General features: G+C 40.7%; 2 protein-coding genes across 5 annotated transcripts in view; one reads left to right on the forward strand and one right to left on the reverse strand.

The window, feature by feature from the left end:
- Window positions 1–6,115: 6,115 nt before the first annotated feature.
- On the reverse strand, window positions 6,116–92,324 carry FAM160A1 (family with sequence similarity 160 member A1). Of its 4 annotated transcripts, XM_032187519.1 has the most exons (15): window positions 92,264–92,324; window positions 84,143–84,251; window positions 74,501–74,596; window positions 64,911–65,016; window positions 43,214–43,445; window positions 41,197–41,823; window positions 36,320–36,478; window positions 34,114–34,200; window positions 22,326–22,493; window positions 18,425–18,504; window positions 16,762–16,949; window positions 15,240–16,277; window positions 11,999–12,177; window positions 11,580–11,718; window positions 6,116–7,354 (listed from the first exon to the last, which is right to left on the reverse strand). In XM_032187519.1, the coding sequence occupies exons 5-15, from the start codon at window positions 43,313–43,315 to the stop codon at window positions 7,104–7,106; spliced, it is 3,018 nt and encodes a 1,005-aa protein (XP_032043410.1). In that variant the 5' UTR covers window positions 43,316–43,445; window positions 64,911–65,016; window positions 74,501–74,596; window positions 84,143–84,251; window positions 92,264–92,324; the 3' UTR covers window positions 6,116–7,103. The 4 variants fall into 4 exon arrangements, with proteins under 4 accessions (XP_032043410.1, XP_032043409.1, XP_032043411.1 ...); XM_032187518.1 differs by lacking the exon at window positions 64,911–65,016; XM_032187520.1 differs by lacking the exons at window positions 64,911–65,016; window positions 74,501–74,596.
- A 28,897-nt stretch (window positions 92,325–121,221) lies between these two features.
- The window catches only part of SH3D19 (SH3 domain containing 19), a 78,693-nt gene continuing 55,735 nt past the window's right edge, over window positions 121,222–144,179 (forward strand). The window contains exons 1-2 of the mRNA XM_032186049.1: window positions 121,222–121,464; window positions 139,531–139,570. Coding sequence (XP_032041940.1) covers window positions 121,374–121,464; window positions 139,531–139,570 — 131 coding nt within the window. The 5' untranslated portion in view covers window positions 121,222–121,373. The remainder of the gene's footprint in view (window positions 121,465–139,530; window positions 139,571–144,179) is intronic.

Consider the following 144,179-nt stretch of genomic DNA (forward strand, 5'->3'; position numbering starts at 1 on the left):
CTAGCGCTCAGCCTTGGCTGCAGAGTTTAATTTTAACTGTGTTAAAAATAGAAGCATATGATAGGAGCCTTAACTAAAAATTTACAGCTAGAATATTCACACTGCACTTTCACTGCAGCCCCTCTCCACTCTGTGGCATGGCGTCAGCACGCTGCAATGTTCTCGTTTCTGTTCTGAGCACCCCTCTACCTACACACTCTCACAATCACTGACCTCAGCAGCACCTTCTCAGTAATTTATGTCCCTGTGTGTATGCTTGACATGTAGAGTGGCTTTTCTTCTCTTAAGCAAGTTAGGTTTTCCCTCAACTCTCTCTTCTAAAACTGCTCAGGGTAGAAGGCAGAACAGCACGCTAGTCTTTTTGCCCTCATTGCCTGCATCTTCCTTGTAATGCTGTTTACAAATACCCCGAAGTTTGTTATATTATGCTTCACACAACAGGCACATAAAACCAAGCTGCCGCAGACAGGAGGTCAAGATTTATCCCTCTGGACACTCAGGAGGTTGCCTGCACTGGGCTGGCTGGTTGGTGCAAATCTCTTCCCTGCTCCCCTGCAAGATGTGGCAAACTTTCATATAAAACACAGAGAAAGAGCAAATGATATTGCTACACAGTGTGAGGAAGGCAATAAAATCCCAAGTCCTAAGTTGTCAAGGCCTGTGATTTGCTGTGCGTTTTTCTGCCCATCGTGATGGTAAATTTAAACTCCAGGCAGAAGAGTCTCTGGGCCGAGCCAGACCCGTAATTAGGGGTCACTGCAGCAGGAACACAGCGCCGCCAGGAATGCTCCTCCTTTTCTGACTGTGCTCCAACTCACAATGTCTGGCTGTACAGCCTGAATTTAACCGCACTACAGCAGAGCTTCAGTGGGCAGCAGGAGTGCCCGGCTGCTGCCACGAGACGAGAGGGATGCGAGTTCAGTTCAGGGGGCAATGCAGCTGTGTGCGGTCCTACTGAGTGCTGGGCCAGCCCTCGCAGGCACTTAGTCCCAGCCCCCAGATCTCCTGTGGGGCCTTCAGGCGTTACACGGTTATTTGGATGTACAGGTGGAGAGGGGCCCTCACCTCCTGTCCTTCCAACAGTTTCACTCCAGGGAGTGCTCCCTCCACTCACAGCCATTACGCGTAAGCCCAAAGCAAGAGCTCTCCTGACACTGCCGCACCAACCACAGCTTCAATTACCTCAAGCAGCTACACCCACAAAGCTGGCATAGCCACCAGCAAGTTGCATTTTGCCTCCTCATTCCTGAAGCCTTTAGTTTCAGACTGGTCTTAGAGGCGCTCAGACCCCGCTGTTACCACGCTGGAGTTTTAAGACCGACGCCTGGACACGGGGAAGCACCTGGAGCAGCACGAGGCCTCGGCTCAAGGTGCAGCAGGGAGTGCCAGGAGCCAGCACCGCTCCCTGCCCTCAGAGGACGGGCAGGATGGCATTTTGTCCGGGCCCTGGCCAAGCTGCCGCAGCAGCACTCAGCCAAACGCAGTTTAGCTGTCCTGGATTTAACTCGTTATTTTTTTGGTCCGAATCCAAGCTAGTTGCTTTTGAAGCAGACTGCAATAAAATACAGCTGCTATGGAATTGGCTTCGTCGGAACTGGAAGGTTGCAGGTATTCAGGCCACAATACCTAATTGTATGCAGGCATTCTGCCGAAGCGCCAGAGAAAGTTATTTGGTTGAGAACTGCAGCCTTTGCACAAAAGTTCCATCAGGGCTTTAAGCCCAGAGACTTCAGTCTTAATTTAATCCAGCTGCCACACAAGAACCATTATAATCAATGAACAAAAAGAAGATTTGCACAGTCAGCAACAAAACGCCACTCTAAGTACCTACACATTTAAGAATACAAGTAATGCTCCTATTCATAAATAAGAGGCTTCCAACTGGGCATGTAACAAATGAAGCACGTTGATGCAGGGCCACAACGTGTTCAGAAAAGCTGGGGGCCCCTGAAAAATTAAGTACATTTACTCAGAGTCGGGCTTTCACAGCTAACAAAGTCACCGAAGTAGCGCTGCGTTCCCTGGCTGCCTTCGGCCTGACAGCTGGCACTGCTGTCCTATTATCTGAATACCTCGTTATGCAAATCTGACACCACACTAACAAGGAGCAATTTTTACCCTCCTTCACACGGTTCTGGTCCAAAACATGACTGGGCAGCACTACCCAACTGGACAGTTACCACAGGATACTGTCAGATCCATTTTTTCAAGTTTACCATGAGCTTTTTCTTTCTGGTCCCTGTTAAGTGAAGACAACACAAATGTAAATTTTTGCTGCGTTTCACACAGATGCAAGTGCCCCCTGCTAATCTGTGCTGTTTTACCTTGGGTTTGCTCGTTAGCCAGCACAGCCTGGGTGTCAGGTACCCTGTTTCTGCTGGGAATGTTCAAAACGTGCAAGAACAACATACTGTAATTAGCTAAATCAGATCTAGACACAGCAGCAATGTTACTGTACTGTGCCAGAGGCATCGGAGTCAAAAGAAAAGAAAAGAAAGAAGAAAACGCCAGTATTCTCTCATAACTGCAGGTGCAGTTTAAATGTTACAAACTTAATAGGAGCTGTCATAAAAACTGCAGGCATGACATAGCAATTTCAGTAAATACAGCACAGTAAATTGCTTATTAAATCAAGCTGCCCTCAAACAGGAGCTGTGGCTACAAATTTAAGTGATACAATGACATAATTTCACCGCGCCAAATCACACAGCTCCCATCCTTTTCCTCTCAACCCTGAGATTTTAGAGCTTCCTAGAGGAGCTGAAAAACCTTCCTGAAGCATGAAGCCTTCTGCGAGGCATAAGCACAGCACACAAAAGGGGAGTGAATGCCTGTACGCTGTGCTAGATGGTCCGCTTCTCTTGGTAAATAGGACTTAACCTCTTGAACCTAAATGCTTGGACTCGGCAGGATGCAGTAAGTTTGTTTGCAAATGTTTTTCTCAGAAGGAGCGTGCAGACCACTCAGGCATCGTGCCTGGGCCAAAGAGCAATTAGAGTTGTGCTGGTGGCAGAAGCACTGCTCAGCCTTACTGCCTGCCAGTTCTGTTCCCATTCAAAAGCGAGGCTCCTGCCCATGTCTCCAGTCCACCCCCAATCACTGGGGTTTTCTTCCATTCCAGGAAATTTATCAGCCTTGGTAAAAACAGCAGGCAAGTGCAGGAAGCCCCACTGTTACCTGCACAAACACGGCAGTGCATCTTTCACACCTGGAACTGCAACGCCAATCAACACCTCAGTCCCCTTTAAAATCCCAGATTTTCCTTTACGGCACATAGGGGAAAGCCAAATTTAAGCAGGGCCAACAACACAGCACACGAATTGCAACTGATGTGTGTGTGTGTGTGTGTTCAGAGATCAGTACATACGAAGGGTGATACTGTCTAGAATGAAAGCTGCTGAGTGCATCAGCCCAACAGGAAACGTGTGTGTGCTGAGCCTAAACTACAGGGCATCCAAAACAGGTCAAAGGTAAAGGACAATGACTGCAGCTGTTTTAAGACACAAAGTGCTCACCTTATAGGCAGGTTGCAAGAAAATAGCAGATTCAAAGAGCAGGAAAGATTCCTTGCTAGAGCGGAACAGCTTAAAACCACTCTGAAAAGCTGCATCATTGAAAATGTGGCAGTCACAGTTTGAAACGTATAAGAGGAGACTGGAAATTAGCTTTGGTATCACTGAGCCACCACCTGCAGGTTTTGGAATAGATCTGCCAACCCCAGGGCACTTCATTCATGACCGATGCTGAGACAACGTGCAGAAGGGGACTACTCCAGCGACACACACGTGAGCGTGGGGAGATCCAGATCGTGGAACGCCTCCCTCCTGGAAAGAGCAACATAACACTGTGTCCTCCAATGCAGTACCGGCTGGACTGCAGAGACCAGAGGCATAATTTATTAATTTTTTTTGTTGTTTTGAAAAAAAAGATGTCTCGTTGGTGAGAGACGGGATAATACATTATCTAACTGGAGGGAAGGAGCTTATTAAACAAGCATTTAGCTGAAGAACTTATGCACAAAAAGGTGATTCATCTCTAAGGATCAACATTTTCAAGATAAATCACAGGTTCTGCATTTTGAAGACAGGAAGATGTAATTCCTGCCAATATTTTTTCACTGGGTGCTGACATTATGCTTCTGTCACAGCTGAGTCATAGCTGCAAGCCCCACTTAGCTCAGGAACCAAGAAATACAATGTTACACATACAGTGGTCATTTTTATGGTCCTAAGCCAGGGTCACTGCACTCATCCAGCTCTCCCTTTTGGGGAGCTGACAGGCAGGTTTCCCTCTTACAAGGGGACACTGTGTACAAACAGTTGTGACCTTTCAGCAAGAAGTCCTCCACATCACTCCATTGGCTGTCTTTATCCTCCTGCAGCTGACTTTATCCTCTTCCAGGAGGGAAAATCCTCCCCTCTCTCAAATTTACAGGTGCTTTTTTGAGCAGTCCAGATTTTAAAATCCCCATGTAGCTTAATAGCCCTGCTGAGATTAACACTGCCGTGACTTTGCAGGTTTGTTGAAAACACCAGTTAAAATAACAATCTCAAAAGAAATCGCTCCTACCCAGCGAACAAAGATTGTTGTTTCAGAATAAAAACAAGGGAAGGGAGGGTTCACAGAGTAAGCTCACTGCCTTGAGCATCTGTCTGCAGAATTGATTTTCCTTTTCTTTTTTTTTTTAAGGAATCCTCCTTTAAAAAACAATTGGATTACTTTTGCAATCTAGCACATGATTCTGAACCACTAGAAGTGAGCTGATCACGTTTATTCAGGTCTTTTTCTTTTGCTCACAAAGTTCCTACCAGAAGAGGCGAGGAGCACAGCACGCCCTGCCCTACACCCACAATGCTGAAACACTCCACACAATGCCACAGAACTCCTTCAGGCCCGGCCTGCATGAAAGACAGCGTGAGTACAGCGTGAAAGACAGCACTTCGGGTAATAGCAGGAGCGGAGGAAGAGCCCACCATTTCCCAGGATGACATAAAGTATCTTAATTAGCTCATCTCTCATTCACAACAGCAATGCAGGGGAAAAAAGAAAGAGAAGGGAAGAGCTCTCCCAAGCCTGGATAACTGAGATTTAAGAAAAAAAGAAAAAAAAAAAAGAACACAGCTTTGACTTCAGCTTCCACAGAAGCTTGTGAAGTGAAACAGGGCCACGTGGAGGTCAGAAGGTGATTTACAGGATGGCAATGCAATGGTGCTTAAAAAAAAAAAAATAGACAAGTTAGAAGTGAAAGCAAACCAGAGAATCAGCCAGGAAGCAACATGGCCCCCAGCCACGGTCGAAGTGAAGACTGTACAGCAAACACGCAAAGACAGACCCAGAGAAATTCTTGAGGTGATTTTGTTAGAGGTACACTTTGGGATTTTTTTCATTAGAATTGCCTCCAGCAGTCTGACAATGAATGCTTCTCACAGTTGTAGATGAAAGGTACAATTTTTTCACAAGCATCTAAAGGATTTAGGAGCTTAAATTGCACTGCAAGGTCCACAAGAATTGATCTGTAATTAATTACACTCTTCTGGGGTGGTTTTGTTTTTAACCAAGTGTTCTTACTACCATAAGCTTTCCCCAAGCAATCGCTGAGAAGATGTGTATGGAAATTGGGGTGTGATTGACTGAAGTATCCCAGTCTTACGGAATTACAGTGAGCGGAACCAACACACACAAGTGTTATTTCCGATTTCTGGTTCTTCAGGTTTTCTGGGGAGGCTGTTAAGTTTCTTTCCTGGAAAAAGGGGGTTTAAGACTTTCTTGAGCCAAACACCCTTTTATGTAGCCAGCTAGAGCAGAGTGGAAGCACAATTATGCTACTGAGATAAGATGGAATGCAGTGGTGATGCACCAATTCATCATGCTTGGGTTCTTCTAATGAAGCCCATTACTCACGGAAGAGAATTTTCTCGAGCAGTTAGTCACCAGCAGACAGCTTTCCCTGTTACCGCTTCCTTTTCTGCAGCTGGTGAATAGCCTGGTCCTCCCCTCGCTATCCCAAAAGTGCAATATTAGGAAAAGTCAACACCTAAATTAAAAGTAAACAAACAGTATTCAACTTTCCCTTAACCAAAAAAAATGAACAATAAAACAGAACAGCTTTCAGGAGCAAGCCAACCTTTTTCATTAAAAAAAGGACAAAACCAGCCTGCTGTCCTTTTAATACTACTGAAAGATATTGAATACCTTTCCTTAGCTTATTAAAATAAGCATAAAAACAAACTACAAATTAATCACCACTTGCATAGACACGTTTTGTTTTGTACTTTGTGCAAATCTTACTAAATAAGGCATGCTTGAGAGTTTAGGTAGCAATGCAGCAGTTATCAAAGAATGCTGAGAAACTGCAAGGAAAATTCCAGGCAGTCTGCAATCCACATCCACTTACACAGTTCATTTGACTTCAAAGACCAACAGCTGATAGCTGCAGATCCGTCTGCAACATAAGGCAACACGGTATGTGTAGGGTCCGGCACCTGCTTTCGGCTAGTCACGGGTTTCACACACATAAGATCACTTGAATTCACAAACCTGAGCCACCAGTCAAAGAGGGCTTTTCGGAGGTGGACTGGTAAGAACCCCGTCTCAGGGAGAAGGAGAGGAAGGGGGGAGGAGGGCAGAGACATGGAGAAGCACAGCCCCTCACAGAAAGGGAACTTGTGCAGATTTTGCCCCAAACTTTGTCCATGGAGCAACGTTTTTCCAGACAAACCATTGTCAGACAGGCTTTTGAAAAGAATATTTCTGGAGCAGAACAAGCTAAAACATTTGCCACTGAGCCAACCTATGAGTGCCTATTGCAGAAATTCAACAGGAGTCAGTGACACTGAAGAAGTGCAGCTGCATAAAGAGGAACTCGGAAGCTGCATTAAGACCAGTATCAGGGATCTCTAAAATAAGTTATGTAGCACAGAGGGAAATTATGAGACCCAATCTAAGGTAATGTGGAATGACATTTTGCCTCTCTCTTCCCCCTCCAAATCAAGTATTTTCAGGAAATATTGAAGCACAACCTTCTTTTGTAAGCAGCTTTGCATTATAAAAAAAAAATCTGTTTGAACTCCAAAAGCATTTTAAAACCATGTTTAAAAACCCTCCTAATAATAATCCTCAAAATCCCCCAGTATTTTGTAACATAAAACGGAGTGTTCCTGCGCAAGAGCTGCCAGCTCCTTCAGGAACTCCGGGAAGAGGGCAGCTGCCAGGACAGCATTCCTCACGTGCGCAGGAAGGCCGGGATGAGCCAGGCCCCTTTTTCCTTTATGTCCCAGGAAAGGCTGGAGTACAGCCGGGGAAGCTTCTGAGAGGTTCCTTCCTTTCCCTGTGCTGCTGCCGTGCTGGACGTTACCTAAAGCCAGGAAGAGGGTGGGGAGGGACAGAAAAGAAAGAAAAAAAAAAAAGGACTTAGTATGTTAAGCACACGGTATTTGTACAGCGACCAAACGCAGTTTGCAAGGGTTGCGTTCAGAGCTGGAGTTTACAGTACCCGGACTGCAGAGGCAGATACTCCGCTAATCCAAAGTTTTTAAGTTCTACATGGCCTGCTTCTACTGCATTTTTTATTAGCCGTCTTTCCCCAGGTTATATATTATTCAGCTGCAGCTCTGATGAGAGAAATATGTGGGCAGAAGAGTCATCAAGGGAAAGAGTAATATGGATTTACTTTATGAAATAGATAATATCTACCATTAGACCCAGCATGGTTTCCTCAGTTTAAAATACTATACTCTGGCCCTCCCCCAGATCAAAATATCACTCGGCTCCACTTGGCTCTCTCCTCCCCCCATGAATCACTGTGTAAGTGGGCTTGAAGCCAAGCTATCAAAATTGCCACGGGAATCTAAAGCAAGCTGGAAACTAAGGGAAAAAACTTCTGAAATTTTGATTTTCCTACAGCTGTAGCTCTTGCCAACTATACTTACTTATACTCCCTGTAAAGCAGCTAAATATTTAAAAAAAAAAAAAAAAAGGAAGAAAAAAAGAACAAGTGAAAACCACCATGTGATCTGCAGGGCATTAGAGCTATATGATCTCTGATGCCAGAGTTCAGGGGATCGGGGCTCAAACATCAGGACGCATGGAATTACAGAGACAGCAGCACTTAAATTTCAATCAAGTGCTCCTTGTTTCATCCTGAAGCAGAACTCCACTTTAATTAAATGCTATTCAGCGAAACTAAAAAGGTGACAAAATTTAACACTGATGGAAATAAATACCTTACAAAGAAAAATGAACTTGCAGAACTCCGTGCCACAAGATGTCACTGAGGCCAGGATCTCAGCCAGCTAGCATCCTGCCTGACTTACAAGTGGATGTTCCCATTAGTTGGATAAGCAAATAATTGAACACACACACAAAACCTAGAGCCAACCAAGGAAACAAACAAAAACCCACCCTGTCATATTAACTCACGTACCGCAGACAAGCCCAACACCACAAGACTGCATTAAGGAGAGGTTTCCCTTGAAGCACATGCAGTTTATACTAAAACAATTCAGTCCCAGGTTACATGAACCTTTTTCTGAAACATCTGCAAGCAGCTAATGGGGGTACCCCAGGTGAACGCCTCCCTCAATGTGGCAGAGCAATTCCTCTGTTCAACAGCTCTGCGCTCGGGTTTCTTTCCCGTAGCTCTCCTCCGGCATTGTGGAATCACTGTGAGCTTTCAACTACTCAAAAGAAATTTTAATCTTAATCATCTAACAGAGTTGTACTTTTCTCGAGTTTCAAAAAACCCTTCCAACTCCAGACTTATCAATCATTCATATTGTTATTCTACAAATTTCTGTCTACTAGAGACACAGTACAGGAATTTCAGCTCTGTGGAAAATTCTGACTGTGGGAGGAAAAACAACTTAAATTATGAATTACAATCAAAAGATGAAGTTTTGAGCTTCCCTTGAAGATTTTCTTTTAGATTCTCTTACAATCTCAAAATGTTTCATAATTAATATCAAGTATTTTAAATAGTTTAGCCAATATAACCAGAATGTTACTGTGCTTTGAAAGCTTTTTTTTCTTAAACTCTTCCCTTCATAAAGCATCAAAATTGACACAGTTCAACAAAAAACGTCTTGATTTAAACTTTTTATATATTTATATTAAAAAAAAAGGAAGGCAGAGTAAGCTGGTCAAGGGATCAGAGATTTGACTTTTTTCTTCAACCAAGACTGTCCACTTCTTTCTGCAGTCAGAATGCAAACTGAATCACGAAATTGAGAAAATGAGCACTCTGGAGACAGCGTTAGTAATGCACTGGAAAAAGGGCAGCATTTCATATGGGATCTACATCACGAAACTCTACATATCTAACCCTAACCCCAACTACTGTGTGAGCAAACCATCTAGTACTGTGCAAGCAGAAAATAACAAATCGGCCCTTCCTGCTCAAATGCTTTTGGAGGCTGTCACTCTCAAAAGAAGGGAAATGCTTTGGAATATTTCATGTTTACATTTGCTTTCCCCGTTAAATCTGGCTCATGTTTTTCAGATGCAAATTCTGTAGGTGGCCTGTTGTGCTCCGGCCTTTAGAGAAAATCTGGGGGGGTTATTCATCACTTCTGTTTGGGGAAGAAACCCCCAGAGCACAGCTGATGCCTTATTAGCTTGAATGTCACCTGTGAGCACCACACAAGAATCCTGTACGAGTTCCTCATTCTTTTTCATTTTCCATTAGCGTAGCAGCTCCTGCCTTGCCCTTGCACTTTTAATCAATACAATGACCTGCTGCGTGTCGAAGGACTGGTGAGCCAACTTGCCCCAAGAATTACAGTTTGATTGCTTGCATCACCAGCCTTCTTGGGAACCAAATCTGCTGTTATCCAGACATTTATTTACTCTCCATCCATTTGTCAAGAGGTGCCTTCTTTACAGGGGTTGCCACAAGACAGAAGAAAATGTACCAACAGAGTGACTAAGCAGCCTTGTTTTGAGATCTTAAATAATGACCCGCATGAGTCAGCCTGGCATATTCTGAAGCCCACAGAAGAAAACTGACGTAAAATACATGTAGGAAGTACAAATAAATGCCCCAAATTACTCTGGTATTTAACTGAGATACGACTAACCAGCACTGAAAACCCTTAAGTGCAAGGCTTGTGGGTTTTCTCAGACAGATGAATTTCTGTTGGGAATGCATTATATAGAAGTTCCTACTGCTAGCACCTGAAAAAAAGGACATTTAATGTTGCCTCCTAATCTTGTCTCCCAAGTGCCAGCCACAACATCACCTAATTGTACGGCTTCCTAATCCATGGTACCAGAACGCAGAGCCTAAGCCCCCCCCGATATTTGCAACACACAGCTCATTTACAGCACGTGCCTTCTACAGGCTCATTCTTCGAGAGGCAGCCTTGGCAAGATCGTAATTTTGCAAAATAGATGTGCTGCAAACCACACAAACACACACCACGCTGACTAGCAGCTAGGTAAATTATTCTTCAGAGCCTTGAAAAATGAAAACACAATTAAGAAGGCATGTAAGTCCTGCCTTGCACACCTCTGGAAATCCAAGGAAATCCAAGGAAAACAACATCTTTACAGAGGTCTAGGCAAGGCAGGATGATCATTACCGATTCCAAATGATGCATAAGAACATCTGTATATGCAGCCTCTTGAACCCAGGTGAACATCTCTTGAACATCTGGTCACAGCTCTCACTAACTTCTACACATTCTCATCACATGGGAATTATTTTCTTTGGTGGTGGTGGTAGGTTTTTTTATTTGTTTTAAGGAAAACCTGCACCCCAACCCTGCCTGCTCAGCAACAAGCTGAGAAGCCACATGATACCAGGGCAGGGCCCCTAACCCAGCTGCTTCTGGAAATTTCTTAATTAGAACATAAGAGTCTTCATTTTGTTAATTTTTATTAGCTTCCCTCACTGCAGCATAAGTACTGTTAACTGTTAAGACAGGTGTAGCACACACTGTCCTTGACTAGCAGCAGATGTTGCAAAGTCCCCTGGAAAGCTGGGGTAATACCTGCTTAACTCCCTGCTGCTCTTGAAGTGTCCTGACTTATATCCCCCCATTTATTTTTATGTTTTATGTTTTCATTCAAGAAAGCACATTTGAAGTTTTCTGGCTCATCTCTATCTCGCTCAGTTGAAGCCCAAGCTATGATATGAAGCCTTATTCAATTGTTACCAAAACCAATTTATTCTGGATTTCTGTCCTCCCTACATTTATCAAAAAAAGACCCAATGACTAGCAGAAGGTCAGGCTAAAAATAAAATGAAATCATGCACATATGCCACCTCACCTCATGCCTTGAAAGCAAGTTTGTTTACGGCCAAACTGACAGCAAGCCAAGCAAGAGCTGATTTTGTTACTCCTTTAAACAGACGTTTTCTGTAGCAACGACATAATAAAAGCTTCTAAAGAGCACGGAATATCCAAACAGATCCCTATACTGTGGCCTACTGAGGATCATCAGTTTCAAGTCAGAACGGTGCATCTGGCTAATGATATTTATAACGCACCACACCTACTTTTAATCGTGCTGTAGCAAATGGGAGAGGTGGCTGGTGAGTCATTGCACCCAGCACTCCTCCGGGTGCGGTTAACATTTACCTTTGGTTAGCAGCTCCTCGGCTGCATCAGACATGTCCACACGAAAAAGCAAGTACTGCTGGGCCTCCAGGAGAAGACCTGGGAAGTCTTTTTCAATGGAAGCAAAATGTTCAATTTTATTTTTCACAGATGCCAGCACCTGCCAAAAGAAGAGCAACAATCACTTTTTACTCCCTTGCTCCCTGTGCAACCACAGCTTGAATGCTCAGCCTTTCTCCATATGCATTAAAGAAGAGTTGCAACAAAAGTTATGGCCATGAAGAGTTTCCAGTTCTTTGCACAAAAGATCACTAAAACATTGAAATGGGATGCAAGGCTCTCAGGTGGGAGAAGAGCAGGTGGAACTGAAAAGACCTGAAGTAAAGTTTAACAAGACACCAAGAACACCGTTCCTATAGGCATGACTGGTGGTCAAATACCTGATAAAGTGAGCGCACGCTAGGCTGAAACACCATGTTGGTGTTGAGCAGGAAGGAGCGAAGAAGAGGCTGTGGATAACTCGCCAGCTGAGTAATAATCCCAATAAGCAGCAAATTGACATGCAAGGAATTCTCCAGCATGTTCTCCAGCTTCGACAACACCACGCTGATAAACGGTCCTGAAAGAAAAGGAGAAGGAACCAATGCCATTGTTTTCATAGAAGAAAAATCCTAAGATCCAGGAAATAAGCATGGAAAAGGAACTTTGATCATTATAACCAACCAAATCAGACCTCCTACATGCTAATTAAAGACAGCGAGGAGAAAAAAAAAAAAAAAAACAAACATAACTGAACAGACGAAACAGAGTTAACAGAGATGTTAAAAGCTTTCATGAGTAGGAGCAGTTGAGTAGCTAGCCACTTGCATTAACAGCATATTTAACATACACAACCGTTCTACTTTACATATGCCAATAAGGATTTAGCCTCATGTGTTATGGTCTGTCATTCCATGCCTTTTGAAGTTAATCAGGATGGTACCACTGAACAATCTGTCCTTTACACTGGCATTGTGCCTTATTTCCACAGAAGGACTCGGCAAAGTAAATTACAGCCAGATAGTCTTATCAAAAATCTGTGCTCTTGTAAAGAAAATACAAAAATGCTACTCTAAACATAAAATCAAAACCTGCAATAGCTCACATCACAAGAAAATGCATTTTCAGCACTGCGAACAGTCACACAAAGCAGGGAAGATATTAAGATAGATTTATAAGCAAAATTATTTGTAAAAGTAGTCTTTATCATATAAATGTCAGCAATAAATAATAGCTTTAGCTTGTGCATTCATGCTGGAGGATAACCACTGATATACAGAGGCATTTACCGCCAGGGTACCAAGCCCTGTAGTGCTCAAGCTTAACAAAGCTGTCTGAAGGTGAGCGTGCCTTTCACCAGATCACAGGCGCTGCTGGGTGGCACTGCCGGGGGGTGCTGGAGGGGTGCCCTGATCACAAGCAAAGCGCTGGGAACAGCCCTCGGCCCGCAGCCAGCCCCGCCACACGACTGCGTGTGCAACCCCTCGGGGAAACCAGGGGCACCCCTGGCTGACAGGGTGACAGCACGACAAACGCTGAACAGCCACCCGAGGCCCCAGCACAAGGCGCAGGCCACCGGCACTTCTGGGTAGGTTCCTCCTGTCCCAACATAACCCACTGCTTGCTGCTCTCCTGTCCGTGGGGACACTTCCACAGAGCTCCTGAGGACCACGGTGCAACGGGAGCTCTCCTCTCTCAGGAGGGGTTGCAGTGGAGGCAGCTGAGGTAGCTCACAGTTCCTCTCCTGTAGGTCAAACTTCAGGTCTGAGCAGGGAAAGCTGAAGTTAGACATCTGTAACAAATGCTGCGTGCCACTCTGAGAGAAGTTACCAACATGAAATTCTCAGTGGTAGAGTTATGTATCTTCGAGAAATCATTAGAATACAAATCAGAGGAACTAAGAATTTGCAAGCCTGGTAAGAAGTGGAGTAAACCAATGAAAATACAAAAAATATATTCCTTTCCTGACTTCATCGCCACATGGCCATGAAGTCAAGCACTGATGTACAGAGAAAACAAAAAACTGTGATGCACTAAGTTCCTGTTCCTGAACATCACATTCTTCCTTGCTCCGGGGCAAACAGGAATGATTGTGGTTTTTAAGTTTTTAACCTCATATTGGACATTTAATTTTTCTTTTTAAGGAAAAAAAAAATTGGATATAGACATCAATGGGACATTTTCTTCATAGATCTGTGAGCCTGAAGAGAGCATCTTTGCACTGCTGAGAGTTACTGGGGGTGAGAGCCTCTGTCTGGTTAGCTGATCCTGCAGCAGGAAGCCCCATCCATCCTATGGCATCATCCCCAAAATTGAAAGCAACCGAAAATCTTTATCCCAGACATCTACATATGTAATGTAGCTCTCCACATTAAATATATTTGAAGGACGCTGCAATCCCACATTTCTGAGACATTTTTGTGAGCAATTCCTTACCAAGGATCACCGAGACCTTCACTAAAGCAAGGTGAGCAGCCTAAGAGTAAGACATGTTATGGATGCAGAGCAAAGTGTGTTTTTTTGGTTGGGTTGGGTTTTGTTTTCCTGTTTTTAAAAAGCAAGAAATGGAGGAAGGGACTGGATGAAAAATGTGAGACAGGGACAACATTTTTGAGCTACATTTGACAGCAGATAATGGGTAATGGAGAGGTTTGAATGTGATTAGCCTTTAATACAAGGAAATTGCCACCACAGAGAAAATAGCAAATGGACGGGATAAACAGGCTGAGTTTTTCAATTAGGAGACAGTGCCAGGCATGCTGGCCACAGCTGACCAGAAAGGGCTGCATTTCAATGGATACAAATGAATGTTTTCCCCCCTCCTTCCAAATGGACGAGACGTCAGATTACAGAAGTCTCATTTGGGATGAGAAAAACCCAGGCACGCTACTATTTTTTTTTTTTTTATTATTTGCATTACTGTGGTATCTAGGAGACCTAATTAAAGATCGGGAGCCTGCAGTGCAAGGAGCTGCACAAGCACAGATCAAAAGCACGCTGCAGCCTCCAGGAGCGCTGTCATTCCGGAGTGCTTTGGCCAGTCTCTGGAGAACAAGCTGAAATTGTTGTCTGGCACATGACAGCGCAGCGTGCCAGCAGCCAGGGCTGCCCTGGCGCTTGAGGAGCGGGCTGCCAGGGCGCTGCACGCAGACAGGCGCGGGCAGACGTGGCACCCGTGCTGCCACCTCGTGCTAAAATGTGAAATAGCTGAGGGGGGATAGCGGCATGCCGCATCCACGGCGTCAGAGATGAAAGGCATCAGGAAAACGCATCGTTCAGCCGGGCTCTGTCTGCTAGCACAGTTACTCCGGCCCCCTTTCAACCACCAGGCTTCCCCTAGAACGACGGTGCTCTGACACAAGCAACATAATCGCAGGGTTTTAAACAATTAGAACTAAAAGCCCCAAAAGAACTGAGCAGCCACGATTTCGTGTCACTGCACTGCTCTGCCCTACTTCCCTGTCGCATCCCCTTCGCTCTCCTTGGGCCAGTCCCAGCTATTTGGGCACAGCCTCCTTAGTGCCAAGGCTGTTCCTTGCGCTGTGCTCGCGCCATGCACTGCGCAGTGCCATCTCGTTTGGCCACCTTTGACCACCATCCCTTCTCACATTTGTTGTGTGTGTAACTAACAGGACATGCCACCTGTAAATGGAGCACTCTGGCTCCTCGTAGCACGCTTGGGAGAGGGATCCTCCTTAGGGCCAAATGGAGATGACACACTCTCTGCAGACGGGGTGTCTGCTGAGAAATTCTCAAAGTCCTCCTCCTCTTCTGCAGGAGACACAGGGTCAGGAGCGTCCAACTTTTCCTCCTCCAAGCTTGCATTATTTGGATCCAGTTCCTTAATAATTTTGTCATACTGTGCAATGAAATCCTCACCATCTGTGCTCAGCAGTCTTACACTTAAGTTGTGATCTGCCTCCTGAGGAGAAAGCTTCAACTCCAAATCTGGCTGTGGATCCGTCTCAGCCATTTTCTGGTTTGTATGTTCTTTCATTACACCTTGAGTCAAGCTTGAATTTGTCTTACTGTGCTCATCCAAGTCCGTTTCCAGCTGGCTGTTTGCAAGAGGCCCATTGACAACAGTCTGGCTTTCAACCTGACGTTCTTTGGCTACATTTGAAGTTTTCTCCTTGGAGTTATCTTCCTGAGTATCCTTCTGGGCACATAATCTGTAAACCATAACATCATCCTGAAAGTCTGATTCTTCTATGTAAGATCCTTTGATGAGCATGATCGCATTTTTTTTCATCTCCTGAATGTGTTTTGGTGGCTCTATAGGTGGCTGCATCTCTGTGCTCCCCAGATCATCGTACGGTTGGGGCGAGCTCACATCAGAACCAGGAGAAATCCCTGTGTCATAGCTATCATCCCATTCTAGCTCCAGCTGCATCTTCTCACCAAAAGGAGCTGTGTGAGAGGAGCTACACATGCTGGGTGTCCTTTGCTGGAGCCGAAACATGGGGTGTTCCACATCTGTATCGTTCTCCTCAGCAAGCGTTTGGATAAAGGTGTCTGGATCGGGGTTTACTCCATCATATAAGGCAGACCAAACCTTACAGTCTTTCAGACACTGGAGGATGGCTTCCTGAGCTTCCCCCAGGTACTGCAGGTAGCTGATATCCACAGTTCTTCCACATTCCACAATGCAGGTGGATTCACAAGGGCCTCTACCAGAATCTGAAAATAAAGAAGATGACTCATAACATGCAATAAGAAAACAACACAAAAGTTCTCTAGCAAGACAGTCACTAAGACGTGGCAGGTGGAGTTTTAGCCCCAACCACCCAATAAGGCAGGAAGATCAAAGAATTAAGAGATTTGTTCATAAATGCACAACTTGTTCCTACTAGCAAGCCAGCACTGTAATGCAGTATTTCTGAGAGACCAGCCCACATCCTATCTGTAAAGCAGCTGTAAGCACTCGTGAAGCCGCAAGAATTGCCATCATGTATCTGTACATTATTTTCACAAATGTGTATTTTAACAGCTAGCCAAGTTGAATAAGACTTCCATAGACCTGGACACACGGAAGGGATTAAATCAGCTTTCCAGTGCAGCCTAATTGCCCAGTTTATTGTTACCCACCACTTTTCTTCCACCTCCTCCCATGAGCCAAATTCATTGCAGTTCATGATCTGGTCATCCCCCAAGCAACAATTACCTTTAGTTTGTGCTGCTTTTGTCCAGAGAATATAATCTTTTCCCTGGCTTTCCAGAGTCAAGGTGATCCCGGTGGAGCAGCAGACTGGTGTCAGGGCGAGCAGTTTTGCAGCAGACACAGAGTAACAGTCTCTCTCTTTCACAGCCCACCGCTGGCTCAACATCATGTGGTTACACGGGATCAGATACCTGAAAGAGCAGTGCCTAGCATTACATCCTTCCACGTTAGAGAAAGCTAACGCATACAAAATTCCCTTTCCACCTTCCTTCCCACTCCAAATTAAAAGAAATAACAATAATCTTGACAGTGATCCATATCCTAAACCTCTCAAGAGCATGAAGCCCTGACTCTTTACATTGTGAGGCTACAGTTCAATGAGTAACTGTCAAGAAGAGTAGAGATAGGAAATCAGTTGCGTCAGAATGGGGAAGACGAGCGCTCCTTCATAGGTCAGAGCAAGCCTGCTGTAAGAAGCGATGGGGGAAGCGTAGGATGGGCAGAAGTCAAAGGCTAGCTGTGTGGTTTGCTCCCCTTATGAAAGAGTTCTGTCTCAGAAGCCTTAATTTATTTGTTTTTCTAGGAAAACCACAGAGAGCTGGTTTACATGTACCAGGCAAGCAGCCAGCAAAAAGGAAGGAAGGGTCATCAAGGTGTTTTACAGCACTAGATCAAGAGCTCTTGGGCAGAGGAGGGAATAAGCTATGGGGAGAACAAGGAACAGAGAAAGAACACTCTCATGTTTAACTTCTTTAGAGCAATGAATGTTTAACTTTTTAAGAGCACTTTATTAAGACCCTTAGTGTTAACTGGGCTGATGTTTTGCCATTTAAAATGCAAACAAATTTTAAAGGATTCCCTAAATAAACAAAAAGAAGATTAAACAACAGCACTCGACTGTACTGCAGTTAGTAGGGGAGTCCCAATCTAACTTGAGTTCACGGAGTTCCTAACACCATTCCCAAGCACAACAGTCAGAGAGCTGCAAGGAATTTCACCTTAACACCTATCAGTGGAGGGCCAGGCAGGTGCCTGAAACAGTCCCACCTTCCAGTCACACCTTCCACAACGTTAAAACCTTGATTTAGTTGCACCAGGATTTCCACATAAGTGATTAAGTCTAATCTAATCCACATACTCAATTACAACTGTAGTGTTCTGAGGCAACCCATAGAACAAACAGTTAGCAGTAATATATAATCAATGTGTCTAGCACATTACATAACAATTTATGTACAACAGTTCAGGAACCTGAAATATTCTTGGGGACTGAGCAGAGGTGAAAAAACAGAGATGGAAGCTGCAAGCAAATATACAGGTCCTCTGTATACATAATACACTAGAGAAAACATGTAGGAGAGAAGAATTATACATTTTAAAGCAGGGAATAAGCAGTTTGAAGGTGATAAATATATTCTTAGCTTCTCTTCTCTCTCTTTTATAGAAATAAATCACATGAAAAATCTCTTGTTCCTGAAGATCGCAGGACATAAATCACGCTTCTACAGGTCTAGCATACTTTTGTCAGAACCGTAAATATTCTTATCTCTGTAGTAGCTTGCATTTCTGCTGTCTTGGAGAACCCCCATCTAACTCTGCATCCATAGGCTGAGATTACACGTCCCAGAATTAGAATGAAAAGTGGAAAGAAGAATTTGGGCTTTACCTTAAAACTAGCTGCAACATCACGTCTTCACAATGCAAGCCAATGAGTGTTCTGAACAGTGCCAAGGAGACCACACAGAGCTGGAAAATGATAAATGCTTCAGTTTTTGATCTGGAAATTGTACCTTTCCATTCTGCATAACAGAGTGACTCTGCCAGAACATAATGCTTTAAGTTACTGTTACTATGCTATTGCACTTTGTCAGCACCCCTATGGGATTTTATTAAGTTGTCTTGAGCTATACATACACCATGTTACATTTTGGCAAAACATGATCCATAATTTTCCTTCAAAAAAGCTATAAAAAAATAAATATTCTTTGAAAGGTATTAGCATTAAATTATATGGAAACTCAAAGCAACTATTTACCAGTCTTTTTTTTTTCCTAATTTATTAGCTTAATCCAGCATAAAGTGAATCCTGTAACTTGCAAGATAAAGTGCTAGGGTTTACCTCTGACAAAGAATTTAAATCAACAAAGAGTCTTTTCCCAAAAAATCTATAAACCATCTCAAGTTTTGGTTGTTTTACATATTAGGAAAGATTAGCGTTCTGCACATTACAAAACTAAACGCTTCTATACCCTCCTGCCTTGAGAAATACAGCTCACTGACATAGGACTGCACAAGCCATTTTTTATTGGAATCCACTCCATGTGAGTTGCTCCCAATCCTGCCATTACAGCTCATTTGAAGGGCGGGGAACCATGGCAAGGCATGAAGATCCTTTCTGTGAGACTATGTAAAAGGAAAAGGAAAATAGGACTCCTCATTGGAATTGCGTGCTTGCCTTATTGGCAAAGGTCTGATCAAACACACCCATAATCAAGTATTTCAGCAGTCACGTGCAGCAGAGGCAAAAATCATACCCTTTTTGTGATCGGCACCCCATTTTCACACTAGCTTTAGGACAGACTAGAAACTTGAGACTTTTACGGGATTTTTGGTCACAAATAATGTCTAAATAAGACACATACCACTTTCAAAACTATCATGCAGTGTATTTTTACCTAACACATGCTTGCTTGACTGCACAGACGCATCCAACATGGTAGAAGCATGAGCTCTTATCTTTCATTTGTTTTTGTGAACAACAGCACCATCATTTCCCTGCCTCTTTACACGTATTCCCTTGGGCATGTGCTCCTGTGCTGCTCTGTCTTGGAAACAGCATCTCACAGCTGGCTTAGATCCCAGGACCAGGTTGACTCTTGTGAGAATTATTTAGCATAAGTTGACTCCTTCCTAGAGTTTCACTTTGGTTTTAATCTTGCTTCTCATTACATTAATCACATAATTAATACATGAAATAAATCTCACTTCTCAGTAGCTTAAAAAAAAAAAAAAAAAAAGAAACAAATTAGGACAAAATAAAGAAAAAGCTATAGATGTTTTCTGCCTGTTTTCAGTCACTGAATGTCCTTTGTAGTTCATTCAGGACTAAATCCAGTGTCCTTCCTGGGCAAGGCTTCTCTTCCCAACTGTGGAATTTCCTCCTCTTCTCTGCACTCTCCCTACTCCCACTGATAAAAGGCTCTGAGCTAGCTCTGCAGAAGCACATTGCTATGTTCCTCTCCAGCCCAGGCTTTCTTGAGAATGTCAACTCGAAAGACTCGTCGTTTCACCATTTCCCTTCTCTTTTTCAGACCAGCGACTCAGCAGCCCTACAGAATGACCAGCTGTCCATGCTGACCAAGAGCAGAGGAATGCACACATTTCTTGTAAAATATACATACACATACATACATTTCCCCTGACTTGGTAGCTATCTCTGTGGAGCTATTAAGTAGTAAAGCTTTAATGAACCTCACTTGGTAGCCTCTAAAAAGCAAACTTTTCTTTGATTGCCTTCCCTAGTTTGGTCACTCAGTTAACACCCAGAAAAGAACAAGAGAAAGCAAGTTAAGCCCTGCACTCAAAAAACAAGCTGGGATGTGGACAAGCATGAAGGTAATAAAGCATGGCTGACAGCTAGCCAGGCACAGGGAGAAAATAACCCGGGAACAGTCATGAGCTGGCGTGCTGTGAGGCAAAGCAGAGCTCAAATTCATTGCCCTTCCACCACTTGTACCAGGAGCCGAAGGAGGGTGCTTGTTAGCCCAAGACCTCATGCCTACAGAAATAGAAAAAGTGAAAGAGCAAGGAAGGAAGAAACAACCAGAAATGCAGTTGCTAATGTGGAGGCAGAGACGAAGAGCTGCAAAACAAGCTTCTGGAAGAAGTCAGATCCTGACGTGAAAGGAGTGTTTTAGGGAGGGGTTGTAGGGGTAAAATGGGAATTCTCATTTCCTCTGAGAGACTAACGGAGAGCCAAGCCTAACTGTTCTTCATACCCTCAAAGTGCAAAACCTGCCAATTCCTTAAATTTTCCTGTATTTATGGCATTGCAGTTTATAGGGAAACGTTTGCAATATGGTTGCAAGGACAAATGAGAAATCAGGAATCTTCTGCAGGAGAAGAGCTAGTCTATTTTTGCGTTTCATAAAAAGAAAAGATTGAATGTACTACCAGGAGATAAAGAGGATAGTATTTACAAGCGTATTTGGCCACCTGTCTGTACATAAGTTTAATCCCGTGATTTATTAATAAGTATTTTCAGCGATAGTAACATATGCAGCTTTTGTGCTATGGAAACCACACAGAAGGCTGCAGCTCTGGCTTTTGTACTTGGCCAAGCTATACTGCAGAAAACTCATTTAGTATCACAGAACCATTTTGGCTGGGATCCTGAGTTACTCAGGGCTGGAGAAGTCTTTACAATTCCAATCTCGTTCGCCTATGGAACAGTAATTAATGATTAGCAGAGACAACAGCATTTGCATTTTTGTCGACAGAAGCTGTTTCAGTTCTCAGAGTTAATCCATCTTAAAAATGCAGTAACAACAGCATATATCCATATTTGTGTTCACTCACATTTCCGAACAAATTCCAGACTAAGACACTGTCCCTAATTCACAGATTTAATGCATGTGCTGGTGTTCTGCTTTCTCTTGCCCTAAAACTTTATACGGTATTTCACCCATGAAGTTGTGCACCACACAAGATTCAGCCAAGGTTGCCAGCCAAGCAAGGCTCAGAATTTTAGTCCAGTGCAACAAGTATTCCTTTTCTCTGCCAGAAGATGAAACTGTTAGCACAGGTAACTTGCCTATCTCTGTAAGCTAGCTCTCCAGTCACTGTGGCACATTGCGCCTATACTGCGAAGGGGCTCACTGCAAATTTGAGATAAACCTTACTACACAGAGGAGTGAAGAAAGAAAAGGAAGTGGCAAATCTGATCACTTGAGCAAGAAAGTGTCTTTTTTTTAATCGAACAAGAAAGCTGGCAATATCTCTGTTAAGCAAACATGCTACGACAATACACCCTTGGTTCGTGAGAAATACATTGGCAATGCTGCAATCACAACTTGAGCAATTTGGAGACATCCTTACAGGGCTCCCACAGTCTCCTACAGAGATCATTTGCAAATACTTATGGCTAGGCAGAACTCCAAAGATCAAAAATGCACCCCACCTTGATTATGTTTATAAGTCCTGGGGATGAGGTATCTATGGCAGCACTAATTCAGCCATATCCAGAATGAAAATACTTCCAAATTGCCCTGTAGAGTTCTAACAGAATTCAAACTTCCAAAAGCCCTCATCTCCCTCTATCCCATTTTGTGTATGGGTCAGACCACCTCACACATTTATCAACTTCTCAGTGCAGCAGTGCAGCCATAGCCAGCTGCCAGCATAAAAAAAAAAAAAAAATTGAGAGAGATTTTTTTAAAAAGCACACATTTGGGTGGGGGAGAAAATTCCTAGTTAGACAAATGCTCACTGCAAACACGGGCTCTCCCATTTAATTAGTGAACCTGCATCCACACTGAGCACCTGACCGTGCCTCCTGCTGGCCTTACCCGGAATGGCGTGTTGATTCGGCTAGTGAGCGTGTCTAGGATGTGCACATTCTCATGTCGATGCAGCAAAATAAAACGGAGGAAAATCTTGAGGAGGGCTGGCTCTGAAACACTACGCAAGAAGAGATCCAGGTACGCAGTGGTAGCCATCACTTCTTCCACGGTCACCTACAGGGAAATAAAAGGCAAATGCAAACAAACTGTGCACACAACATCCATCCCCACCCTGCAACTGTACGATACCCAGCACCCACCCTAAGCTCTCCATACATTGCCACCAAAATACTGAGACCCTTGCTTTTAAACCTGTGAAGTAACGTGCTTCTGACTTTCTCATAACCATTCTGAACCCATTTCTTATGTCTTGCTTCCCCAGAGGTAAAAACTCCCCCAACCTGCCAACACCCCAGATCTCATACATGCTGAAATACTATGAGCTAAATCCTGCTAGAAGTTCCCCACCACGTTTCTGCTATGTCAGGGGTTTTGAATCACACTTCTGCCGTTCCTCAGAAGCATTCTCAGATGTTGTGAATGCCTGGATCTACCGCGTTATTAAAAATAAATGACAACAGAGCAGAATCAAAGCACAGTACAAACTCGTAGGTCCGGCGCTTTAAAAAATAAATTAAAAAAACAGAACATGCCTATCCACAATTTTGCCACTATTTTCCATCTCACTCAATTTTTAAAAGCTGTGTGTATACAGCCATACACACACAAACCAAAGACTGAAGTGTTTGCTATTGCCTATTTGTATGTTGAAACACAATTGTCCCGTATCCATGCGCTGCTTGCATACCATTTGGACAGCCCGTACTGCTCTGCTTAACGCAAGCCTTTTGGAGCTTATCTATTGACAGGATGCACTGGCAAGGCGCAGCGAATTCCAAAGGCCACCTCTGCACCACACATTGCTGTTGCAAAGTCAGCTTTTTAAAAATAGTTGCCCAGGAACCCAATAAGCTTAAGCGTACAAAGATAAACCCTCATACACAAAAATCTCTCTGTATGAAAGGAAGTATTAAACATCTTTTGTTTACCAAACTTAGCTGGATAAATGAAAAGACTGATTTTATTAAAAAAAAAAAAAAAGAATCAAAGCTGTCACTTCAGAACTAAGAGGATTTAGAAGCGACTCAGAAGGGCAGCACTTACGTAACACGCCGTAAATATTAAAATCCCTGTTCCATTCTGCCGCGTGTTAGCTACATGCACAGTAATGTCATCCAGCAAACGCTCCCTTTAAAGCATTTAAGATCACAAGCTGCTTCTGGCCAGTTACACAGAACATAGGAATGCTGTATACAGCCTGCAGACCTTATGGAGAGGGGGCACTGACGAGGAGAATGCAGAGTAGCTCTGAAGTTGAGGTCACTGCTTCCCTCTCTTTCTGAGGCTTTATTCTGATACTCGGCTCCAACATCCTTAACATCAAGCAGCAGCCTACTAGCTCATTTTGGTATTAGAAACAAAACACCAGGGAAGCTGCAACAGTCAAATTTTTCACCAGAAATTCAGGTCATTTTATTCAGTTTATTTTGGTCAAAATCAAGCACTAAAACATACTAGTGAAAGGAAAGGAATACAGCACATTTTCACTGGCTCTATGAACTTCGTAAAGCTACGTAAACAACAGCCAGACAGGTTTGCTAGATCTGTAGTTGTACGACCAGTGCTGCCCAGTACAGAAATGAGAAAAAAGATCTTCCCTGAACCAACACTGATTAACATACACTCCAACTCCAAATCCAGTTTATGAATTCATTCCTCTTCCTTCTCCTGCAAATGTCAAGTGAAAAAAGAAAAAAAAAGTTGCGAGATCAAGCACCCCAAAGTTATAAATCACCAGGATTAACACTGTGGCTACAGCTCTGGTTCAAATTCTGCATTACTGTAAATATTATGATAAAATGCCTTTTTATGTGCATATGCACGTAGGCACGCATTTCCACTGCGCTACCGCCACATCCCAACCACCATAAGATTTGCTCAGGAAATGAGCAAGGGGCTGTGCAACAAAGGAAATTGTTTCTGGTTGGAGCTGAGATTCGTTTTTTGCAATAGCCAAAAGGTGTTGGAAGTTGTGGGGTAAAAAAAAAATAAAAGTAAATAAATAAATAAAGAAAAGGCTTTCTGATTACAGCCGCTGACTGTTGCCCTGAGAACTGGCATTTTCTGTTTTGTGTTTTACAGCAACAAACACTAAAAAGCAAACCCCAAGAAATCCATCATGTGACATCATAATGATAGCATACAGTTCATCAAAGGGTTTAAAACCTCTGCCAAGAAAAGGCCAGACAGAAGTAATATATTGTTATGTCTCTGTCACTCCTCCTTCATCCTTTACGAGGAAAATGAAGCACGCACTTGGCCTGCGGGTTTCACAGATGTTTGCTGACAGCAGAGGAATGGGCCTATGTAGATATATAAAGTCCTGAAACTGTAAATGAAAGCAAGCAAAGGCTGCAGATTCACAAGGGCAGTGACCTTTTTCTGAAATCAATGCTCTTTGGGCAACTCGTGCTACATTTGTATCAGCAAGAGAAAGCCATGCGCTTTTCAGAGTGTGCATCATGAATGAAACAAAGGGCAGAAGAAAGCCAGCGAGAGACTACTTTAGGAAAGAAATGTTCAATTCTGAGAGCATGTTCAGCGTTCTTGCAGCTTGGGGACTAAACAAAAAAGAAATCCTCTTTACTGTAGCCAACACCTCAGTGACACCACTAAACAGAGCTAGAAGCACCAAATAGCGATTAAAGCAGCCCAAATAGGTCACAGAAGAGTTACTTATAACTTTGTTAAACCTCAATTGTTTGAATTGAGGTTTTTCGTGCAGTGTGCCACATCATGTTTAATTCTTAATTCTTCTTGGGAAGGATGGTGTTGAATCTGCTTAACCATTTGCTGAGAAAGAGGGAAGGAGAATCTTTTTGCATTTTCCAGTGAAAATGCACCACCTTCACCACAACACTCCTTCACGCTTGTGCAATAAACGAGGCTAGGGTCTATTTCACAACTCCCCATAAAGCGCTCAAGGCAGGCAAGCTAAGGGTACGCAAGCGAAATTACTGCTACTTGTGCTGGGACTTCTCTCAGCGTACCTTTGTGCGCAACTTGTCCATAAAACCAGCACAGAGATGGCCCTTCTGCTTCCTTACAATAGCAAATCAAAATATATTGCTCTGTGGCATTTGAAACAAAAGCCATGTATACAGCTTAGGATCAATTAAGCTGGCAAGCAGATGTGTGCTTTTACAGTCATATCATATTTTCCCCATCTTGCATTCTGGGTGTACTTCTTGATTTTACTCTTCCTGACAATAAACATAATTTCTGAAGATTTGAGACAGCACAAGAAGTAAGTCAAAAAGGCTCATTTTAGCTCTTCGAGGCTAATTTCCTTTTACTCACTGGGATACACTAACCTGCCCTGAATGAGCCTCTAGAGAACTCACTCACTTTTGCAATTAACTAAGGAAGGACTTTGGAGAAACCAGTCACGCTAGGCAAAAATCAGCCTTGGCAAAGACCTTTTAACTCAGTAAAACTGTTCCACGTTGTACATAACACATTCAGTGCTGAAAGCAAGGCTGGTTCAATTTGTGCAGTTATTACTGAAGATCTCTGTTTTCTAAGACACGCAAACCATAATATTAAGCTTCATTCAGACTACCTGCTGTTGTTTCTCCTGAAACTAATGTCTTGTGAGACAGATTTGGGTAAAGTAGGAAAATCCTTTCTAAAAAAAATAATATAAAAAAAAAAAAAATAAATCCAAATCAGTATTTAGGTAAGCAACAAAAGAACAAATGTTCCTGGAGAACAAAACATTACTACACACATCAAGAATGTTCACTACAATCAAAACCTGAGGCAGCTTACAAAAAACTGTATTTCACTGTAAACATTGATTTCAGTATAATTCATCCTAGCTAGCCCTCAAAGTGAATTTATGTGAACAGCTTTGAAAGGATGATAAGAAACGAGCCAAAACTTTCACATATCCACGAGTGTGACATTTAATCTGAATATTCCTCACCTCTGATAATTCAAGGATCAAGAAAAATACCATACTAAAGGGAGATGACTGAAGAGGTGGTAGTTTGCTGGAAGTCCTTTGCTAAGTAAGAAAATTTGGAGGTGTATTTTTGATAAAGATATTTCAGCAGTATTAAAATCCATCACTGCTACAATAGCAAAAAATGAAAACCTACCAGCAGCATACTTTGCATCAGATCCTTTCTACCAAAATTGCTTGGGAATGGTAAAGACTGGGGATATCTCTGCTCTTGAGATAAAATTGTAGGATGGAAAATGAAAAATGAGAAAAATATGTATCCATTACATTACTCAGACAAGGATTCTGCCATTTCTATTTCCATTATCCATCGTTGTAATGACAAAAACTTACTGGAATTTTGAAAAATACACATATAAAGTATGTATCTAAAAGATGCCATCTGGAAGCCTCATCCACATGCTTTTCCTTACAACACCCAGTTGTTACAGATATTTTTGAAGATTACAGATACTTTTACAAGAGGGACTACCCGAGAGCCTTCATAGCCAGAGAGATACTCGATCAGAGATTATTGAAAACAGAAAGCTACTTTTAGCATTTTAATACCCTTCTCTTATTATGTAATAATTTTTAGTAAATCTTTTCTTGCCTCTTCTGATGACTGATTAGATGGTGAGGCAGAACGCTGTAAAGAGATCCAGCTTTTACAAGTCACCGTGCCAAGTAATAGCAGAGAGCCAGAAATTACTGTCATTGCGAGTTCAGTTTAATATATTACACTGACTGTGTTAGACCAATTGCACTGATTCTTTATTACTGGCTATTCTCCCTTGGGATCTGCACTATATACTTTCTAATTTACAGCTTTGTGCCTTCTTACGAGAGTATGGCTTTCATGATTCCCCCTCTCCTTCCTACAAGGATTTCACACTGCCTATGAAGTGACCATGAACGTCCTCATTAGATCTTATCTTCTAGATCCATGAGCAGTTTAAACCTGAATAAATCCACCCCCCTGATTAAAAAGTAGAAAATAAAATTCAACCATTCCCACCCTCTTCTCCTTTCTATTCATTTTCAACTTCTTGCCCCCTGCTTATACTGGCAGAAGTGTTCATGCTTCACTTCATTGCACAGTGAATTGGCTCAGGGAATTGATTCAGGATAAAACTACCTCGGAAATAAAGGCAAGCTTTATCTTCAATCAATCAGTTTCCCATCTGAACAAGTGGGATCAGTGACAGAGAAAGTTTGCATTTAGGGAGGAACCAGAAAACAAGAGCTGCTTCAACTTCCTTCTGCTTAAGTTAATAAACAGGCTCAGTTTGTACCTCGTTAAAGTTCAAATCAATTGCCTGATGTAAAAAGTGAACAGCACCTTTAACATATGTCCACTTTGTAGCAGGTAAAATTAAGTTTTGTAGCTCCTGATGGGCTTCTCGAAAGCATAAGACTATTCCAAGTTTTCCAGTAAGGCTGTATTTACGCCTTTTTACAGCAGCTGTCCAAACACTTCTCAGTAAGGTGAGAGACGGGATTATTTCTAACTGGAAACTGACGTTCTTTTAGGATATTTATAAAGATGCTACTTCCAATCAGTATAGTGTAATTTACAGGTCATTTCCCCCTAGCTGAGCAGTGTAATCACCGAGCAAGTATTATTGAATTATCACAGTAGCATACCACTTCAGAGGTTTTCATTTAGATGGGTTAGTGAGCAATGTAACTGAGGTCCACTTGACAGGACCGTGCCAGTGCTCCCAGAAACCTGTTCTGTTTGCTTGGCCAACAGCAATGTTTTTCACTAAAAAGCTGGTAAAATTTTCCTTCATTCAGACTAAAACTAGCTTTCCAAGTAGAGAAATAATATCCTAGCAATTAAATGCATATAGTGTAGCAGTAAATACGAAGAAATGAAAAATTTGCTGTAATCATATAATTTGACAAATTTTTAGCACTATCTTCAACAAATTGAAATTACACAAATTACATAAACATTCAAAATGATCAGGATTGCTACCTGCATCACCCAAATGCTCTGAATGCCAAAGTAAATCATAGAAGCTTCCAAGAAAGAGGTGTATATAAACAATATTATTTGCATCAAAGGTAATGTAATATTGCATATATAATCACCGTCTGACTCCTTGTTATCTAGCACATGGTTTTGATGGCAAAAATCTACACTAATTGAAGATCTCATGAAAAGGATTATCCACTGATGAGCTTCCTACAATGGCACGACAAGTATCTAAAAGAATAAGGTAAATAAGCACTTTCTAATACCAAACACATAAAAACTAGAACAAGGCAACAGGGCCCCTGTCACAAGCAGTAAGACTCCTTCAACTTCAGAGGCATTATTCTGATTCACTGTGGGACTTCAACTAGACTTTAACTGATGACGAAATTAGCTTGATTTGATTACTTGGACCACTGTAACGTTTGGCCCCTAAATACCTTATATTTTTTGACAGAGGTCCAAGCAGTTAGCTTTGAAAATTAAGTGAAAAAATAGCCAGTGAGATAAATCACAGAAACGTAATGTCATGGCTCCCTTCCTGAGCAGAAGTACACCTTCTTGCAAGTATTTTTTCCTAAGTACCAGAAGCTAAGGAGGAACGTAAAGATTTGCATAATTTCAAGTTGTAACTGGCACGCCGTCAAAAAGTGCCAGTCTTAAATTATGAGCAGATTTTGTCAGATAGTCTTGTCTTAAATCCCAGACATTTACACCAGAAAAAACGAAGGATGGTTTGGCCAAAAATCGTGGGCTGTTACTACAAAATGAAAACTATCAAGCTAACCTCTCCTTTGTCCGTCTATCTTTATGGACAAAGTATTTTATTCTTTCTGGTTTTAACTAAATCTGTACAGAAATAAGGAATTCGTGACCTTGCATAACAAACGCTCAGACAAATCCCACTGAACGGCACCGAATCACATGTTTCCATTTCTCTAGAAACTCAGATGTCAGAAGCAAGGAAGGTAACTCTTGTAAGAAGTACAATAAAAACCAACCAAAGGACAAGACAGGGCTATTCACTGCAGCCAGTTAATGCATATCCCCAGCTACGCGATACAAATCTGAGCTCTGTCTACCCACTTGGCAATGTTCAGCTTCTGGGATAGGAACATATTTGTCAATTCCTCATTACGTGGGTAGGTGGGATAACCCACGCAACGCGACAACAGACAAGTACAGACCAGGTATAAATTAGGCTGCAAGAACATGCTATAATTAGGACACTTATCTTTGAGAAACGAAGTTAGGGAGTCATAAACTCAGACAATGTTTGTTTTTTTTAAGCACATCACGGTTAATCTGCTCCCTAAATAACCCTCAGTGTTCACAGTGAAAAACAGGTTATTTCAAGGCAGCTAGCCTGCACAATAAATTTGAAACTTCCTTAACTGGAAAAAACCTGAACTAGCTGATTCTTTTTTCAGCTACATATCGGCTCCCTGAATAAAACCATCAAATCACACCAAGCAAAGTACGTTGGTCTCCCCATCCCAACTTGTTCATAGCAATGCGTTGCTATCCTCAACACTCTTGTACTGTCTCATTCACACGGTGAATCATGTACATAGTAAGTACGTGTGGGGGACAGCCTGCAAAAATTTTAAAAAGGCTTTACTACATAATGCCATGAGCATTACAGACAGTTCAAGATCACGTATATACACATCTCAAAGCCTGGAGCCATGAACTGGAATTCTGAAAAGCTGTGACACCTTCACGAAGTGTCCTGTTGAATTGTCCACTGTTTTAAGCAGGAAGAAGAGAAGAGCATTTCCAAACACAGTAAGGACAAGAAGGTGAATAGGAGCAGGCAGGATTTATGAAGGGGCAATCATGCCCTCTACAACAAGATGCCTGGCTCGCAGATAAATGCAGAGCAGTTGATATCTATCTTGCACAGTTTTTGACACTGTCTCTTGCATGGTTTTTGACACTGCCTTTTGCACAATATCCTCACAGACGAAATGATGAAGTGAGGTGGATTGAAAACCAGTGGCAGTGCTGGGCTCAAAAGCTTGTGATCAGTAATGCAAAGTACAGCTCAATGCCCGTGAGGAGGGGGCTACGCTGAGGCCAGGGCAGTTTAATATCATCATTAATGACCTAGATGATGAGATGAAGTGTACCCTCAAGCAAGTTTGTAGACATGAAGAAGTGGGAAGTGCAGCTGACAGACTGGATGGCTGTGCTGCCATTCAGAGGGACCCTGACATACAGGTCCTTGGGGACAAAGACTGGCCACGTGCAAGCCGTGCATTCTTAGAGCAAAGATGAACTCCAGGCTGCATTTCCAGCAGGTTGGTGGGGGGCATCCTTTCCCTTTACTCAGCACTGCTAAGATGTGCTGGGCCACCCAGGACATGGTGGAGTATGTCCAGCAAAGGACCACAAAGATGAATGTGCTGTGAGAGCATCTGATGTATGAGGAGAGGCAGAGAGAGCTGGGACTACTCAGCTGGGAGAACAGAAGGCTCGGCAGGATCCTATCAGTGTGTGAGAATACCTGCTGGGAAGGAGCAAAGGTAACAGAACTCTTCTTGGTGGTGCCTGGTGAAAGAATACGAAGCTACGGGGCAATAAATGAAACCCAGGAAATTCCAAATTGACATCAGGAAAAGAAAAAAAAAAAGGCAAAGAAACAACTAGTGCACTTCTCCGAGCAACTTGCTCTAGCTGATCCTGCTTGAGTGAGAGGTTAAGGCAGGATGACATCCACGGGTGCCTGCCAGCCTCAGCTATGTTGCAGTTCTGGACAGAAACAGGAGAAGGAGAGACTGGCCAGCATGATCAAGGCTCAGCTTCAATCCAAAAGCGAGCAACCCTCCTCATGCCAGACATTTTGTTCATATCAAAATACCTCAGCTGATAAGTCAAACTAATGTTGCTGTTGCTCCACGAGGGATTAAAAGATAACAAGGTTATTAGCTACACAATTTATTGAATATTGCTTGCACGGTTGTTTGGCTGATTTTATTTTATATACTTGAATAATCTAAATTAGATTTGGTGATCAGACAGGAAGTCATATTAATGTGATTTGTTGATGTGGCTGTTGTTGTTTTACACAGAAATCAAATTCTATCACAATGAGAACACAGAATATTGAAGATTTCTTTCCTAGATGTCTGCATTCTCGACTGGAGCTGTCTTTTCAAAACAACAAATTCACGTCTGCGTCTCTCTGCAAAGCAATTTTGAACTCAAAACATCTACTCCTTGAGGGAAAATTGGAGTAGAATACGTAGAGAACAGATCTGAAGTAGTGCCAACAGAGCCAAAAGCTCCTCTCTCTTCTGAATTCTGCATTAAGCTAGAACCATGGGTACCAGACTAGATGTGGGATGCTAGGGCCTGCATGCCATACAAAGTCCGGACTCGCTTCCTTCCACGTCTGTCACCAACAGGTATCAGAAGCAGCTGTTCCATACCAATTAAATTCTGCTAATAAGATTTCCATGAAGAGAGATTTATAGAACATGTACTAATAATTAGCATCTCTTCTTTATCCTTCCCCAGATCTGTCTTCCAAGTCAGGTTTTTATACCATGCTCCTGTATACATGCCAGAAGGAATCCAAGCAACCCACACCGATAAACAACTGGATAAAAAAAAATAATCAAGATGCATGTAGTATTATTCAACGAAAGTAATGAAGTACTTCTGCTTTAAAACCACCATGATGCCTCTGTCCTTTCTCTCATTTTGGCCCTTCCCATATTTCACCTTTGTGTTATTAAGGAGAGAAAAACAAAATTTCCATTACAACACTGGAAATGTCCCCAAATGGATGATACTTGCTTACTCCTCAACACAGCATGAACTTTTAGAACAACCGCTAGAAATCACTGTAGCATATGAAAGAGCTGTTACAGCATAATTATCTATCTTAGCCCAGAGGCATCTGTCCCAAAAGCAAAGATGTAAAATATTTATTTTCCGTTAAATTTATGTGGCACAACACAAAGACTGAAGAGGTCAAAGGTACCTCCCTTTGTTTCCTTTTGCTACAGATTTTGGTCTCATATATGTGAGAACCTTGTGTCAAATCCACTAGATGGTGCAATACATCTTCTCCGTTAAGTGTGTTTGGAGTTTAAATATATCAAATATTTATTTTTTAATGAGAAGTCAAACTTAATGCTCATCAAGGTAAGGTTTATTAATGGAAGAAAAAGGATGCAAGAGAATTTAAGAGCTCAGGAAAGACCTGGGATTGAAGCTTATGTGTGTTAGCAGCCAACACCTCCATTTTCAAGAGAAGTATGATTTCACCCAATTTCAGAATATATAAATGCGGTTCAATAAAATTTCTATCACATGAAGAAGCTAATCTGAACAGCATGCTTTAAAGGATTTAAATAGCATCTATAAAGAAATAATCAAGCCAATAGGAGGTTCGGAGTTATATTGACCAATACAAATAGCATTCATCTGCATGGTAGTATTCAAGAACCCTAAAATTTGTCTTGAGCACGTCAGAGGTTAAAAACAGTACCTACTAAAACTAGAGTCCCATGGCTACCTTCTGACATCTCACTTGTTATCTGTAATGTTGACCTAAAGCTAGCTCCTGTTTCACTTTTGATTGCACTTCCCAGTGTTTGTACTGGATTAAGTCAAGAAATTTCTACAAAACAGAAAAAAGAAATCCTGTTGGGTAAGGGGGTGAACTATCTGAATGACAGATTACAAACTTGATCTGGATCGCAGCCGAATTTTATTTCAGCCCCTGCCAAATTCTCAAATGTTTGTGTTCTGCTGAATCGCTGAAGATTCTACACTGCTTATTACTTTCTTGGTAAGTGACTGCTTACCACAAGGAATTGTGTGTACTGCCAAGACAAGTCCTACACTAGGAAGTAGGAGATGGTGTTTCACTGGCCTCTCAGAAATGGAACAGGTGCACAGCTTTCTGCTTGGCAGGCTTAGTAAAAATTAGTAAAACTTTTTAAAGTTATTTATTAGTCCTCTCCTGGCAATTTTTGGTAGATATCCAAAAAAAAAATCTTAGTTTTTATTCTCATCATTTCCTGCTTTTTCTCCTCACACAAGATGTTCTTTTTTGGGAAAATGACTGTTAATTGACATATTCTGCAGGACATGTAGTTTCCTGCAGTCCAAAATAAAAAAAAAAAAAAAAAAGAAAATCAGTAATTCACCAACATCAGTGAAATATTTTGCACTAAAACTCAAAGATTTTTTTTTCTTTGACGTAACATAAATTGCACCCTAGCACATTAGAAAATTGACATAAAATTCGATTTCTTCTCCACTTTATGAAAATAATTCTACCAACTGTGGTAAGGAAACACTACCAACTTAGCTAAAGTTGGGGGAATATTTATTGACCAAACATTTTCCTTTTCAACATTTGGAATTTGGGCATTTTCCTTTTGGAAAAATATTCATTTGGAAAAAAAATCCCTCATGGCAATGTCCGTCATGATGAAATGCTGTCTGAACGGTCACTGCTTTTTGATGGTATGTCAGCCTAGTGCAACAAAAAGGTTTTGGTTCTCCATTTCACTTCACAATTTTAAACATTTTCATAAATATCCTCATTTTACTTAACAATCTGCATGGAGTAAAGAGGAATTATGGAAAGAAAAGGTGGGAAGTCAGCCTAGAACTCACTACTGTTAGCTATGTTCACTCAGCTATGTTCAGTATCATCTTCACAGAGAGATCATCCATAATGTCTTTGCCTCATTCAAGCCACACTCGCATTCACCACTGACCTTATGGAGCGCAGGAGCCATTACTGGCACCAAAAATCCATTGTAAATGTAATTCACAAGCTGGTTACGAATCAAAGGATGTGCGACCTAAGGGGAAGGGAGGTGAGCAAAGACAGAACAGTTCCAGTGAGATTTCAAACAAGACAAGGAAGATACTACTACTGCCCACTACCAAAAAAACTTCACATTTAAAAAGCCATGTTCATTTGTCCTTCTAGCATTTTCTACGATATGGATTCTTAAAGATTGTGTGTTCCTCAAACACAAACTGTGTTTAATTACGGTAAGCCTGCCAACAGTGGGAGAACAGGGCTTTTCAATCTCCGCGTGTGTTGACAAAGATGAATGGATGGACAGCAAAGCGTGCATGCCCATGCATCAAGGAAGACTTGAGATTCTAAATTTAGCTCCTGCAACCTTCTCAGGGTCACTTGAAGGTGGACTTGCCATCATTAAATTGTCCTCTTACAACAAGAAAAAGCAGAACGACTGTTTTCCTGTGTTTTAAGAGTAGGTAAACCAAAGCGTTCTCTAGGCTGTGGCACAAGAACATTCAGTTCACATGCTCTTCCCCCAACCACTGGGGAAAAAAAAAAGAAAAAGAAACAGAACAAATAAAACGAAAAACAGCATACGTTATTTATAAAATAGGTTATTAACTTTTAAAAAATTGAACTGCTATTGGAAGCCAAAAATCTACTTTTATAATGATGCATTCACTATTTTCCACAAAATAAAACATATTACCAATTAATGCATTTAAAATAAATTTAATAAGAGCAAAAAAAATATCCCTTCAGAAGCACTCCAGGTTAATATATTCTGTTTGAAGTTTAAATACAAACTTGAATGTCACAGCCTACATGCAGCCACAAATACATTCTCCTACTTGCAATTCTTCCCAAAATTCCTATAATTTATAACCCTCACTTTGAAAAGGGGAAGAAAAATGGTTACCCTTCTTCATGCTGTGATCCAGGGAAAAAGTAGTAAGTGGCAAGAGGTCTTGGCTACACTGTCCTTTATTAATCTCTGGCAAAGTTTTTCAGTCAGCACAGAACGAGCCACAGCACAAAAACCATTCTATGCATTAAGCAAAAATTCCTGCTGTAACTGAGTTTTCTTCTGCGCATTGCTGAAGATAGACTATGAAGACACAATCAGGCAGCACTCAGAAACTGCTCTTTTGTGCATGTCAACTTAAGATCTTTAATAATTTTCAGTTTATTTGAAAAGCAGTTTTTAAATTACATATTCTTAATTCGTCTGCAGCAACTTTTGCATGGACTCTAAAAAAGGTATCAAATATTATCTCCTACAAATGTAGATCTCCTGCATACAAACACCACTTGGACAGATGTTAAAAAACCTTTTATACTGCATTTAAAGAATGACAGCTACTATTATTCTCACTTGTTCAATGCTTTAATAGTCGATCGGTTGCTTTACTGTATTTTGCACGCATCTCACTACAACTTATTTTTTATTTAACAGGAAATGTTATTTTCAATCCTATTCAGTGCATTTCTTTAAGTAACACATACCTACAGCCCGTGTAGAATTTATATCCTATGTTAATAAAATATTGGGCAAGTGCTCTGTAGGGTCCTCTGTCCTTAAAAAACAATACAAAATAGATTTTTCTGGATCAAAGCCAGAAAAAAATCAAGAAGCAATTATTAGGAACAGAGTATGTATTCTAAACAGGCCAATCTGAAATTAATAATTTAAATGCAGTGGTCACTGAAAGGCAAAACAAACTAAACAGACTATTTTCTTGTGTACACTGTTATAAGAGCTTAAACAAAAACAGAGTGTTTTTTAACACAAATACATAAATAGTACTCTCCCCCCCACGTAAAGGCATTCAATTTACTTTTAATATCAACAGTAGCATTAAAATGCAATAAACTTTTTTTTTTTTAAAAATAAAGAAAATACTCCCAATTTTGTGATGAAATATCAAGAAGCAGCACAATTATACCGAATTTATTACAAACATCTGTCATCTGAAAAACAAAAACATATTAATTCATCCTTACAACTGGAACAACCAGCACAAAGCCTTCACTTTATAAGCAACTTATTTAGTGTAACGTACAAGTCCATGCCATCAATAAGGGAAACTAAACTCCATCATGCAAAAACTTTTGCAGAATATATAAAACTATTGCTTCAAGAGAATAGGACAGCTCTACTCCATTACCTGTATCACAGCATTGCAAAATTCAAGAGAATTCATGAATTGCACAAGGGCTGGTGACAACAGCCAGTCATCTTTCAGTAGACAGTGCCACTCTTCCCCTTTTTCTTCCAACTTTGTAGGCAAAGACGAATAGAGGCCACTTAGTCCTGTTGCCAGCACCTGTATTTCAAAAACAGCAGAGAAATAAGTTAAGTTTCTAAATGTTCATCTGCTTGAACGCACAACAAATCATTTCTCTTGCTAGTTTTAGTAACTCAAGAGACTGTTATGATTAATTCAGTTTCCTTTGGAAGAGTTCTGTGGCAGAAAAACATGAGTATTTTCAAGAGCCTTCTACATATTATCCTTCTTACAAGAACTGGTAATTATGAGAAAGTGATGTGAAAAAGCAGATCGTCTTGTATTCTTTATCAGAATTTATATATTTTTTTAAATGCCTGTAAAATTATTTTACACTCTCCTTCATTTATCCTCCAGAAGAAGCCACCATTGTCATATCTCCATAGCCTGTCAGATGCAGATGGTTTGAATGTTACTTCCATATGCCTATATAAAATTATTTCACCAGGAAATAGAAAAAACTAGAAATGGAGGGGGAAGTGTCCCCATCAACAAAAATGAAGTACAGTCTCACTCTGGCCACAGATACGTGTTGACTTCTATTCGTAGAAATGGGTATTCAGTTGAATCCAAGTCATAAGAAGAATTTTTTAACTGTTAATAATTTCTTTTTTCCTTCGTATTTACTTGGAAAAGGGAAGGGAAGGGAAGGGAAGAAAAGGGAAATAACTTACTGTATAGACGTTTCCAGTGCTATTAAGGCTTACGGGTGATCTATGTAGAATATTATCACAGAAGCGCAAAAATGTAGTTTTAGTTACAATTTTAAAAGCGTATTTCCCCAAAAAAAAACTTTTTAAGTGTTACTGAATATATCAAGAGCATTGGGAGTTCAGGACCAAACTTTTAATTATTAACATTATTTGAAGCTGGAAATTTTTATTTTACAATTCTCATCCTTCTGACATGATTTTCTACAACTTTAGGGCACTTTTTAAGATGATGTTCATTTTAATGGGATCATTAAGACTCAGCCTGATGGAAACCTTTTCAGTTTTCATTCAGTGAACTCTTAGAGGAATTTGTCTGTCTAGAAATGGCTACTTGGTGTCCACAGGGCTAGACAATCAAAGTCCAGGTGAAAGACAACTGTTTTCTCCATTAGAAAACAAACACTTGACAATGTGCAGGTCAACAACCCAAGGGTTCATGGAAGGGGACGGAGGTGTTGATGACATGCAAGTGTAACCAATTACAACTGTTAACATATCCAGCTGGGCAAAGGCTGTCTTTCTGAATGCTTTCCATTTCTAAAAAATCACAAAGCTTTGAAGACGAGCTTATTCTGGTACATATAATTAAGCCAAATACCATGAAAAAGATAATACTGTGGGAAACTCTGCTTTGGCATGCTAAGCTACTTTTTCACACATAAATATACATATATATATATATATATATATATGTACACACATATATACAGACACACACACATACATAAAACCAACAATAAAAAGTTGCAGGAAATACTAACAAATCCAAGAAGCTAAACTATGGAGCAAAGCTTTATTTGTACAATCACATTCTTTTATAACAAGGAAGTTTTTTCCTTTCTCTTGGTAGAAGAGCTCAAAGTAAGAAGTTGGGAAGATTTCACTAGACCTATTAAAATATTTCCAGTAATCCCCTCCATACTCGTACTCACAAACCCAGGCTTCAGACAATTGTAGAAAGAAAAAAAAAAATCTGAAAAAGAGAATTTAAATTTCTTTTGTGTGACAATCTCCTAATTAATGCATGCTTGATTTTCCATTGTCTGCTTAAAATTTAATTGCTATTTATAAGCACACACCCTCTCAGTAAGCAAAGCAATTTGATTTTCAGAACTGAGCACTATCCTCATTTCTCCTTGATATGGAAGTTTAGTTCTGAAGTGCATGAAAACGACCTTGAGCAAAACACGCTGTTCACTGCTACAAGGAGCAGAGAACTCCCAATCATTCAATGTCTCAAAACGGGGCACTCTTTAGCTTGTCCAACTTACTGGAGTAACAAGTGACAGATGTAGCTGTTAAAATGTGAAGCGTTTAGAAAGCTCTTATTTTTTCTATGAGGTACAACACAAATAGCTCTATGTGAAACCATGTTTCTAAAGCACTGAGAAACAGAGTAGCCATTAGAAGCAAATTTACTCTGATTTAAATAAAATATTTTTTTTTTATATAAAAGTATGTGGTAAAAATACAACTACCATTTGAAATTACTAACAGAACTCTTCACATGTTATAAGCAGGCGTATTAAATAATGTACACAGTCCACATTATGGAGTTTTAATCAGCAAGATCACAATCATCAATGAAAAAAATATTCTAGAAGGAAGGAAATGAATGAGTTCACATCCTGGGAGAGAAAGATTGGTTTCTTTTTTTTTGTTTTGTTTTACCTTAAACAGTCACTGTCCTTCTAGATTTCTTCTAACAATTGTTATGGCAGCCCTACATGCTCATCAACTCTTAGAAACACCTCCAAAGTTTTATTTTTCACCACTGAGTCACGAGGCTCTCTGCAAACCAATGATTGATATGCTTTGTCTTGACTCAGAGAAAGGCACTGACTGTCTATGAGATTTGTAAATCTCGTATTTGGTTAAATCATGTGTTGTCAATATATAAACAATTGCTATCTGGCCATCTTATTTTCACATTGAAGTTCCTTCCCTTTAATAATTCCTCATTCCTCCCACATCCATTGTCCTATCTCTGTGCGGTCTCAACTTTTCAAGTGCATTGGAGTCATAATACCTTCTTTTATACCTAACTCTCCTGAGTTGCGGGGTATTTACAAATACAATGTTTCGCGGAGAAGCTTTGAGATGCTACCCCACTCAAAATTCCATAGAAACATTGTTTTCCTGTTATGCAGTGAACAGACAATACCTTAAATCACGAAGTTACAGAAGCTGCAGGTTAAAACATTGTAAAAATTACTTGACCAAAGATACAGGAAAACCTTTGTAAAAATCAGAAATCTTTGCCTAAATAGCTTGTCTTCACATTCTATGTCAAAAACACTTGTTTATGAGATGTTCTCACTCCAGCCTGTCCCCTTCCTTCTTTATAGGTTACTCACCCACAGCTTTGAATACTATGGACAGTTTAGTTTTAAAAAGCTGCTAAACAAAGTGAGCTCAAAAAATAATATGGAGAAAGCCTTCAGGTACACTTTGGCACAGATTTGGACATATGAAGCAGAAGAGGTTTATGGTCAGGTCTCGGCCCAGGTCATGTCTATGCTATGCAGTGAGGCATGGTACAGAAAATCCTACGTGCTATCAATGAATTTAGCCAAGTAACCAGAGACAGCATCATCACAGTGCCACTCAAACGCAACTCAGATCAGCAAAGGGCTGTGCCACCTGTTTTGCAGTGCAGATGTAGCCTCAGTGACCCTGATTTTAGTGATATGCAGCAATGCCACTGATGTCTACAGAGCATCTTCTTTCACCAGAACAGAACCTGGTCCTTGAGCTCATCACACTCAAATTCAAGAAAGACTCTGTGCTAGTGAGCTAATTCTATGGCACTGCATTAAAATTTTATTATAAACTTAGGCCAGTCTCATTACTGTTCAGAAAAGTCTGATTTTAGCACATTTGACAAGAGGCCATCCTAATTAGAATGATTGTCAGTCATGGCTCCCCGCTGTTCGAAGGTTAATATAGTTGGCTTTTATCTTCAGTGTAAAAAGGATTTTTTTTTAATTAATTGGAAGATGTAATTATGGAAGTTATAGCATAGAGCCAATAATGGCATCGGTCTCAGGGACAATTTAAGAACCAAGTTCGTATTTTTTAGCAGCATCTATTAAATAAGGTCAACTGGAGTCTCTCAGCACAAGACATTTGATGCAACATTTACAACTGACAAAGGATACCATTTACAAGTTCTGCTTTGGAACTTCTAGGCTTGCTCCAGACTACAAACCTGGCTCTGCCTTACCTGTCAAAGGGTACAGCAGTCTGAGGGGAAACAGAGACCTATGGCTGGAATAGCTGTCACGTGCAAATGTTTGGGTTGAAGGTATGTTAGTGTAAAGGCACTGTAAAGCACTACGCTTTAGTAGCTATGAAAGGTTCCCATCCATTTAATTTTTTATGGCATTTATTAAACTAAAAATGCAAGCCACACAGAAGATAAAAGAATTGAGCCAGAAACTGGCACAGAAGAGCATCTTCTCTCCACAGTGATACTAGGTTTTAAAGCTGTTGCAGATCTCAAATTAATTTTTGTGATAAGGCATGAAGCAAGTGCAATAGCGCAATGCTGTTTGTTAAATTAGCTTATTTACTTGTTTAATAGCAAAGATTTTCCATTTGTGTAATACAGCTGATTTGTCAGCTCTAACAATGCAACATTACTACCAAGTTTTGTAACAGACTACAACATAGCACGATGGTGTTATGGTTGAGACAGCCACCAAAATGTGCAGATCGCTGACAAAGAGCAAGTCGCCCACTTTAGCTTCCATCAGTTTCCTAAATCGACTCACTGAGTGACTGCAGGAAAAAAACACACACACACACACACTTGTGCTGGTCCAAAGGAGGGGAAGTGCAGTAGTATAAAAAGCAGCAGCAAGACTGCATTTGGGAGTAGGGCCAGCTTGAACAGCATTATAATTTGTAAAACAGCTGTTGGCAGAAACAAAAAAGTATGTTAAAACACATCTTTACCAAAAAGGACAGAACAAGATGAGCAGAACACAAGTGCAATGCCTAGCTTAACATTGAAGACTGAGCAAAAGAGGAACAACTTACTGGGCAAAAATAGGTGTTCTCTGCTATGTGGTTTGCAACAACATTGTTTTCTGCAGACAGGGACATTATGAAGAGCAGTGCATCACGAGCCTGTTGGCCCACCGTTCCTTCTCGATGGATGAAGGGAATCAGAAGGGAAAATATGAGGAAATTGGCAGCTCCTTGGTCCTCGCTGGTGTGGAAAAACAGTTCTAGAATGGAGGGATCTTTGGCTATTATAGAGCAGAGCTGGTTCAGGAGGACAACCAATTCTGTTTCCACTGTTGGAGTGGCTGTTCCTGAGCAGGAGCTCAGCAACATCATCAAAGGCTTCAAGATGGGCTTGTGATGTAGCAAAGGCTGATGAGACTGGGTTACTAGCATTTCATACATTTTGAGTTGTTCAATTTTTGTCTCATCAGTGAACTCTCGCCGTAGGCTCCAAAGAAAAAGCTTCTCCATTATGTTTTCTGAGACCACAAACTCTAGAATGGGCCCCATTGAGGCGTCCTTTGCTTGCTCCTCAATTAGTAAGAAAAGCATGTGTTCCACGTAATTCTGAACAGTGCTGGCTTCATCAGGTGAAATTGCCCCATACTTTGCCTGAGTATTCTTCAAGGGATCATGCTTCTCTAAGATTTTTAGAACCTAAAAAGAAACAAGAACAGGTAAATTGTTTTCAGTGTATGTTTCAAAATATGCACTTACCTATGAGGAAAAAAAAAAATCAGGATTTGTAAAACAAGAAGCCCAAACCCTTTTTATGCTTTTAAGATTTGTCTGTCAAGAATCTTCTAGATGTAAAAGTCTCACATTTGGCATGCAAGAGGCTAAAAGTTAATTCTTTTGTTCACCTTTATAGGCACCTGAATTTGCCACTTCTCTTACTGCAGAAAACTTTAGGTTCTCTGAAGCATGGCTAAAGCAGGTTCCTTTAGCCTTTGGAAACTGAGTTTCAATGATGTTTGCGGTCAGCTTCTTAGTCACAAAGGACTGAAATCAAAGGGCTGGCTCTTCACACAGAGTAACCATGTTCAGGAGCATCAATATCATGAGGTGACTTGCAGTTGTGAGAGAGGCAAAAGTCCAAGAAGTCCACATAGTTGATCTCTCCATGCCACATCATATAAAATACAAATGGCCGCTTATGCCCATGTACTCCTGGCAACGTTCAACACAGATTTAGGATTGAGTAATAACTGCAATCCCAGCACTTAAATGCCCTGGATTAAATTCTGTTCTGCATGCGATCAGTGAAGCTCATTGTCTGTGGAACAACCACCATATTTAGTCCTTTTGTGGAGGATAATTGCTGCAAAACCAAAAATTCAGCAGGTCCTCCCCTAACACAACAGCATCACCACAGTTCAATGACAGAAGGTGGCTCCTGAAAGACGGCTCTTCCAACACTGGAAATATCTCAGAAACACCACTGCCCTTTCCTGACTTGCTTCTAAAGATAGCAGAAGCAGCAAAAGCAGAAGCACAGAAATCAATTTTACATAAAATGTTATTTATATTACTGTAGCAAATAAGATCTTCTATCATGTTGTTCAGAGCAAAACATCTTTGCCTACAAACAGTAAAAATCCTGATAACAAGCAAACAATTTTTAGAATCAGTGCATAATCTTTATCTGTCCATAATAAACAACCCTGCATACAGCTTGGCTCCCATACATCTAATGCTTTACAGAAAATAGGCAACTCTTAACTAGGAGAAGGAAAGGAAACACAGAAGTTTGTAATAGGGTACAAGTCCCAGTGAATCATTAGAAAAGACAAGTAGAAGATCTAGACCTCCTATAAGATATTGCAATGTCATACTACTTCCCTTTCAGATATAAGTCTGGGGTTTGAATTGTGATTAGTTAAGCCTAGCCATACCTTAAAACATCAATTACCTTTGTGTTTTAAAATGTTTAAACATAGTAGATGAAGTTGTTCCTCAGCAATTCAGGATTACCCCCAAAAGCAAGACTGAAGCAAATTCATTTTAATGCAATCTTCTTCAAATCAATAAAACTCAATAGCATTACCTGTGCCCAGTGTGTTCTAAACACTATCATGCATGTTTCTGGGTCAACACCTTGCAGGCTCAGACCCTGCCGTTTTTTTCTGATACTGGTTCCAGAGGACATTATAAGTTTTCCAAAGGTCAACCATCTAGGCCATGCTGGATCTCCTTTGAAAATCCCGTACTTAGTAAAAGATGTCCAAGCATCGCAGAGAGATCAATATCCTGTTTTGAGCTCCGGTATCCACAGAATTCTGTTTAAGGAAAAATAACACAAAACACATCTGTACACCAATTTATATATATACATGCGCACACACACACAGAACATACTTATAGATATCACTAAAGCATTTATTTTATTTTAATTCAGCTGGAGGATGGAATTTTTTAAAACATGTTATATGTGACCACCATCTTAAACTTCTCATCATAAGAGTTTTTAAGCCTCAAACGTATTTTTTAAGATCAGTGATTGAATTAAGGTGCTACTCAAATACAACAAGCTCATGCAATAAACACTGTATGCATACTTTATTACATTTTTATTTTTTTCTGTATGTTTTTGCCTTCTGATCATGTCTCTCTTCAGGGTAGCTTAATAACTGTAGCATAGACTGTACAAATAAAAAAGTACAGGTTCTTTATATATTTTTAAAAACAGTATTCCCATGAATAGATATAATCGTGAATACTTCATTTTTTCTGTCAGAAAACATATCAGTTGGAAATACCTGTAGCATACCGTATGCAGGTAGAAAGATGCACTTGTATCAACACCAAAGGACAATAACCAAAACCAAAGGACATAAAAAAATATAAAACCAAACCACCCTCATGTATTCACCGTCAAATAAATTGAGATGTCGTATTAGAGGACTATAAGACCAAACACTGGCACTTTCTTTTCATCCATTATTTAATATCCTAGATATCTGAGTATCAAAGTAGTTGCACACCTGCAGGGAAACGTTAAAATGAAACAAAGACAGATATCTTACAGATATTTGGGAGGCTTAAGAGAACATAGTATTCCCTCAAGCGTCAATATCTAAGTTACACAGTTCCCCTCTTTTTTGCTCCTCCATCAACTTTAATTTTTTATTCTTCTTTTGCAAACAGACTCTGCTATTAATTTTGAGCCACTGCAAAACAAAAACAACAACAAAAAAACAACACAGTTAAGGAAGACAACAAATGCACTACAGGTTCCTACAGCTTGTGTACAACATAGAAGACTTTTATGCATTTTGAAATGCTTCTTTCTCCAGTCTTCATTAGGATCCCAAGAATCCTGGATATTCCTTGGCTTAGTCAAATACATTAGGAGATTTTTCTGCCACAGCCTATATAGCAATTCGTTGCTAGTGCAGTAGATATTTCCCTGCATGTATCTTAGAAGATAAAAATCTTTCTCTACAGTGGACATCTCTGCTCCCTGCAGGTATGCTCTGCTTATATTCTTGAAATTGTTAGCAGAAAAAAACATACCGACAGTCAAAAAAGTAACAGCAAATTTTTGCTGCATTCAGAATGTCCAAAAAAAGACCAGGCTACACCACTAAGATTTTTGAGACAAACAAAAAACAAACAGAAGTTGATCAGGCAGTCTTAATACCCCCTTGTTCCCATGTATATTCTCTATGTTTGAGATTCAACAAGATTCAATTGCATATAAGGGTCTTCCCTCCCACCCCCACCCCTTGCTCCTTATACTACTTGAAATACACATTATGCATTTCCTAAACACTGCTGTACAACACAATTAACACGAGCTATTTTCTCTTTTGCAGATAAAACATGCCTCACATGGAAAGGCCAGCATGAACCTGGGACAGTTTATCCATTTGGGTAACAACACTGCTTCCTAAACAATACCGGCACCCCATTACCTCCTGTATGTTCAATGCACACAAACGTGGTGACCTTTACTAGCAGCTCAACACATCTACAGAACAAACCAAAAACATGCCGAGAAAACACTTACAAAAAGCCTGCTGCAAGTAGCTTTCCTAATACCACACCCAACAATCCCAATAAATATTTATTTGAGCTTCTTTGGAGCACCTGTTCACTTCATGCCCGTTCCCCCTTGGCCAGCCCTCTCCTCCAAACACAAACCTTCCTATTTGTGTAGCAGCTGAGCAGACTCCTCTGGGCAGAAGTGCCCTTCACCGCACAGCCCCAATTCACCCTTCAAGCAGATCTGTCCTGTGCATGAAATGAAGCAAGCAGCTTTGGAAAACTTAATGTGATTGTGTAATTAAAGATGGTATCATAAGGTGCAGCAAGAGAAGTTAATTAACAAAGCAGAGGCAAGTTCATTTCTGGAATTTACTAGTTTTGAGTTGTTTGACTTTACAACTTGGAGATTGTTTCTGTAGAGTTTGCACTTGTTGAAGAATTTAAACAGAAGAAACTGCTATTACATACCCATCTCGATATCACATGACAGATTACCGTCGTTACAATTGCGACAGTAGAATCAGAAACTTCAGGTCAGCCTCCACTATTTAATCTAGCAAACAACTGTAAGGGAGATCATGGCTTTCTTCAAGACTGCCAATAAAAATCAAAGGCTGGTGACGTAAGACACTTGAGATACATGCAAAGCTCTAGGATGTATTATACACGGGCAATCTAAAACCTGTTACCTTCACTTCTCATCCAACCTGTTCTAATTCTCTGTCCTCCCCAACCTTCACGGCTCTTCCTTCTCATGCATCATGCCTAACCAGCCTCACCCTCCACTCCCCAAGTTCCCAGCAGCATGCATTCCCTCCCCATCAGACCCTCCTATAAAACAAGAGGGAAAGACACTTTTACTACTTCTATCTTGTAGCTATCAAAACATGGGTTTGGAGGGTAGAGGTGCCATACTCGCACTTTGATCATCACAGACTCCTGCAGTGTTGCTCCACTTCTCTGCAGCTGTGCAGGAGTGGCTCAGCACAGATGTACAGAAAAAAGGACATCCAAGTGCTCACCGGCAGTGAGGCGCTATTTTATGGTGCATCTCTCACCACACATTCAAAACACAACAACATACCAAGAGATCCAACAACACAGCCAGTTACATTTGTGTGTGCAGATCAAAAATTCATTTTCTACTAAAGACCTACTTCATGGCTAACATTTATGAAAGAATTTATAACCACCTCTGTGTTCTTACACAGTGAAGTCCTGCCTCTGTTAAAAGCTTACTGCCGAAGCAGATCACCTCTGCTGTCTGTGCTTGTAGTATGGGCATCTAGAAAATCCTGTACTACCAACCATGGGAGACTTTTAGGAAGGTTCCCCTCTATTTTTAGGAAGGTTTAGGAAGGTTTCCCTGAGTTGCTGTTGCATGCAGCTTGCCCAATCCATTTACGAGATGTGTTTTATTACCTGCACAAATGCTACCCCATTGCTAGATGAAGATCTTTAGTAGTACACAAGTGACAAACACCATAAAACAGCAAGTTCACCTCCTGCATTTATGCATTCTAACAAAAACCTGCCCGTACCAGTAGATTGCACATACATATGTCACAAGACTGAAGCCATTTAAATCTTTAATAACAAAGAATCATGAAAAAGATCATTCATCCCTTGGTGATGAATAGCAACCTCTCAGACATTAAAACTCAATCAGAACCGGTTTATTTTGAATGCTCACTCCTACCGCACAAAGTCATTATAAACATATTGTATGAAGCACGGAATGAAGCGCAAAACTACCAAATCCAAATTACTAGCTGAAAACAAATCAACTTGTCTGCAGCAAATGGTAAGCTGACCATGGCTAAGTTGGCCTGCATCCAGCTCAGCTATCGGATCCGAAATTTAAGAGTGGTGAGAGAATACAGACCTTCCCCTCACAGCAGCAAATACTACGGCCTTTTAATTATCTCTAATTTAAAAGTAACTAGACAGCAGCAAGCAAGACTGCAATGTGCAGTAACATTTCTAAAATCAAATCAATTGTCTTAAGGAAGCAAATATTTCCAGTCTGGAAAGTATCTTGGGATATCGGGATTTCTTTAGTAAGACAAAACACTGATAGATTGTATAGGCTTCAAAGACTTCAGAGTCAGTAATGCTGCTTCAGAAAGCATATACAGCTTTTTGACAAGCGGTCACAGAATAGATCCTAAAAACAGTGTACTATTTGAAAAAGGAAGACAATTATATTGGAAGAGATGTTATCTTCTAAGATACACATCTACCGAAAGTTAGTATGCTCATTACAGCGGCACTAGAAAGAATATGTTCACCGTATTTGTGGCAAGTAGCTTTTTCCACTGGATTTTCTTGATTATTTTGCAAGGCTGAATGACAAATAATCTGACAAGACAAATAATCTGATTATACTAAATGCAAATTTGGGAAAATGAATTAATTTATAAAACACCAATCATGGAAGAAAGGGCAGAAATTAACTCAGTCACCACTACAGACAAAAATATTTTAATCAGTTTAGGGTTGAAATACTACAATAATTTAGCTTTTCCTCTCCACTAAATCCTAGTCAAGGCATTACTCCATCAATTAACAGACCTGACGAGTGGAAATACACCTCTCCTGCAGTCCATCCGAAATGCAACTTCCAAAAACCATTGCTCAGTTTAATATTTTCACCGTGCTGTACAATAACAAAACCTTCTTAGCAGGTAAATCTTTCCATAATTCAAGCATATCCTACCAAACAGTCAGTTAACATTATTAAGAGGCAAAGTCCACTTACATATGCATTCTAGAGCTATTGTAATTGCCTAAACTGACAAGACTTTTGTCTCTACTCTTTATTCTCCTACACAAGGTTCCCACACCTACAGCCAAAGTTTTATGTACATAACAATCCCAATGTGGAATGGGAAGCGCATCACACACGAGGAAATGAGTTTCACACAGACAAGTGAAATTCCCCTAAGATCTTGCTATATTTTTTGAGTAATTGAACAAAATTGCATCATTTCAAAAGCTTTTGATGGGTTTATATCAAATACCTTTCAATGGGGGCTTATTTAGTTTGTTGGGTTTTCTTTTTTTCTGCAAATACAGTTAACTGTTACGTATACAAACGGGATGTAAACAAGCACCTATGTGCTCCCTGAGCAGCAGCAGAGAAAATTGTACAATCACAAACCTAGATCTGTAACCACGTCTGTGGAATCTGAGAAAAGCAAATGAGGATGGAAGGAAAAGAGCAGAAATCTTTAGCACAACCTAACTGATTTGCCTTTTTTTTTAAAAAAAAAAAAAAAAGAAAAAAAAAAAAAAAGCAGCAGTCATAACTACACTGAGTAGCTTTAGATTAACGATGAGACTGAGACCTAACTGTTGGACTTGCAGAGGATACTTGCTTTCAGTTTTCCTTCAGAAGCCTGTAAATCATCAACCCTTTTCCCACAGCTGATTATATGGCTGAACTCCCTAATCAACAGAAGTACTTATTTCATTGCCAAGTACACTGGAGGAACAGCCCAGCTGAGAATCATCCCTTGTCAAGCCCACTCCCACCAGAACATCTCTTCAGAAGTTTCACTTTTGAATTTAAAAAAGTAGCACAGAAGTTTGCAGGATCGGGGCGTACCAGGTAATGCACACCATACAGACAAAAAATGTGCAGCCTAACATAGCAAGGCAATATAGACTCAGAATATGCTGCAAGGCTCCCCTGTTTAATCTTCAAAGTTGTCTTCTGTTGAAACCCTATGCTGGTGTGTTCTCCAACAGTTCTCGAGTGCATCTGTACTGCTGGTACCGGATTCTGCACGCTTTTGTCCTGCTGGCCAAAGCTGCCCATCCCTGTCAATCCGGAGACAATAGAGAGCTGGATAAGAAGCCTTAATGGAAGTGAAAGAAACAGCAAATACCACAACATTTTCATGGATCAGTGTGGCATAAAGGAGCTTGAAATTAGACAACTTCAAAGAAGCAGAGGGAAATTATATGGTTTTAAGCATAGCTATACAATCACTTTTCTGCAGTCTCTGATAAGTGGATGAGGGAGAGCAGGCGAAAAATGAGTGGCAAATTTTAGCAAGCCTCAACTTAGTTCCAGCTTAAAAGAGACCTTGTTCAAGGTTTGTTTATTTTTGATCAAAAAGAAGGCTTTCTGCATAAGTTTGTCAGCTTTTCTTTAGGGACTATGATCCGGGAGAGGGTGTAAATTTTATTAACGAGAGTATTTCAAAGGAAAACAGTCGCTGCATTATAGGATTCATCCTGCTTGTGCTAAGTTTTGCTACAGAAAAGCTTATGACGAGGAGTCACATCCTCTGCCTTAATGGTCCTATACATTCAGTACCAGAAGGCAGAAAGATTACAGCTTGCTCACTGGAGAACTGGAACCAGGGTGGGTAACTGGGAGAACAGTGGTTAAAAGCCACTGCACTGGAGAGTTCTCAAGTTCTGTGCTTAATTAAGTCCTACTCGCAAAAGTTCTACTAGCAAGAAAACTACATTAACAATTTAACACTTTACACCACATTTTTTTAACACATTAAACTATATTAGCAGTTAGCTTCCTCCTTCATTTTAGTTCCATGTTTTGATGCTGCAGTCCGCTAGTTGTCTTGTCCTTTGTCTACCTCAAGCAAACACTTCACATTTAGTCAGCTTTCTTCTGCTTGCCTTTGCTACCCAGTACCTGCAAAGATGCTGTGCCTCGCGTGGGTGGGTGGGAGATGTTTTACACTTAAGCAGGTAGCTTTATCAAAGCTCAGCAGAGAAGAAGTCACCACAAATTGTGAAGCAATGCAGTTAATCGAAGTATCACTCTGTTCTCATCAAGCACAATTTAATCCAACCCACAAACATGAAAGCGTGCCTTGTGACTTGTGCCCACCGAGACCACAATAACAAGATGTATCTCATGACAGAAACTACGCTGAGTGTGGTTTATAAGGAGATGAAAACCTTACTGTCACATTTACGGTCAGCCTGCTGCAGTTAAAAACGCAATTCATCTTTTCTGAAATCTCTGGAGACGTACACTACTCACACATTTATTGGGGTGTCACACCAGCTCAGATAACTAGCTGGGGTCCCACTAACCTCTTCATGTCCTGTGTGTTAGTTGTTAGGGGATCCGGTTTATGGCCTTAAATAAATACATGGGTCTCCAGACACAGGAATGAGCCATTTCCCCAGAGCAAGCACAGCAGCAGTGCCTGCCCCAGCTCAGCCGTGCTGCAGTGGCACAGCGTGCACGTAAAGGACAAGCAATGGGATGGACTCACACTGGTAGCCTGTGTGCTGGGGCACAGGCTCTGCCAAATCCCGAGACCGCAGCAATTTCTGCTGCAGGGATTGGAGGGGTTGGCCAAAATGAATGAACAGAGAGGCCAGTTAGGCAGTATGGTCCAAAATGCATTGATGCTTTAGGCTAACATTACACATAGTGGGTCTAGGAAAGTGCACAAGTAACCAACAAAGACAATTCATCAAAGGGCACATTACCAGCCAGAGAAATGGCAGCGACTGCTCAAGGGAACTGTAATTAAACAAAGCAGAATACCTGTCAGAGACCTTGACCTCCTCGAGGAGGGCTCTATTTACCTGATACACCACGGGGCACATTCAGCCACCACATTCATTTGTACACAGGCAATTTTCCTGGAACTCAAGAGCACAGCATGACTGAAGCTACTCTTGCAAAGACCCGGGAGGGACGAGCTATACATTCATATCCCTAGGTCATAAATCTGAAGCTAAGGAAGGGCTGGGGTTGCGAGGAAATAAGGTTGCAAATCTAGTGGTGTGATTTGCTTCTTTTAAAGAGCGATAAGGAACATAAATCTGCTTCTCTGTTATGTTTGAGCTCCCCCACATTTGGCTTACTACAGAAATGAAGCAATTCAGTAATAATTAGTGGTTAAAAACACAGATTATGGTGGCTAAAAATGCGAGAATAAAATGGTAGCTGAGGTTATCAACATTCAAAATACCTATCTCTATTTTCTCCTTTGACAATAGCACTCAGTCACCACGTGACTGAGCTATCTTGTCGGCTACTTGCAGACAACAGCTACAAAAGGGGGATTGGAACCTGAATTTAAAACTGAAAAAACAGCATCTCAGAAAAGTTTGTTTCCACCTACATACTGAAGAAAGTAGATGTCATTGAAATTGATTCAAAGGCTTTAACTCCACTGGTTCATTCCCGAATCACCACCAAAACTGCTGATCCAAGGAAAGGATGTTTCCAGAGAGAACCAAGTCATTAACATGTCTGATGGCCACAGACAGAAGTGTTTGCTGTTGTACTGTGAGAGACAGGCACTGCAAGCAAAACAAAACTCAGTTTACAACTGTGTGCAATGAATATGCTTTCCTATCAGATTTCAGAGGGAAAGAGAACAACCCCAAAGGGCAAAAGACATGTCACTGAAAGAGAGCTACTTTGCATTCCTTGATTCATAGAGGAACTGCACAGATCAGCTGCTGCATCCACACTTTTTTTTTTTGACATCATTGAAGTGAATTATTTGGAAAAAACAGTTGTTGCCAACCTCCTCACCTCTACTGGGAATTTGCAGGGCTTTATTTCAAGATTTATCACCATCCAGGAGTGGGAGGGAGCAGCACATCAGAAAACAGACATTTAACAAAACCAACTTTATGTTCTGGTTATGCTAGTGGAAGAGAGACATCAAAGTGATCCAACTCAACCTGTAACATCAATTTTGCTTTCCAAGATAATTCTGACATCTGTGTGACATGTTAAATCATACAAACTTGGCCCCAGCTCACTCATATTTTGGGACAACACAAGCTTCTTGAAGTTGTGATGATGAAGTGAACAGACCCCGGAACCTTGTTTTCCTTTTTGAAAGTTTTGGGTTCTGTTCTTTCTTTCTAAGAAAGGTAAAATAAAGTGTCTACAGCTAAAAGTACAAAATAAATTCATAGGAAATAATTAAGTTGCATATCTGGAAAAGCTTCCTGACAGGAAGATAAATGAGGCTAGCTCAACAGTGGAAGGCTCCATGCTCTGAAGATTTAACACTGTTTTCAGAACACTCACGTAGAGAATAGGAAATACAATCTTCCTGAGAGAACAATGCTCTAGAAAACAGTTATCAACATACACATAATTACCGTATGCAGATTACAGAAAACAAGATTAAGTTATATATTTTATGGCTACAAGAGCAATATGTAAACAGTTTTTCAAGCGCTTTGTATAACATGTCAAACTATTCATTATAACAAGCATAAGTCATCCAAGACTAATGTTCTTGACTCTACAAACTGACAGTAAAGATGACATGTAAGCTTTCAGCACTAACCCACAATACAATGCAGATCCACATATTCTAAACTTTCCCCATATTTCATAACAAAGAAGCCATAAATATTTCTTCTCTCCAAACTCTCAGATGATTCTGCAGATTCTAAATACAGTTCAGGCTCAAGAATCAGTAAAAAAGAAAAAAAGCATTAAAAGATTACCCTGATTACTTGATCAATAAACCAACTGGCCTCCCCAGAGGTTTGTTACGAAGTTTCCACTGAGAAAAGAACCTGCACTTTGTAACTGGAATTCTCTCTCATTCACATGCACGTGTTACTTCTCTTTTACCCGCCTCTCTCAAATTAAAAGCCCAGGAATAGGCCAAAATATCCCATTAAATCAAAACTGCTAGGTATGCAATGAATATTGCATGGTTGTTAACATACTACTTATTCTAGAAACATATTTATACCTCCTCTCAGGAATTCATTTGCAATACCAAGTTGTTTTTTTCCTTAAAAAAATAATTTTACAACTGTATATAAATTTAGGTAGCTATCTATTACACTATAAAAACCTCCCACATTTCTCAGTATGTTCATTATAGTGCACGGACTATAATAGTTGACTGCATGACTTAAAATCATCATTTATCTTTCTGTACGTGGCTGCCTGAAACCACTCATTTTAGAGAGAATTACCCCCCCAAGATACTTATCCAGCAAGTAAAGATTATTTCCTACTCTCTGAAGTGATACCCTGTTAGTGGCGCGATGAATTAATGAATGAAGGGAATGACCAAAAGCATGTTGTTACACAGCTTCAGGACAACTGTTTCATTACATTGTAGGATGGCAGAAGCCTGTCACAAATTACTTAGCAAGCCTACTACGCTTAATGAGCTACTAAAACCTGAAAGGTCATTTTCATATCTCACACTACGTATATGCATCACCTGACATCAGGCAGAGGGTTGTAATAGAATGTTAAATCTAGCGGATTGGCGCTTATGCATGGAAATCCATTTTATGTTTTTTTTTTTCCTCTTTTAAAAAAAGAAAGAAAAAAGAAACACAGAAAGAACAGAACATTGCATGAACTACCATTGTTTGCATCAGGCATTTGCAATTTAGCTTAGAGAAAGCTCCAGAAGATAGTGAACTGCCTTTCTCCTAAATTATGTTCCACACTTGGTGAAGAGAAAAGCAATTGCAAAATCCTTTTTCATTTCCTTTTTATGACTATCAATTGCCAAATTTGGGGATAACAATTGAATTAACATTATTGCCTCAGATGAGGCCCACAAATCACCGCAGCACACTGCTCACTGAAGAACAGGGATGAGAAACAGGAAGAAAAGTAAAAAAGGCAAAATAAGCACTCCTTACAAAATCCTAAGCCATCCCTGCAGCTCTCTGTTCCCACAACGCACAAACCCCCAGGTATTTGGTCCCATAGGAAGATGCACAGAAATGCTGCTCTCAACTCTCCCCTTCTAATCCAATTTAAACAGAGAAGCGGGAGTTGACGATTCATTTCACATTAATTCCTCCTGCAAAGTCAGGAATTTCCATAAGGTAACACTTCACCCATCGCTGAGTAGAGCTGCATGGAAAACCTGCCTCTCCTCCTGCGGTGATGCCCATGTTTAAAAATTTTAGCACAGATTTGCAAGTTGGATGGACTTTGACAGGTTATGTCTTTCTATATGTGCTTCAAATTTCTCACTTTTAATATACATGCTAGTGAACAGCAAAATCCAAAGTGAATTGTTGGCATTTTTATTATTTTCAGTGCATAAAAAGCCAAAGCAAAAGAAAAATAACCGTGTAATTGAATTTGTATTTCCATTTCCAATCAGTTTCACTGTATTTTATACATCTGGTAGGTGTTTTTCCTCCTAAGTTTCTCCAGCTTTCCTGGGAATAAAAAGATTTGTGTCAACATAAACAGCATCAAGCTGTCCATTATGCAGAGTACAAATTAATTTATCTCCGATCTCATAACACAAGTTTACTCTGTTACGAGAATATGTTATACTCCTATGCTGTCCTGTCTTCCACAACTGGAACCAAATGCAATTACAGCATCTTCCATTCTTGAGACTGTCCCTGCCTGGATAATAAGGCATATAAATGCACTGCCAAAGAAGAACTATCTATTTTTAGTCTATACAACACTTGCTTCAGACATGTTGTCAGCTTTAAGGAAAAAACAACAGCTAAATAATCAAGTAAAGGAACAATAAAAAAAAAAAAAAAAGACAAAGGAAATCCAACACACTTGTGACAATTCTGAATTATTTTTTTCAGTTTTGCCTTTGAACCTCTGGCACAAGGTGAACAGAATTAGAGGTGCCTTTCTAGTCCAGTGAGGAATGAAGATAAACTAGCAGCTTCCACACCCTAGAAGGCAAGAGAAGGTAAGTAAAAGCCTTTTCTGAATTGCAAATGAGGACTGCACATCTTAAAAAGGGAGTGCTCTGATAAACAAAGAACCTCACAAATTTTGCAGGAGAAGAGTGTCTACTAAAAGGTGGGGTGAGCACCAGAAGCTACTAACGTAGAATTTATTTACTATTAAAACTTTCTAACACTTGGAACGCTCAAAATTGACATCCTAGCCTGGATGCCAGCTGTAGCAGGAACACTTCTCTATACAGATAACAGAAAGTCAAACCACAACCTCTCCCATTTAATTCTGTAGCACCTAAGGAGAAATTTACAGGCGTGGGAAAGCCCAGGTTCCACCCAGCGACAGGTTGTTCCTATTCCTTCCTGCACACCTCCAAAGGCGGGGAGTGTCTGTGTGTGTCTTTGGGAACCTTGCTGCTTCTCACCTCTGCTGCCATCCCTCCTGAGCTTGTGGAGCTGTACAAGTTACAGTATGCCTACACTACTTCTGTGTGCTTTGTTTTGTTGTGGTTTTATTTTTAAGTAGCTGGGGTGTACTTATCTGCCATGCCTGAAATCCAGCATCTTTCCTATCCCATTCCTCCTCACCCCAAATTTGACAAATTTCTTGAAAATTGGCACTGTATGCTACCCAAAATTGCAAACTGAGCCTGAGACAACGTTACATACGGCATACCAATCCTCACAGAGCTCCAAAGGAGAAGTGCAAGCTGAAGGCAGGAACAGTCTGAAGAGGCATGTGACCGTCAGTCTGCACGCATATGTCTTGAGCAGCAGTCAGCTGTAACCACAGCATCTTTGAAAGTAGGACTCCAATTTCATTCCTGAGCACGTGCTTCTTGAAACTAAATGACATTTTTTTTCTAGCATCTCACTTAAGACAAGAAATAAGTTATAAGAACTAGACAGCATATGTCAATCCATTTTTTGCATAGATACATCAGTTATGAAAAGTACTGTAGTATATGCAAAACTATTACATTTACCAGTTATCCCTCTGCTGAAACTAAACTTTTAGTATTTCTACTGTCTCACCACATACTGCCATCTCTGTGCTCTGTTTTATGTTTTATTTTTCCACTTTTTACTGTTTTATCTCCAAGTCCATCTCTCCCCACAGACACCACTTTACTTGAACCATAATTCATGCCATGGGCACTCCAGTAATGACACTTCAAAACTGTTTCTGAGTATGTCTTTCCACTAGTCAGCATTCAGATATCCCTGCTGCTATCAAGTATTCCTGCCCTCTGAACAACATTAACCTCCAGTCCCTGGATGTCTCAGGAGGCATTTCATTGACTTTGTGAGAATTTGCATACAATCAAGTGTCTGCTCTGGAAAAGTAACAGAAAATAAATGGTAAGACAGCACTAAACCAAACATAAATGACTAAGGACAAATTAACAACGTATGGCAGAAAACTTCTCTTCAGAAGTGCAGGTGGACTTCAAAAGCATATCCACCTGCAGTAACTCCCGCCGTAATAAATAAGTGGAAAGAACCAGTCCCCAAATTTGCTAACACTTGAAAATTCAGCACAGCTCGACTCGACACGTACAGGTCAGGTTGCCCCAATGCTCCCACATCCTATAGCTCAGCAGGACTGGGAGCCAAGAGCCACAGTTGTCTCTAACAGGGGAAAAGCTAAGCTTTCCCTGTGACAGTGTACCTATCCACCAACTCGACCATCAGTAAGATTAATGCTAAAAATAAAACGCAGCGCTGTGATGTATGACTGCTAGCACAATAAACCCACCACCAGAAGCAGTAAATTGACTCTGTGGACCCACGAGGGCTGTAGCTACTGCTGGTGTACTGCTGTATTTTAACAGTTGTCCCATCTCACATCCCTCAGAGTACTGCAAAGGGTTTTAAGTACCAATTTCACAACAGGATGGTAAGAGAAGAGATAAATCTTGCACCTCCAGCATCCATTCAAACAATGGATCCTCTCATAATAGAGCATTCAGCAATATCTGAAGTATTATTTTAATGTTGTTCTGCAAAGAGGTGTGGTCATTTAAGACATCAACCTGAGACGATTAGTAGAACATTTTCAAAGTAAAGATTACATGGAAGTAAATGTGAACCAAATCAACTTGCAAGTGGAAGTGATCGAGTTTGGTTGTGTCAGACCCCAGAACCACGTGTTCACTCGCAATTACCACATCTTACATTTACTGGGAAACCTTCAAAACTTAAAAGTTTCTAGATGGACTGAACAAATTTCTTTGGACTCGGGCAAGATTTGTACAAGCAGTTGGGTAAGAAAAAGCAGAATTCCCTCAAATCTATTAAATTCCCTCTTAATCGCTCTGAATAGCATACTGGAGACACAGTCATCCTCACAAGCCACAGCAAGGAACTGCCTTCAAGTCAGGAGACTCAAGTTCTCTTCCAAATCTCTTCACTCTCACATTAGATGGGAGCAACAGACTTGTGGAGAACTCTGATTATTTTTAATGCAGCAAGTCACCATCATTCAGTTGACAGCCGGGCTGTTTTAGCTGCCCAGAAGGCGAGTCCCTACACATCACACACAGACAATGTGCTTAGACCTACGGGCCCATCAGAAACCCCTACCTGGGGAAATGTTTCTAAGCTCAGGGTCTACAATTCATGAATTCTCACGTTACCTTCACTTCAGCATTGCACAGAAAAGGTACGTCACAACCAAGGCCCCTCTCAATGAAACAAAAAATACATTAGGTGTCTCAGGATGCCAACTGGAGGATTTCATACAGTGTTTGGCTATTATTAGAGTGCTGTTTTGCTTAGCAGATCAGAGGATATAATCATCAGATGATGCAGCCAAGATTTGCAAAGCCCTATTAAGGACTAATGAGATAAACAAGTTAAAATTTACATTTTGCTCCACTGATAAGGTTCATTGGCACACTTATCTCCAATACCACGGTTTGAATACTAAACCCACTTAATAACGTCTAGTAAAGCTTATTACAATGCTGGTTATTACAGTTTAACACCACTCAAGCAGCATATTAGAAGCTCTGAAGTTCAGTGCTGGGATCTGGAAGTAAACACCTGCAGAGCTCCCGCTGTGAGCAAGCACCAGCCTTCTGGGCCTTCCTCCTCACCCTTCCAACAGCCCAAAGCCACGACCTAGGAACTCAACAGGCAGACAAACACTGCTTGTTGCTGTTATTTCAATGGTGTCTGCCTGTTTTCCTGCAGTAACAGTAAGGATTAAATAGCAAGTACTTTTGTATCTACAACACATTATGTTACACTTGGTTTATACTCTCTAATCCCTAACAATGAAAGCAAAGCACTGAGGTACTGGCAAAATTAACAGCAGAAGCTTGGAGACTGTATTTGTTTTTTTTACTCACCTTTTTCACCATATTCTGTCAAAAGTACACCCAGTGCTGTAAAATACCCACATTTACTGAAAAGGATACTGAAAGTATAATTTAGGCCTTACACTACCCTGTGTATTTTTATGCCACATCTATCTAACTTGAGCACTTAAACGGGCAACCATCATATTTAAGGACAACACATGAGCACGAGGGTGATAACATTCTTTCCATTTTAATCTCCACAGCATATCTGCCCTGTGACAGCAATGGAAAGAAGGCAAGGCAGGGGATAATTAAGTGCCATCTATCTATGGATCAACAGCAACCAGTGTCAGGACTCGCTTGTGCCAGTTCAAAAGGAGATGTTTCAGAGGCACAGTTCCTCTGGGAAGCCACCATCCTAACCCACACACGGGACCACGAGGAGAGCCATGGAAGGCAAGGGATGGCACAGCAGCCACCATTACCTTTTCAAAGCAAAATGCACAAAAGGAAGGACAGCCAAAAGAATAAGAACACTACAGATGAAACAACTCCACTTCTTATTTGTAAGGTAATATTCAAAAGCAAATATTCATTATGCTCATGAAAGGCACTGCAGAGCTATCAGAATGTTTTCTTCTGTGGAGTAAAGTGAAAAGGCACTTAAGAGCGTGACAATAAAAGAAACTAGCTGAGCAAATCATGTGTGAAGCATTAAACGCAACTGCTTTTCGGAACGCGCTTTTGTTCCTTTCAATTTATCACCTGCTTTAAACACCCAGCTTGTAATGCAATCCATTCCACTTCCTCCAGCCTGGCTTTAAAATACAGGCATGCCGTATTTCAGCAGTACATGCAAAAAAATGCAGCGGAGCTCAGAAACACAAGGTTAGGCACAGGGCTTGACGGAAAGCATTCCTCTGTGCCTACAGGCAGCCCCAGGTAGGCACTGGCACGCACCCAACTCCTTGCTGCAGCCAGGCACTACAAGTGAGAAGGGGGCACTTCAGAGCTAGGCTCCTTTCCCCACCTGCAGGAACTTTTCCTTCCTACAGACGTGAACAGCTCTAGTGCTGCAGAACAGCCAGGCCAGAGGAGCTCCGCCACTTTTCCAGCTACTGGCAGTGTGAGTTGTGTCAGAACAGCCCGTGCACCTCACATGGTTCTTATGGCACGCACCAGGTCCTGAAACCAAGCATTGGTAAAGGCTGGGCACTCAGAGGATCCCTCCCGACAACCTGTCTTGAAAATAAGATACTTGTGACTCAGGAAGTGCAAAGCCTTCAAGCCTCTTTCTGTACGGGAAAATCCTGCCAGCCTGATCCCACAGGAGTTCCCCTCGCTACACATTTTTTTCCCATAGGGGATAAAATGCCTCTGTAGTCTTTTTTCCTTCAATACATTACGGAAGGCACAGCTTCTCCCACTCTAGTTTACGCGTATGGATTGTTTACTAAAATAATAATCAGAGAAGCTGCTCCAATTACTCTTTCAGCTATGCTAATACTTGGTAGGTATTCTGAATCTAAATGCTCCAATATCTGCCTGCATCTATAAACAACAGATGTATCTAAAGCATATTGTATTTTTAAAAGGGAGACAGCCAGCAGCAGAGTATTCCCACAGGCAGCCTTGTCAGGAAGAGATATAAGTGGTAAATAATTAATTTTCCCAGGTTAACTTGAATTCTAGACTAGCATTTGTGAGCAACAATGCCATGGCAAGGCAACTACCAATTCTAGTTTGTATTCCTGTCCAGTCAGGAGATTTACCTTACGTACAAGCACTGACAGCAAAAGTTTCACCATCTTGGAGATGGGAAAAATAAAGAATGCTTATGCAAGTCCAACAAAGGCTCTTCTGTGAAATAAAAAACGCAGAAGTGTGTGCTCAGCTACTGCTGCAGGTTTGTTTTATTACTCCTTCCAATTAGCAGGCCAAACACAGATAGGTGCTGAGCACTGATTTCAGATTTCAGCACACGGAGCCCTCCAGTATCACCTACCCTTCCTTGCAGAGCTACAAACGATTGAAGGTGTAATTCAGTGTTTACTGTGCCTTTTCCCCCTGCATTACAGACGTTTGGTGTGAAGGTTGGGGACAACTCTAAACAAAGGGGTGGGTGCAGTGCAGCCAACTCCTCTTTTCAACGCTGGTCATAAACTTAGCAGTTCAGCAAGTAAAGCTGCAAAAACAGTACATAAAATACTGTGAATATTACAGACTTGCATTCAATATTAGATAACACCTGTGGTTTGAAGTGACTGAAGTTTTATATGGACTGTCAGCTGATGAATTATGATGCCATACCACACTTAGAGAAAGTAAAACAAAAAATACATTACTAGAATGATACAACGTTTATTCCTATTTGCTGCCTCAGAAGTGCTGGCAGCTCATTGCTCATACAATCAGGAATAAACTGGCCTTCAGGACAAAACTTTGTTGAAGGTAGTTGCTTCTCTCTGGAAATGGTCCACAAAATGGACAAGAAAACCATCGACCACATAAGAGATATAAACTTTATTAACATATTGCTTACATCAATTTTCTATCAAAGAAGGATTTTTTTATTTTGTTTTTGAGTAGCTCTCTGTCTGTTGGTACCCATAAAGGTGACAGAAGAGTCCTTCACGCTTAGCAGTCCTTTCAAACTACAGAATCAAATCCAATGCCCGAGGGAAATTTGTCTTCCAGGTCTGATTTTAAGTTCTTGTGCTTCTAGAATTGCCGTGACTCTGTGACCGAGAGCAAAGTTAATGGACCTCAGGATCCTATTTCCATTTATTTCAGTTAGCTGAATTTTTAGAGGATCAGAATACAGTTATATATTTCTTTATCGTGGTTGTAATACAGCTTCATTATAAAGAAACAGGAGAAATGTTCTGCTCTGTTCTTTACAATCAATAGATTATGTAGCTCAGTCAACGAGCAGAAGGAATTATGAAAAAAGAAAGTGATCTTTAAACTATTAGTATTTTCAGAACAACTTCTCTTCCAGATACGCAGATTCCCACCTTCCAAATACAGCTAATAATGTCAGAGGCCCTGAGATTCATATGGTCAGAATGAATAATATTTACATTAAGCAAATGTATTGCCATAGTAACATAGACAACATCGAGCTATCTACCTGACACAGCTCACTAAATTATTTAGCATGCCAATACTACAGTGACACTGTGTAAATGATCACATTCATTAGGAGGAGAGTAGGTGCTGAAAAACTAAATGTTAGACAGCTAGATTTGTGGCCATGAAAACAACAGCACGAGTGCAGAAGACAGAAGCAAAGAAGAAGACTGCAGCCTGTAGCAGAACAGTGCGCCCCAAAATGTTTTATTTCAAAAGCATGCCCACACGCAAAGCAGGGCAAAACAGAGTCCCACTTATGGGACGTAATGCTGATCAGACATCATGGCCCGAACAAAATACAATATTAATTATTTTCTGCATTGCATTTTTGGGTTAACCATTTTATTAAATTAAGGTGCGTTTTCCATTCCTAAAGCTGTGATTTCTATGCTGTGGAATTACGAGAGCCAGCACACTGAAATAGTGCCCGTGAAGCAGCAGTAACTACGACACTCCCTCAGAAATCTGTAGAAATCTCTTCAACAATCAGCACATTTACAGCAAGCAGAGAGGTGCAGTATGCCGGGTGACAGCCTGCCACATACTCCCAAGAGGCAGATGCTGGCTGGGATGGGAGTGCTTCGTGGCTATCCTCAACCCAAACTAAAGCAGTCTGGAAAACCCCAGCACCTCCTGCACTCTGGGTATTTCCCCTCATCACATGCAAGGGCAGAACAGTGACAGGACAGGAAAAAGGAGGGACAGATAAAGTCAACTCTGTGACCAGGTGGATTTCTTCCTGAGCTTTGACAGCTGTAGTCCTTTCTTTTGTTGGGCACAAATCACATATTCATCTCTCTTTGAACTCAAAATAACTTAGTAAAAAAAAAAAAAAAAAAAAAAAAAAAAAACTAAGCCTCATCACACACAGATCCAGGCACAAACCTAGTCCAGCCCAGCTCTAACCAACTCCTTTTCTCCTGATCTTTTTAATTCTTCACAGGCTCCACTTATAGAATTTCAATGCAAGAGAAAGCTCTGAATAATTTCTTCTACTGTTTTTTTTTTTCCCCTCGTTGTCTTATGGAAAATAAATCTGGCATACACCCTTCTCCACCCTCATGCTTGTATTATTACTCACTTGCATGGAAATGCCACCGAGTAAGTCTTTCTTAAAGACATTTTTATAGTACTAACAATAATCACAGCCAACCTCAAGACGATAGATTATCATAACAGAGACACAGGTAGAATTTCATCTTGAGAGACCAGCTTTTCAAAACATTGTAGCGTTTGGGCCACGCTGCTCTCCAGCGAGACGGCTGCTGAAATAACAAGTCTGCTTTCTTAAGTTATTTTAAATAAGAATTATTCAAGAACTGACTTGAACCTCTGCTGGAGAATTGGAGCAAAGTATGGAAAGCAGCAACGCAGTTGGAAAGCAGTTTTAGGAAGTGGCCTTATAGGAGCTATTGATAAAATCCCCGATTCCCTTCCTCTCCCTACAAAGTATTTCAGAGGCTCAGAATATATTCCATACTGTGAAAGGGTGTGACAAATTCTTGCTTCTGATCAAGGCTAACAATGGACTCACTGTCACATGAAAGAAATCCTCCCGAAATGTTCCATCTGCATAGCCTCAATCTTTCCTTCCAGTTACCAGCTGAATCTCATTTCTGAGATAAAATAGTCAAAGATACTACCACCAAAGTAATTCTAAGACTTGATTTTTGCCAGATAGAAGATGAAAATAAATAAGGTTTCCTTCTGCTTGTTAAAGATCCCCTCTCCTGCTGGAATCTGCTATAGGAACATAGGAATGTTTCTGAGCAACTTGAGCATCCAGCTAAAGTGGCTGGCGTAAGTCTTTGACAATGCAAGGTAAGAAACACTCAGCACCTAGGAGAGGTATCCTAACGCTAACCTCAAATCCCACTGAGGCTGAATTTTCTCCTGCAACTTCTGTCTTTCAAGTTTGTACCTGAAAGCACTAGAAAACTAAGTCCTGCTACATAAACTACAATCAATTCTAATCATAAAAAAACTTTTACTTTCAAGCCAACAGTGAGTAGATAAACCCAAGAAGTAACTGCAGTCCACAGGGATACTAACTTAACTTTATTAGATTTGGCTCCGCACCACTAATACTGCATCCAAATTGTTTCCTCCAGAAAAAAAAAAAAGAAAAAAAAAATCAAGTAACAGCAACAAAACTTGCTTTACTCCAACAGAAGGGTTTTACAGATCAGACGTGGTACTGCTCCCAAGCGAAGTCTGTGCTTTTCCACAGTGCTGTACTCTGCTCTAACAAGTCTTCTCAAAAACAAACATCAGCAAGCGTGCTAAAGTAGCTTTACACAAACATCAGCTCCGAGCCAGCAGAACCAGGGCTAATAGCGACCGCAGGTGAAGCTGAGCTGACCTCAGGCAGAACGGCCGCCTCAGTACTGAGCCTCCTGGAGCTTCCTCTTCCAGGAACACGTGTACACAGTGGCTCCACACAGAGCCAGCAACCCTTTATTAATTTTGGCTCCGTTTCCTGCAAAACTGCTTGCAGCATTACCAGGGACAAACTGAGGCTGGAAACATTCAAGCCGGATTTTCTGGAGCGCTGAGCCACACCATGCCAGCTCTAACATACCTAAACTATTTTTGCATCTACAGCATAGACAGCCCTCTGTGCAGATAATCTGGCCACAAATCACTGTGAGTTGACTTTACATGCTTATGTTCAATGCAAAATACAAAAATTTTGCACAGTACAAATCATGAAATTGTATAACCAAAAATAAAGCCTACCGCACAACAGGAAAGCCAAAAGGAACTGTTGCCCAGTGATCAGATACAACTAAGCCAGTACACACAGTACCAGGTTCAGAAGAACAGCAAAATTTGTATCACTTAAAAGTATCATTTATCTGTAAAAGACAACCTTAGAGCAAAATGCTTTTTTTCGTGTAATAGATGACTCAAAATAGATTTATTATTGTTGGTGATTCTGCATACACGACAAAATTTAACCAGCTATAATGTTTTTTGCGTCCAGATTGCAAATAGACCTATCATGCACATCCCCCAGTAAATTAAGTTGGACAGCTAAAACTTCATAAGGGTACCCAATTTTAATTTCTGGATGACCAAACCTGTTCTGTGTCAGCAAGGCAAATTCCAGGCTGCAGTGCATTACCGAGTACTCCTCTCCTACAGTTACATACGAGTGTGCATGCACGCTAAGTGCAACGCATCTGAACAGTTCAGAAAGTATCCTGAGAAAACGAACAAAGGTCAAAATAGAGTATTTCTCTGGCTGAGTTAACTTTAAAAGTTGGACTAAAACATGTATAGGAACTGAATGGCAGCTCTACAGCAGTTTCACACATTAAGGTTAACAAGCAGTAAGCAGGCTAGCTGACAAGGACATAATTGGCATTAAAGGCGGCAGCAGCACATCTAATTTCCAGTGCTACAGTTATTATCTCAAGGGTGCTTTGTTAACATTGACTGTACAAATAGAATACCTTACATCAGTGTTTTTACTTTTAGCATATTCAAGAATCCTATGGCACATTATGTTATTATCTCATACATTACTCTGATAGGGGACTTAGTCTCACCCAGTGCGATGCATCCTGTTTACTTTAATGCCAACTTGATTCCCCTTTCTCAAAGTGGAATAGAAAAACCATAAAAGGTTCGTACTTATAATTATTATACCGTTGTCCTTCCTTCCAGGGTTCCCCTTCAGACCCAGTTTTTCAAGGCAGAAAAAGTAACACAAACACTCACTGCTTCGAAGCCCTTCAACCTGGAAAGCCAAAAAAAAAAAAAAAAAAAAGCACAATAGAGACCACATGCTTAACATTGTCATCAAACTGACGTGGAGCTCCCTGCTCGCAGAGGTGAAAATGTTTAAACACCATGCTAGACCAAAGCAAACTCAGTGCTTTGCAGGACTGAGCCCCAAAAGAACTAGAAACTGGGAAGAAAGACTCAAATCCAGGCCTTCTATACAATATAAAAGAACATGAACTGACGCAGGGTTGGCCTATATTTGATTGCGATGTAGTTTGTTTGCTTTTATTCACTGATGTATCAGCAAGCCAAAGTGGGCTCAAATAGATCCTTGGACATGGAGGGCTGCAGAGACTTTATGCTTAGTGGTTCCTAATCCACAAGGTGGAAGTCAGAGCCAACGGGCAGAGCAAACCCCCAAAACCAAGTATTTCTCATCCTCTTCTCTATGCCTGAGTCCTCCAACAGCTTGATTTTAAAGAAAGCACCAAAGCTGCAGTTATGCAGATCACTTGGCCAATGAACCAGGTCACATCAGGCAAAAAGAGGTAAGAGCTGACAGAGAGGGTTGTGTTTGTTTCTGAGGTGTTGTGGTACCTAACTAAATGCTACTTGCAAGAACATCCTAAGCATTCAGATCAAAGTCCACAGGAAACAACCAGTGCAAACATCCCCAGTTACACTGGGGCGTGGGGGCTGTTCTATTTTTAATACCCAAGAAGAACTCCTCCTGCTGTCCCTCCTCATCCAGGATGGGAACAGAACCTTTTGTACGGGAAAACACATTTAGCCATCAGCCTCTCTCACACTGGCAGCTGCTTTTATACATAGCAGGGAGACTGAAGAGGCAGAGCAAAACGGAGCTGTATCAGCTCAAGGCCAGGTCTTTAAAAGGAAGCAAGCATCTTCCCACTTTGCGTACCGCCACAACTCCCCAGGGCAATGAACTATGTCCCCTTCCCTCCCATCCTGCTCCACAGTGGAAAGGCATCTGTAACATGTTCTCTGACTGCCAGCAGCTCCCAGCCCTGACTCACTGAGCAGCACCGCTGCCGACGTACTCTGCACATAACTCAGATCCTCTCCTTCAAGTCAGGACTTCTGCGTATCTGCGTGCTCTTTCCACAATGCCTAGAACAACAAGCAGGCCAATTTTCTTGCAATAATTCCTGCATATCTAGAATAATGCTTTCAATTGTTCAATCATTTGGTGTCAGCCCATCTCCTGCAGACAACCTGCCATATCGCTGAAGGTACTATGTGAATTATAAGAAGAAAATAGGGAAATACAGATGGGTAAAATTAAAGAGGTGCATAAAGGACTAGTCCAAGCAGAAATAACTTCATTTTTTTTTCCACCCAATTCCATTTAATATCATTCCTGCAGAACAGCATTTCATTTATCAGAAAAGCATAAACGGGAGAGCGATGGAAATAGCAGAACTGAATTAAACAAAATGAAGGTGTTGGTGGTTTGTTTTGTTTTGTTTTGTTTTGTTTTCCAGACAAAAAAGGATGGGAAAAGTAAAGAAAAACTATAGGTGGAAAAGAGAAGATAGATTGCTCTGATTTGTATTGACAAACCACTAATCAACCTCTTCTGTAGTGCACAGTAATGTTCAAAAAAAACAACCTACTCCCATCACCACCTATGCATATACAAACCAGTACGTATACCAGCCAGTATGTTTTGCCGTTAGGAGTCAAGTTGCTGCACAAATGCCTTAATATGGAGGCAGATTTACTGTACAGGTCTTTCTAATTTCATGGTCAAATCCTACATGCACCATATATAAAGCATCTGAAACTTGCACATAAAAGTGACAGTTTCAGATGTAGGCACCCTGCAATAAAAACTGAACAACAACACACATACTAAATAAATCTTATGACATTTATTTCCTTATTTTAACAGTGAAAACATGAAGGAACAGAAGAAAAAAAAAAAAAAACAGACATGGACTTACCTTACTATGCATTATTAAAATGCAAAGCACAGTAGCTTGTTAATTTTTCACTTGAAGTAACTGCATAACTTGTTTGGGAAATTATTCAGCAGAAAATACGTTCTAAAAACTCCAGTCATTTCATTTCACCTTTCATTTTCTATCACCTACAAGTCAGACTTGCATATGCAGTTTAATGAAAAGTAAAGTGCACAAATCCTTGAAGCCCAGATACAGAAGGAATGTGCTGTGAGCATCTGAGGTTCAGAACATCCCTTCTGAATTTGTCTTACTACAACAGATAAGTATTTCCCTCCCCGCCCCCCCATCACCACAGGAAGCTCAGACAAGAAGCATGCAATCCCTTTCTATATATAATTGAGATATAAAGAAACATCAGTATAAACATGGCATGTCAGAAGTTAGTTTTATCACACTAGAAACAAAATCCCAGCTTTCTATACGTCAAGAAATATTTTCAATCTTCTATCTCCATGATGCTTGTCATGGACACATGCTAAGACGATGATAGATGAATGGCAATAGAATGATGATAGATTAAAAGTAATGACTGATTCAGGCGTACAAGATGCTTTGAAGAGTACCTGAAATATAAACATAAGTGTAGGAACAAGAAAATAATTATCCATACTTCCCCAGGCACAGATCAATTTTCTGTGGATTCTCCTGCTATTAAATGTGCAAGAATCAGGGTTGGGAAAGAAAGCAGAATCAGAGTTGAGGTAAATCAAAAAATTCAACCACAACAGATGTGCATTTACCTAACCATTTTCTCCTGACTCGCACAAAAGAGGTCTTCCAAAATTTCTTAGCAGCTAGGTCTGTAGCTGATGCTTGCTTACGGAGTCTAGGAGATGGGAAATGTGCATGCTAACCTCCTGTAAAAAAGGGAAGATGAGAAATTTGGCTACTCTTTATATAAAATGCTAAACACCTACCTGGGCTGCAGTTTGGAGGGACTGAAGTTACCACCTGGCCACTTGCACAGGTGACTTTTGTTGCTGCCTCCACTCAGGCTGTGAGCACGTGAGGGAGGACAGGCAGTGGCATCAGCTTACTCCTGACTTGAGTGGGAATTTGATTCACAGGGATCAGCCATTCCAGCTGCTCCCCCACAGATAGCTTTAGGACAATTATTCCTCATTATGAAACGTACACTGCTTTTGTATGCTACTATAGCATTCTACGAGGTTCAAGAAAGAGAGCAATAAATAAATATTGCTCTCTTATATTTAAAAAAATAAATAATTTTAATTAATAAAATAAAAAATGAAATAAAAACAAATAATGAACGGGGAAAAAAAAAATCACAACACAAACACTGGGTAATTTAATAGGAAGGCTTCTCCACTAGCTGTAACCATGGGCTAAGTAATTAGATGCAGCTCTGCAGCTGGTTTGACTCCAGCTTAGTAGAAGACCTCTCATTCTGGAGTGAGCTGTTTGCTATCTGCTTTCCACTGTTCATGAAGCACCCTCGGGCTAAGCTGCACAGCACTCAGCAGCAGTCCCCACACAGGCTCTGATGACATCTCTATATGCTGCCCATTTCCTACACTGAACTTGGCCTTGCCCAGTTTTAAAGTCTCTTTAAGACAACAGCTACTAGAAAGATGTGGAGGAATCACAAGTGGTGCTAGGAAATTAGCCACTGACAGAACTGAATTTTAGTCTAATGAGATAAAACAAGATTCCAGCTAGAGGCCAATACCGTTCAACATCTTTGTTAATGAGTGCAGTACCAGAGTGCACTCCCATGCTGGTTTGTGGAAATTATAGAAGTGGGAGGAGTAGCTGATAGATTAGATAGCTGTGATACCGTTCTGAGATCCCAGCAGGCAGAAGGGATGATGAGAGAGGACACTCACAAAGTTCAATACGCAAAAGCCCTGCACCTGGGGAGGGATAGCTCCAGGCACAAGCACGCACTGGGGACTAACCAGCTAGAAAGCAGCCTGGCACAAGACGCAGGGACCTGGCAGACACCAGGCAGACCATGAAGCAGCTACATGTTCTTGCTGCAAGGCTGACACACAGCCATCGCTGCATCCCTCCTGGCCTGCAGCAGGAGCAGGATTGCCAGCAGGTCCAGGGCAGCTGGACAGGATGACCTCCAGAGGTGTCTGCCAGCCTCAGCTGTGCTGCTACTCTGGGAAGGGGCAGGAGAAGGCAGAGGAAAGGCCAGCACCATTGAGGCCCATCTTTAATCCAAAAGTGAGAGACTCTCCTCATACCAGACGTTTTGCTTATCTCTGACTACACCAGTTGCAAAAGCAAACTGCTGTTGCTCTTATTAAAAGCTAATAAAACTACTAGCTACACAAAATATCTAATAGTGCTTGCACAGCAGTTTCGCTTATTTTATTTAGAACAGCAGAGCACTGCTCCACACATCACACCTCCAATGCTCTAAGGCAGTACAACTATGACTACCCTCTCAGCAATCAGAAAAGCAGCAGAATGATACCAAGCACCTTGAGACCAGGCCCCTTCACTTCTCACCTGCAACCAGTCTGAAGGGGGTATTTTACACTGGAGAGAGACAAAAAGGAAAACTGCTTCTAAAGCTCTTGACCCTGGACTGCACCTCCGGAGAGGCATCACATGTAGACATGCCTCGGTCAGATACAAAGCTCACATTGTTTCGCAACACTGAGGAACCTATTTGGGAAGCTAGTGGTAATATGGTGAATTAAACATGCTACGAGAGAACATGCAAACTCAGTTCTCTTATTAGTAACATGCTAATCCATAGATTATAAAACAACACTTGAAAATGTAGAACAGATGCATTTACGTGACTTCCTCAGTTCATATTTCAGAACACAAAAATAGATAAATTTCTATGTATCACTGGAGGAGATTTTCCAGAATACCTGCTTGTAAGATAATTGTGCAAACAATCCAAATATTTCCATTATAAAAGAAAAACAAAACATTGATAAAAGAGCACCAGTAACTGCTCAGGGCTTGCTGTTGGTTTTTGTTTGCCTTTTTCTTCCTCCCCAGTTTCAGGAAAAGTGAAAAATTCTGAACAAGGTCATTCATGATACTGCTTCAGCTGCTGCCTTGCCTTTCAGAAGCACCAGACCAGTTTTTCTTGTTTCTTTTCCAAAGGCAGTGGGACAATAGCTTCATCTCCCCAATTAACTACTGTGGGGCACTCAGCTCTAGGCAGTTGGCTTACCCTGCATGAGCACTTATTACTACCGTCCTACTTGTTTGTATTTCTCAAGACACAGCATATTAGCTCTTCAACCGTAGTTGCTTTCTACATGTTCATTCCGCTGAGTTTGTCTCACTGGATTTCTTCAACTGCGTCTCATTAAAGCCTGATTATTTTCCCCCTCTGTATGGCATGTTGACTTGCAGCAGCATTAACCAATGAAAGCAGAATCCAGCCCCACAGCCTTAAGATGTATGAGACCCCAAAGCTTTCTAGGCTATGATTTTTAGTGTCCAAAGATTAACAGTTCATCTTAATCTCAGTTCTACCTTTCTAGGACAATAGTTTAGAGAGTCTCTGATAGGGTTTTCACTAAAATACATCTCCAAAGGATGGGATGATCCAGTTAAACAACCCAGGGTTTCCAAGAAAGCGAGGTCCTTCCCCTTGTGCCATATCCCTAGCACTTGTATTTTGTGCATGGAAGCGCACCTGGTCACCCCCAAGCTGATTCAGTTTACCAAACTATCAGAAGCAAACCCAGGAGAACAGAGAAAGGGACAGTTTCCTGATCAGTGGGGCTGTGCAGCTCCCACCTCTGACAGAGGCTAGAGCAGCTCGGCTGCTCCTGGGACTATTCCCTAATTTTTTATTACCATAGTTGTATATTTAGAGCCCTTCCAGAGTGGAATGCTGAGGATTTACACTTCCATACCTTACCATTTCTCACTGAGACAGTCATTAAACACAGGTTAATTCTTCTGAAATAACATTACAAGAATTCAAATTTCTCAGCAGTAAACATTTCAACATGTTTAAAATGCCAGGAGACACTAGATCCCTGTTCACACTTCATTCAGAACTGTCCAAATGCAAAGAAAATATTCCCTGGCCTGGTTGCCACCATGTCCCTAGCAAGGGACACAAAACTGATACAGGACATGCATGGAAATATAACAAAATGCTAGCAGAATTGGACAAAAAAAGAACTTACTGGCCAATAGATACATTCCTAGGAATGTTTAGAGAAACAATCATGTTCAGTATATCTAATAAAATAAAAAGAATTCCTTATTTTCTTAAAACTTTTCACATCCTTTCCTCTTCTGGCACTGGAAGAAGTCTGTTTCTTCAAATATTTCTTCAAACATCTCTTTCATGTTTTATTTCCCCCATATTATTCCCCTGTAATGTTCAGCTCTGCTTTTGGTCAATTCCAAACTAATAACACCCTTTGAGGCCAGCAGATTCTTCTTCAGAACCCATAACACGCCCCACCCAACACAGAAATTAACAGTAGTCTGTTTATCTCCTATACAGTCACAAAGAAGTGTAAGAAAGGATACAGAAACTTCCTCATCTATTCTATTCCATCCTCAAAGATCCTTGGTATGGAGGGAACTGATTGCAAAAGCACCTACCGTGACTCCAGTAGAAGGGCTGCAGTACCCACCTTAAAATGCTGTTTTCTGTTCAGCTGACACACCCTTGAAAGGGCGAACAGACTGATAAGGTTACAGCCTTCCCACAAGGAGAGAAGCAGAAAACTAACTTGCTCCTTTCAGGCAAAATGCATTTTTAAATTGCTCCTGTGATGATAGCTATCATCATCACCTACCTATCACATCAAAATAAAGTTTCAATCTTGCCATTCACAACTAGCAGAAAGTTATGCTGAAGTTTCTAAGCTGTTTCCAGAACAGAAGCTGATATTTCAATTATTTTGACTTTTGAAAGTTTTTTCCATGTCATGACCTTCATAACGCTTAGAACTGGAAGATCGCCTTGGCTATCAAGTCCAGTCAATTTATAATTTATAATCCCCTTGATAAATTAATCAGACTCCAGATTTTTAATATTCTCTTACATTCACTGAAGATACTATGGCATCTTCAAAGCAGTGAAATATTAGTCTGCACAGATTTTCTAGTATCACACCGTTGCCTACTTACTAGTGTCACCCATAGAATCAGATAACTGTCAAAGAGTTCTATGAATTTTGCTTAAATGAGGACACAAGTAATTGTAATCTTTAAAGACTGTACAGTAAGACAAATTTTCAAGTTACTGAATTCACAAGGAAAAGCTACATTACCACAGCCTCTTCAAAAGATTCATTTTCTTAGTTGCAGCTGGTTGCTCAAGGGCATACCTAAACAATTGGTTCATGAGACTAAAATAAATGCTTCTCTCCAGCACATCCTACAACAACAGTGCTCTGCTGCTAGATTGTACAAAAAGTTTATCTTGCATAGGCCACTTGAGAATTTACAACATTTTACAGATTAGCAATCTAATTTCAACATACTGGGGGAACAAACTCAACTCAAACAAAGGTTACGAGGACTTGGGAACAACCAGCAAAACTAGGAGTTATTAAATATCAACGTTTTGAGATTTAAATTTATTTTTAATTGTTACCTGTCTTCTCAGTGTAACTGGGTAGCTGCTAGGTGTGAAGAACAGCTATGAAGTGAAAGAAACACTACTGAGGAAAATCAATATTAACTGGTGATTACCAAGTTATTTTCCAGTATCCCTTTTTATATCTGGAGGATCAAAGAACTTCAGAAAGCAATCGAATTCTAATTATACAGTGATTAAACTGACAAACATCAACTGTCTTGCACTGAAACAAAACGTTTATACATTCCTTGGAATGTAAATTCAAATTTCAGAAAATTAATTCCCAGAGCAGTACCACTCAAGTCAATGAGTTACACTAATTTTACCTGTGAGAATACAGATTTGGGTCAAAGTTTCAAAATCATTTTGAGTTATCCTCAATCATCAACTATTCCCTCACTAGCAAGAAGATTTCCTGCCTCTTCAATATAACGTTCCTGTTCAAAGGGAGGCAAAAACCCCCTATGTTTCACAAAAAAAAAAAAAACACATTCACGCAAACCAGTTGAAAAGTTTTAGAACCTGGGGCTGAAGTGGTCAGCTGCACACCTTCATAATATATGGAAATGACCTGCAACAAAGCAGCCTCTGTGTCAGATACACTGCTGCACTGCACTGGTAATGAAGACCAAGCTTTCAGATTGAATGGACATAAAAAGGATGTTACAAGAAATCATTTTGCAAACTGCATGCTGCTTCTAGCAACTGGCGCCCCACAGGAATATATCATGTTTATCTAATCACTTCCATCTTCTCGTGGTTAAGATAAGCCACAGTTCATTTTAGTTAATAGAGCCACAGAAGTAGGGTGAAACAAGTATTCTGCTTAGCCTGCATTTTGTAAACTTGTGCACACATGTGCCAATGAAATCAAATTAATTTGTTTGATACTTTTTTCAGCTTTGAACCTCATGCACTGCCAGCAAACCACGCTAATCTAATCTGGGTGGTAGAAAAAAAAAGTTCTCCAAAATTCCTTCTCAGTAATGTTATACTTACAGTTTCCAAATCTTTGTTCTAAGGGACTTACAATAAAAACAATACTTGATGTAAATTTTTCATTTCAACTTAATATGAAATTAAGACCATGAATATTGCTTCCAAAAGCCCAACAGTATGTTTTAAGCAGGTGACATTGAATTTTCATGTAGACAATTCTATTTCTAGCAAACCAGAGTTTGAAAACTTATTCTAGAATCCAGTGACATAAATGACAATGTATATCCACAGCCCTGAAGCATACACTAAAGCAGAGGTGAAAAGTCCCTTAAAAAATATAAAAAGAGTATATTAAATGTGATTCAAGTGTCTACAACTCTGATCCTGCATTCTCCCCTCTCTGGGTATCTCCATTTGCTGCCTCTGTTCCAGCACCAGTGTTAATTCGTGGCTCAAACAAGAGAACACATTGTTACCAGCCACAGAAGGTATCAGAAATATACATGATTTCTAAAAGTAACTAGTAAAATTCACTAAAAAAAAAAAGGAGAGAAAAGAACTTACAGAACAGAAAAACTATTGGTTTTGATTAAATAAGCACATGGCTAGAGATACCTCTACATGCTTGCACTATTCGCATATTGCCCCCACGCACCTCTGACCCGAAAATACCCCTGTGCTGAACTGATCCGTGACCCCCGTCAGTACAGACGCTGCTGTGCTCTCTGCTCAGTTGCAGGTATGAGTACACGCAGGTGGAACCCAAACCTGACCAACAGGAAAATGTGCTGAATTGCACGAACGCTATGCCCTCTCTGGTTTCACCTCAGAACAGCACTCCTGAGGCACTGCCCTGGGAAACCCAGCTCTGTGCTTGTGCAGCAAAACTTCCACCAGACCTCTGCCCCTTCTTTCCAGTGCCATAAACCTGTCACCTCCTGCTTAAGGACAGTTCAACCCAAAAACCCACCCTGGCTCTGCACTGGTGTGTACAGAATGAATGCATCGCACAGCATTACCTTCACTGCTTGCCTGATTAAAAAGAAGTTTGTCTGACAACAGCTCCAGAAAGGCTTCTCTGGTGTTTTCCTGTTCAGCCTGTTCAGGTTCTCAGTCTGCAGAAAGAAAACCAAAATCTAATCAATAAGTTTACATTTAGCCTTCCAATCAAATCTGTTCTTACAGGCCTATAAATTAACAACACCTACTCCTCTCTTTGATCTATTCCAAATTTGTCTTTTGAAATAACAATGTATACTTAAAACCAACTTAATTAATCCACATTTGGAAAAATGAAGTCAGCTCTACCTGAAAATTCCCTTTATTTAAGAAAAATATAGGCAAGCAACAACAATGACGAATGAGAAAACATCCTGTTAACTGAGTAACTGATCTTTAAAGATTTTTTTTCATGTTTGTTACAGCATGACTTCTCCACACAGTTTTCCAAAGCTGTCATCACAATGGCTGTTGTTCTTCCAAAATAAACATAAAATTACTAAATCGCTAAACACTTGTGTTATGAAAATCAGACACACACTTATTTTTTTTGCATTATCATTAAAAGTTCTTCATTTTTAGGTCTGAACTTAGCAGATCTCAACTACTCAAAATGACCACAAATTCCCTTTGTGCTGCTTTGAACTTACCAAACCTCCTTTTTTCCGAGTGGTCTCCAATTTCCTTTGGTTTAGTACCAAGCACAATTTCCACTAAGTTAGTACTAAAATAAAGCCAGTTCTGGAAAGATAACTACTTATTACTTCTATTTCAGTATGACTGAAGTTGAGAAAACCAGCTGTCGCTACCAGCAGAAAACTAGTCTTACTTTTTCATTTCATCTTGCCAGTGTCCTGTCCCACCTATCATTACACACCGTTAACTTTACTGCACTGTGCATAAATTCTTCAGGACAAAATAATGGACTTACTTAATTAGACTTGAGACACAAGTAATGTCAAATAAGTCAAGATGGTTGGACAAAACATTTTTTATGACACACCCTGAAACTCTGGAATGAATAGCCCTGATTATGTGATACACACACAAGTTTTTTTCCTTGTTTGTCTTGAACTGAGAAAGATCGTGTCTTACGCATTACTGAAGTAATGTACACACCTTTGTGCTTCTCCAAGCTTCCAGATAAATGCATCCTTTATGGACCTATCCCCCAGCACCACAGTAAGAGCAAATTCATACACTGGGATGTAGTGATGGAAGATAAAGACAATAAGAACTGTTTAAATCATTTATAGCACATCATTGGCTCCTAAAAAAGGCCATACCAAGTAGCCTGCAAATAGGAATCCTATGAAAGTGTAAAATCTAAGTCATGTATTGCTCTTTTCTATTAACATTTTGTGAAGCTCGAGGCAGTTTAAGAATTACCTACATCAGTAGAACAGAACCTTAGCCTGTAACACTCATTTCACATAACTGATAAAAACCAAATTTTTCACTGGATTGCTCCTATGATACAACTCATTGCTGGGAAGAAAGAAAATATTCCCACCCCACAAGGCTACATCTTCATAATTTTTCTAATTTTTTTTTTAAATCACAACTCAAAGCCTTACAAATCTTTCACCAGGAAAAAAAAAAAAAAAAAACAAAACAAACAAACATAATTTAGCTGAAAGAAAGCTTTATCCTAATATCCTGCATACAAACGAAGTAACTTAAAAGAGGTTTTAAAGCATTTTGTGTTTTTTCCATTCTGAAATTCCAACCTGGACTTAGGAAAGATTTCCTTAAAGGAGTTTAATTGAAAACAAAAACATACTCGGAAACATACTTATTTCAAATGCAATAATATTTTCTGATTATCAACTGGTACTAAAATCTTTATCAGTGATAAACTTGAACTAGAAACTCAAGCTATTAAGTTAATGAAAAAAACCAATCCCATTTCTTGCTATCGTTAGCTAAACCAAGAAGATCTCAAACATACTAGTAAAACTGATGGCTGGAGCCAGCACAGTAGGAACTACAGACAGTTGGTATTAGTTCTATTACTCTCTACCATCAGTGAACGTGTTGCCTGCCCATAAACCTAACTAGATTTTAAGTCTGGTAAGGAAGAAACAAGTCACTGAAAGCTCTACACCTGCTATAAATGAATTTACAGAATGAGATGGGAATACAGTCTGAACAGGTTCTGGTCCTTTGTTTTCTATCAGGAAAACCAACTGGCCTCAACTCTAATAATGACAACCCACCTGGAGAACAACTCTTACCTACAGCAATTGATGGAGAAACAGTCACTTGGGAAATCAAGAGCTTCCATACAGCCACAGAGACATAGATCGCTGCAGCTCAGTCCATTTCAAAGTTGACACTCTTTCAATTTTGGAGGTAGTGCCACCTGTGCTGGGAACATGTAGTGCTTCTGGACAAACACCCTGCTGTGGCTGAGCCTCTGGAAAAGGCTTGACATTCAGATACATTTTTTATAATTTGCATTTAATAAAAACAGGTTTACAGCCCTGTCAGAACTGCCAAGTAATTCCTTCAGACAATGAAAACCAGAACAGATTAAATGCTTAACTTGTCAAGCATCATTGTTTCTGCAGCCCCCAGTTTCATAAAGATCCTTTCATACAGTACTTTGGGAACCCCTACAATATATTGCAGAGAAACCAGCTGTTTCCCTAGCCATTACAGAGAAGCACAGGTTAGTATCAGAAGAATCTTTCCTTTCCAGTTTGACAAAGCAGAAATCTCCCATTCACAGGTGCACACAAACTGCATCAAGCACGAGGTGGAAGAATGACTGACTATGCTGTATTACAGGGAAGGACAAGACCAAACACATGCTACATCAAAACGTGATGAAAGATGATGTTCATTTTCATAAAGCAAGTGTTAGGAGTTTTACAAAGAACAAGCAGGACACCAGAGTTTACGTTATCTACCAGCTGTTCCTATCCTTTCCAATCAGTTTCAAAGAAAACTGGAGTATACAAACAGCAGGAACTAGTGATCACTTGAAAATATCACTTCACACTAGTTCTGCTTTATGACACTATTTGAATGGCACGAATGGACTACCTAGTATGACTAACACAGCTCTGGAAACCGAACATACTGACGAATGGCAAGCTTGTCTGTACTAATCCCAATCTCATTTAACTCCCACACATTGGGCTCGCTCCTGCCATCCAACTTCACTTCTCTTATCCACACCAGTTCCTTATTCCAATCTTGCAATCAACATCCACATCTCCTCCCCAAATGGTGCCAACTCTTATATGAAACATTCAAGCTACACAGACCACGCCCCTGTCTGTGCTCTTTGATCAGCTCTTTTTGCAGACTAAGTTCCACTTGGGGAGGCAACGCACATATCCAGCCCTTTCCACCTTGTAAAGCAGCTTATCTCATAAAAAAAGCACACGTACAATGTTGCAGCAAGAACCAAATGATACTCATACTTGTAGATCAGGTCTGGGAGAGATTTATCTGAATTTTCATCTGTCAGTTGACTAGTTTCACTGCACAGAAAGGTGAAGTAAGACAGCACAATGACAAACCGAAGTCTAGCAGTCCCTGCCCCTTGTTCTGTTTTCATAGTAAGAGCACACAAACTTTAGAAATCCTCTTTTTTTTTTTTAAGTAGAGATGGAGATGACAAGTCCTTCCTCCTTGAACTCTTTGGGTATCCTACAGTGTACCCGTTAGGAACAAAACGCACATATTCATCTCATGAGGAGCTTTTCAACTATTTTATGTCCCATAGCCCAAATGACAAGGAGATACTCTGAAAAGAAAAAAAGAGGAATTATTCCAACTCACGAAAATCCTGGTATATAGCCTTGTGTGTCCTCACCGGTGTGCCACTGGTGATCTATGACCTACATAAACACTATGTAGGTCACAAAGTATTGCTCTCCAGAAGTCTGCAGGGCACTGAGAAACAGCTGAAGTGCGTTTGATAATTGCCATATATTGATTTCACGTGTTAGCAATTACTGTGGTTGCCACAGGAATATTATGCAAGTGTCACCCTGCAGAGGATACTGTATAGGTGTGAACAAGAAGAGAAATGATTCAGTGCACACGGGCAGGACGCTCCAGAACTCACATCACCTAAATGCAGCTCAGTGCTACTGGAGCCTCCACTCAGCACTGTAAATAAAGTTGAAGTCTCAAGCCCATTTTTCAGAGGAGTTGTGTCCATCAAGCCAGAGCCTATCGTGACAGCCAGTATTCCAAATTGAGACCTCATACTTCAGCAGACACTTCTATTATGCATTACTTATTAAACACATCCACTTCACCTGCAATTAATGTGTCTACAGCAAAGAACATCTTGCTTTGGTAGCTGCTCTGTGTGGCAGACAAGCTAGATTTAAAAGTTCCTTCAGCTGCGTTCTGTTTTCCACTGCAGACAATGAAAGGGGAAGAAATTAGTGAAGTGAAAGTTATCCTTCTCTATTAATACAAAGTAACTGCCCAACAACTGAATGAGATCTGGCAGAGTAACAACTGAGAGGGCCAACAAAAACCTTTATGAGAACAAGCCTTCTGATGATATACCCTCAGGTCACATACAAGAGACGCAGTAGCGATGAACTGTATTCCGCAGCATGAGACAGTCCACACAGAGAAGTCCAGTGGTTTCAGGCTTTTTTTCTTCCACCACCTGGGAGAGAAACCCCTGAAAGCACTGAAACCATCATCAGTTATGTGCTCGCTGCCCTGTGGAAGCCATCCGCATTTCCCTTGCTTGCTGCCACCCACCCATCCCTGTTGCTCTTTGAAAACACTTGTGTGCCACATGCTGAGCCTGTCAGGGGCAATTAAGAAACCATTCTGGCTAAAAACTAACCATGGAGAAAGAGATAAATAAATATACAGCCACACTAGACCCATCAAGGTCATTTCACAGCTACACACTGCACCCATGAAATGCAAAATCAGAAAGAAGTGGCGTGACACTGAATGCTAAAGCTGGCCGCGCTGCCAAGAAGCCGGTCACAAAACTCAATTATTGAGACAGGAAATGCATCATAACAACATCTTGTTAAACCAGCCAGGTGCGCGCAAAGGGGAAGGAGAAATCCACACATTTCTGTTAACACTGGAGTCATTTATATTAAATTCATATTTGACATCTAACAAGGCCGCACACATACAAGAAAAAGCAAGTATGAAAAGGGTGTCTATTCATTTATACAGTGCTTAGCATTCAAAATGGATTTTACAGACATCCTGCTAACCTGTCTGGCAGAAAATCCTCCAGACAACACAAATTAATTCCAAACAGGGAGGCTGTCAGTTTTTCCCTCTTATGAGCAAGGAACTAGAATTGTGAAATGGCTTTCAGCATGCTGTTTTAAGGAGCCATGCAGCAGTTAAAAAGGTATACATCACGGGAGGAAAAAATTTATTTTGCATAAGTACAATTTTTGGACGAGAACTCATAGTTCGAACTGGCTGCGATGGAAGCAGAGCCGCAGTTTCTAAGATCATTCTGAAACAGCTCTCTCATCAGAGTAGCATGAACAAAACCACTCCAATATTGAAGAGCTAATGAGAGGACACCATCAGTTTATAGAGCAGAAATCAAAACATGATTTCAGTACAGACTAGACTAGAAAACCCAGCAGATCCTTTATTGTTTTATGCTCCAGAATTTTAGTGAAGATCATATCAGGTTTATACAGAGGCAACTAGAAATCTAGTTACAGTATTTTAGCATCTTTTCCCCCTTTGTTAAAACAAAGGGGTCATCTTCAGAACCAGCCCATTTTCTCTAGTGAGATGATACCACGGCAAATCTGTCTACCCTCCAGATCATCTCCAAAACCTTTCCTGCCAGCACCCTTAATGCAATCCTAATCCGGTCTGTGCCTCCAAAATAAAAGAAAGGAAAATATATACCTAACACCAGCATGGAACCACTTTACTCTGGGAACTATTACTATCTAATGTTGTTGGTTGTGAAAGTTTTTTGGCAGTTCATTGTTGACGGTTTGGTTTGGGACGCTTTGCTTTCAAAGACATTCCTCATCCAGAATCACAAGCTTGAAATTGCAAATTGGTACAGGGGACTGTAAACATGGTCAATGAAGAAGATGGTCATATGAGGAATAATCACATTTCTGAGCTGGCTAGTGCATGTTTTCAAGTTTATGCTTAATACAGTATTAGACGTATTTAAGAGTGGTGCCATATTATCCTAACATATTCAATGTTTCAGCTTCAAAGTACTGCAGGACTGATGCAATAAATCTTTGTTTCCTCTACTGAGGCAGTAAAACAAGATGCAAAGGTCTGTTCTTTTGTAGTCTACAAAAGCTTGATTTCTCTGTGATATACAGTCAGTGTGCAGGCATTAAAGAGAAGGCATTAAGAACATCGAAAAATTCTCTGAACACAAATATGTAAAAAAATCTACATCTGAAACCTTAACATTGAGCTACAGTCACTTTCCACAACCTAAGTGCCTCTGGTTTTCCAATTAATTTAAAACCAAACAAACAAAACACACAAATACACACCTTAGATGCAGAGGGCAACAGGAGAGTCAGTGTAGCATATGAAATAGGAAGAATCTGTATTACTTCATGAAATTCTATTTCCCAATCAGCTTTTTTTTCCGTCTCCATAAAAAGCCATAATTAAATTTTAAAAGCACAGTTACAATTAAACAGAGAGCTTCCTGTACTCATAGCTCAGAAGAGTCATATTAATCACTCAATATTGCCAGAGTGTACTTGTCACCAGCTCTTATTCACCTCCAGACAGAATTCAGCACTGGCAGGTAGAAAATAATACATCCTTATCTCCAGAGAGCACTGACACTTGGATCTCATTCTAGGCACTGATAAACCATTCCTGCCAAGTACAGTCTTGCCTTGTGTAACATTTTTGGAAGAACAAAGATTTTGCTTTTGCACTAAATACATGGCTTTGTAAAAGCAAGCAAATAAAATCACACACCAAGTAAGAAATAATACACATCTGCATTCTCTATCGTAAACTGGTAGGGAAGAGAAAATGCAAGTTTGCACCTTCTCATTTCTGAAAACTGGGACAAATAAGGAAGATAGGAAATGGTGGAAGAAATGCTATAAAAAAAAAAAAAGGAACCAAAAAAAGTTAAAAACACACATATATATAATCAACTGTTTCGTTAGCCTGAAATTCTATCCTCACTGAAATCAGTGGAAAGGGATCTAAAAATTTTAGAACACAAAGATAGTCAATTCATAGCAGTAACCTTCATGAATTAAGATGCTCAATTCTGTATCTTGAGAACGTCAACAACATTGTGACAGAAGACAGTATTCAGTGCTCCTTCAAGCCACAGCATAGAGTCCATCAAACTTCCTTTTAATAGGAAGGATACAGGACATCCTCAGAATGGCAAAAACCTTTTCAAGGATTTTTGAAGTGAGTAGCCAAGAGCTAGTCATCCCCTTTCACAATTAATTTTGAGCTGAATATAATCATAGGATTACACTGCATTTTATTTGAGATGGAAGTTCTCCTTAGAGACTGTATTGCATCCCATGTATCATAACCTACACCACTACCCAGACTAGATTTTATGAAAGATGCATAGCCTTGTGGTTTGGGAAATTTAAATTGCTTTCCTTATCTTTCCCCTTCATGTGAAAACCAAGAAAATAACCCCAGAATCCACAGTCCACAGATTTATGAAACAACACAAACCCTCCCAGTAGCAATACATGCCATTCAAAGTCTCAAAAAACAGCAGATGCACTTTAAAATATTAAAAGGCAAGTTTGTTAAAAATTAGCTTTCATACATACACAATGGTAATTAAGAGAAAGTACATTTCATAGAAGCAATACATCCTGATAAACTTACCTCTGTGAATAAAGCAAAAAAAAAAAAAAAAATCCTAAGCTGTTAACTTTCAATAAAATTCTGCCTACTCACTCTTGATTTAGAGATCAGTTGACGTAGCCGGACTGCCTCAGTTCCGTGCTTTCCTTCTGCTATTCAGAAATTTGCCCAATACCTTCCAGATGAAATTAAAGCCTTTGTTTCATCTCACTGTCGTTATCCCTAGCACTCAAACTAGAATTTTCACACAGTCAAGTGCCGTCCCTGTTTTGCACTGTTAGTGGACAATTAATTAAAGGAAAAGAGTTAGTGCACCCTAATAAACATAGGCCACAGGGGAAGCACAATAGAGGGCTGTTTACAACACAGAGTGGATTAAAAGGCAGGGTTTGCCAAGTTGTCACTAATACAAGCTGATTAAGTCTGCACGGCAGCAAGCAGACATTAGCATAGGTCGGGAAGCAGTAAAACCACAGTGGCTTGGATGCAGGGCCACACAAACATGACTAAACTGCTTCCAAAGCTAATCTAAGCGTCTTCATACCATGTTTCCTAGCACTCCCTGTTCTAGGATTTGCTCCTGCAGAGCCAGTGTGGGTGTAGGCATGCCCACAGTCTCCTTTTTTCACATTGCTGTCTTACACCAAGAAGTTCTAGCTTCTTTTCAACTGCTACAATGAGAAGTACTAAAAGTCTCGCCCATACATTTGATGCAGGAAGAAATAAAAAACATATTAAAAAGAGGCACAATGCTTTAGTATCCTCTGGATCCTCCCTATCTGGTAAGACAGGAAAGCAGAGACAGGAAGAAGAGGAATTGCCAGCACTGCAGTCTCCCTGCATTTTGCAGATAGCGTTGCACCACTGTAGCCATCTCTTACTCACCGAAGAATTAAAACCCATGCAAAGTCACCCAGTGCACTTAGATGCCTTTTGCCGTGGCAATACCCACCCTGTCTCTATCACAACTCACAGAGGCTCACATCAGCTGTTCTTTATACTATTCACAACTTTTCCTGAGAACACATGTCAATACAAGTGTCTGACCAACCAAGGAAACAAAACAGACCACGGAGAAACAAAAACGTGTGTATCACATACTGAGACTGACCCTCGCTAGCTCTCATTTCCCCACTACCTCCCTCTCCTCTTGGAAGCTGAAATAACCACTCTTAGCTCACTCAGTCATTCCTCCAGATTCCCAGGCATTCTTACTGTTCTTCTCCAGACTGCCTCCAATGGGTTTGTACTTTGATTATTACTTTTTAAATAAATTCCGTTTTCAAAACTGGGAGCTACCTCAACTCAGACCTTACCTCCACTGGTGATAAAGATTACATCACTTAACTTGCAGAGTATACCTCTATTCTCACCTAGGTGATGTAGATACAGGACCCCCCAGTAAGAACTAGACAGGTCCTGAAGGGTTACTGAAGCAAACCTCAGGGGAAGCAAGGATGCATTTGGCCCTCTGGCCTTCTCTGCTCGCTCCCATTGACCAGGCCGAAACAACCAGGTGGCAGCAATTACTTCAAAGTAGCCTCACTCTGTTTGAAGTAAGGAACTGAGCGGTGGGGCTCATGCTTTTGCTATGCAAACCTCAACCCAACCCAAGAACCAGCCCTGTTAAAAAACCCTTTACTGAGGGCAGAATTAAACCATTCTATGACAATAGCTTGGTATGATATTCTCTAATTTTACAATTCCATAACCATGTTGACTCATTCTTCTCATCTACTATAATCTTTAAATCCTTTCTATAAAACAAACACACAAAACAGAACGCCGTCTTTTGAGTCCGCTGCCAGAGAAAACTGTTTTTCAAGCACTTCAGCACTTACCCACAGTGAGTTCCTCCCGACGTTCTTTAACAAGGGTGAAACTTTGACATTTTCTATCACAAGGACTCAAGATACCAGAGATCAACTGCTCCTCCTCTGTCTGCAGGGCCTGTTAAGAGTTTTGGAGAAAGAAATTGCATTAGGCTAACACATTTTAATCTTAAAAATAAAATCATCTGGGCTACTACCCATTTCTTCGTCATCTTCTAGTGCTTCAGAAGAATGTAAGTCCCATGAAAAATACCAGAATAAACAAAGTTAAACAACTGGGTCTACAAGTGTTCATTTCTATCCTCCCCTCTAAAAACAGAGACTCGTCAGTTGCTCTTCAGTTCCCCAGCATTACACACATCCTCCATGAGTTAAGAGTTGCAGCAACTCAGGGATTACATCAGCCAGCTCTTACCCTTTGAATAATGCTTTTTAAACACATCAGACCTAAACTTATCTCCGTGCTCTTTAAGCTGTCCCCTCCCCATGCCAGCTTAGGGTTGTAGCACTCGCCTTGATCATGGGTTACATCGGCCTCTTAGTCCCAGGCTCTCTTACAAGAGGATGAGGTCAAAGACCTCGGTCTGCTTTGTATTATCTGTCAACAGCTCTAGTCTTCAAAGAGCAGCAAACCTTCCTTGTCTTTCTTTTCACTATCGTTATATTTCTCTAACGACTTCTTGTCGATCTTCGTCAGTCTGAGAGTTGCATTTTAGCATTACCTGCTTGTGCTCCAACTCTACACTTGCCCGTAGTAACCCAACTACTCCAACTACCAGGACTCCCCTACCCTCCTTGCTGTGTTTGATGTTAAAGAGCTCACTGGGAGCCAAACCAGCCTCTCACTGCTTTTTGGTTTCCCCTGTGGAGGAATAGTTTCTATTTCTGCATTAACATAATTTCCCGAAGGAACAATCTCTCTCCTGTGTCATCTTCTATTGCTCTTAACACACAGAAAGAGTGGATAAGATTCATGTTGACCCCACTCGACTCAAGTCTGCCTTTCTAAAAATCCTTTGGTTTATTTCACAGAAAGGCTTATTCTGCCTGCAACTGTTTCTTTCAACTCCCTGATGCCACAGACCCCAATATTCCCGTTCCTGAATAAATAATATTTTTATCTCAGAATATTTGAAAGTACTTTGGTACGATAACCGCTTGGATCACATTATCTTCTGTCACAGCCTTTTGTCACTGCACCCAGTGCTGAGTGCTGCTGAAATGCTGCTGCTGGGTTGACGTCTCCTTTAAACCTCAACTGTTGTTACTTGAAATGTTTGCCAGAAATTGGTACAAATATCACCATTAGTAAAGGAACAGGCCTTCCTGCCAATACAACACGGCATTATCCCCCACGCTTGCTGCTGCTTCGAAATCACTCAGTAACTTTCCACCTATTGAATCGCTGCACATGCACCTGCTACGGTAATGATAAGAACGTACAGCAAGTCCTGGATTTCAGCTATGCATAGCTTAGCACTTCCCAAACCAATACAACATCCATGAAATGCGAGCTACTGCTATCATTTTAGAGTTTTAAATTGTCAAGAGGAGGAATCAGATAACATTTCATTCATCTTTAATTCATTTAACTTTTTAAAATGTATCTGCACATGAAGTAATTCAAATGCTGTTGAATTTCACTGAAGGCTAATGGGAAATGTTCATGCAAATACAAGCCACAAATTCCGCTAACAATTTTCTTCCTTATAGGCAAAGACTAAAAGAAACATTAATGCCTGGTAAAGCATTCAGATAACTTCTATATACACCAAAGGTCAAATAATTCAGGCATTTTAACTGAGCTGCCTTGAATGTCAGCAGAAACCAGGTCTGGGTGCCTACAACTTTGCCCACTCCCTCAGCCACAGCAGTCCATCTACTGAAGAGCATTATCACCAGCATTCACCTCTGCCCCTACGTCCCCAATATTGGGTGGTGGATATCACTTAACTCTTCCAATTAACCCATTTTATTAACAGGTTGCTGAAAACACCACCACTGACATGAGACATAACTTGCAAACAGAACACATCATAAAGGCAATGTTTGCTAAATGCCTTAGTTGTTTCTCTTGGAATATTTAAATATTTCTCAATAAAAGTTCTTGTAAACATAAAGAAGTTTTCTAAACCCAAGGACTCCACCAGCATCAAAGCGAAACTAACCCAGCTTGATGCAGCCTAAGGAATTCTGCAAAACCTCCTCAATTCTCCTGTGCGTTCTGCTGTATCGGCACCAGCAAGTCAGGAACCCCTGAGCACTGGGTTGTTGCTGGCAAAGATCACCACTGTAAAAATCATGCCAGCAAAAAACTGCTGAAGGCAGATGTAACCACTGACATCCATAAAACTTCTGTGGTATCTGGCAGCCGGTTCACACTAACGTCTTCCAGTGCTGTTCACACTGCTGGGACCAAAGCATTAAGAACAGGAATCACTGAGGGGAAGTTGTTTTGCTTTTTTCCCCTCCTTTTAAGAGAACATAGTATTTCCACTTTACGTGCTGCTCGCCGTATGAAAATGTTTCAAGGAGCTGATAAAGAACTTTCCAGTTGTTTACCTGAAACCAGTCCAAGCGGGCAAGCATAATTAATCTCAATGCAAGTCAGGAATTCAGAAAGGAAATTACCCACTTAGACCTAGCAATTCCAAATGTGATAGCTGACTATGAACTGAATGGCGAAATGACTAACTACTGAAAAAAAAAAAAAAAAGAAAGAAAGAAAAAACACAAGATTCCCTCAAAACAACAGACTACATGAACCCACCACCACTACCTTCAAATGTCAGTCAAGTCCCAGTATGAGTGCTGCTCCCAGACCACGCCACAGGTATCCCAAGGGCATTTGGGTGGGTTAAACAACGTCAGAGCCAAACAAGGAGCAACACACCCTTTTTTTTTTTTTGAAGGCAGTAATGGTTTACACAAAATTACTGGGCTGCTTAGCACCGGTCATAGCTGTACCTCACTCAGGCACATATGGGAGAGAACATAAAGTAATTCCAGGTCACATGCAGAAGGGTACAGAGCCCTTGTCTCTGACATGCATCCACATCTCTCTGTGCTTGGTAGTATTCATTAAGGAGTTCCTCACAAGGGGGCATGAGCTTTTGTCCTCCATAGGTTTTCTTATGGGAATACATTCTGAATTTATGGCACCATACTAAAACACGTTTATGGCACAGGCCAAGTGTGTAAGTGTCACAAAACTCCAGGGAGGAAACAGCACAGCTATGCACAGCAGATTGGTCCAGCGGAATAAGATAAGCACATGTGATAATAAAATCAGCACCTCCCTACTCACACTCCCTTTTTCCCAAATACTTTCAAAATACATGCTTACAGAAACACCACTCTCAATATAACCAATACCAGTACAGCATTGCAGCAGCAAGCCAAATTATCTCTGCCTCTCACATGTGCTGCAATAAGGCAAGAACCTGCCACATCAAAATGAGTTAAAGTAATTTAATAAAAATGCACGCTACTTTTTTGGACCTGGCTACACCATGGCAGTTTTTCATTTGTTGCTCTGTCGCATGTGTCAAAAACAAACACCTGAAAAAAATGGTTTAGTTACTATAAATATATTAATAATAGCTGTTTATATAACTAACTCAAAAATGCAATATCCTCAGCATACACTTTCTCTCCTGCACCAGGGTACATGAGGTTTTACTAATGATTTTATGAGTTCAGTTGGGATTGGTTTTTCAGCAGTTCAGCTCTCCAACCAGCAGCGCAGTAGACAGCCAACAGTTAAATTTAATTTACAATTCAAAAGTTCACTGGCATATAGGTCTTTTAAATAGCTTAAAGGGGTTTTGTTTGTTTGTTTGTTGTGCCAGTGTTTTGTTTTTTTTTATGTACATTAGGAAACCCTTCTAGCTGGGAGCTTTCTTGCTGGTATCACTTTATCAGCTCCCCAGGCAAATTAAAATATTACTACATCAGTGACTACATTAGAGCTACTTATATAAGAAAGTTTCACAGAAATAAATCCTACCCTCCACTGATAAACAACACAGGCAAGTTGTTCAAAATGCACAAGACTTAGGAGGAGAAAGGGCACAAGTGTCTCTCAGCAAGTTACTTACGCAAAGATCCTAGCACATTTTTATTACCATACAGCTTGTTTTGTTTTTTCAAACCAAACAAGTTATACTAAGGCATGCAACTGTTCAAATCAATCAAACAATGTCTGTCATGCTATTTGGAGACTTGAGTAGAGGTACAAGGGACAATGATGACATTTGACTATCCTTCTGCAATAACATGGCAAAAATATATAATAATAATTCACCTAACATTTTTAGCACTATTTAGCTATCTATTTCCCTACAGAAGCAGATAGCATGTTCTCTATAATGCTAATCATCATGAGACCAGAATTAACTGTCACAGTACACTTGGGCAATTCAGTATTACTTCACACTTGAACGTTTTTTTCTTTTTTTTTTTTTAGTTTTTAGGAGTCATTGATTTCTCAATAACGTCCCTGCGCACCCATGGGGAGCCACCACAGTACGAAGCAGAACAAATTCCAGGACAAATATTGCAACTGCCAGGAAAACACGCTGCCTTTAGTTCAGAGACAGAACAAAGCAAATCAAAGACCTAAGTACACCTCACGCAACCTAACCCTCATCCCTCCTTTTCAGGTGACAGTTTATTCCGGAGGAAAAAACCATAGCGTTACTTGGTACGTATGGAACTGTGCTTTCAGGCCTCCTGCACGCAGATAGCTGTATTTGTGTCACGTTTCCAAACTTTTCTCTGCCAATTAAAGCTAATCCCACTAGACACAAAGGTAACACTTTTACAGATGATGCCTTCAGGTGTCCAGAGCCTCAACCACCGTTATAATGTCTGCTTTCATTCCTTACTGAATTGCCTCACCTGGATGCGTCCTTCAGAACCAACCTTTGACAAGCATTTTCTGGCCACATGATTTCAAAGGGAAAGTACTCTTATCACACCACCAAGATGACTCCTTTACCAGAAGGTAACTACATGCAGTCATAAGAAGTCTTATGATTAATGCCATAAAACAGTAAGGCAGTATGTGTTCCCGAAAGCTCCTTAGTCCTGATAACACTAACTTGAGCTAGGAATGCTTTATTACCACTGCAGCACCTCCAAATGCCAATCAACACCACAAAAATATATTGATGGATGGAATAATTACTCCTGCATAATGTACAGCACCATTTCTTGCTGTATGCATTCAAAAGTGTGTTCAAAACCATTCTTTCAGCTTAGCCTAGTCAGTGTTCAGACCTGATCCAAGTCTAGCTGGCCTGCTCTACAAGACAGATTGAAGTCCTACCTCTGACTTTCAAATGGATGAATCCAGTCAGGACAAGGTACTGGAGAGTGTTTGTATGAGGTTTTTAAAGGTATAATTCTGACAGAATATAAGAAGCCTTTATTTTGTAACGATGCTGTACTGTAAAAGAGACAAAAATGCAGAATTTCCAGGTCATTATTGCCCCAGCTTTTCACTAGAGCAGACCTTTGTAGCCTATCCCATGTCCACACTATCAGAGCAGTAAAAATGCATCTATAAACATCATTTCATCTATAAACTCATCTGTAAACATCTATAAACATCAGCATAGGCATCTACTGTTATGTGACAACACCACCTGAAACACACCATATGTTAGAAGAGCTACACGGAGCAGGCTGCAAGACACAAAATCAGTGCTTTGCTCTATCTTCCTGGAAGTTCTCTTTCCTTGGTGCTAAATAAGAGTACAGAATACATTTGCTTTCTGGGTGGTAGGTCAGACAGTCTTAGACTAAATGACTATCTGGTTAGGCTGAGAAGACCTCACAACTAAGCCAACAATGCCATGTCAGCATGTTTAAATAGAGAGAACACTTGTGGCTGAAAAAAAAAATAGCATGTCTTAGAGTTTAAGTGTCTGTAAACCAAAATATAGTTTTAAAACTATTAGAAAAAGGATGAGTGGAACATGCGGTCTGAAAAGCCCTATTCTCAGGGACACACAGCAAACACAAACATGCCAACTGCTCTAGACATGTTGTAAAGCACAGAGAGAGCAGAGCGCATCTCTCTCAAACGTTTGAGAGAAACTATAAGTCACAGTAAGACCAGGACGTATAGACCTGCATTGTCAAAGGCTTAAGTACACAACTCAGACATTAAGAACTACACTGGATTTCCATAAACCTCATTAAAATTTTAAAAGCTCTTGCAATCAAACATTCTGCAAACATCAAAAAGTACCATTTGTATACTAATAAATAAAGATATGCAAGGGTGGAACAGCAGCCTGTAAATATATATATATATTATTTTTTTTAAAGCAGCCTTAAAACTTGATGTACATCAAAGTAATCTCGATAACCCTTCAATGAAGGGTTTAACAGAGAAACTGATGATTCAGATGGTACTGAGTCTGTAAGTCTGAAGACTTACACTTAGCAGGGTCCAATGCATTAGTATAATCTTTTAAAAAGAAAGTGCATAGACAGACTTCTAAAACTCAGTTTCATATCATGATTGAATAAAATCACGCCAGCAGCAGTTTCTCCAATTTTGTTGCTCAAAGTTTTGGATTATATGAAGTTCCACATCCCACTTCAGAGGGAAAAAAAAAAAAAACACCCTTCACAGAGCATAACCTAATTTTTACCATAACCACCATAACGCTCTGACAGTAAAGTCTTAAAAAAAAAAAAAAAAAAAAAAGTAAAAAAAAAAAAAAAAAAGTAAATGGAGTTATGTTTCTTTTACAGGCTTTAGCAACTCAGCTGTCATCATTTTAATACAATTCAGTTATTTTTTCAAAGTACATATTGTCAGTCTTCATGGTTCAACAAATAGATTAAAATAGCTGTTTGCAAAAGTCAATTGAAAACATTTGTGTTGATTGAGATGAATCACAGAAAAAGGCATCTGGGTGTTCAACAGCTTCACAACTGCAACTGCCATCCTCACATCGATACATCACCGGTACAGTCTTGCCCTTTGCAACTATTTATACTTTACAAAGCAGATTATAAGGTTTTCTGTCTTTTCTTCCTCCTTTGACCTTCCACATTTATTAACGTACAGCCAGCAAGGAAGACGTGAATCACAGCATCAGGTCCTAATTCCTAGATTAGTTTCAGAGCAGGTGGACTCTTTATATACAGCCCAGCTGAAGTAAGGCAGCACAAATAACGTGAAAATCCCAATCTGACTTGACTCCTTCAGGTGTTCTATCCCCTTCCAATTACCCTTAATTCTAAAAGATTTACCTCTAGAAATTATGACACAAAAACAGCACAGGCCAAAAGCATGGGTGTGAACTGCATGGCTTAGCACTACTACTACACTGATGTGAGAGAGCTCTTTGAACAAAGAGTTTATTACCACTCCCTCTTCAATCTGAAAACGAAACAAGATAAAAACATCACGCCTCGCTGCCAAGGAAATAAGGCCCTGAATTCTTCTGAGGGCTCCGGGGAGGGGTGCAAGCCCTGTGGTACGGATGAAAAATGCCACTGCGGACTCTGGAGCAGCATCAGTTTCATGCTGGTCATTGGAAAGTATCAGGACAGCGAATGCAGAGGCAGATTCTGCAGTATTTTTCAGCTTAAAAAGTATGACAATGTATAAAAATAACGCTCATTTGGAGGTATTTATCTTCCTATCTGTCTCTGGGATGATCAGAAGACCAATCACAGGCGCTGGGCAGGAGAAGGAGGAAATCCGAGCGAAATATTACCTCGGATGATCTTGAGGTCTCTTCCAACCTAGGCATTCTGTGATTCTGTGAATACCGCCAAGCCTGCCTCAGCATTTCTCAGTTTTCAGAGCTCACGGGTCCTGATGCGGCAGAGCCCCAGCAGCACGGCTCGGCCCCGCTCACAGCCCCCTGGCAGGCACCGCACCGTCCCCACAGGGCCCCGGGGAGCGCCTCACGCCGCCCTGCCCGCCCGCACAGCGCTGCCCCGAGGGCAGGCGGCAGGCACTTCATCGAGGCAAACTCAGCCCCTCGCTTTGCTGTGGCGCCCCAGAACACCCAAAGGAGCCTTTTTAAGTTTTCCTAAGTGACTGACGCGAGGAATTTCCTGAGGGGAAAAAAAAAAAAAAAAACAGGTCGGTATTACCGGAGCGCTGACGGAGAAGTGCGAACCCAAACCGGGAACCCACGGACAGCGTCAGAAAGCCAACAAGCCAAGGGAAAAGCACGCTGGTATCACACCTGTGAGGGAAAAAAAAAAAAAAAAAAAAAAAAAACAACCCTCCTGGAGCAGCCAGGAGCCCTCCCCAGGCTCGCCGCTCGCCCCGTCCCGGCCGGCTTCCCGTCAGGGCACTTGGCAGCCAGGTCGCGCCCAGCCTCCCCTCCCCTCCCCGCGGAGGGGGATTATGCCGGCCTGATTTCCCGTGACCTACATACCGCAACCGGCCCCCCTCAGCCCCTACCTGGCTCGGCGGCTCCCCCCAGCACAGCAGCTGGGCCGGGCAGGGCCGGGCCGGTGTCGGGGAGCGGGGCCGTGTGGCTGAGTCAGGGCGGCGGGGAGGAGCCGCCACCTGCCCGGCTCCGCCAGGCCCGGCCGCGCTGCCCCCTGCCGGCCGCCCGCTCCTGCCTCCGCCCGGGGGAGAGCGCCTGGAGGCGGCCCGCGGGTCTGTGGGGTGGCTCTGGGCACTGGGGAAGGGTCCTTCAGCCTCGGGACGGCAGTAAAATACTAATAACAACGCACAGCACATGGCTCTGGGGCTTTATGGCTGGGCCCGCGAAGGGAAGGTGGCCCCGGTTACGCGCGTCACTAGATGGCACTGTTATACACGCACCTCTGTGGTTTTTTTTTTCTTTTCCCTTAGCTGGTGCTGCAGCACACGACTGCCTGCCTGCCTGCACAAGTGCTGGTGCTCCTCGGGGTGCGTTTCTGCCAGCAGCTGCCTCCCAAGGGCTCTTTCCTCGGTGAGTCACTGCAGGCCTGCAGGGCCTGTGCCCCTGTGTGGGGCTGCAGGGGGAACTGAAGCCTGAAGTCATTAAAACTGAAAAAGCCCTCACAGATCATCTGGTCCAGCCATCCCCGACCAATGTCACCCACTAACCATGTCCCCGAAGCACCAGGTCCAACCTCTCCTTAAACACCCCCAGGGACAATGACTCTACCACCTCCCTGGGCAACCCATGCCAACGCCTGACTACTCCTTCTGAAATTTCTCCTAATTTCTAAACTAAACCTCCCCTGGCACAACTTGAGGCCCTTCCCTCTAGTCCTATTACTAGTTATCTGTGAGAAGAGGCCGACCTACAGATCAAAGAAGGCACCCGGCTTCGTGCCATTGACGTCTCCTTCATGAAACAGCAGCAAACCAGAAGTACCAACAGCCTTGTTAAATCCAGCCCAGGACACTTAAGAATTAGAAATTAAAGGTAGTTTCCCAATGATGTTAGCTATAGCTTGTATTTCTCTCTCCTTTAACTGTGGTAGACTGCTGTTGGTGAATAGTTAAGCATGGTTTGCTGTGTCTTCCTTTTTTTTTTTTTTTTTTTTCTTTTAAAGGCTTCAAGTGAATTAATTAGACTGTCAGTGTACTGATTGTGATTTTGCTAATGACTCCAAATAGGAAAAGACATTGGCCTATTAGAGTAACTGCTCATTTACATAAAGATATAATATAATTTACCAAGTGTAATGGTATTCTCTGTGAGCTCAGGAAGTGTTCTCTCCAAATGCACTATGTAATTGAAGAACAATTTACTAAGGTTGCTAACTACATAGGACCTCACAAACTAACTCACACCTAGGTATGCTAGAGTTAAGATTTCCCAACCCAGGACAAAGCTGTCATCCAAAAGTCCAGTCAGAAATTAAACTACCTTGAGTCAGGTTCCTCCACTTAGAATAACCAAAAGAATTAAAATATCTTGACATGTAGAAATTAAATCTAAGCTTTTGGAGTGAGGGGTGGGGGAAGCAGCCATTCCAGAAATTACAGTTCTTCCCTCTTCTCCTGTTGTTTATTATTTTCAGAACTGCAAGATGAATTGTTAGTTCAACATTATTCTTTAATTGTAAATGCTATGGTAGAAGTGCTCAGCAGAGGTACCAAAACATTCTCATGGTCTGAATTCAGGGTGAATGTTGCCCAGATCTCTAGTAGTTTATTTCTCTGTTGGAGACATGTATTTCGATGTTAGATGCAATATTTCTTACCATTTGTTCAGGAAACAGCTTCTGTTTGCTGCCATAGCGCTTGGATTCACAGATAGGTGGCATTCAGCATCTGCCTACAACAGCAGAGCAGAAGCCAGCTTGGGAATTTGGTAAAAGTGTCTAGAGGACTCTAGCAGAAATTGAGAGGATACTTCTGTTTAAATTGCTCAGTCTCAGCAGCGTGGGAGTTGCCAGCCAGCGCACAGATGCCTTCATCATAAGTAGATCATTAAGGAGTAAGCCTCTGCAACAGGATCTGTTACAGATGCTGATAAAATCCATTTCATTTCTTTCTATTGCTGCTGTAAGCATTTCAAAAACACTCCATAATTATTTTTCATGGGGTAGTTAGGTGGAAGCCAAGATAGCTGTCCCTTTATATCCCTATCTCTTAATCATTAGATAGGCTGTTCTATCACACAGTTAGATGGAAGAGATGGAAATGTAAAGATGGCTTATCACAAACTCCTGCTAATCCTCCTAGTGGCCCTTTTTGTTCTGAAGGCATTCTTAGCATCTAAGAAATACTTCACCAAGATAAAACAGTAAGAGGCATAATACCTGACTGACAGGAGAGTTGCAAGAACTAAAGGTAATGCAAGTTTTTAGCAAACAGCATATGCCTGTCTTGAATGTTGTGTCATCAGGACAAGTGTACAGCGTCTAGTAAAGTTTAAGCAATAATTACAGCTAAATTTGTATTTATAGTAGTTAGAGAATATAACAACATGTGTGGTTATACTTTTGGGCACTGGTTTTACTCCATGGAAAGATCAAGCTTTCTAAAGAAATTCCATGAAGTTTCTCCTTTCTGTGACCCAGGGACAGTTTTCATTTTGCAAATAAAATTGCCAAAGTAGATTGACAACTGTAAAACAGACAGGTTTTAGAAGAGCTCTCTTACTGTAAATTTCTTCACCATTTTTGGTATGTTACATGTCTTTAAGTATGCTTTGTGCAAAAAATTTAACTGTACTCTCCAACTACAAGCTTCAGGTGTGCTACCAGTGGAGAATCCATGAAATAGAAACAGTTTCATTAAGATGCAGGTTTTCTTTGATGTGTTGTTGATATCACCTCAGTAAAACAAGCCTGTACTACATTTGCTTCTTAGTGAGAGTTCTGTTTTCCAGGAAAAGTATTAGAGAATAAAAATGATCTATTTAGGAACAGAGAGAAACATGGGCATGTGTTCAAAGTCACGTGAAATGCCATGGTAGAACCTTTCTTCCACACCTTCTGTGAGCAATAAGAAAAAAAAATAAAATCTGCTTTAGATCTTAAGAAAGGTCCTTTAAGATCTTTCTCTGTACATACCCTAAAACCTTCATACAAAGAAAGACAAACACTACTTTAAATGCTTATGAAAAATCATCAGTTACTTCTACCTAAACCATACTTCATCTGAAAGATATAAACCATGCTTATCCCTTAATGTTCAAAGATGTCCCCAAGCTTTGTTTTGTGATAGTTTTGCAGATATTTTGCTTCAGCACACAACTCACAGTGTAATGCCATTCTAAAATCATTACTACATGAAAGATAAATGTTTTACTTACGTGAATAGAATCCAGATACTTTGCTAGACTGGTAACTAATAAAAATATCCATGTAGATTTGAAATTAATGTTACCTTTCAGTACTTAAGCAATGTGTTTGTGATTGATGAATATGAGAACCTAAGGAATAAGAAATAACAATTTGTCTGCTAAGAAAAAGAAACAATACATTCTGAAATATCTGTCCTCTGATGAACAGAAACATCTTAAAAGATCTCATAAACTCATCTAATTGGTATTTTTTGATTTACTCATTCCAAGAGGACTTCTTAAAATAAAAGAAAGTTTGTTAAAGAAGTTTTATACCTGCATTTAGTTAAAAAAACTCACCTTTGACCACTATAAATTAGCGATTTATGAGACAAATTAAAATAAATTCACTGTTCCTTTAACAAAATTATTTTTCCTTTTTAAAACCAGATTTGGTTATCTATGATACATTGTAAGGGCCTGACACTAATTTTGAGAATAAGTTAATTCATTGTGCTCCAAAAGTCAGTCCACTTATACCCTGCAATTTCTCATATGCTATAAAATGGCACAGGTCAGCACTGCTATCAAAAGAAGTAATCTTGCCTTTCTTCACCCATTTTGTCTCTCCCTAAACATCCTGGCACAGAACATTTATGCAGCTGTTTAATAAATGAGATCAGTTCCCTGATCCAGATTAAAATTAACCCTCTTTTTCTATGGCTAGTTTTGACATGGATCAGGTCTCTGATCAGGTTCACCTGCCACCATATAAATCCTCACCCTGACAGAAAAGAGGAAGCAGTGTGCGTACAGGAATGAGGTGGGACTACATAAATCAGCATAAGGAACGTGTGAAACTATGGTTTTAAAAACCTCCTTGTGTTGTTTTTCTTTTATTTTTTGTTTTGTTTGAGAGTATGAGTCTAAAGCATATGCTGCAATATCCTCAGCATTATGTGAGAACTTGCCTTCTTTCTGCTTTGAAAACACAGAGCTGAGTCCTGGACTTGTGCTGTAAATCCTTCAAGCTGTGTACTTAGGAAGGAGGAGGACAACTGATAACTTCTTTAAAATAAAGTCTCCCTTCCTACAGAAACAAACAAACAAACAAAACTACTTCTATCTCTATAGGCTGTTACCAGTTCAAGGTAATTTCAGGACAGAAAATTCTTCAGGCTGTTATAGATTTCTTCTGGATTTACTAACCCATCCCTGCCAGCAAAGATTTATGTCTGGCCCCTAGCAAATTGCTTACCTTAAGAATACAGCTGAAGGATATTTAACAAAAATATGTCCCTAGAGGAAAAGCAGTGGTTTAGTCCTGCTTTTCTAATTACAAATTATCCTCCAAGGTCCAGTGGGAGCTTCAAGCAAGAACTATATAACACATTTCTTAATAAAAAATCAGGTTATCAGCATTATTATACTTTTCTAATTAAACAGATTGTGATTATAGCTAACATGGTATTTAAGCAAACAGTGCCAAAGCTACTCTTCCATAACCTGTAACCTGCCCATATGTCACTTCTAGTCAATAGTGCAAAAACATCCTGGTGTTCTGTCCCTGCCCCCTAGAAAGTCACCTCAGACAAGCTGGATTTAATCATTTAATTATCTCAGATTTAAAAAAAAAAAAAAAAAAAAAAAGAGTGTTGACAGTTGATCAGTAGGGAATATTTTAGTAGACCTGAATAGCACCATTGAACTCAGATAAAAGGCCTAATCTCAGCTAATTACAACGTGATCTATGTCAATTCCTTAGAGAAACAGGCACTCATTGATACCTGCACAGTATTCTCCCTGTTTTGATAAAGTTCCCCCCCCACCACCCCGGGTTTTCACTACTACTTTGCCATTGCAAAGTGACATTCTGTCTGCTCTCATAAAATCTTCCACTTTGTCCTCTTGACAGACCACCTTCTTGGGAGGCTGTCTAATCACTGAGCTACTGGTAATGGGAAATAGGTTACCTGTGATACAGGAAAATCCTGTGGTCTGTGTTGCATTAAGCCCATTTGCCAGATGTGAAGTTGGAAATTCTAGATTTTTTTTCCTGAACTAACATGACTTTGCACCCGCAGGAAATTGATACCAAGGCAAGGTAAAGAAAGAATTTGTCATACTGCATGTGCTGCTGGTCTCCGAATAGTACTTCTGTCCATCTACATGCCTGAAGATGCAAAGAAAACAGGCAATGAAAGATCTCGTAAGTCTGCACGTCTCTCTTACACCACTTAAAATACAATGAAATATTATTAAGTATCATTTTTTATGTGAGCATATGAATACTGATTTCCTCTATGAATGAATCAGTACTAGGCACGAGATGAGGTATTCAGCTGCTAGACAAAAAATCTATAGTGAATCAGAGAGTAATTCCTAGTAGTGTTTTGTTCCTCTGCATGTTCTTTTTTGTTCCTTCCTTAGGTCTGGAATAAAGTGATTCTTTACCATTGTCAGATAGTTTGTGAAGTCAGGAGGCACTACTTTCTACAGAAAAAATAAGAGAGAGAAACGGTACTTGCAAAGGAGGAAAACTGCTTTGTGCTTCTTGCACACGATGTACAGATTTATTTTTTTTTCTTGGAAATTGAGTTTTTTTAATGTTTTATATTATAGTTTATCTTCTTTTCAGAGTTTATGGCTAAGTCATAAGTATAAAGTAAACTGAGAAAAGTTTTTATTTTTTGAAAATTTGTTTTTCTCATTTTTACCAATAGCAATTTTATTTATACCAAATAAGTAGTATAAGAGAAAAGTTGGGCACCTATCTTTGTGCAAGGTTAATTACTAGAAACTCTCAGGGCAGTTAGAGACTCACAGAAAGAGACAGAGAATAGTCAAGACGAGAACCTACAGTATGATTTCCAGCAAGTTCACAGTCCTAAAGCTTCATATTTTTAAGGTCCCTCCCTGTTCTGCAGGGTATTCAGTAGGAATTTTTATTGAAATCCAGAGCAATTTGCTGAAATGGACGCCAATGGCCATTTGGAGAGGTAGGATCAAGGATCACCATCAGTAGGCGGCTAAATTGTTTAAAACAAAATCCTATGGGGATTAAAAAATAAATAAAAATAAAAATAAAAAGAGAGAGAAATCTTGCAGGTGAGAACTTCTCATAACCCTTCACATTTCAAAGTCATTGAATGAAATGCATAAACAGTGTTAGGATCAAAGACCAGGCCCCAAGTCTCCTTCTCTCCCTTCGAGAGCTGAGTTCCTAGCTGCCAGGTGGCATAAGCGTGCTCCACTTGCTTGCTCTTCCCAGCCTGGTGCACTTTGCAGCATACCCCTGCTTCAAAAGACTCCCACTTTGTGTAAATTGCTGGGTAAGAAATACTGAAGCAAGGAAGGAAATGTCAGTTTGAATTTCTTGGGATGAGGAAAAACTAAACCTTACTCTTTTATTTTGTAGGCAAATGATCTCTCAGTGTACTATTTCTAGGGCCAAGAGCGGCTCCTTTACAGATGCCTTTCTGCAGAGAGAAAAGTCCCTTTGCTTCTTACTAAGAGCAGTTTCTAGACTCTGGGCGTTAACTAAAAGAAAATCTCCATTTTCTAGTCTCTAATTCATACACTGAATCTTCAGAAAGGGCAGGTCTGCAGTTGCACTCTTGTGTGTTGTCTGTCTTCTAGGCAGAGCTCCCTACTCAGTGGCAGGCTATTTGGATGGTCTTTTTAAGTGGCTTAGCTCTCCTCATGCACTCTGTGTAGAACCTGTAACTCAGTTACAAATTCCATTCTAGCATCTGGAAGCTAGGCAGTGCCACCGCTGCTGGAAATCTGGCCAGTACTGTCTTGATGAAGGCAAAATAGAGAACCTGAAATAGTCTGAATTCTAATTCACGGGAATTTGCCCTTCAGCAGCCTTTTTTAGGGTATTTTTATTGAATTGTTTTTCTTTTCCTCTTTTTTTCCTTAGGCTTCTCTCCTAAAAACAAGATTCTGTAATATTTTGCTTGCATCAAAGGAAACTTGCATATAAGTGCAATCTATACTAAGCAAAAGAAAGCAACGCACAGTTAGTATCCCCGTAATCCTAGGTCGGATTGCATAGTGCTGTGTTGCTCATTTTGAACTTGGTCTCTTACAATTACAGAAATATGGCCTAACTGTACAACATGCATTGTACATATTCGTCTCTGAGAATCAGTTACCATTTGCACACCCCAGCACTTGTATATTTACAGAATGTAAGCTGTCAGATACTATTGTCTTGAGAGTCCTTATCAAAAGACATTACATGTTCAAGTTTAAGCTTGACACCTTTGTTTAAAGAATAATCATTTTTAGGGAGTCTGTCTTAGCATGCAGCCACTGGAAATGATAATCCTGATGGAATTCAGTGTTTTTCATTTGTTGGCCCTGGCAGCTGGGCGTTAGTAAAATAAATAAATTAAATAAACAGCAACATCTGTTCCAGTCACTGGGGGCTTATTGCTGGAGTTATCTGCATCAGATGGGAGGAGAAGCTCTAGTGGAGGAGTTCTGCTTTCCAGAGCAGAGATTAGCGGACTCACTAGGAATAAATACGTTGACTCGTGTGACCTGTGGGAAATATCTCACCTGCCAAATGATGACGTTACCTAGTATTAGAGTCAGAAGTCCTCTAGCATCTACCCTGTGTTATTCATATGAGTATTATATTTCGAGAGCTCCTATGGTGTCAGTCTGTATCTTATGTAGCTGAGAAGCAAAGCCTGTTGTTTTTTCTTTTAGTAAATTATTCTTGGCTCCAGGTTACCTTCCTCTCTCTCTTCTTTAGGAACAGTATGAATGTGTGTGTGTGTGCGTACATGTATATGAATATACACATAATCCTCTGTGTGCATATTTGCATGGGGGGGATTAGACAATACACATATGACTTTACGTGCTGTAGTCAAGGCACCTCCCTGTTTTGTTTTGATAAACTAAGCAATAAATGTACTGGATAGCTGTGATGCGCAGACAGTAAAACTAGGTGATCTAATAATGCCTCTGGATTTAAACTCCATGCATCTCTCCATAAACAAACCTGGGAGAGCAATCACACAAATAGGTATTCCTACCTATTAATATAACGAATGCTCTGTTATGTTTTTTTTTTTTGTTTGTTTGTTTTTTAAGTGTAGCATAAATTCTTAATCAGACAGACATGTGTAACTTGCCAGTGTCTTCAAAGTTGTCTGGGAATGTAGTGGAGAGCTATCGGAAAAAAATGGCAGCATGAACCAGAATGGTTCACTTCCCTTACTAGAATCCAGAAACTCAAACAGCAGTGGCTGACCAGGGTTGCAACCATAAGCAGAAATACAAGCTAATTAAAAAATATTACATCGGAAGGTTTAAAAAGAAAAAGTTGATAGACTTCAGAAGATCATTGTGCTGCTGGAGTGCTGTAGCTGTGTGCTGCATGGCTGTTTCTGTTGGCAAGATCAGGTTTCTGTGAAACTATTTCTGTACTGAGTCCTGAGCACTTAGGGGTTTATGGTCGTTAATCTGTGCTCAGATGGAGCCTGAAACTCAGGAGAGGGCTTCCTTTGACAGAAGTTGCACCCCTCTGGGGAGGTGTAGTGGGTTTACGTGGCAAGGTTTTGGTAGCAGGGGGCTATAGGGGTGGTTTCTGTGAGAAAGATCTAGAAGCTGCCCCATGTTTGGGAAGGGCCCCATTGTTTTCCAGATCCGAGCCAATAAGCGATGTTGTTTGCGCCTCCGTGAGAGCATATTTAAGACAGGGAAAAAACGCTGCGCCACACAGCAGCCGGGAGAGTCAAGGGAGTGGGAGAACAGCCTTGCACCAAGGTCAGTGTAGAAGGAGGGGGAGAGGTGCTCCAGGCGCCGGAGCAGAAGTCCCCTGCGGCCTGTGGTGAGGACCATGGTGAAGCAGGATGTCCCCCTGCAGCCCATGGAGTACCACGGTGGAGCAGGGTTCCACGCTGCAGCCCGTGGAGGAGACCACGGTGGAGCAGGTGGCCCTGCACCGACGGAGGCTGCCGCCTGTGGAAGACCCCTGCCGGAGCAGATTCCAGGCTGGACCTGTAGCCCATGGAGAGGAGACCACGCAGGAGCAGGTGATCTGGCAGGAGCTGCTGCCCGTAGGGGAGCCAGGTTGGAGCAGTTTTCTCCTGAGGGATGGACCCCGTGGTACGGACCCATATCTGGAGCAGTTCTGGAAGAGCTGCTGCCTGTGGGAAGCCCACGCCGGATCAGTTCATCAAGGACTGCATCCCGTGGGTGGGACCCCACAGCACAGGGGACGAGAGTGACCGAGAAGGAGCGGCAGAGAAGAAGTGCTGTAGACTGACCATAACCCCCATTCCCCGTTCCCCTGCGCCGCTCGGGGGGAGGAGGTGGAAGAGGGTGGATGGGGGGGAAGGTGCTTTTGTTTTTTTTTTTTTCCCTTTGTTTTCTCACTTCTCTCGCTTGTTAGTTGTAGGCAATAAATCTTACTATCTCCTTATGCTGAGTCTGTTTTGCCCGTTACAATAATTATTGCATGATTTTCTCGTCCTTATCTCAATCCTTGAGCCCTTTTCACATATTTTCTCCCCATTCCTCTTTGAGGAGGGGGAGTGAGAGAGCGGCTGTGGTGGAGCTCGGCTGCCCACTCGAGCGGAACCACGACAGGAGGTAACTTGTTCCCCACCTTCTTGTAGTTGTTGTACAGACACCAGTTTGGGTCTGACCATAGCAGCCACAGAAACACAGCATCTGTTGTGTGGGAAGGGATCTCTGGAGGCCACCTAGGCCATATCCCTGCTGAGAGCAGGACCAAATAAATCCAGTTGCTCGGGGCCTTGTCCAGGCAGGCTTTGGGTGTCTTATATCCAAGGATGGAGATCTCACAGCTTTTCTGGGCCCTTGTTCCACTGTTTGACTGCCCTCACAGTAACAGTTTTTCCTGATAGCTAGTGGGATTTATTTTTTTTTTATTTTATTTTATTCTAACTTCAGCCCGTTGCCTCTTGCTCTGCTACTGGGCAGCTTTGAAATAAGCCAGGGGCACACTGCTAACTCACATTCAGCTTGTTGTCAAACACAGAGCTGCTTTCTACCTAGTCGGCTTCCAGCCTGCAGTGTTTTATGAGGTGGTTCCACCCTTGACACAGGACTTTGCCTTTGCCCTTGTTAAACTTGATGAGCTTCCCAGCAGCCCATTTACCCCGGGTGCAGTGGCCCCTCTGAATTAGCAGCATATCAGCTGCGCCCTGAGTTTGGTGTCATTCCTAAACTGGCTGTGGTTGCAAGCCATCCCATCATCCAGGCCTTTATTAAAGGTGTTGGACAGTACAAACCCCAGCCTGAAGGCACTGTGGTAACTGACTGCTGGCTGGATTTTATACCATGGATCACAACGTCCTTGGCTCAACTATACAGCCAGGTACAATGTCTACCTTCCTAGGAGAGGCAGCTGTCAAGGAACATAATGCTTATTTCCTTAATTTTAATCAATAGGAGGCTGTGGCATTGTTATTCCCATAGCACGTGCACTAGAGGGCAGTCAATAAAGGGATGTGATTGCAGGTTTAAAGCTGTGAGCGAGTGGGAGGTGGTGGGAGCGTGAGCGGTAGCAGCTGAAGCCTAGGAAGAGGTGTCAGCACGTCTTGCTAGTTCGCTGGTTGTTGCAACACACTGCTTCGAAGTCAACAAATAAAATGGGTTCAAAGAGAGTTTAAAAAAAGGAGAACAAGTCCCACTATTATAATGTATATTTTTAAAAGTACTCCTGGTACTACCTCTGTCTCAGAAGGCTTCTGAACTGTTAATTACCTGGTTTTCATTCTCTTCCCCTAAGTGTGTATTGTCAGCTATTGCAGAAGATGGGACATTGGGCTGGACAGACCCAGCTGTGTGAGTGTTTATGAGGACTTGACTTCCACCTCTTTTCAAATTAGAAAGATGAAAGCATCAACAGGCTAAGTGGTAGTGAGATAGACACTGAAGGAAAGAACATGTTGAGTTTGTTTTGATATCTAGAAGGAAGTGGAGGAGGTTGGAGGTTCCCACTTTCTTTTTCATCCTTTGAAAACATCAATTAAATGTAAGCAGCAGGTGCAGAAGAGAAAGGAGCGGAATATGGTCTACTTAGAGTAATTGCTGGAGCTCTGGGAAGAGTTACATTTACCAGTTCTCTCTGCTTTAAGCATTGAATGGCAGCCAAGTAAGTCAGATGGGTGTGTGTGTGGAAAAGGGGGATATGTAGGAATCGGAAGGAACATGAACATGCTAGCAAAGGCTTCTTCAACTTTGTGTGAGGGTGCTTTTCAGTTTTAAAACTGTACCTTATTCTGACATATTATTTTCAGGCTTGCTGCAGTGACAGTTACTCATGAAAGTATAATGCAGCCTATATTGGATTACTAATTGGTTGGCATTCCTCTCTCCACTTTTCTTAATTTTGTATTACTTCTGGTCTGCAAAAAACATTAGCAATATGTGGATATCACGGATACAGAAATAAGGAATTGCAGCATGAAGATATTTATTGTGTAATAACTAAATTTGGTAATTGCAGCTATTTGAAGTGTAACTTTATATGGTTCATATCAAATAATTATATTTTTTAAGCACAATGAGCTATATAATTTAGTGGCATGGGAAATAACCTCTTAAAAAGTTGCTGTGGCTAATGCTTTTTTCATACTGATTTTATGCTTGTAGAACTTCGTCAGCTTTAATGGAATTAATCCCAATTTTCATTTACATAAATGCAAAGAAGCCTCAGCCTAAGCTTTACTTTACATACTGTTTCAAGTGTGCTTGGAACTGCTAAACCCACTTAATTCCACATAAAATTAAAGTTTAAAACAGAGCGTCGTAATTGTTCTCATTTCACACATAAGCCTCTGTGGCAAACAACAAAACAGACAATGTTCTTTGACATTTTAGATTTACTGTACTGGTTGAATATTCAGTGGCTTTTGAGCTGTATTTTTATCAATGAAAAGTCTGTGAAACCCCTTGACTGGAAATCAGTTTGTATTAATGAAATCCACTAGCTTCCATAGACCATGGAAGTACGAACTGCCTGTATCAAAGGGAGGAAAAAGCATTTGATTTTTAAGACATAAATCAAGCCTTCGTTTCTTGCTCTTTGATCAGTTTTGCTTATGTGGGCACGTAATCTGACCCCCTTTGCCATCTAATTTTCAGACTCTCCCTCCCCTCACTATTCAGCTTTTATCAAGGCCAGATTTTTCTTTCTTTTTTTTTCTGCAGGGAACAGTCATGTCTCATTCATTTTTCTCTCTGGTGTTTAGAATCCCTGTTGCAAAGTTTAAGCCATTAGGAAATGCCCACCTCTTGGAACATCAAGCACATCCTTTTTTTTTGTTACTAGGCTGCCGCACCATGGCCGTATGTGTAAACTACAGTTGTAGTTCTGCTGAAGTAAGCTGTACTGCAGGAGTTTTTGTGAGTGTGATAGATAAATCAGGCTTTCATTTCTTGCTTTGCTCCAGGGAGAGTATTATTACCTTACAGAGGACAAATAGACTACCATTTTACCTGTAGGCACCAACCACGCTGGTATCTTAAGTATGTTACAGACTATCCTTTTGATCATTAATACGGTGCATACTCTAGTATCCCAACATGTAATTTATCACTATGCTGCTTCCCCTGGCTGTTAGTAGTAGGATACCCTAAATCAATGCTATTTTAAATTGGATTTTCAAGTGAGTGAATATTCAGACTTTTATGCCAGTAAGCAAAGGGATAAACTTTCAAAATACCTTCCCGAAGAAATCAAGTAGATGCATCAACTGAAACACATCTGATGTCCTTTATAAGTGTGAAGTTTCAACGGTTTTGAATCTGTGCAGCAATTAAGTCACAGAAGTGAAGCAACATGTGTTTCAAACATAGAGCCCAATGGGTAGCCATACACAGTGGTTTAAAATGACTATCAGTTTCTACATAACATATTGTCAGGGCTTCAAAATTATCCTGTTTTCTCTATAAACAATAGCTACCATTTGAAAATATTCTGAAAAACTAAAAGTCCAGAGCAAAGGGAACTCATTCGGGAGAGAAGAAAGAGGTCTTACTGGCACAGTAGCCCAGCAGCGTGAAAGCAAGCTAAAAAAAATTCATATGTATTTTCCTCTGAATATTCTCCTGTATCCACTCTTGGGTGTGCTGGAGGGCAGAGGGGAAGGAAGACTGTTAAAAATTAAACAGCTTGCTCTTACTAATATAAAAATCCATCATACAGTTATCATTGATTTAAACTAAAACAAGTGCTGACCTTTGGCCATGTTAGTAACATTGTTCCAGAAAATCTCTATGGCATTTTAATATTTTGTGTTAATGTAGATTAACATTATTACAAGGAACAAAACTTCTTAGACTAATGTTCCCCAGGATGTTCGACCCTAAGGCACCTTTGATTTCTAAACAGAACCCACTGTTAAAAGTGCTAATGAGTGCTGCCAAAAAGGTAACAGTCCTATGCCCTAAGAAGCCAAACTGTGATATATATTAGGAGGCTCTGAAGGCCCTGGTTATATCTCCCCATTTAGTAATATTACAAGTAAAATTTATTAGGAGCAGGAGGCTGAGAAAGAAAGGGAGATCATAAAACAATGTAAAGCAGGAGCTCAAAAAGAAGCTGGATGAGAAACAGTTTGGGTATGGGAACTAAACCAGTAGAGAAGGAAATAAATAAATTTTAAAAAAAAAAAAAAAACTAATTTCCCAAGTATTTCTGCAGCAGTCAGCGCAAGCAAGAGCAACATAAGAGGTGTCGCTTAAAACCATACACTGAAGTTGCAAGTGTCAGTATTGAAATACAAGAAAAGTATTTTTAAAGAACGGGGATGCTGCCCAAATAGCTCGAGACTGAAATGCAAAAGAAAGCGAGGCTGCCTGAGGCGTGATGCAGGCAGCGCAGGAACCTCCTCTGCTGCTTATTTGTCATAGCAGAAGCACCAGAGTCCCTCGAGTACCGACCGGTGCTGTGTGTACAAACCCAGGCAGTGCTGCAGTGCAGCAGGCTTTGGCACTGAACACATACAGCTGAAGCACCGTCTGCCAGCAAGGCTAAAGTGTGAGACTTAGAGCAGTAGAGAGTGAAATAATACCAACACAATTTGTGTTGGATAGCACTGTGGCAGGTAGATGCACAAGCAAAGCATGTATGCAGAGGCACAGAGCTAACAAGAGCTAGGTTAGCTGCAGTTTCCAGGAATTAGTTCAGCTGTTGGTTGAAGATGGTGAATCAAACTGCAAATCAGATCAGATCCTGTAACAGCCACCACAGTTTTTGAGCTGCTGTAATGATTTCCTTCTCCTGGAGATATTAAAAATGCCCTTCTTTTACAGTATGTTGCATCGTTTTTCCTGGAAATTTTTGCATAACTTAGTTGCCATTTATCATTTTTTTCCCTACATTCTTCCTGCAGGGTTGGGAATCCCAGTGCACTGTATTGCAGTAGGGCTGCAACAGGACTGTAATTTATGCTGCTGAATTCCACACATAACTATTCTCAAAATGTCACTGTCCCTTTGTTCTTATAATGGCATTGTATTACAGGACTATATTTAATTGAAAACTTTTCACCTGTAGGTCTGTCTCTGCTTCCAAGACAGTAGGTGTCTGACATTGATACATGTATTTAAAACAAAATAACATGCCCTCAATAGAACATTTCGGAAATGTAAAAGCATTTCTTAACACTGCTGAGTGATCGTAATCCCAAGAAAGAGACCTTTTTTCCCTTGTGCATCTGAATCTTTCACAAGGGGAAAAGGCCCATTAAACCAAATCAACCTTAGTGACAAGATGTGGAAATATAAATAACTGCTTTTACCTTATCTTTGTTTCCTCTTGTTCTGTTTACTATAAATTAGTCAGGCAAACAGATTCTGTGTATTTATTTCATCATAGAGTCCAGGCGATTGTGCCTAGAGAATACAAATGTTGTTTTCCTGGTGTTTCTCCCTTGCCACTAAAGACCTGGAGTAAGTAGTGTTACTGAACCTACAAGGCTGGAGCCCCAGAGAGGCAGAGTTAGTTACGTGCTTCTGCAATCCCGGTCATTTTGCTTGCCTGACAGTTTCCATATGCAGTGTGCTTCCTTGCTCTTGTCTGGTTGTTGGTTTATTGGTGGTGGTGGTTTTGGTGGTGGTTTTTGTGTGTGTTGCTTTTGTTTTGTGATTTTTTTTTTCTATCTATCTGTTTTGCCAGTAAGCAATTCCCTGCAGGATCAGTGCATCTGTACGGTACCCAGCACAAAAGGGACCAATCTGAGTTGGAAGCTCTTTGTGTCATTATAATCACACTAGTAAGTTCTTTAGCCTGGGTACTGTAGCTCATTTTATCAGATTTTACCAGATGTGCTTCCTCACAGCACTTCTTTCTCAGTAATATTCTGGTTTAGTGGGGAGCAGAAGATGAGAAGGAGCAGGGCACCTGCTACAACACTTGCAAAATGATGGAGGTCACGGTCAGATCCAATTAAGAACAAGAACTGAAGAGATACTGTAGTTAGTATCCCCATCAGCTATCCAGTGCTCTGTCCTCTCTCACCTCAGTCCAAGTTTTGCATTAAAATAATTTCCTGCCTTGATTTTCCTCCTTTGTTTAATTATCTGTATTGTTTGCTCTATTCCTTTTCATGTTACATTTATTAAGCTATTTCTTTCCCTGTTGGCTTAACTGCAGAAGTCTTGCGTTGAATATGCATGGAATCTACCACAACCTTCAGGCACTGGTGAATCTCCAATACTGTTATTTTATAATAGATATTTTGTGGACACTATACACACAGTAGTAGTAAATTTATTGAAGTGTAAAGAGAAAAAAACCGCTCGGTACAATGCAGTGCTCCAGGACCACAATTTGGTATAGCTCTCCATCACAGACAAACATCAAGTTATACTGTCTGTCATAAAAGAATTGGATGTGATAAATTCTGTGAGCAGTATATTAAATTTAAGGCTTGAAAACTAGCCACTTTCACAGTGCCAGCTCCAGGAAGCTGGCTTGATTTCCCTTTGGCTTGATATTTAACAAATTGCCATGAAATTATGTGGGTGTTCCTTTCTTTCTCTTCAAAACACTGCCTTTTGAAACTCCACTCTTCAATATTTTCTGTGCACATCCTAATGGATAAACATTCACATCTCAGGATTTCTCACAATTGGCAGAAATTGGCAGCTTTGTTGTTTGTGAGAAGAGGCAAAGGACAGAAATGGAATGGCATTATTGCCCCATAAATGTGATTTCATCAAATGAGCCTGCAAGCCTGGAAAATTCATAGTTCTCCCTTTGGATTGCTTCAACACTGGATGTGTTCTGTGGATAATGTGAGAACTTGCATGCCTGGTCCAAAAGCAGCTGAAGTTGGCAGAAAGACTCAATTGTTTTGATGATAATTCTTTGGAATATATGTCCTTATCTACTGACACGGATTAAAATAAGTATATGGAAATACCTGTGCCAAGCTTCTGTTCCATCCTCGCTGCCAGATGACAACTCAGGGAAAGCACTCATGGTTTTGCTGCTTTTCATATGGGGAAACCCAGTCTTGATGTAAGTGGGAGCCTGCCAAATTAAGTAAATGATGCATCAGCTGAAAGACTGCAAGAGAATTTTTACGCTGTGTGTCTAGAAGCGGGATGAATGAATTCATAGCCTTAGGGGAGGATCGGCAAGACTTTAAGCCATCCCTGTAATCCTCTGATGCTGGGTGTCTTTGCAACTGGCTGCAAGCCTAGGGAGTCTCTAGCAGCCTGGTGCTGAAGTTCTGGCTCTGACAGCTTCCATGTGCCACATTTTGCAAGAGGCCCTTGAATAAACAGCCTTTATGTTCTTTTTTACACCACCGGCTGCAAGGGCTCCACCAACCGCAGAACACTCCAGCTTTCTTAAGGGGCATAAAGCGGGTAGAGCACATGTGATGATATTTACTGTGCACAAGAGCTACTTCACTTTTATTGAGAAGCCCAAAATAATTTTTATGAGGCTCACTTACCAGGAAGCGGTGTGTTGATACGTCTCTCTTGCCACCGATTCTGTTCACCACTGAGCTGGCACCCCCAGAAATACTGGAGAAATGCAGATGTAACTCCTGAGACTGTGCCAAAACCTATGCAAAACTTTCTTGCGATCATTCTAGATCAAAGTGGACCCTATAAGTTCATCGTAAATGAGCTAAAATTATACAGAGAATAAATACAGAAACACAACTTTTTGTTGCAGCTAACAAAAGATTAATGTAACTGAGATAAAAATGAGGAATCCATCAAACATGCAGTTGACAGCACAAACATAGAAACTGTGATATCAAATGTAAGTCCAGAATTTCTGTGAATAACAAACAACTCAGCATTTCCTTTTATTCTTTTTATTTCCTTGATTAAGCTATTAAAGACTGGGGAGTGTTTGGGGGTGTTTAGAAGCCAGAAATTAACTAGAATGTGTAGAGCAATTTTGCTCTCTTGCTTCTACCACCCTGTTTCTGTTCCTTAAAACTGCTCATCCTTATTAGCGGTCACGTCTCTGTCTTTCACCAATGAAAAGTCTTACGAGATAGTCCCTCTAGATGGTTTCTGATTCTACCATTTCTATCTGGATTCTTCATTAGCCCTTAATAACGATACTTCTGGTAGACTGCTTGAAATAAGCTTTCAAGTAGCATGTGTGTATTAGCCAGGCTGACTGAAGACAAAGGTAGTTTGAGAACTGTAAGGCCTCTTAATGAATAATTTCAACAGAAAAGACCCACATAACAGGACTCTGAAAACATTAGACATTAGACAAATCAAAAATCAGCTCCAATGGACACCCTTTTAAAACATTTTTACTTGTTCCAGTAGAATCTGTTCAGTTTTCTTCCTCAGGAGTGCTACAAACTTCTGATTTTCCTATTTCTTCCTGGCTCACTGTGTTCTGATAGCATTTCTCACAGAAAAAGATTGTCTCTTGGAGAGTTCAGTTACACATGCTGTTCCAGTGATCCTGACAAGGATGGATGGTAATAAAAATTGTCTGTCCTTTGAACGTGATTTGGATTACACTGCAGAAATTACATGTCAATATTGGATAGAGCTGTAAGGGGGATATACACAAGAAATGTAGGGTTATATGTGCACATGATTCGTCATTCCCCTCTTGACATCACTCACTCTACATGCCTGTTCTTTATTTATAGGCAAGCAGCATGCTGACATTTCAATATTCCTTCAGCTCACCAGTTCCGAGTAGAGTCACAGTGAGAAAAGCAACTTGTGTAACCATGAAATTCATTTCACTGGATTTCCCAATAATTTAATTTTAAATTGAAAGGTAAGCCATGGTGTTAATTTTACGGGAGTTTTGAAAAGGGGAGGTCACATTTTAGGAAAAGGTGTATGAATGGCATTCAGAAGATAATAAAGAGACTGGAAAATGGCATAAATTCTCTTTACATTTTTCTAGTAATTGCAGGAGGCAATGGATGCAGTCCTGTCAGGCAACATAATGTTTTACTTTATCTAGTGCTGGACTTTAATTAGATTACAAGGGCTAGATGTCAGTTTTAGCTTATTGCTATGAGTTGTGTTTTAATTACTGACAGAAACTGGAATTATCATGTATACACAAACACATATGCAAATGTGTGACACAAGTAGAAGTTGTGCTATTGTAATTAGAAGGAAGAAAAAGGTATCTGAATTTAAATAGAACTCAGTTAATTCAGTAGCATGCTGGGGTACTGTGATCATGGGTACATGAGAAATAACAGTAATGATTTTCTGTTTCCCGTGCTCCCTTTTAATACAGCTTCTGTCATACATTAGTAAATCGTGAACATCCATAGCTTTTCCTCAGAAAGTTTTGACCTGATGCAGAATGAATACAATACGTATGCTTTTAAGACTGAGGCTGTTGAAGCATTTAAGAGTAAACTAGATGAAGATTCCATCTTGCAAATAAAAGATATTGGTATTTTAAGTTATCAAGAACCATTGTACCCAGGCAAAAAATCACTTCCTGGGGAGAACGAGAAGTGTGTTTAGGTCATTAAATCTGTTTTTAAACTCCAGAGGAAAAAAAAATAGCCTGTGGATCTCCAGAAGTCTTGAACAATTACCAAAAAAAAAAAAAAAAAGGAAACATTCAGGCATGTAACTTTTCCACTTGCTAATACACCAGATGTAATGTTAGCCCATGTGAACCTGTCTAGCTGGAAGCAGTTACTTTTTCTTCAACAAGACATTTTTCATCAGGAAACAAAAGTCCTGCTACGCTCAGAAATCTCTGGTTCAGCCAACATTATGTCAATATTGTTGGGCTTCATCTGTTAACAACTTGCAAGCCAGAGAATTAATAACTAGATTTAAGTTGCCACTATTCGCTAATGAGGCTGGAACGTGACCTGCACACCTAACCAGCCATGAATAAAAAAGAAAAAGCTCAAGGCTCATTTACTACAACTGTCAAACTAATGCATTTTCTTTATTGCTGATCCAAAGAAGGATCAGCCCTGGTGCTGCAGCAGTATATCAACGTTCAGCAATTGTAAGCATCAGGGTGAAATGAGAGACAGTTTACTCCAGAACTTCTCAATATTTGCTTTCCTTTTGCTATAAACTTTTCAAATGTCTTACCCTGGGACTGGATGATAAAACCCTATTAATCCCCCTGGAAAGCTGTATTTCGTATAATCGTGTGAGATGGGATGAAGGTTTTATCTGTATATTTTACATTTCCCCCTTTGCAAATTTTTGCATTCCTTTCTCACTCTTAAATCATTGCTTTGACAATAATAATTGTGTATGCCAGAGCTATCAACAGTAGAAAATTCCAGACGTTGCTGCACAGATGGAACGCAAAGAAAAGAGTAGTTCAAACCCTCCTCCTTTATATGCACCCTTCCAGTCTGAGCAAGAGGGGTTGCACTGTTGATTTCATTGCTGAACTCTAGATCAAAACCTTTCTGAATTCTGTGTTCAGTTATATCAGAACATCTCACTCATTTTCTCTAAATTTCCAAATGAGTCTGAAATTGATGTCTAGATACGAATTTTGGGCATGACTGCATCAGTACATTTTCAGAATATAAGGGCTGTGTTGCACCTGCAAAGGCATGTTTTGCTGTAGAGCAACATCAAACTCTCACTATGAAGTTGTCCCTAAGTCTTCTGCTCCCACGCAGATAAGAATCTCTGCCTCCAGTTTCACAGTGTATGTAACCCAGACTATCTGGCTTGGACACAAAAGCTTTAGGCAAAGGCATAAGAGAAGCTTTTGCTATGATGATAACTGTTTACCTAATCACCTTCACTGTGATTATAGCTGCAAAACACTGGTTTCTTCCAGAGCAATCCCTCCATTTCTCTTACGGACAGACAGATGTTTCCAATGTTTCTGAGAAAGAACCAGAACAGTTCACTACCCAAAGTTGCAGTAACATCTAAAGGGAGAAGATACTATATTTGAAGCCACTTGAGTACTACAGGCTCTAGGCAATTATGTGGAATAAAGTTTTCTCTGCAAAAGCTGTTTTAGGACTGATAGCCTGGCTCCAGCACACTGCTGAACACATGAGTTTTGTGAAGGCATCTCAGAAACTGATTCCGACACTCTCTTCCTTATTTTCCAGACCATTGAACTTTTACTGATGTGGAATTGAATGTTGTAGAGCTCCCTCAAAAAGCTTCTGGCATTTAAGCAGCATCAAAAGAAAGGAGTTCACAGTAGATATAAAAAATTTCCATAAAACAGATCCTGTACTTGTAAAGTTACTTCGAGATGAGCATTTGGGAGATTTTGTCCGTGAAGGCACTGTAGTCAGCCAATGGGAACAAGAAGAAAAAGCATGGAAAGCACTGGTAAGTGTGTCTCAAGTCCTTTTTACCTCACGAATTCCTGAATGCTGCTTCATGTCCTTGTAAACAACAGATATCCATGTAAATTGGAGTGAGGCCCTTTACAAAGAGCAGAGGAGTAGCCCATACCTCCTCTCAAGGTGTAAAACCCCTAGGAAGTTTTACATAGGCTAATTTCGCCTTTTGTGCTTTCCACACTCTGAAAGCCTCTTGCTTCAGCCAGCCCTTGACAAATATGACATTTTCTTTGAGCTAATAAAGTTGCAAAAACCACCTGCAAGATAGGGACTGGATGGCCTGTACATCTTGGGGGAAAGAGTGCAGCATTTTTCTGGGTCAAACAAACATTATGAAGAATGAACAGTATGAGAAGCTGCAGTCTGAGGAAGGCAGAGATTTGGGGCAGGCTAGAGGAGTTGTGGTATATATGCATTGTGGAAGATTAGGAGAGACTCTGGTGAAGTAAAATGTTGCAGAAAAGAAGATGTGATGGAAGTCTAAAAAAAAAATAAATTGAAAATTACTCTTTAGGGAAAATACAAGTTGATTCAGTTTGCAGCTGAGAACAACAGATCTGTTGTCTACAGATCTTCCTCAGAACCTGGCTACAGCAAAGCTCTGATGCAAGATGTGAGTTTTCTCTGAGAAACTGTCCATGAAACTTCAGATTTTGCCAACAGTAGCTTGCAAAAATGCTGCTAACCTTCATCAGTCCAGACCTCACTGGGAATGCCAGACATTTGGCAGACAGTTGGTGTTCACTTATGTAACTAGAACAAAGGAAATTTGATTACTGTTGTGCCTTCACATTGCAAACTTTAACCTTGTGAGGTTGTTTTTTTCTTCATCACACTGGGAATCTTTTCCCAGTGAATAATGCAATCCTATGATTACACTTGGTGAACATGGGAAAAAACTCCTGAATGCTGTGAATGTGCACATGTATATACAAAGTAACAAGGAAGTGAAAACTTAGGATAGGACCTCTGTTGGTGGCCTATATTGCTAAAAAAACTTCAGCATTAAAGGGTTTAGCAAGAGGCCTGTCATTGACACTGAAAACAACAGATTGCTATATAGTCGCAAAGTATGAATAACATAAAACTGTTTCTGGTAGTCAGAAGAAAGCATTGTTCCACAACTCATTTTTTCATCCAACCACCTAAAAAGTACAGGTATCTTCTTGGCTACTCAGCAGTTGTCAGCTCAGAAACTACAGTCATTTAAATAAGTATATATAACTGAAGTGCACTACCCCTGGTAGCCTAGCAAAATAGATTTTTGCAAGCATGAATTTGAAGTACATAAACCCTGTACTGTAAACCTCAATAAAGCCAGTATGGAGGCCGTGGTGATGGAGATGCTTGTCATCATCTGTTCTTCTATTGGCATTTAGCGTTTAGAGTAATGGTTGTGGTAAAAATAAATAAATAAAACAAATTTGAAAAAGACAGGACTGATACTATCAGGTAGGAGTGTTTTTATTTTTCCTTAATTGCTCCTGAGGTTTGCAAGTCCTTCCCTATCAGATTAATTGGAAAATACATGTTTGAGGAAAACACGGCTGCATCTTGCACCACGTTTGGCTGGCTGGCTTAAAATGAGCAGGTGTCATCCAATATTCTGTCAAGGGGCCTAGCCAAATACTCAATCAAAGCTATCAAACTGTTTTTTCCATTCTTCATCTCTTATTAAAAACAAATTGTTTTAAGAAGCTGTGCGTTGTTGAATGTACGACTGAAAGATGACTGTAACAGATCAAAATAATTTTGTGAAAGTTGGAAACCTGCACTGTTCCATTTGGGATAGACTGTTCTGGATTTCTGCAAAACTTCCACATTAGAAAAATGTTTTCCCATTAGTAAACACCCATTAAGGTAACTAGACTGTTACAACCTCATTAATATTAAACTTCTTGGCACTGAACTCACAAATTAGTAATTATCATACAATTATTTAATTGCAAAATTATCCTGTTGCTGAATATTAACGTGCCTTCGCAAACACTTCTGCTAAGAGTGAGCTGTGTCGGTGTTCAGCACAAGCAAAACATGATAGCATGCCTGGCTGATCACGGGTGGTACCATGAAAAACAAAATGAAACAAAACAAAACAGGAGACTGCAAATCCTATATTAAACTGTGAAGATTACGCACTTAATAGGTCATATTGGTATCCTGTGGGAGGCAGTTTGCCTGCATTTCATGGCAGCAGAACAGAAGAAAACAGAATCAGAGTTCCTTGTATCTGTAACCAATTTTGGTACTCTGGGAAACTTCTAGTTTTACCGCAATGGACAAATTTATGACTCTGTTTCACTTTTTGCAAGTTCTTTAGGACTCTCTTTGCTATCTTCCCTAAGTTTTTCCCTTGTCAGCTCTTTGCACTGAAATGCAAACTGCAGCAGAAAGCTGGACTCGCATCCTGGGGCTAGTTTTGTATATTCTTAGGTATTAGACGCACGTGTGTCCAATGTGATAATACTTCTTACATCACGCTGTTGCCAACCCACTTAGCACAACATCAGCACTGTCCTGTCTGCTGGTAAGTCTGTGGTTGTAGAGTAACCATTAATACTTCGGGGCACAAACTACAAATCAATTTGGCCTTGACAGCCTCTCTTGCTAAGAACATTCAACTCTGTAGCAGTTCTTTTCCCTTCTGTGCTTCCTCACAGTTTTCTACTTCTTTTTGTCATTCCCTTTAATCACAGAGGCTGTAGACATAAATTTATTACCCCGTGAGTGATAATGAGCAATAAAAGAGAAAAAATACTGTTTGGAGGTGTTTGCTAAATAACGAGATAGGAGAGGAAAGGGTACTTTTAGTCCAGTAAGTCTGGAAAAGAGCAAAAGTAATTGAAATTATTAGTAAAACTAATTTAAAAACTGACAACTGTAAAAATCTCCCTCTGAATACATTTTGCCCTCTTTACTGCCAGTCTTCTGGCAAATGTCACCATATTCTCAGGTCTTTTGAAATTATTGGATTGATCCTTTCATGCAGAGATCCTTGTCATTTTTTGAGAGCAATCTCAAATCCCTAGTTTCACGTAAAGGTAATTTCCCAGTGTTTCAGTCAGGAAGGTCTTTATTCAAGGAAATCAATAATCTTCTATTTTTATCATCTTCATTCATCACAAAACCATCTACCTTTAGTCTGTCATCCTGCTGATATGATGGGAACCACAAGCAGCCGTAACAATGTGAGGGAACCCACACTTAGCTGGAGACATTTCAGGAAGCCTGCAGGCTCCTGATATGTCATTCTCCAGCTACACGAAAACCCATTGGACCAGCTGAAAACAAATGGAGATCGAATTATCAGATCTTGGCCCTCCACAATGTCTGTTTCCTATACTGGCTATATTGCCAATGTCATTCGTCTATTGAACGAGATCCTTGTTATTTTTATGCAGAACAAAAATAATGTTGTCATGTCCAAAGGCTACATTTTCTCTTTTGCAAACACTCTTTTTCATCCCTTGCATTTTTTGAAAATCTTTTGTCTGCATTCTTTTGTGGTCTGAGGCTCCTGTATCTCTGCCAAACACTGATACATTCATCGCGGGCTTCAGCTGTGTTGCAGAACCTGAATAGACATTGAGGCTACATGGGCGACTTCAATTAAGCAGTTCTATAGAGCTGATATTTTTTGTTGAGAAACAGTGTCTTTTTGCAGGGCCAAACAAAGCAGCAATTCCAGGGATGCAAATCAGAACAAAATACTTAAAAAATAATAACTGCCAAGCCAACTAATTGTGAGGGCTCAGCAGAGAATACAAAGCCCCATTTAGCCAGTTGCTTCCTTCATCTGCTCTACCGTTGTGAAATCCCAAGTATGTACATTACAGCAAAGATGTATGTGGCGAGGCAGAGTATCGGTGAGAAATTTCCAGATTCTAACAGCTACATTACAGACTTCCTGAGACAATAAGATTTGTTTTCTTGGAGAAGTATAGCTATGAAAATATACAAAGGCTTTTTATTCCTACGCACATGTACACAGCAGAGATTCTCACTGAAGTACAAGAATGCAATTTTTTTCTTTCATCCTGCTTGTAAGACACAAGTATATTGTATTTCACACAGGGCTTCAGAGCGGCATATGCCACATGCTGATGTGTTTTTCTCAACTATGTGAGAAGGGAGCAAGTGCTCTTCCCTTTTTTTTCTTTAACTTTTGGAACTTTATTTACTTTTTCTCCCCCTTTTTCTTCCTTTTTGATAATTTCTCTTTGCTGAGAAGTAAAAGAGGAGCTTTTCTCTTTGAATTTCTGGAGAGAATTTCCTGCATGGCTTTCATTTTTGCTATACTTGACAATATCAGGTCCAGTCACACACACACACCCTCCACCACCTTTTTTTCCTTCTTCCCCTGGGTGTGGTAATCCAGCAGAACTCTCTTTTTGTGTTCCAATCTGAGTCAAATTATCACAAAGTACTCTGTCTGGCCTAGGCTATTTTGAGATCAGCCAGCAACTCTGGCTGTTTGGATTATTTCGACAACTGGCTTTGCTGCTTCTCTAAAGCCCCAAAAGCACAGCGCTCTCCACCTAGAAACTGCTTGCCCAGGTACGGGGCTGTGTCAGGATGTGTCACTGGGCCTGCTAAGCTGCAGCTGCCGCTGGTGCTGAGGAGCACAATGTCAGCACCATGTATGTACCAAGCTTGTAATAATTACCTGTAAGAAATGGAGATCTAGCCATCCACCCTCTGCCTCTGTGCCCCTACAGTCCTTGCATACTAGCAGATTTTGCTGTTGAGAGAAATGAAGAGGATGAGAATATACCAGCCTGCACATTCCTGTATATTACCCTACCTGCACTAGTTTCACAGGCATTTGAAGCCCAGACCACCCAGAAAAAAAACTTCTAAACTTGAATGCCTGTGGCATTTGCACACAGCAGAGTACCTGTGGATAACATATCCCGAAGAGCTCTGCCTTCTGGTAAGCAGCCTCCAGCTGGAGGTGTTATTGTGTGGCTTTTGCAAGAAAGGGTTTGGAAATCTGATTCAAGTGTTTCATGCAATGCTACTTTGCATTTTAATTTTGTTTAAACACTGCAATTTTTGTTTGTTTCAAGTAGTACTGCTTGGAAACTGTTTCCAATAGTTTCCAGTAGTATGCTGGTTATTGCTACCTGAATCTTGTATCCACTTCAGAATTGTATCAGTTTGACCTCTTGCTTTCTGGTGAAATCTATCCTCCATCAGTTCAAGGCACCTCTTGAACACTTCTTTTAGCTCTGAAACTTGGTCCCTGTCCCAGCTGCATTTCTTGCTGGCAGAGCCTGGTATATGGCCACGCTGGTGCTTCAGAGACTTCATCACATTGTATAACCTAGCTATTGTGCTTTCCTTTGCACATAGGGCTTTCTCTGGGCACTTTTAAGTGCATCTCAGCCATATTGAGAATGTGGAAGATTGCTTTTATTACATTTGTTATCCATTTTTCCATGGTGTCCATAATTACCTCCTGTATAATTTTAGGGCCCCAACTGTTACCACGTTTCTGTCTGGAGCTCCATCTCCAGAAACCTTACTTTGGCTGCATGATGCAGAGCTGGCAAAACTTGGGCTTTGATACAGTCTTGGTGAACTAAGCTAGCTCTGTGATCTCTAACAAACTCTTGATGATTGTCAACATTAAATATCCAGGATCCTTTCATATTCTGTTTTTTTTTTGTTTTTTTTTTTTTTTTTTTTTTTTGGTATTTTGGGAAATGTTTCCCTAGTCACAGCTGGGATGATTCTGTTCTGCATATTTGTCTTAGACCCAAGATCTCTCCAAATGTATTTTTCAGTTTTATATGCTTGGAAGTTTAATTAAACTTTCCAGATTCTTCAAATTTATATAATGTTCTATCATATACATGTATTCCTGATTTTTTTTCCTTCCTTGGTAATTTTCATGATAGTAAGCTTCCTTTCTTTCTCCCTCCCGTCACCCCAGAAATAAACCACATAGTAATAAAAATAAATATTCAGGAAGCAGAAAATGGATGGTTCTTGTCACGCTGTGGTTAGCGGTGTTTAGGAGACGAATACAGCTGCTGCATTTGGGCTCCATTGCGAAGAAATAGAATACAAACAACACATCCCATTTGTTTCATGTGGTAGAATTTTTGTCTTACACACACATACCATCAACTTTACTGTTCTCTCGTGTTGTTCCTCATACTTTTTGTGTTTGAACTTCTTTTTTTGTGTATTATGTTGTTGTTGTTGTTGTTGCAGGTGAGGCTGCGTGGCACACCCCTGTAGAGTATCTGCAGCAGAAGCACCCCACTGGGGAAATGCCTATCCAGTTTAGATCAAGTACAAGGTGTTGATCTGGCGCTGGAATTTGTGAGGTGAGATCTTTTGGCTAACATGCAATCCACCCATGCAGAAGTCATCTGAAGCATGAAGCTTTTGAGAACACATACCTGTAGCGGCAGGTTTAACTTGTTTGTAATATAGTCCTACTGTACATTCAGTTTTATGCCTGGCTTTACGTGCCTTTATAGCATAAAGCCTTGTCTTCCTAATGTATAACTATTAAGCCCCTTGAACGCTAAGCTCTTAAAGAGGAAAACCAAAACAGAACAACTGTTAAGGAGCAATGGTTGTAAAGTCAGGCACAGAAACACAAAGAAACGCGTAGCCATTCATTTGTATTTACGTATTGTGATACATTTTTTTCTTCCTGCGTGGTACTTTTTTTCAGCAGAGTGGATGGTGCTTAGTGAGTCACCACAGATATTGCTCAACATTAGGATTACTCAGTGCTTTGTTGTATCTTCCTGGCCTAATTTGTGGTCACATACTTTATTTAGCGTCCACTTTTCACCTGCTTTGAAGCTGAATTTTACTTCCTCGTGCGCTTTCTTTCAGCAATGCCCAGTGTGGACTCACCTGTGCAAACATTTATGACTTGGTTTTACAATAACATTACACAAAGAAACAATCTTATTGCAATTCTAGTTATGGGCAAGTGAGGCCCAGGAAAGGAGGAAAAAAAAAAAGGGGGGCAAAAAAACCTTAGACTACAGCTTGCGTTTAAAGCGCCCAACTTGAAGCACAGCCAGGCTGTGCAGATCACTTCTGTGCTTCAAGTGTGTACCTACGGGTTGCAAGTGCATCCCTGAGATGGCTTATCTGTAAGCAGTCTGAAGGCCAAGCCAAACCCCACAGCCTGCAAGCCTCGAGGTAGGGCTGGCCATCACCTGAGCGCCTCCCCTCGCCCAGGGAGCCCCCAGGCTGCGGGCGGGCTGCATGTCTGCCCCCCCGGCCCTGCTGCCACGAAGCCTGCCCCTCAGGAAGCCTCCCCCGGCTCCCCATCGCCGTCAGCAGCCCTTTATCGCCTCGTTCAACTTTTCTCTTTCTCCAAGGGGCCGGCGAGGTGGCGGTGCCCCCGGCGGCGGCCGCCAGGTACCTCCCCCCGCCGCCTCCTCCGCCCCCTTCGGCGGCGCTGCCAGGCGGCCGCGGGGCTTCCTGCTGACGGCGGCCAGCCGCGGATGGGCAGGACGGGCGGCCGGCCCCCGCTGCCCTTCTCCTCTTCCTCCTCTTCTTCCTCCTCCGCCTCCTCCTCCTCCTCCTCCTCGGCTCCCCCCCCCAGCAGCGCGGGGCAGGCCCGGGCGGCGCTGAGGGGAAGGCGCCGGCCTCAGCCGCCGCCCCCCGGCCATGGCAGCCCCCGCTGCTCGCTGAGCGCCGCCGCCCGCGGGCCCCTCGCCCATGGCCGAAGCCTGGAGGCTGGAGGAGGACGAGGAGGAGCTGCGGGAGCTGGGCAGGAGGCACCGCAGGGGGGCCCTGGGCTCGGCGGCAGGTGAGGGGCCGGGGGCGCGGGGCGGCGAGGCTGCAGGTGCCCGTGGGGGGGGCGGCAGGGCGAAGGGCACCGTCAGGAGGCCCCGGGCCACCACAGGAGGACCCGGGGTCACCGTGTGGTCTGTGGAGCCCGTCCTGACCAGCATGGGCGTGTGGGGTGGGAAAGCTGGCACCAAGGACCCGGTGACCCCACAGCACGCCTTGACTTGGGACCAGCCTGGTTGGTGGGACTGGGTTTCTCTGTGGGGCTGGGTCACGCCAGCAGCGCTGCTGGAGCATTTCATCCCACTCAGTTGGGTTGGAGTTAGTTCAGGGCAGGTGCACCTGTACAGCTGCCCAGCGTGAGCCGAAAGCGTGCTCTCGGAGGGTGATCAGGAAGCTGTGCTCCGAAAGCCTGCTCCTCCAGGCTAGCGCTGAGGTAGGCACGCGTTGTCCACCAGAGACACATCCAGACGGCTCTACCAGGAAACATACTTACACTCCTTACCAGGAAACTAAATACGTTACTGATGCTTCGTGTAAATGTCAAGATTGATGGAACATCTAGGTATAAAAGTTATATATAAAATTGCATATAATGCTTTCCGTGCAGGTAAGGACTGCAGGCCTTGGCAAACAGGAGGTGAGAGCTGTTGTGTACAGGAAGGCATGGAGACAGGAGCTTGGGAGCAAACAGGTTGATATGGCTTCATACACAGACTTGGAGGTTGCAGTAAGCTTTTGTTTGATAAAATGACATCCAGTGGATCTTGGCAGCAGTTGAAGTAGTTTCATTAATTTGATTGTCATTAAATTGACAAGCAATGCTTATATCACATTCTCTATCTTTACAAAGTTGGTAAATGCAGCATTTTCCTCTTCTCTCGCTGTAAAAATCCTTCCAGAACAAACTGTTTTCTTAAAGTCTGTTTCCAGGGAAAATATCAGCTACACTGCATATTTAAAGTTTAATTCCAAATATTCTGGCAACTACTAATTATGATAAAACCATAATGCTCTAATCACTTTTACAATTCATGTGGTTTTGTATCCATTTGAGCAACAGGAGTATTCTTTCGCAGATGAGAAAAACAGCAATTTGAGGGCTCCCAATGCAGAGCAGAGTTTGCAACACACAGGCCCTGTGGCTTCCCACAACCCTGGTTATGTCAGTGCATTCCTGGGCAGGTGCAGGATTAGCAGGAGCCAGCGTGGCTTGGCACGTGTGCAGGATTTCGCCTCGTCGAGGGCAGGAGGGAAAACCAGTGTTGGTTCCTGAACCATTTCCTCAGTAGCCAAACATGTGAGCTGCTAGTTCTGATACTTGTTTTTTAAAGCTGTTTCTTCTGGAGATATTTATTGGTGGAGAACATCTATTTGGTTCTATGTTCGTGTATGTACGTATATAATCATTGCTTTCATGTTGTGAAGCAAAGTGTTTTATAAACTCTGGAAACCAACTCTGTTCCCAGAGTTTATCTTGGTTGAAATGCTACTAATCAGTAATAAAGGGCCTTTCTCTTCCTTTTATAAAACTTTTTGTTATTATGTCCTGACAAGCCCCCTCCAAAATGGGCCTGGCACTGTTTACCTTACTAGTGTAAAGTAGGTGTGGATGACTAGCATTCTGCTTTGGCTGTCTCTCCTTCCTTCCATCTGTTTGAAAGACTGCACAGTGGAAAGCAGGGCACAAACACTCCCAGAGTGTTTTTTAAGTCATCCATGAAGCGTATCATTTCAAGTGGGTGAGTGTGCCGCCCTTCCTTTATTTGATAATTCCCTTATACATTAATATACAAGCTTGTTGAAAATAAGTGCATTTTTGTGTATTATGTGAAGTTACGCTGACAAAATGGTAACATACGTAAGTGTTAAAAAACTTACTGGGTATATTTCCAAGTTTAAAAAAAGCGTCTTAGCCAGCTGCCAGTTTAAGCATTTCAGTGTGTTAAGCTAATTGCGAATATGAGTATATTAAATTTCTGATCTGTTCAGCTTATATACGTGGAAGTAAAGGCAGTTGCTCACCTTTGTCCCGCACGTACAGGACTTGCATTGGCAAAGCGAGAGGTAGTTGAAGGGTGAAAGTTCAGAAATGCTTCTGACTTAATAAACACTCAGGTATAATTAGCGCTGTTTTATTGAGGAACGAAAACACAGGACGTCACTGAACGAAGAAGCAGTATTTTTCCTGGGAGCTAGTCCTGGTTGCGCTACCACAGATACAAGAGGATGAAGCAGGTTAAGCTCATCTAACAGCTTGCTGCAGCAAGAAGGGTGATCCCTTCCTTGGACCTGTGCTTCTGCTCTTCCCATGTGTCAGCTGTGCTGCTCGTCCGACCTGCTGGTGAGCAAAGTCACTGAAGCTGTGGCTGTGTGGCAGCCTGGGCTGATCTCCCTGCTGGCTGCTGGGGCCTCTCTTGGAGTTCTTGTGCTTACTAGGACCTGCACCAACCTGTTCTGGTGCACTGGCCCAGCAGGAAGCTATTTTTCTTGTTCTCTTTGGTGGATGCAATTCTGCTGATTCAGCTTGCTGGCAAAGTTTTCTACAGGTTCTGATGGTGTTGAAGCTGGCATAAAAAAGAGAGTGGGAACATGCAGCCGGAGGGAGGTAAGGCACTGTGCCAGCCAGGAGTTAGTTTGGCTTAGGTTGCCGTGAAACTGTAGGCTGAGCTGTTAAGAAATCTACATGCCTGTTGTTTTGGTGTAATTTTTCTTTCCTTTTCTTTTTTTTTTTTTTTTTTTTTTTTTTTCCTATTGTGTCTAGATTCGTGTGTGTGTTTTGTTGTTGTTGTCTGGTTCAATGAGCTTTAGAGGCCTGCTGAAGCAGTAGAAAAATGCCAGAACTGATGTTAAAAGCAGGGAATGGCAACTTGGAGGTATGACCAGATGAGGTGGGAACAGAACTATCCTTGTCCGTGGCAGACATCTTAGGTAGCTTAACTATTTTGTTTGACTGCCTGTTTACCCCACCGTACGCCAGTGGGATGAGTTTTCTCTGAATTCAAGAAAGCTTTTTGATTAGCTCGTTCTGGGAAACTGGGAGAAGGTAACAAGTAGAGCAATTTGAGAATCTCCTAATGAAATGATTTTCCCTCTGAGAAAATGATTGATTTTTTAATATTTTTTATATTATTTCTTTAAGTGGTAGGAAGGAAGAATAGGATATAATCTTTAAAAATTGGGAAGAATAAAATTAGCTACATAGGTTCATTAAACTGAATCTCCTAGCCACCTGCTGTGGGAAAGGAAGCCAGTCTTGCAGGAAACCTTTTATATAAGTAAGTAAAATAACATGATAGATTTCATCTTAAGATAACGTGATAGATTATACCCTCATGTTGCATATGCCTGCCATATAGGTTCTTACTCAGGGAAGTCATAGAGAACACTGGATTTTTACTGGATTTTTTTCTTTTTAAATTTATGATTATAATCTTTTTGTTTAGCTTGTTTTTAATGAAGTGAATGATGAAAAAGAAAACAAAACAACCAACCTAAGATCGTCTTTCCTATATACTTGCATGCTCTGTCCAGTCTAACTTTGGACCTTAATCTGGTGTACTTTTCTGTTTCAGTGAGCTTTTTATTTTATGAGTACAGACTCAAATAAGGAAGCTTTATAGTGAGTAAGTGAGTATAGTAAATGTTAGTTGTGAAATGCTTTGGTTAATTGTGTGTCTAAGCACAAAAGGCTTGCCGCATTAGGAGTGAGAGAGAATCTCAGTATTCTGGTGTTACTGAAAGTGCACACACAATTTTAAATATGCTTAATATCTATGTTATTTCACTTTGAATTCTGGTCAGTGTTCCTAGAGAAAGAGTAGTTGTTATGGATGTAGCAGATGTTTCCTTACTTTAAATTAAAAAAAGAAAGCCAGATATAGAAGTCAGTAACAAAATTTGAGTTCATAATGAAGAGCTCTTGTGATTTATACTGTGTGTGTATTTAAAAGTATAGATGGTCATTAATAGAAGGAAAGGCTCTGATTTAATTCAATATTGCTCGTTTTTATCATAAATACTTGTCTGTGGCTTGTTCCTATGTAGTGGCTGTGAATTTTGCACACAACTTTTTCTATGCTGACATCTCTGGTTGTGTTTTGTATCTGCTTCTCTACAGTATTTCAAGTGTTTTCTGGAACTTCTTCAGCTCTAGTGGGCAATTTTAGATTATGGATGCGATTATCAATTTTTGGTTGGTTGATTGACTGAATGCTTTGGTTTTTAGCCAAAACAAGACCTAGTTCACAGTTGGATCAACACTTTGCACTCCCACATCAAACTGGTGCTGACTTTGTTTCTGAAGCTGAGAACTATGAGCTGTATCCAGTCTAACACATTAAGGTTAAATATCTCCCTGCTCAACATGCTGAGAAATTACTGGGGTACGTTTGCGTAGTGTGGCTGATGAAACTTAGTGAATGGTAATTTGCAGGCATCGTGGATTTTTTTCAGATAAGAATTTGATACAAGAATGCGCAGCAGTTGTTCTGAAGTTAATGCAAAATGTGTGTTTGGCCTTGAGAAGAAAAGAATAAGGTGATGTGAGATTCTTCATGAAATTCAGCACTGATGAAGTGCTGAACTCCTTTAGGGGTCACTAGATCATGACATAAACATCCTGAACATAGCAGCCTGTGACCCTGGGTAGTGAGAAAATGTGATGAGGAAAAAGGTGGCTGAAAGAGTTAGGTGCTGTGTTCCTATAATCTTAAATAAACCTTATATTTAAGATGTGGAAAGCTCTTCTTCTTACGGAATATAAATCAGCATTGTTCAACTGGGAACTTCCATCATCTGCATGTCTCTGTCTTTCAGCTCTGATCTGGAAATTGTTCTGCTCATCTGTGGCAAAAGTAATCACTTACCTGTTGTTTGTAATGGTATATGTTAACCATTATTTGCCTGTTAGGAAGAAAGATAAACATGACAAAACAGATCACCTGTCTTGAATAAATGCATAAGGTATAGTTATGATCTGCCAGTCTGTCCATATGCAAACAAGAAGCACTCACAAAAAGTTTGAGGAAGAGAGTTTGGGGATGTTGGTTATTTATTTAATTAGTCAGAGCACAAGTTCAGGTGTGGTAGGGTTAATTGCTGGCTGGACATCCCTTACCTGTTTCTTTTGGGATTTGGTCTCATGGTTTTTGCAGTCTCAATGCAGGCTCAAGGGCTAAAGTCCTGATAATTATTTGAGGCCCCACCACAGTAAAAGACTTAAAATTTAAAGAGCACAAATAATGCAGTTCTTATTAAGTAATCTCAAAGTAGTGCTAATATGTTGTATCATGTAGGTATTAAAAAATTACCTGGTTAGGCCTTCCCCATAACCCACTGAAGTTGTTTTACATGTTTCCACTAAATTTCCTAGTCTTTGAATCTAGCTTGCTTGAGGTAAATATAAAAAGCTAACTAGAATTTTTCTGGAATATAATAACATAACCCGTATGTGGAAATTCACCATCCTTTCTGGAAATTGAAGTGTGCTGTCTGTGGCAAGAAAAAAACTTCTTGCAGTTCCTTGGGAAAGAGCACAGACTGCACCACAAAGAATGTTGTGTCTTCGGAAGAAACAAGCCTTCTAAAAATAAAAGCTGCTCTAAGGAAAATAGCTGAATAATCTGTGATAGCCAACAGGGAGTAGTCTTTTCCTAGCCAAGAGACTGTAGAAGGACTAATAATAAAAGACTAATGTGATGAAATAGATCTTCTTCACTTAGCTTATAGCCAAAGCAAGGCACAAAAATGAATCGTTGCATAAGGAGTGGGGAGATGATAGCCAAAGAGCAGAACCCAGGGAGTGATGATGGTCCAAAACCATGCTGTTAACTGGGTGTCGCAATCAATCGCTTCCTGTCAAGGTAACAAGTAATAACTCAGGGTTGTTGCATAAATACAGGGGATGGACAGCACAGGGCAGTGTGAGTCAGAACGTCATCGCAAGAACCTTGAGCAAGCAACCTGGGCTCTGCCCGCGGCCGGGGGTTGGAACCTGGGACCCTTAACGTCCCTTCCAACAAAAGCCATTCTGTAATTCGAAGAAGTTTTTACCACAGCGGCTGTTGTTCTCAGATGAAACACGTTTAGTATTTGTAAATAAAGTTGTAAATAGTTACTCTTGACTGTATAGCCTTGACTTAAGGTCTGGAAACAAGAGAGAGGTGGTATTAACCCTCTTTCTGTGAAAAGTTAATGTAGTTCAGAGCATGCATTTCAATAAGTATTTCATACGATACGTGCAGCGTGAATTTTTATTTTGATAGTGCTTAAAGCCATTTGACGTAAATATCTTCCGCTGATGCTTATCAGCCCTAGTTAAATACAGTGCTTTGCATAGGGCATTGTACACTGTCCTTGCTCTGGTGATCTTGTGGCTCAGAAGTGTGGCAGTGTTGGCTGGAAGTGAGCTCTGGGGCTCACCTAGCCCAGCCTCTAGCTTGAAGCAGGACTCCTGCCAAGACTAGATCCATCCACCAAGGCTTCCTCTAGTCATGTCATAAGTAGTCTTCCAAAAGTGAAGGATTTACAGCCTCTGCGTGCAACCTGTTCCAGCCCCGCATTACCTCCCAGTGAAGGAATTCACTGGCGTTCAGGCAGCTGTGTAGATAGCTTGTTTGCCTCCTGTTTGCTCATCTAAAAAAGCCTGGACCCTTCAACCTTATCATTGGGCAGTTCTGCCTCACATTCTCAGTTTTTCAACCGGAGTAGAAGCATCAGCTGAATTTCTAGCCAAGATTTTTACTCTTACGGTGAAAAACAGTGTGCACAGTTACTGAAGCATTCCAACTGCAGACTTGAGAAGACAATGTATCATCTGCTGATCCGTGCTTTATGCTTGGCAGCCATCCTTCCCCTCAGTGAAAGACAAACTTAAGTTTTGGGGGGAAGCCTAGATTTAGTAGATGATGACACAGAGCAGAAAAACTTCATTTTTTTCCTCCAGTGCTTTATGAATTCTGAAAGACCCAGGCTTCTATGGATATCAGTGTTAAGTTGATCATCTGACGTAGCGCTGTGTTACGCTAACTGCTTCAGGTGTTGGAAATCAGCAGTTCTGTGTGGACTGGGCATGTTATTCTAAAAACATCAACTTGACATTCTGACTTGAGAATTAAGGATCTTTTATCAAGATATAATGGAATTCGAAATAAGATGCTTTGAAGATGAACTTAACTGGTCTGTGATTTTTTTTTTAAATATGACAGAACAAACCTATACCTGCCATATTGATACCAGAGGAACATAGCTATAAGCAGCTGCATTTGAGGCCAACCTGAAAGGCTCAACAAAAGTCAAGCTGAAGATTTCACACTGTAATATTAGAAGCTGAATGCAACAAATCTCACTGCTCATTTTCTTTCCTACTGCTTATATTTATTTATTTATTTTTATTCTAAGTTTTTTTAAGGGGCTGTTGCATTGATTTTGTATATGAATCACCACCTCAGTCAGCTTGTTGAGGTTTTTGTAGAAAATGTGATTGGATCAGAATGGGTGATACAGTCACTCCTGTAACTAAAAGCGTGTACTGCCTCAGACTTTCAGAGCCATGATACTGGCTTATCTGTGCCCCATTGAAAAACTGAAAAATACAGGACAAGAAGTTAATAATTTTCATGCCCATGGGCAAGTTATGCTGGATCAGACAAAAGGATCATCTTGTTCAGTAACCTGGTTCTTACAGTTGCCTACAAGTGCCTTCAGAGAAGTATGCAAGAAACCTCTACGAAGTTTTAATTTTTAATTCTAAAAAGGATTGCTTATCCTCTGCAGCCAACACCTTAGAAACCTCTTGGAGGCTGATATGAAAGTTTCTGTTAAATAGTTACCCAGTGCTTTATCTTTTATGGCTTCGGTTCCTTTTTGACACCACTTACACTTTTGATCTTCAAATCTTACATCATAGCAAGGAAGGCAATTTACTTCTTCACTGTACATAATCAATTACTACCTGTTATATGCTGGTTGGTATTTTTGCTGGATATTCACTAATTCTTGAATTATGATGATGAATTTCCCATAAATATTTTGCTTTTTTAATGTGGCTTTGAACATGGTGATTCACATTCTAAAAGCTGTAGGTAAATTTCAAGCACTGTGTTTCCTACAAAGGTGGTTCTGCTGCATTCTCCTAGGCAGAATCTTGTATGCATAAAATAAGCTATTTGATTATTTTCTTCAGCAATAACATTTTGTTTCTATTTACATGAGGCAAGCTAAAATTAATGTAAATTGTTTTCTTAAGGTGATAAATTTATATTAATCATGCAGTCTGTCTTGCATTAAAACCCAAGCAGTCAATATCGCAGATCTACATGTGAAAATTGATTCAGGTTGTGCACATCTGTGTTAAATCATTTACAAGAATTTTTGAGTGAACAGAGTGCTGTGATGTTATTTATTATTAAAATACTGTTTGCTCTTCCTGTTAGAGTGATGGGATATAAATACCTGGAAACAAGCTCAGCATTTTGATAACTTTCGTAGGATAAATTGTTCCCTCAGCGTTCATTTTATGATTGTCTGCACTGCAAATTTACAGTGCAGAAACTAATAGAAATGTGGAACTTGGGATCAAAGGTAGAGCTTTGGAAAAATCTCTCCTCTTACCTAGGGCTTTGAAAATGTCATGGTCGGATGCCACAGTTGATCTGATAGCAAATACTGCAGGCTTTGTCACTCGCCGTAAGGCTGTCAGCCTTTCAGGTTGATGGTTGGACTTGGTGGTCTGGGAGGTCTTTTCAAGACCTTTCTAGGACTTCCTTGAAGGTCTAGGTGATTCTGAGTACATCTGAAGAAACACACAGTAAGCACTGAACTGGAATGATGAAGCTCACCTGAGAATAGGGTACCTGAGAGTGTGGGGCGCCTGCTGTAGTCCACCGCCTCCTCTGTTTAAGCAGGTCTGGACAGTGCTTGGAGCAGTGTCCCTACCAGAGTGGGACAGGCATCAGTGACTGACGAGACAGGAGGATGCTGCACATCTCATGTATCCAGCAGTAACAGGCATAACTTCCTGCAGAGCACCAGCATCCGCTCTGGGAAATGCGTGCTATCTGCCACTGTGACTCTGGGGACGCTTCATTTCTCCAGTTCCTGTCCACTGCTTTGGGGTTGGTGGATCCATCACCAAGAACTATTTAATTGAGGGGTGTCATTATGCTCCTGGCACCCTAGCAAAGCAGAGGTACTTATTAATGTGTTTACAGAAGTTGGATGCCTGTGATGGATCCTCTGGCGCCTCTTTGGCGTATGCACAGGAGTGGGGTGGGGAAAAGGAGAGGTCTGGGTGCATGTGGGAGGGGAGCTGTTTCTCCAGGGTGCTGAGGAATTGGAATGGTCATTCCAATAATGGACAGCATTACCACGGTGCCCAGGAACCCATGTTTTTTCTGTGGTAATCAGGGGATCCCTTGTTTTCAGCTTTTCAGGATGCTTGTGGCTTTGCCATCTTCTTGCCATTTGTTTAAAGCTGCTGGCCTTTGAAGTCTCTCCTTGGACAGTAGAGAGGAACTGCTTCCTTGAGGAGCAACTGAATGAGAGACACATTGGTGTTTATGAGACTGAGGACTGGATGCACTAACCTGATGTCAAAGCTAGAAGCTGCTAAATATTACTTTTATAGTAGCTGTGTGTTCTCTGAGAGCCTGAAAGGATGAGGAAGTACACTTGCTGAATGTTCAGAAAAACAGATGAGAGGATTTTGAGAAATACTGTAATTAGGAGCCCAAAGATGGGCACAGTCAGCTGTTCCCTAAAACAGGGGGGGCAGATGAGAAGAATGAAAGGTGTGTGTTTGTAATATCAATGGTCATTTTTAAAGCATTTCTTAGAGTTGTGACAGCTTTCGTTTTGTTCACAAAGAGACCTGGTATTTTTATTAAGATTTGTATATGTTTGTGTTTTGTAAGCTGTGTTGAAGTCATCCATAGCTTTCAAGTTCTACCTAAACCATAACACACCAACCTGTGCGTTGTGAACTGTGCTCGTGTTAGTTGAGCATGCTTTTGAGGTTCTTACGAAGTGGTGTAAAAGCCTTGTGCTCCACAAGTGTTGCCTGCCACTCCTCTCCCAGCGGATGGTGTTGGTGTTTTGTGATCTGCTATTTTCTTGTTGTCCCCCCTCTTTTATTCTCTCCTATCTTCCCCCTTTATGAAACATTGTTTTGTATCCTGACTTCTGGTCAGGATGGTCCTCAAGGACCAAAGGACACAAATGTTCATATTACATGCACGTGTTACACCATAACAAAGGCACCTTGAAGAAGATTTGGTAGATGTTTAACGTTTGCCTCGGGGTGGGATGTGGATGAACTCATGTCACAACTCAGTAAAATGCTTTCAAAATGCCAGGTGACTCATGTCTTGAAAAATGAGCTTTGGATGCTGATCACTATCATATAACATGCACAACTTTTAAACGTGTATTCAGTGTCAAAGGATCAGGGTTATCTTAGGTTCCAACGGTTTATTGGTATATGCTGACAATATTAAACAATTCCATTTTTCAGATCTTCAGACAACTCCTTTTAATGATGTTTCTGAAGCCTGTAATCTTTATTTTGAACTTAGCGATATGGTTTAGTGGAGGACTTGTTAGTGGTAGGTCAGAGGTTGGACTCGATAATCTTGAGGTCTCTTCCAAGCTAGACAATTCTGTGATTGTGATTTTAGTGTAAAGAGCAAGAGACCTTCTGGAGGATAATCCATGTTGTAGATTTTACAGAAAATCCAGTGCATGTGAGAAGCAGTTGCTCTATTTGCTTTCCTAGAATTTTTTATTTTTGTGTGGCTATTGGGCAGAATTATCAATGTCACTTGAGGAAAATCTTTTGTTAATAGGCTAATTTCAAATGCACTTTTCTGTAAAATCAGTACTTGCTACAGAACAATTGAGGTTTAAGAATGTTCTCATGTTAGCTGTCTTTATTTGGACTGGGTAAACAATTTGGGGATAATTGGGGATAATTTGGAGAATAAAATCAGCATAACTGCTGACATGGGACCAAAAAGTATTCCATTAACAATGTATTGACTATTTCAGTGGTATCTGAAGAGAAATAAATATTATTTGCCTTGTACATTTATTCTCTTTTTATAGAGGTTGTTCTTTTATGATTGAGTGTGTTTCAATCGGTTATTACAATAAGCGTTTTTCTTTCTGTATCTCTTCATCCCCCTATTCTCCAAATTCCCCCCAAACTACAGACCTATGCATTTGCTTGCACTAACAACAATACCTAGATTCCAGATTAATATGTGGAGGTATAGAAGCTGTGCTGTCGGCATTGCTGTCAGTGGGTTCACAGGATGTAGTAATTAAGAATATTTTTTTTCTTGTTAGTTTATTTTAAAGCTGAATTAGTTTCCTGTGCTACGGAAGTGGAAATGTCTGTAGCTGATACTCCCATTCAGCACCTTATTGTGAATTCGTGTCTCACACGCGTTACATGAGACTTGACTTCCAAGCGTGTAATGTGTAAGATTACCCTGCAGACTGCTGTTGATTTTTGCCATCTCAAAAATAGAAGGGTGCTGTTTTGGATATGCAAATTCCAAAACCTTTTAATTGCCCCTGGATCGGGGTGGGGTTGGTGGAGGATTGTTGGAGGGAAAAGCATGGTGAGATTTGCAAAATATTTGGTGTCCAAAAATGATCTTCTTGCTATATAATATTAGTACTTCACAAATAGAGATTACATTTTTTGCAAGTTACAGAATAGGTTGTGAATTCACAAAAATTGTGCATGATTATCTGAAATGCACATAACAAAGGCTGTTTCTGCAACGCATTAGTTTGTACCGTGTAGGTCAAAGGAAATTGCTTAAATGGTGGAAGTGATATCCCCTGCACTCAGCCTGAAATTATCCCTGCCTGTGGCCAGGAATGCACAACTTTAGGAAACTGTTGTTCAACAGGAAGGGAAGAATAAGGCAAGCCTGACAGAAAACTTAAAATGGTCCTTCTTATATTAATTTTTTTATATCATTTATTGTTGTGAATCATCACTCTATGGCAAAGAGACCTGGTGTCAGACTGAGCCCTGTTGTGTTACTGAGGAATAAGCAGAGCCTATACAGGCAAGCTATGTCTCTGGGAAGGAAGTGGCAGTACCATGCTCTTGAAAGATAATTTCCTTTTATTGGTAATGCTGGCAATGTCTGAAATGCTTTTCAGAAATGTAAATTTTAACATTTCTGAAATACCTGGAGAGGGAGGTATTTTGTGGTTATATATCTTTAGTCTATCAAAAAGATGAGTCAAGTTAATTGGTACTTCACTCTATGAAATTATCAAGAAAATTAAGTAGTAGGGTTCCTCTTAGCTCCCACTGTGATTCTGGGAGCTCTGCCTGCTTTAGTCCTATGTGCCTGAAGTACATCATCTAAGAAGGACATTGCACTGACCAGCTGCAATGTCTCGTCTAAAGATGTGCTGATTTCCACCTTCAGAAGTTGTTCGTTTCCTGAAAAAAATACACCTTTATAAACAAATGTATGTTGAATTTCCTGCTTAAATTTTAGAAGGTACAAATGTTTTAACATATGGATATGCTGTGTATGTTTGATTGCTCACATACTTTGTTTATTGTTCATGGTCTCAGAACAGGGAACCAGTGCTGAGCTTGGTCGAAGTTATTCCAACATGGACCATTTTGAGGAGCAGAGAGCTTACACGGTCCTTCCTTTCTCTCATCTTTCTGCATCAGCCCCTCTCTTATGGCTGGCACGTGTGCTTACACTGATGCCCACACAATTTTGCTGTTGAGTTGCAGGAGTAACGCAGGAGCAAGAACGAGAGGCTAGAAATTCACAGCCACAAAAACAAATTGGCAGCAAACGTAGCACTGGTAGATGTGGCCCCTGTTGTCCAGTAATTTTTTTTTTTCATTTATATAGCACACAAGTACACAGAAGGCTTTAAAGGTGACTATAGTTCACTGTTAATCTCTTTAGCAATTGAAAAATATGGCCTTTGGATAATTAGAAGCTGTATGGTGGTCAGTAGGTCTCAAGGTTAAATACTCACCCAGAGGTTCAATGAATTCTTCTGTACATATTTACATGTTTGTTCTTTTTTTTTGTTTTCCCATGGCCATATATCGGTCGTGCTTAGGAGTGAAGAAAGCATTACTTCCAAGACTAAAACACTGCAAGAATGCTGTGTGCCTGCAAGACTCAGTTACTGTTGGTATTGAAATGGACAGGCCAGTGACATTTCATTTGGGGGGCAGCGGGCTGTGTAATCCATTCTTTTCCCCAATTTACTGCTCTGGAATTTAGCAGCATTCTGCAGAATTTAAAGAAGGTATAAAAACCGTCTGCCCTTACGGTTGTAAACTTGGTGTGTGTCCTGGTTTTGTGGCCTTTTGGAGAGCAGGGATAGCTATACGTTAAACTAAATGAGAAAAACTTCTTCAAAGCCTCTCATTAATCTCTCCTCATGCTTTCTGCCTTTTAAACAACTGATAAGGGACTCTGCTGCTACAATACTGAAATATATAGATAAATGTTCGGTCTTGCAGTTTTTATTGTATAGCAGTTCCTAATCAAACTGAATGAAATTTATAGTAGATTGCGTACCCTGGAACTGATTTGCATTGTTACGACTCCTCACCCATGAGGAGTGCTATAAAGAAGCAGGAGTCTCTGAGAGCCACGTCCTGCCTTAACGAAGTGGAAGGCAGAAATACGGCAACACCACAGGCCGCTATAGCTTATCTCAGTGCAAATAAAACGAGCACTGAAAATCCCGCACAGCTGCAGATCTTTTGCCCAGGGAACGTGCAGTTTTGTTTGACATTGGGCCCTATGTATACTGACAACTTGAAGGGGAAATTTGGGGCTCTTTGATCTGGGGCAGCTGCCTAACAGGAACTGTTGCAACGTGGTCAGCTGGTCAAGATTACAAAAATGAAGTTGTTAATGTAATGGTAGTAGCCATCGTATTTCTGCATGATGTCTTGTTAAGGTTGCTGCATCAGATTTAGGGCCTAGAAGCTTACAGAAGTATGATCCTTGGGGACTGGGGCATGTGGGTTGGAGCTATTTGTTTAGTCATTTTCAACAATTGCCTATTTTGAGAAGATGACTTCTCTGTAGTTTTTGTATTTGGGGTTGCCAGCACTACTGGCAACAGTACTGCTTAAAAGCCCATTTCTGTTGCCTGTTCTCTTACAGAGGCTTGCCATTGCTGCAGAAGTATTGTTACAAGCATCTCCTACTACTTTTCTTTACCAAACCACTGCAGTGCCATGGTGGGCTAAAAGCAATTGAGACGGACAGGTTTTTTGTAATAAAGTGTCCTCTTGGAGAGCGTCAGGATGTCCTGCCCCCTCTGGCGGCTGCTCCATTCAAGAGCCATAGTTAGGATGAAAACGCAGTATTTCCCAAAGTGGACATAGTGCATGCTTCCCTTTGTCCTCTTCGGCCAATTCAGCTTTTACAAGAGCTCAAGCTGAGGGCTGGGATTAAGGGTAGGAAGTTGGATCTGTGTCCAGAGGTAACTGCGTTGGAAGCTCCCCGCTCTCTTTGCAGGTTGAAAGCAGCAGAATGTCTCTTAACTTTCCGCTCCTTTTTCAACAGCGTTTTGTGTTTACTCTTAAATTTTTTTCTAGTGAGAGCAGGCTTTTCAGTAGAAGTCACTCTTAGCAACAAGATGCTTTGGAGAATATTGCAAAATAAACAGAGAAAAACAACGGCTCTCTTTGGTGCGGGCTGCCTTTTTCCCTTTTCTTTGCTTGTCTTCCAAAGACGAGAGGGAATGACTTAAAAGCTATTGTTTTCTGCTTTGGTGGTCGTTTTTGGCAAAAACTTCAGCTATTTTGGGTTTGTGGAACGACTGAAATAAAGTCGTGTCAGTTATTTTTCTCCTGATGGTTATGTTTATACTTTCCTTGAGAAGAAAAACTGTTCTGTCAAAATAAAAGCAAACAAACAAGATAATTTTCCCATGCTTGAAGGCTAAGAAAGTCGCCAGTTAAAGAAACCCGACCCTTTCTAAAAGCAACTGGAATATGACATATATGTCTGCTGCTCAGTTTTGAATGCTGAAAGAAGGCGTAGCATGTCCATGCTACTGATGAAATGCACACAGTATGATTTTCTAAATAAACACCAGATTTGCCAAACAGTTGTGGTATGAACAGCAGATCTTTGTGTCCTGGTGTTTTCCTTGATTCTTCTACAGTGTTTAAAACTTGGCAGCGGTCTTCCCGACCTCAGCCAGAAGTCTCTGACTTCTTCCGCCTCATCTGCTCCACCTGCCAGCTCCTTGACTTCTTGCGCTGTATCCTGCTGCTGAACAAGGATAATCTACTCATCCACGCAGGCTGTATTGGTTAAAGGGCAGCAAAGGTTTAGGAATTCGTACTGTATTTGATGGTAACTGCACACGCAGTAAGAAATTGTATTGCTCGGGTAGTGCAGAGATGGTGAAAGTAGTCCAAGTATCTCATCTGTGGAAGCTTGTTTCTTGAAGGTAGAATCTGTCAGTGGAAGCATAATTCTTGCCTGCAAATTTCCTGTGTCTGCGTGTGGACTGCCTTCCTCATCGTGCATGCTAGTCCAGTGCTCTAATCTGACGTGCTGTTTTGCCTTCCAGAGTTTAGTATTGAAGGACATACGGTATCATACTGGGAACACATCGTGTCCCATAGTGTTTGCTGGGAATTTATTTCTTTGATGTGAGGGAAAATCTGTAATGCAAGATTTGATTTTCAGATCTTTGCCTCTATGCTGTCTTCTTGCTTGTTTCTCCTAGAAAAGGTTGCAAAAAGATCTTGGTTGTCGAAGTAACGTGCAGAGTAAAAGAGCCAGCTGTGGGCATTCAGCTGGGATTTGGATATGCATTTATATTTAGTATGTACCTGTATGTGTATGCATGAAACGTGCAATATACATTAAGATTTGCCTGTGTGCTCATGTTTTAGAGATGTGTGACATTAGTTGCTTGTACATAATACCGAAACAGCATCCAGAATCGCAAAATTAAGGTGCTAAATAGAGTCAACTCTCTGAGTCTCTAATTACACTTGATACTAAACGAATTTAGAACATTAAATTCATAATAGCAATAAGCATGTACTCTCAAAAAAAACTAACTGCATGCTTGTAGGATTATGTTTCCTGCTGTTCTTTTTGGTAAGACCAGAGTATAGGCGGATGATGTTCCTTCTCTGTATTTAGCAGTAAACAAAATGTGTAAGAACAACACTAATGTTTTGTTTTTTCAATAAAATGAAGGAGAGAAGGAAATGCACTGATCTCCTGAGCGAGCAGGTTTCAGTGGCATGGCCAGGCTGTGGTGGATCTGCCAGTTGGACGTGGGCTGAGAGGAGAGCCCACATACGCTGTGTTTACATCTTCTGTGACTCTTTTCTTCTTCTCACTGCTACATCCACACTGCCGTGCTGTCGGTGGGAAGGTTGTATCTGACTGCTGCTAGGTGGTGGCTGTGTAAATAACCAGGGACACTGGCAGCAAGCAACAGATGGCAAGCAGATTTCAGTAGGAGGCACTGCCTGCTTTGTTTGTGTTGTTTTTTTTGCATACTCATAGGTAAATTGAACAAGTGATAAAGATGGAAGGAGCTTTTTCTGCATGTCTTTGAACAACGGCTGCTGTAACTCTGTTTTGAGCTATCTCGTGCTGTTTCTAGCAAACAGAGTTGCATGCGGTGTGATGAAATGGAGATTGCTGTGAGTCAGAAACAGTAAATTATATGCTCTGTGGCTATGACAGCTCAATAGGAGCACCTGTGGATGGAAAAAGCATTAGTATTCCTTTGGGCACTGTTGACATGATCTTTTTTACCGCTTTATCAAAATGTAATCAAATGAGCATATAAAACTTGGGAGAAGAGAATATTTCTTCTGTACATGAGATAAAACTATACGAACAAACATGCTAATAAAAGAAGAAGAAATTTTAGCTCAAGTGTGGAGCTTAGGGTTCAAAATACAGTCTGTAAGTATGATTTTTTTTTTTAAGAGGACTCTTACTCATCAAGGTAGGGAAGCTTTTCAGTAAACTGTTACTAACAGGGAAAATAGCTTTCTCTTGTCTAGACTCACAGATGGAATCAGAAGCAAAATCACAATGGTCAGAGTTGATTATATATAGGTGTAAGAACACCCTTCTAATTGCATCGTAGATCTTTTTGTTATAAATAATTTTAAACACTCTAATTTAAGAAAATATGTATTTTAGGAGGACACAAGTCTCACTTTTTTTCAATCATTTCAAAAATTTTGCGGTAAGAGATGTTCTGGACTTACAGTGTAACTGAGTGTGTAGATTCTAATAACATAATAACCTGTTTTATGATCTTTGTTTGTTGAATCTTGCTCTTAGAAGTGTTTTCTACTTTCTTTTTGTATCAGAGCTTTCAGAAATCAATCAAGATGCAGAAACATATCTGGGGATGATTCTAGGAACTAATAAATCAGTCAGCAAAAGCAGTTTATCTGAGGTCATGTGATTGTACTGTGTAGATATTAGTTGCTGGTCAATGTCATTAGTGCAGATAAGCTGCTTGACGTAGTCATTGAATAAACAAAACCCTTTGTGAAAGCACAGAAAGATTCTGTATCTAGAACACCCCGAAGTCGAAGAGTTAATGACGGGCCTGCACTGGATTCAGTGTATTTGCAGATGTTGCTGCAACCAACTGCTGATTTTTCTCCCATCCTGTCAGGGAACTCTGCCAGCCATGATTCATGGAATGATTTTTTTGCGCTGAGTAATCTGTGGTTTTGCTTTTTTCCTCTTCCCTCCCTCTTATTTTTACCCTAAACTAAAGTCTTATTCATTTTAGCTAAAGGGAGGGGAAGCTTCTAAAGCATTAAAACAAAACATGAAATACACACTGTTTGGAATAGAGGAATTTTAATAAATATTAAGCTTGCAGTCATATTACTTTTTCTCAGGCAGAATAGTGCAGTGTAGAAAAACAGTTTTATGGCAGAATCAGCTTTTGTTTTTGCTAGTCCTATGGTGTGACAGTTCTTTTAAGACTTTTGTGCTAGTATTGCTAAAGAACATCCAAGTTTTGTGCTGATACTATGCCTCCTTTCTCACAGATCGCTCTGAAAGAAATAAGCCAGACTGCCGCTCTTCAGGGTAAGAACCATATTCCTGTGTTTATTCTTCCCTTCTTTTCCTTTTTTTTTTCTTTACTTTCCTTTTATGGGGTCAATTAGGAAATTAGCCAAAAAATAAAAATGCCTTTCTTCAACTCCTCTGTTTTGGTAACAGTAAGAAAATACCCAAATAACTTTGTGATAAAAATAATTGTGTAATATTCCCTAATTTTTCAAGGAATTGACAGGGTTCACTACACTGTAACTCTGCGCGCTCAGAGTCGGAAAGGCTTGTTTATGTATCATGTACAGGGTTGTTTTGTAAAACTGTGATTTGAGACAAGAAGCACTTACGACTTTTGCTTCTGTGTTCTTTGGAGCATTTGCTTTTGTAGCAGGGAAAATAATTATTGTCTCAGTCAAGAATAGCAACACTTAACTCTGATCCTATCATACCTAAGGTTTCAAAATTGGGTGAAACAAACAGGTATTGAGCAAAACACGTATGCACACATTTTATTTTTATCCAGAATTTCCATCAGGAATTGCCATAGACTTCGAAAGCTATTGATTTGTAAGGCCTCATTTTCTCTTAAGCTTCTGAAAATTCTCTAGTTCTCCTCCTTATATTCTCTCATTTGAGGAAAACAAAACAAACAACAACAACAAACCATCTCTTTCCCTTTTGTCTTATTTCCAAACTCTTCAATCAGTTCTTCTCCACGGAATAAGATCTCCTCCATATCCCTTGGTGGATAATGGGATTTTAATGAAGTTCGGTGATTGAGCAGGCTAGCTAGCAGTGGTTCACCCTTGTGAAATGCCTTTCCAAAGGACACTGCTGGTGCCCAGCCTTCTGACATAATATGGCATGACCTTTTCATTTTATTTTAGGCTATTTTTTTTTTGTTGTTGTTACTATGTTTTTACAGTACACTGGGGTAGTTTTCATAGTTAGAAGAACAGAGGGAGCTGTAAGAAGGAACTTTTAGCACAGTTGATATGCTGTATCTACTACGCATTGCAATGGAAGAGAGGGTGCCTATCCTGTCCCTCCCAAATCCCCAACAGCACTGTAGCTGTTTCCAGCTGTGTGCTTCTGCAATTGCAGTGGAATATTGTCTTTGATTACTCTTATCTGCTTGAAAGGAAATAAAGACTGGTATTTTATAATTAAAAATGCTCATTGTTTTTTCTTTAAAAGATGCAGTTGTTGTCTACATGCTTAAACTTTTATTAGATTATAGTACAATAAATTCAAATGTATTCAAATAATTATCAAAAGGAAATCTAATTTTATCAAAATGTTTAATACAAGGTTGAAACAGGTTCAGTCTGTTCCCCCTTCATATGGCTGGTCTTTCCCACCAGTACCGTTTTGCTCTGCAGTGTGTTTTAGAAGTTCTAATTTGTAACCAGAAGAAAAGGTTTTTAGTATCACCCCCCCCCCCCCCCCCCCCCCCCCCCATTACAATTGCAAAGAATTGCAATTACAAACATGGACCAACCCTGACAATAAAATACTGCCCTAAATTGTCTGGGTTACAGATTGCAAATTCTCCCATGGAAAGCACAGAGAAATTAACAGGCTCATGCAAATTGCTCATTGTGTTGAAGAAAATGCAGCTTCCCAGTATTTCATTCTTGTCAGTAGTGCACTTAGTTTCTAACCTGTTAAACATCTGTGTATCTTCTATCACCTTCTCAATTTCACTGGCCATTGGTGTCATGTTAGTTCTGCTTTATAGGATGAGCTGTGTGGAAGAAAAATGGCTCTGAAAAGGATAGCATGGTTTTGTGCATGTCCCGCTGCTCTTTCTAGGCCAGAGGTGACCAGAGCCAACCTTAATTACGTGACGTACTCTGCTAATTGATACTGCTGCACTCCATGGTTTATCTTGTGTTATCGTGGAAGCCTAATCCTATGGTGACAAATTGCTGGGTGACGTTCTTCTTATCCCTAGTCTGTTCATACCATCTTTGGGAAGAGAGCTGCAGCCACAGGAAGACCAGCATTCCTTGCAGTAAAAACTGAGGGAAAACTAAATAGTGAAGCATCCAAGACTTGAAGTGCAGTGCAACACTGCTCTTAGAAAATGGACAACATTTCAGAGCTGTGTGAGTTACATCAAGGACCATTTCATGGCTTATGCCAATTTTTGATGGGCTACTGCATCCATGACCTCCTCTCTGGAGGCAGCTCATGACAAAGGAAGACAAAACAAAATGACCTAAAGGCATCTTTTCTATTTTTTTCCTTAAGCTGCATGATGTGGGATGGATCTCAAAAGTGCAGCATAACATCCTTCTCATGATCTAAAGTTGAACAAAATGACCGTGCACATCATTGTACTTGAATGCAAGGCCTATTAACGAGAATTTCTGCACTAGAATTAGTATGAAAAAATGGAGGTGGGCATGGGGATGCTAGCTGACCACGTGAAGAGAGATGCAATGAGCCTTAAGAAAAGCAGATATCTGAAGATGAAACAGTGGGTATAAATGTGGCCAAGAGATGGTTGGAGAGGTAGTCCTTTATCCCAGTGTTCCACGCTCATGATACAAGATCACACCAGGGCTTTGTATGAAATAGAGACAAAAAAAAAAAGGAGGAAAAAAAAAAGCCCAAACATCACCACACCCCAAATTCTCCTGAGGCTCTGAAAGGCTACGTTTTAGTCCAGAGCATGATCAGCTTAGTAAAAAGATCATATGACAATATTTCTTGTGATTGTGGAGGCCTGGAGTGGGACCTAGAGTAAGGCTGGTAAGTCTGGGGGTTGGATGAACCAAAGATGATAGGAAATGGTTTTAAAGGAGGGAAACATACCCTTGATATTGCTTACAAAAAGTGCTTTTGATACACTTACCTCTCTTGACAATTAGCAACTGTCCACCTTGCAGGAGAGATTGGATCAAGTGAGGAGTAGCAGAAAAGAGCCTGTGGATATCTTCGTGTACCACTCTGCATGGATTTTTTGTGTTAAATGTTAGCACATAAGTAAGATTGAAACAGATGTCCCATTAATCTAAATAACACCTATTGCTATGTTAGGTTGTTATCTGGAGACATTTAATTTCAAGACCTGATATTACCCATCCTCCAATTATTAAATTCCTGACGGTATTAAAAATGTGTCGATGCTGGCAACAATGATCTGTAATTATCATTATTTCTTGATTTTACTGTGAGGTCATGCACTGTTGGCTCTGATAGCTTCATGTCATGCACTGCTGTAACATGGGTCAATTAGGTCAAAAGAAGTAGACACTTTAGCCTTACGCGTCTAAATGTTTTCACACTGCAAATTATATGACAGTAAGTTAATAGAAGACTTCAGGCATCCACATGTTCACAGCTAATCCTGAACATGAGTAAATCTCATAGAAGGAACTGGATTAACTAGACTGTGCTTTTTTTTTTTCCATGTGGGATAAGGATTACAGATCACAAAATCCAGAAACACAGCTGTGTAATGTGATCTAATTCATTGTAGTTGCCTCGACCTTGGAGATGAGAGGGTGAAGGTAGCTGAAGACTGCAACAATTTATTGACAGGTTTAGTAGCGTATCAATCGCTTGAAGTCAAATAAGGGATCTTGATTTTTAAATCTGGGAGACTACTGTGAAAGTTTGTCCTCAAAATGGAGAGTGTGGGGGGGAACTAGCTCATTCTAACAGCAGATTCTAGGTTTTACTGCTGTATAGTATACATTCTGTCTACATTGTTGTATAGTGTATATCCTGTCTATTTGTAATGTACTAAAGCTCTTTTCCAGCTTGTCATCTTCATTTGATTGAACGAAATTGGTCTGTTTTCATTTAAAATATGTCAAGTCAACAATACAAACAGACACAGCATTTCTTTTGTTCCTTTATAAAGAAGCACTCTAAGTAGCTGATCAAAGGGACTACAGATTCTTTTGGTGAGCTTCTGGTAAACCAAGCTGTCATTTCTATGAATGGTATTTTGTATATGACTTTGGTTTTAGGTTTTTGTGTAGCAAAATTCCATTAGCGAATGATTCTCTGCATTTCTCTTTCCTCTGCTATTTAATGTTGATTTTATGAAATTGTGTTTAATAAATATTTCAGCGATGTTTTAACTGTAGCTTAAAAAAGTGTTTTGCCAGGCCATTTGTTGAAGCATCACCTGAAAACACCTTTTAATTAGGATCTCATGCCTTTAGCAGGGCAGGTAGCGAGTCTTAAGGCACAGTTCAGACAATATAGTGGAGCTCTACTCACTTTCCAGTTAAATTGATACACTTGTACAATTTGTACGATGGGTATAAATCAATACGCTTTTGACATCTTGAGAAAACAGACAATAGAAGGATTTTCTGTGTTGCAACCATTACAGTCAGTCTGCAGTAAGTCGTTTAATAATTCCAGCTTTGTGTATCTGAAGGAGAATGAGTGACCTTTCTTTCACCCTACAAATGTTGCTAGCTCCCAGATATGGAAGTTTGTGTTTCTAGATTGAAGCCTTTCACAAATTGCTGCTAACAGCTGTGTGTTTAACAAAGAGAGGTGTTTTGTCATCAGGAGTAATTTCACTATTAATTTTGTGGGCCATTTAACAGATTTTGCACATCTTAGGTAAATTTCAGTTCAAGGTTAGTGTACTGGAAATGGGCATTGTAAA

This window comes from Aythya fuligula, chromosome 4 (genome assembly GCF_009819795.1).
Source record: "Aythya fuligula isolate bAytFul2 chromosome 4, bAytFul2.pri, whole genome shotgun sequence".
Lineage (NCBI taxonomy): Eukaryota > Metazoa > Chordata > Aves > Anseriformes > Anatidae > Aythya > Aythya fuligula.

What these genes read in the sequence shown, in the direction of transcription:
- FAM160A1 (XM_032187520.1), bottom strand. Translation starts at nt 43,315, where the DNA reads ATGTCCTCTGGAACCAGTATCAGAAAAAAACGGCAGGGTCTGAGCCTG. An exon ending in AGAACACCTATTTTTGCCCA is followed by an intron (nt 36,479 to 41,196) that starts GTAAGTTGTTCC and finishes TTTGAAATACAG; the next exon opens with GTGCTGGCAACAGGACTAAG. An exon ending in GCGTGCGCTCACTTTATCAG is followed by an intron (nt 11,719 to 11,998) that starts GTATTTGACCAC and finishes TTCTTTTGGCAG; the next exon opens with GTGCTGGCATCTGTGAAAAA.